At 40.7% G+C, this 144,179-nt stretch overlaps 1 pseudogene; it reads left to right on the top strand.

Moving 5' to 3' along the window:
* Positions 1 to 43,856: 43,856 nt before the first annotated feature.
* Positions 43,857 to 128,719, top strand: LOC116484706 (dehydrogenase/reductase SDR family member 2, mitochondrial-like; annotated as a pseudogene).
* Positions 128,720 to 144,179: the final 15,460 nt, after the last annotated feature.

Here is a 144,179-nt window from a genome sequence, read left to right as displayed (position 1 = left end):
TGTGTTTCTGTTTTAAGGCTCTGTTAGAAATTACTGATGCATACACTACATTGTAAATCCTTATCCCTGTATACTGCACTTCTGCATACAGATGTTATGTTAAAGAATTACTTCATCTCCATGTGACCATCTCACCTTATAATCAAATGACCCTAAATCCCTCACTAACCTACCCCCGCCCTCACTAAACTTAATAATAAATGCTGGTATATCCAATGTGTTGTTGGCACCATGGGACCAAAAGGCGGTGACCCCCCTGGACCCAGCTTTCACTATCTTGTGTGTGTCTATTATTTCTCAACCTGCTGATCCACCTGGGAACTAAGAGAGAGCCCTGTTGCATTGCGGTCTGCTGGCCAGATCCCCCAATAGTAGGGTTTCTGCTGAAAGATCCCCTGTTAGTCTGATGGGCTTCCCTTTGTCGATAACCCAACCTTTCTCTCTGGCTTCCCTTAACCTTGGTGAATTTGACAATTATGTGTCTTGGGGTTGCTCTTTTCCAGGAGTATGTTTGTGGTGTTCTCTGTGTTTCCTGAATGAATGTTTCTTTTTACTCTTTTTGTCTCTAATCTTATCTTCTCACTTAACTTCATTAATTTGATCTTCAATCACTGATATCCTTTCTTCTGCTTGATCAAATTGGCTATTGAAGCTTGTGTATCCTTCATGAAGTTCTCGTACTGTGGTTTTCAGCTCCATCAGGTCATTTAAGCTCTTCTCTACACTGGTTATTCCAGTTAGGCATTTGTCTAACCTTTTTTCAAGGTTTTTAGCTTCCTTATGATGGGTTAGAACATGCTCCTTTAGCTCGGAGAAGTTTGTTATTACTGACCTTCTGAAGCCTACTTCTGTAAACTCTCTGTTTAATTTTGTTCCCTTGCTGGCCAGGACTTGTATTCCTTTGGAGGAGAAGAGTTGTTCTGGTTTTTGGATGTTTTGGCTCTTCTGCTCTGGTTTCTCCTATCTTTGTGGTTTTATCTACCTTTGGTCTTTAGTGTTGGTGACATACAGATGGGGTTTTGGTGTGGATGTCCTTTTTGTTGATGTTGATGCTATTCCTTTCTGTTTGTTAGTTTTCCTTCTAATGGACAGGCCTCTCAGCTGCAGGTCTTTTGGAGTTTGCTGGAGGTCCACTCCAGACTCTGTTTGCCTGGGTATCACTAGCGGCGGCTGCAGAACAACAAATATTGCTGCCTGATCCTTCTTCTGGAAGCTTTGTCCCAGAGGGGCACCCACCTGTAGGAGGTGTCTGTTGGCTCCTAGTGGGAGGTGTCTCCCAGTCAGGCTACACAGGGGTCAGGGACCCACGTGAGGAGGCAGTCTGTCCATTATCAGAGCTCAAATGCCATGCTGGGAGAACCACTGGTCTCTTCCGAGCTGTCAGGCAGGGATGTTGAAGTCTGCAGGGATGTTGAAGTCTCCTTTTGTTCAGGTACGCCCTGCCCCCTGAGGTGGAATCTAGAGAGGCAGTAGGCCTTGCTGAGCTGTGGTGGGCTCTGCCCAGTTTGAGCTTTTTTGCCACTTTGTTTACACCGTGATCATAGAACCACCTACTCAAGCCTTAGCAATGGCGGATGCCCCTCCCCACACCAAGTTCCACCATCCCAGGTCAATCTCAAACTGCTGCACAGTGAGTAAGCCTCCGTGGGCATGGGACCTGTTGAGCCAGGCACGGGAGGGAATCTCCTGGTCTGCCAATTGCGAAGACCATGGGAAAAGTGCAGTATTTGTGCAGGAGTGTACTATTCCTCCAGGTACAGTCACTCACGGCTTCCGTTGGCTAGGAAGGGGAAATCCCCCGAATCCTTGCTCTTCCCAGGTGAGGTGATGCCCTGCCCTGCTTCAGCTCACCCTTTTTGGGCTGCACCCACTGTTCAAACAATCTCAGTGACATGAACCAGGCACCTCAGTTGGAAATGAAGAAATCACCTGTCTTCTGCGTCAATCATGCTGGGAGCTGTAGACCAGAGCTGTTTCTATTCAGCCATCTTGGAAGCGACTCCTAGAGTTTTGTAACTCTGTTGTGTAGCTTACTCAAATTTTTGGTTTTTCAGTTTTTTCTCTGAGTGCCCAGTATTTAAGCAGTTGTTTGTGAATACTGGTTGGAAATATCCCAGTATTTGCATGGTCCTAGCAGGCAGAATATTCTTATAAAACAAGTATGGGCTTCTCTTTCCCCTCATGCCTAGGATTGCTTTCTTCTGCTGTATTTGGGAAGGGGTGGTATGGGAAGGGGGTTTGTCTGTGCAGTTCCACAGTCTATTTTCAAATAGCGGGTGGCTCCATTTTGGGCCTCAGCACTCTCTGGGGCTGGCCACTTCTGGGAACTCCAAGATTATGGCCTTTGCATTATTTCTACATGGATGCTGAGATGCAGGCTTTGGGGCAGGGATGAGGTGGGGAATACTATATTTCCTGAAACAGTTTGGATGTTTTTCCCCTCCAAATCTCATGCTGAAATGTGATTCCCAATATTGGAGGTGAGCTTGGTGGGAGGTGTTTGGTTCATGGGGGTGGATCCCTCATGAATGGCTTGGTGCCCTCCCCTTGGTGATAAGTGAGTTCTCTCTCTATTAGTGCATGCGGGAGCTGGTTGTTAAAAGGAGCCTGGGACCTCCTCCATGCTGGTACTGTGCTTGTACAGCCTGCAGAACTGTGAGCCGAATAAACCCTGTTTCATTATAAATTACCCAGTCTCAGGTATTCCTTTATAGCAATGTAAAATGGACTCACACACTTCTCCAGCTGCCTATTCTTTATTCCTCACAATGCCATGGCACTAAGAAATTCACTGAAGATTTGGGGGCGGAATGAGTCACAATACAGAGGGACAAATCCACCAGGCATAGGATGCCTAATATAAGCTCCCATTGGGTCTTTTATTGGCACCAGCAAATTCCTAGCCCTGCTTTCAAAACTGAGGTTTCCTCTGTCCTCCAGAAATAGTCCCTGTGGCAGATGTGGAGACGCAGGTCACAGCTCAGGTTTTCCTTCTAGACAGGACTCGGCCCAGCTGCTGAGAGCCTGATTAGCTATGAGTGTCCAGCTGTTAACACCTTCTGGTCTACTTCAGCTTCTGGAAGGAGGTCACATTCTTCTCAGGGTGGCTCTGGCCATTACTGAGCAGGACAGTGTGGTCAAGGACCTCACTATTTCTGCCCAACATGTGGCTTCTCTAAAGATCCTCTTTGCTTTGGAGCTCTCAGTTAGGCATTTGTCAGACCTGCATCTCACGGTCTAACACTTTCTTCTTCTCGATCCTGCTTACTTCCTTTTCCTTTGACAGGTGCCACTTCGGATAAACCTTTTGGACTCCTAACTCCAATCAGGTGTCTGCTTTGTTGAGGACTCACAGACACAGTCTCCTTTCTTCAAAACCTTTACAAGGCAAGACCTCACTAACACACAGGGGATGGTCTCCCAGAGGGTCTGTGCTGTTCCTTCACTCAGAACATCAAGATGCACTGAAGTAAGAATTCTCTACTCTACAGTTCCTGCTAGCTGAGCTATTCCACGGGGGCTTCAGCAGGAAATTGCAAGGTTGGCTTTGACAAGCTAAGGCCGGCTGGTGGAGCGCATCGAGTTCTGGAGGTTCATGTGTGTTTTCATGAAGATCTTTCTGCCAGTAGCAGATAAAGAGGTGTTGCCCCACTCTTCCTGGGGTCTTCTATTTTCCTGGGAGGAATTTCTGGATTAACTGAACACACACACACACACACACACACACACACACCCCTTTGAAGCATCAACAGTAATTCTGAGTTCTTACGGACAATGCAGATTAAATCCACAATAAGAAAGACAACTATGGCCAGGTGCAGTGGCTCACGCCTGTAATCCCAGAACTTTGGGAGGCTGAGGCGGACGGATCACCTGAGGTCAGGAGTTCGAGACCAGCCTGACCAACATGGAGAAACCCTGTCTCTACTAAAAATACAAAATTAGCTGGGCATGGTGGCAGGCGCCTGTAATCCCAACTACTCGGGAGGCTGAGGCAGGAGAATCGCTTAAACCCGAGAGGCAGAGGTTGCAGTGAGCCAAGATCACGCCATTGCACTCCAGCCTGGGCAACGAGCAAAACTCCATCTCAAAAAAAAAAGAGAACTATTGATCCAGAGGTGGCCAGACTAGCCTCACTGGAGATAATAGGTGACATTATTATGCAAAGTGGTTTCGGTTCCCTTGTCTTGTTTTTGGAATAGTATTAGAGGCCTACAATACGAATAAATAAGGCCCATCACAAGCCTCACCAAAGGACAAAACAAATCCACTTCTGAAGAAGGCTCTTTGTTGGACCAGATCAAATCCTTGGACAGAACTGTACTCTTAATCTCTGTAGTGAAAGTGGGGGGGAGTAGTTTAAGAATTTATTAACCTTCTACCTTGAGCAATCCCTCAGAAGTAAAAGGTGTCAGGCCTCTGAGCCGAAGCTCAGCCATTGTAACCCCTGTGACCTGCACATATATGTCCAGATGGCCTGCAGGAGCCAAGAAGTCTGGGGCAGCTGAAAAACCACTGCCTTAACTGATTAACCAATATTACAACATTCCACCATTGTGACTTGTCCCTGCCCTACCTTAACTGATCAATCGACCTTGTGACCTTCTTCTGGACAATGGGTCTTATGATCTCCCCACCATGTACCTTGTGACCCCCTCCTCTGCTAACAATAGATAATCACCTTTTACTGTAATTTTCCATTACCTACCCAACTCCTATAAAGCAACCCCTTCCCCATCTGCCTTTGCTGACTCTCTTTTCGGACTCAGCCCACTTGCACTCAAGTGAATAAACAGCCTTGTTGCTCACACAAAGCCTGTTGGTGGTCTCTTCACACAGATGTGCTTGACAAAAGGGAATGGTGGATTTGTCCTTCTGGTTACATATGTTCTGCTCACTCATTTTGAATTTAATTAAACAAGGATTGAAGAAACCATAAATACTTATGCACCATGATTTTTTAAAGAAACACTTTTTATTTTGAAGTAATTATAGTCTCATAGGAAGTTGCAAAAGTAGTACATAGAGTCCCTGAGTACTCTTCCCCCAATGGTGACAACTGTAGTATAATATCAATTCTGGGAAATTGACATTGGTACAATACTAACTAGACTATAGACCTTATTCAGTTTTCATTATTTTTTACATGCACTCATTTGTGTGTGTCAATGTGTATCTGTGCTTCTCTGCTTGTTGATGTATTTAGGAGAACTTTGACTAGCAAGCCATACAGATCTACTCCATTCTTATTCCTTTGTTCATTATCTGGATGAACTATCACTTACCAGTCCCCTATTGGAAACCACTTCAGTTGTTTATGGTTTTTCTCTAAGGCATGATGTTGCAATAGCATCCTTGTAAATGCAGCTAGGAGAACTTGTACTAAGCCCAGATAAATAGTTGAAGTACAAGGGCAGAGGAGTGTGTCTTCGATATTTTAATAGAAATTACCTGTTGCCCTCTAGAAAAGCTGTGCCCTTTTCCAGTGGCAGAGAACCTTCCTGAAAGGCAGTCCTGTGTGATGGTGTCCATTTCATCACACCCTTGTAACACTCAGCTTTAACAAACATACAGAGTTTTGCTGATGTGGGAGAAAATATTAATTGTTAATGATATTAAGGTGATTATCTTTTCATATATTTATGGATATTTGTATTTCTTTTTAAATGAACTGCTCATGACCTTTGTCTACTTTTATTTGGTTGTTTACTTCTTTCTTATTTATTCCTATAAACTCTTTATAAAAGGAAATTAACCATTTGATTGTCATATGTTGTTAATATTTTTACCATTTTGACTTTTGAATTTATGTCTTTTTAATGAATTGTAGAAGTTTAAAATCTTTATGGAATAAATTTATTTAGTTTTTTGTTTATGGCTTCTGAGTTTTGTGTCATGATTAGAAAGGCCTTTCTTATTCCAAAAGTATAAGATTCAATTATAAGATTTCCTGTAGTTATTCAATGTGTGTGTATGTATGTTTAAATCTTTGGGCCATCTGATATTTGTGCTTGTGTGGGAAGTGAGATAGAAATCCGGGTTAGTTTTTTTCCCAAATGGTTAACCAGTTGTCTCAGCACTGTTTGAGTAACTCTTCCATGCCTTGGTTTCTTTATCATTACCATATGTATTTGAGCCTATTTCTGGACTCTAGTTCATTTCATTGATTTGTCTGTCTGTTCCCAAGTCAGGATTTTAATAGATATTGCAAAGAGGAAAAAGAAAGTGCTAAAATTGCCATAAAATAACTTCAGATAGAAGAGTATGGCAATTCAGAGGTGGGAGAGAGTATTTTTAGTTGGGGTCTGAAAAAGCTTCATGAAAGAGGGACATTTAAAATGAAGCTTGAATGTTGAGCACTATGTTGGGCAAAGGGAATAAAGAACAAAGTCATGGAGGTGGTGAATATTTGTGCATATGTGCATCGTGTCTCTGCGAAGGAACTCATGCTCCACCACTGGTGTTTTTATGCATGTGTGTCTTGAGAATAGTTAAGAGGATAAAGAAATTTTTGTGTTACTCTTTTGAGGCATTTTGAGGACACATTTATTAATCATAATAGCTACACGTTGAATACCTACTGTTATCCCATAGACATAGGGATATCTATGTCATTTTTGATTTTCACTACAATGAGCAAAGTTGATATTCCCATTTTAGAAATGAGGAAAATGCCCCAGGCAGTTTAAATAACACCTAGAAGTGGCTGGATTGAGATTAAAACGCATGACCAGCAATTTAAAAAATCAGAATAAAAAATACCACAATTCATCACCTATGGTTAGGGTGTTTGTAGCAGAAGCTGTTCCTGCTCCACCTATGTCACCTGGGATCTCTCTGCTGTCTCTGTGTAAACCAGTTGAATCCCAGTGTGCATTCTTTCCCAAAAGCCAGCATGCTGTTGGAAGGTACAAGACAGCCAGAAGTGCCTGGGAATTTATGTCCCCTCCCCTCATGCCTTTAACCAATGACTGATGGGGGTGGGGATAGACATACTCTAGCTCTTTTGCCCTCTCACTGGATAACTGAGGTGTGACCTATGATGTTCCCCAAGCCCTCTGCGGGAGTGTATCAAAATTGCCTCAAATCAAGCCACGGGACTTGGCTTGATGTTGTACCCTTACTTGGCTCCTTTCTACTCCTACTTTCTCACATATCTCTTTTCTCTGGGAATAGATCCTAATAAATCACTTTCATGTTCATCTTCCTCTAGGGCAGCACTGCTTTAAGAAGCTTCTGTTGTAGTGATGTAGGAGTGTGTATGTGTGTGTGTGTGTTTGTGCATGTGCACGCATTGCGTTATCATTTAACATGTATTTCTTAGTGTGGAGCCAGTTTGAAAGGTCTATACTGGCTGTTCTATACTACATTAAACTGCCTGTTTGGGTATAGTTCACTGAGCTGGAAATTCTTCTTGATGCCCCCAAATAAGAACTGCAGATCAGATTCCAAATCTTATTGCTTATTTGAGTACAGTGACTTAAAATATATTAATAAAAATGTAGACTGGACACGGTGGCTCACATCTGTAATCCCAGGACTTTGGGAGGCCAAGGTGGGTGGATCACTTGAGGTCAGGAGTTTGAGACTAGGTTGACCAACGTGGCAAAACCCCACCTCTACCAAAAAAAAATACAAAAAATTAGCTGGGTCTGGTGGCGTGTGCCTGTAGTCCCAGCTACTCAGGAGGCTGAGGCAGGAGAATAGCTTGGACTTGGGAGGCAGTGGTTGCAGTGAGCTGAGATCGGGCCACTACAGTCCAGCCTGGGTGACAGAGGAAGGCTCCATCTCAACAACAACAACAACAACAACAACAACAACAACAACAACAACAACAACAACAACAACTGTTAGTTATGGCTGTAAAGAACACAGTTGACTTTGATACTATTGGCTAGGCTGGTCTTTGACTTCTTGGGCAACCAACCCTACTAAACAGTTTCCAAAGTTCAGACTTCCCTTTGCCAAAGTTGATAAATGTGGTGTAAAGGTTGTGTTAGTTGACTGTTAATTTTTTGCAGACTAGCAGAAACAAGAAGACCAGGTTTGCCTTGTAGCACAGCCAGAAGGTGTGCCTGACCACAGGGCAGGATAGTCACCTCAGGACTCTGACCCTCAGCTTGGCTTAGATGGAGAGAGGCAAGGTGTACAGAATTGCTTTGCGTTTACCCCCAAAGACAAGGTGGTTAAAAGAAGGGAAGATTACACACCATACACTCGCTACCAACCAATGAGACCTAGCAAAGAGGTCACATAAATCCTTGTCAGATTTGTGGGGATCCTGGGGCAGTCCTGACTGCCAGAGTCCACTGGAGGCCATGAGTGGAGGGCTGAGGACATCATTTCTGAGTACAGTGGAGATGAAATCTGGAAGGTAGTGCAAAGGAAAGGGCAGGAGACTCATCTTCTCACAGAAGTCGTGAGATCCCTGCCATCACATATGTCTACTGATGAACCTTATTTGTCAGTGCATGACGTAACATTGTCTACATGTTTAGAAAAGAGCAAAAATATGTTCAAAAATCTGATGGAATGATTAAGACCCAAGGAAGGAGATCTAAGATCATCAAATTTAGGATGAAGATGGCTGTGAGTTAAGAATTTATAGGGAGTTGGGCACAGTGGTTCATGCCTGGAATCCCAGCACTTTGGGAAGCAGAGATGGGAGGATCACTTGAGGCTAGGAGTTTGAGACCAGCCTGGGCCATATAGTGAGACTCTTATCTCTACAAGAAATAAAAAATTAGCTGATTATGGTTGCGTGCACCTATAGTACCAGCTACTCAGCGGGCTGAGGAGGCAGGATGACTTGAGTTCAGGAGTTGGAGGCTGTAGTGAGCTATGATTTTGCCACTGCATTCCAGCTTGGGTGACAGGGTGAGATCCTGTCTCTAAAAAAAGTGGAATTTTTAGAGTCTAATATTGTCCCAAAGAAGATCCATATGTTCTGGTAGGCATGAATATTCTGGACACCCCGAAGGTGTGCTGCAGCGTGGAGAGTGGGTGCACATCAGCACCACCAGTGCCTCTGTTAAGCAGAATACTGTGCATGGGTATTAATCCCTGGTGGGGAATTTTGTGCAACTATTAAGAATCCCAGAGGAGAACTCCAAATACCTCGCCAGCTTCTACTATGGTTCCTAGATCTGGCAGGTTTCTAGATCTGGCAGGAGGTTTTTGCCCAAACCCAGCTGCCAGTGTATGAGTTTGGTGAGACAGAGCACTTGTGCAACATGTCAGGCAAAGCAACTTTAGTACTCCCAGGCAGGAAGCAAGGGCCAACAGAAGTCTAGGATCCATGATGTGCTGGTCCCCCAAGGCTTAGGGAGGCTGCCCAGGGTGGATGCAGTCTTATCTGTATGTGCTCTACTATACATCTGATATAGTTTGGATATTTGTCTCCTCCAAATCTCATGTTGAAATGAGATCCCCAGTGTGGAGGTGGGGCCTGGAGGGAGGTGTTTGGGTCACAGGGGTTGATCACCCATGAATGGCTTGGTGTTCTCCCCGTGGTAATGAGTGAGCTCTCAGTGATTAGTTCATGTGAGATCTGGTTGTTTTAAAGAAGCTAGCACCTTCTCCTTTCTCTTTTGCCCCCTCTCATGCCATGTGACATGCTGCCTCCCTCTTTGCCTTCCACCATGAGTGGGAGCTTCCTGAGGACCTCACCAGAAGCTGAGGAGATGCTGGTGCTAGGCTTCTTGTAGAGACTGCAAAGCCGTAAGACAAATAAACTTCTTTTCTGTATAAATTGCCCAGATATTCCTTTATAGCAAAACAAAATGGACTGATATAGCACCACTACTGAGGGACCCTGAAAGCATTCTGCTCTGGTTTTATACCTCAGAGGCCACTTGGATTGATGAGCCAAGCATTGCAGGCTGTTCTAGGAATGACAGAGACAAAGCCTGGCCTATTCTGGGCATTTCCTCCTATCTCAGAATGTTGCATTCTCTGTACATTCTGCCCAAGAATTGCAAGCAACAGAGGGTCAGCCAAGGCTATTTGCGGGCTTGTCCTCCTGTCTGGTTGAAGGATCCTTCAGCACCAGCCAACTCTCTCTCCTGGTTCTATGTTCACTCTGCTACTTTCTAATTATTACTCCAGGTTGGAGGGATGGATGATGGACAACACCTTTTCTCATCACTGGAAGGGCATGTTCCCCACTGAAACTGAATCCACTGTTTTTTGTTTGTTTGTTTATTTGTTTATTTTTGTTTTTGAGACAGCGTCTGGCTTTGTTGCCCAGACTGGAGTGTACTGGTGCAATCTCGGCTCACTGCAACCTCTGCCTCCGGGGTTCAAGAGATTCTCCTGCCTCAGCCTCCCAAGCAGCTTGGACTACAGGCGCACACCACCGTGCCTGGCTAATTTTTGTATTTTTAGTGGAGACAGGGTTTCACCATGTTGGCCAGACTGGTCTTGAGCTCCTGACTTCAAGTGATCCACCTGCCTTGGCCTCCCAAAGTGCTGGGATTACAGGCATCAGGCCACTCCTCTGGGTTTTGAGACTCAGTCAATTTTATGTGTGTTTAGGTTACTTAGCTGCATTCCTAAAGTCTCTGAACCAGTCAGCCAGGAGCTTGGATATCAAGACCTTGAAGGGAGTTTGGTGCCAGTTTTCAGCATCAAACTCCCTCCAAGGTCTTGATATCCAAGCTCCTGGCTGACTGATCTGGGAGCCACAGCAGGGGTCAGGGCCCTGTGAGCCCCAGCCTGAAACTGGCAGTCAGATCTCATAGGCTTCAGGCCACAGAGGAGCACTAGGACCCCACCAGAGGTGGTCCTGAGGCTGAGCTGAAGGTCCTGGGGATGGGCTATGCAAGCTGATTGCTCACTGCGAGTAGCAAGAGGTGAGTGTTGCTGGGACTCTAGAGTTCAGCAGCAAAGCGTTGCTTTCCCATGGGGGTAGCATGAGACAAACCTCTGACTGGAGGGGGCAGCAGTGGTGGAAGGGAGATGTGCGGTCAGTTTCTGGTTTTCCTGCTGTTCCTGAAGAGTTAGATGAGAAAGAGACTTTTGGGCTGTTTCCAGGAGGAGCTCTGCTAAATTCCAGCAGTGAGGAGGCCCCCTCCCCACTCAGGATTCTGTTTCTGTCCAATTTTCAAGGTGGGTGGTTCCCATGAAGCATAGCAGGGCAGGGTGTGGGGGAGAGCTTTGGCTCATAGTGCACAAGTATTAACTATTTTAAGCTACATGATATTCATACAGTACTTCAACATAAACCTTAACTGTAAGTGTTGCAAGCATACACCATTTTCCTCCCAAGCAGATTCTAATTAATCAACAATATGCTGATTAAGCATCTGCAGGAGAAGCACTGTGCTAAACACTGTAGAAAATTAAAGATTTACAGCATAAACTTCATCTTTGCACTGAAGGAATTTACAAGCTAGCTGAGGAAATAGGACACATCAATGAAACACCTAGAAAACAACTGCCAAAAAAAGCGCTAAACTAAGTGGGATTCATCAGCACCTCTTTTCCACCCTTCCACTGCATCTCTCCCACAGAGTGGCTCAACCTTGCCCCAGTCGGCAGAACTCTGGGACCACGAGGCAGATCATATGAATCTTCCCTCCAGTGTCCCACTCTTTCTTTATCCCATGCAACACAGTCACGGTTGGTAACTAGTTCCTCTGCACCCCTTCACAACTTCCCACAGGGCTCAGTGGACTGAGGGTGGGAGAGTGTGAGGGTGACGAGGGGAGAAGGTGGTTTTGTGTGGATATATCCAGAAAATGGACCCTGCAAAGGCGATCATGCTAGATAAAAATAGGTTTTAATTTCTTTGGTTGCCTTCTGATAAAATGGAATGGATCTGGTTAGTTGGAGGGGTCAGATATCTCTTGTTAAATTGATAAGCATCTGCTGAATCTCATTTGTGCAGAAGGAAGATAAAAGGCCAGCGGGAGACCTGGGTGTGGCCTTCTTGGGGCTCTTCTGGTTGCCTAGTAGCTTTTCCATGTTCTCTCCCTATGTCTTTATATCCATGTCCTTTCGATATACATTTCTCCCTAGTTGTGCTGATGCTTGTGTGACTGTCATCATTTGTATATGATCCTGTGAATTAGACAGGTTCAAGAGAGTGACAAAAGTATTACTGGAACCTACTTTTGCTATTAGGCCAGCCTTTCTCTCAACAGGATTTCCAGGAAAGAATTAAGGTCTACAGAACATTATTTGAGTGACTGTCTTCTCAGTTTCTCTAGGATGTGACATAATTAGTTCCATTCTAGAAGAACGAGAAATATAAGTTAATTCATCACATAAAATAGATGCCTTTGGGCATTAGGGCTTAGTTTTCTCATGGAGCCCAGATTGAGAAGGGCTGCTCTGGGCCCTCGTCCAAGGGTCTCAAGCAACATCAGAGCTCCCTCCTTTTCTTGGCCTGCCTCAGTTGCTACAACTGACCCATAATGACTTCTTGAGTCATGAGTTTGACAGTGTACACTAAATGTCATTGGAGTTCAAAGGACAGACCAAGGCCCTGTGGGGGGTAGTATGTGGAGTTATAATGGTTTAGGCATTCTAAGGTCATCTAATATTAACTTAGAATAGGCAGTGAACTTGGAGAGAGAGGACTTGAAACTTTGCTCTCTCCTTCATTCCTTATCGGGGACTCTGTAAGGCAGGATGGCGAGTAATGGCTTCCCTCTGTGGTATGGGAGTAGAAGTTCTCTGTTCAAAAAACTTTAGATCTTGTAAACCGGGATCTAATCAGCAGTCCCCAATCTTTTGGCACCAGGGACTGGCTTCGTAGAAGACAGTTTTTCCATAGGCTGTGGGGTTTGTGGGTGGATGGTTTTGGGATGATTCAAGCTCATTACATTTATCGTGTACTTTATTTCTATTATTATTACATTATATATTATATATATATAATATATAATTATACAACTCACCATGATGTAGAATCAGTGGGACCCCTGAGCTTGTTTTCCTGCAACTAGATGGCCCCATCTGGGGGTGATGGGAGACAGTGACAGATCATCAGGCATTAGATTCTCATAAGGAGCGTGCAACCTAGATCATTTGCATATGAAGTTCACAATAGGGTTCATGCACCTATGAGAATCTAATGCCTCTGCTGATCTGATAGGAGGTGGAGCTCAGGTGGTAATGTGAGTGATGGGGAGTGGCTGTAAATACAGATGAAGCTTCCCTTGCTTGCCCACCACTCACCTCCTGCTGTGCAGCCTGGTTCCTAACAGGTCATGGACTTGTCTGGTCTGTAGCCCAGGGATTGGGGACCCCCGATCTAAATGGCAAAGCTGAATAAAGTATGCCTATCCCATCTGATATAAATTTAGAGTTGTTAGGATTTGGCATGGTGCGTCAAGGTGTTGAGTAATCTGGTATTCATCGTATTGACAGGTAGAGAAGATAAGGATGTTCTGAGCTCATCAAGACAGGAGCAGACACCTGTTGGGTCAAGAGAGCACAGCAGCAGGCTGGTTCTCCCAACCTCGTTCCCTATCATATGAAGCTGGTCAGGAGGAGACTGGGGAAATACTGTGATATTATAGGTTAAATCTTTGGGAAAGCATTTTTTTGAGTCAGGCGTGGTCTGGACATTGCCTGACACCTGTGGCTTGGAGGTTGCCAGGGGGATGACACATTCCTTCAAGATTGTGGTTTCTTTCTTGGCCAGATCTAGCAGAGCCAAGTTTTCTTGGGTGCCTGCAGGCTGTCAGAAGAACTCTATCCTTGCTTCTCTGTCACTACTGTGCACCGAATCCTGCCTGAAGTCCTTCACTTCCGCCTTTGGCTAGGAACCCTTCCTTTCTTCCCTGCTGGATCCAGGGAGGAGGAGAGGCAACATCAGAACTTTCTGTGCTTCCACCATAGCTGTGGGACTGTCTCTGTGTAAAGTCCTGCTGGCCTGGAGTTTCTAGCTTCTAGTGTCACCTGTGGAACTACAAAATTTATCCGTATTCCAGGTTAAGTTCCTCTGCTATGCATTCTCATGTACTTCCTTTTTGAAATAATTATTAACTGAATGAGTTCTTATTTAATATTTATTTTCCTGGGCTAGGCTATGAGCTCCATAAGATCTGGAACGAAGTCTGTCTTGGTCACTGCCATATTCCTATTGCCAAGCACAACAAAATCATTGTAGGCATTTCAAACAGGGAAATTAAAACAGGAAATTGGTTACACGATGGACTGGGCTGAGAAGCCAAACAGGCTGGTGAAACAACCACATATTAGTGGCAGCGGAAGCTGCTACCACTCTGAGGGCTGGAAGGACACAAGAAAGGAGAGGGGAACAACTTCATTCTGATTAACTTCATTCTGAATTGTATGGAATTAAAAAATTTTTCTTCTGGTAGGAGTGCCCACAATACTAGTAAAAATGTAGTAAAAATTTAACATTACCCTATTTGAAATCCACCACAGACTTCTTGAGTTTCAAATATGAAATCTGCAGGGATAATATTTCTCAAAATGACAAAAGCACCATTTCTGAGGCAAAGATCCAGCCTGTCGTGGGCAGATTGGCCCTTGGTTAGGATTCCAGGTCACGCTTGCAGATCAGAACCATGGGAGGCTTCCATCTCAACTGGGCTGTGACCTTTTGGATGCAGAGAAGGCTGTAATGCCACTTTTGTCCACCAGAGGGCTTCAGGGCCACCCCTCACAGTCCTAACGGCTGAGGTTTGGTGACTCACCCATGCCTTGGCAGGATGCTGCCTTGAGGGGTCTCGTCTTAAGTACCTCATGTGTTGGAGCAGATCTGGGGGTGCAGAGGCTGCCCTGATTCCAGAAGGGAGGAATTTTGTATTCGGTTCCCTCATTTTCTCTCTCCAGGCTTCATTTTATGTTTAATAACAATTGATTTGAACAATTTAAAAATCGGGAAATCAAAGTGGGTGTGTGTGTGTGTGTGTGCATTTTGTGGGCAGGGTAGCAAGAAGTGGGAATAATTCTGGCTACATTAATTCATGCCTGAACTCGCAGCTTAAACATTATTTAATGTAGAAATTCAGAGATGGAAAAGTGACCTTGGAAATAATTTAGCATCCCTTCATTTATAGCCAAAGAAATGAATGCGGCCCTTGCTGCTTGCGAGATGCCTGGAAGGTTCAGAGCCTTTAGGAATGCAGCTAATATGTAAGGTTATTAAAGCGTTTTTGGTAAGATTTTATTTCAGTATTCCAATCTTTCTTCCCATTTCTTAGACTCAGCCTGAGCCTTACAACAGCAACAAAGCACAAAAAGGCATTTTTCAGTTTTCCATTGAAAGTACTTGGCTTTCTTGTTCTAATCCCATCATTAGACTTTGGATTCTTTCCAGACTCCATTGAATCAGAAGATGGAAAAGCCTGACATGGTAGAAAAAATTATCCGGGAAAATATTGGAGTGAGTAGAAAACCAGTCAAACTCCTAATTGCAAATTCTCTTAAAATTAATTGAAAAATGTTACTAAAGAATTTTCAGCAGTACAGCAAAGACCAGTCACTGAAGTAACTTAAGGGAGAATGCACTAAACTGAAAAAAAATCAATGTGGGTTTCCTAAAAAAGTTTCAAAAAACACCCAATGAGGCCACACAAAAAACCTTATTTTAATTAATCCCAAAGAAAGAAACAACCACGGGGAACCATACACAGAATTCAGAAAATAGCTGGAGCCTCTTTTCAAAGAAATGAAGTGGACATTACATCCTCCCTAGTGAAAGTCAGAATAAAAAAGAATGAAAGTAATGAATGTTGCAAAAGACACACTGAAAATCATGTTTAAACTGCACAAAGCAGAAATGGCACTTAAATCAGTAAAGAAACCTGAGCAATAGATCCAGAATTTAAAGAAACTAAATTAAGAAATGAAACACTTCAGGAGGGCAGATCTGGGGAATAGATCTGAGTATTGCAATTTCTGAATAGTTAGACTTCCTGAGTAAGCCAAAGAAAGAAAAGGTCCTAAATCAATAATTAAAGATGCAGGAATACTTTATTCCAGAATCAATAAGAGATTAGACTTGAAATAGAGAAGAGTCACATGGTCTAACAGAATAGTTATGAACATTTAGGAAACAGTTCTCACACTTATACATCTTTTCATTTGATTTTTACAACAATGTGAGGTAAACAGATATTATTAATCTCCCGTCTTACAGATAGAAATTAACCTCCAATAAGCTGAGTGATTTGCCCAAGGGATATAACTAGTAAGTGAAGAGCCCAAGTTCAAGTCCAGGTCCTGCTCTCCAAAGTGGGAGGGGTCTTATACATATTTTAAATAATAAGGGAAATACATCTTTGATGACACGCAAAAAGAGAAGATCACTCTTAAAAGAACATATATTGGAAACATGATTGGATTTTCTAGTAACATAAAAAGAGCTCAGTGGATATGAAACGATGTTACCAAGGATGAGAGAGAGAGAGAGAGAGAGAGAGAGAATGCATCCCCACCATACTTGACCTTGCCAAACTGCCTTTCATGTGGGGCGCAACAAAGAACTAAAAGCTCTTTGAGGTCCTAGAAATCCAACCAGTCACTCACTCACCTTATTCCAACAGGCTCTGAGGACTGCTTCTAACAGAAGTCTGCATTAAACACAGAAACCTAAAGAGAAGACATTGACCTGAGTTATTTATTTATTACAGAAATACATAAACAGAACATTATGAGGAAGCATTTTTTGTTGATAAGTATAATTATTGTATTTGATGGAACAAAAGTAAGATGTGTCCTTATACCTGTATGAAGAATTACAAACTGCTCTCACCTTTCTAAGAGAGTTATTTGGCTAAATGTGACATGAAACATTCCTTAGATTCAATACTACCACTCTGGGAACTTGTCCTAAAGCAATAATTCAAAGAAGAAAAAATTATAGATTGTTATACTGATATTTACAATTGTGAAAACTTGGAATAAAAACTGAAGAACTGAGTTTTACCCCAAATGAATATTATGTAGCTGTTAAAAATAACGAAGATGAAATATGTTTATGAAATTAGCAATGGAAGTAGAACTAAACTTTTAACCATACTATGATTAAAACAATGAAAAATGTGTGTATGTAGATAAAAATTGGGATGCAATGTAGAGAAATGACATGAGTTAATTTAGGGTGGTGGAATCGAAGCTGAATTAAAAAAATCTTTATATACTATTACATTTACAAATGGCTAGAAAGTTGCCAATGCTGCTGCTGAAACATGGGCAATCCCGCCCAAGTCAGAGGTTCATGGACTATGTCTGGAAGCATAAGAAGCTGCTTACAGTGGCTGCCCCTGAGTAGGGGAAGCGGGGGCTTGCGGGCCTGGGGAAGAGGGCTAGGAAGCGACTTAATTTCACTATATGTGCTATATTCGTTGGTGCCTTTTGGATTTTGTATTCTTTGCGTGTGGTGCCAATGAAAACATGATGTCTAGGCACAATAAATCTACATATTTCTGACCTGTAAAATTTCCCCAATGGTCTGATGATGGGACAGAAGAGTTGAAGTCAGTGTGGTGTTGGAAAATGCAAAACATTTAGTTACTGTGCCATATAAATGGAAACGCAGAGAGTGGAGACAATGCCAAGGCTAATAAGAGAACAATAGGTGGGAGTGAGCCTGCCTAGGAGTCCAGATGAAGCAGTGGAGACCAGGTAGAATCTTGAAGCTGTGGCCAAGGGAGCAGAAAACTGCAATGCAGAGGAGCAGAGATGGTGGCACAGACGGCAGAGGAAGAGTGTGCGTGGATGGCAAGGAGAGGGGCCACAGGGTGGTGCCAAGGGAGGCCAGGACTGCTCACTGTGGTGTAGTGTGGACAGACACTGAGGTATGGTGCATGCAGTGGGTGGCTGCTGTGGCCAGACATGCTGGGTGCATAAAGTTGGGGCACCAGGGAAGCATGGAGCCGGGGCGCCTCCTGGGATGGCTGCTGAGACCAGTGTGAGCTGGGGAGGAAGCAGACGCACAGGCTGGGCTCAAGGTTGTGGAGCCAGTAGGGTTGGGTTAGCTGCAGATCTTGAAGGCTTCTTCTCTTAAACAATGAGTAGGATGGAAAGAACAGGATTGGCAGTCAGAAGGCCGAGGTTCAAGTCCCGCTTTGAGGACCAGCTCTGTGACCTTCCTCACTATTTTGTCATCCTCAAAATGGGTAATATTAGCCGCCTCGTGGAGGCAGGAGTGAAAACATCTGCAAGAAATAGCAGAGATAAGCGCTCTCTGAGCTATAAACTGTAAAACCAGCATAACTCATCAGAGCAGAGAGGGGCCCAGTCACATTAAGGAGGTGGAGTGACTCTCAGGCCTGAATGAAGGTATTTTGTTAATTAGAACAAGGGCTAAAGACCCACAGACTCCAGGAGGAGGAGAGGCAGGCGTACATGCTAGTCTATGCCCTGCTCAGGTGAGGTGCCCAGCCCAAGGCCATGGTGTCTCTGGGTCCAGAAACAGGCATTGTGTTTTTGTGGAAAAGGATGTTTTAGGCTACCCTGACCCCATCAAACACTTGAGTTACGGTAACGCTTTTTCGATTGCATGCTTACCACGTAACCTCTCATGGCATTATTTGGCTTCCCATGTAGCCTGCCCCTCGGGGATAGAACTTTCTGTCCTCCAGAAATTCTCATTGTTTACCAAAGTAGTTAAAAGCACTGATTTTGGAACCAGGTTGAGATTCTGGCTCTGCCACTTCCTATCGGTGACCTTGGGCAAATTATATGATGTTCTTTGTATCAGTTTCTTCATCTGTAAAATGGGATACTAAGAGTAGCTTCCTGTTCCTTGTGAGGAATAATGATAAATCATGTAAGGGCCCTCAGTGCCTGGCCTGGTAGGTGCTGTACACACGTTTGTGGGGTTTATGGAAAATCGCTGACTTGGCATTCTGATTCATCCACGGTAGACTCTGTGAGCCTGCTCAGGGTGCTGCTGCCTAGAAGTTTGCTACAGGGAGGGTGTTCCAGGTAGAGGGCGTGGTTTGCTTGAGTCTTGGAAGGTTGAACAGGCTATAGGTAGCTGGGGTGGCTGCAACCTGGGCACATGGGGCAGAATGGTGGAAGATGAGACAGAGCAGATTGGGGCCAGATCCCATCAGTATGTGCTGTGCTAATAATACATTCTGATTTCATCCTATAGGCCATGGTGGTCCCCTGGAGAATTTTAGGCAGGTGAGTGACAAAATGGAATTTGTGTTTTAGATTTCGAGGTCCTTGACAGCGGGGCGGGGGCGGGGGTCTTGTTCATCCTTGTGTCTTCAGTAAGTCACCCATCTTTTGACTCATAGTAAGAAATCAACAAGCATTTGCGAAATGAGTGAAAGACAACGCCGGAGACTGTGGAGGCCAGATGGGCATCAGGGAGACAACCCAGGGCCTGTTGCACTAGCCCAGGTGGGAGCAATGAGAGTGTGGACAGAGGCAGCAGGAGGTGCTGGGGGAAGGTCACACTCCCCTCCAACTTGTGAAGGAGGGTCACAGTATTTGGTGACTGATGGGGGAGATGGATGAAGATAAAGCAAAGATGACTTTATATTTTTAGCTAGGATGATGGCAAAACTACTAAAAATGAAAGGAAAACAGGAGGAAGACCAGTGTGCTTAAGTTTAGGACAACAACACAATGTGAAGTATCCAGTGGATGTCAATGAGTTTTTTCTCTTAATAATTTGCCTGTAAGCAAGGCTGTCATTGCTAACACTTCTGATGAGCTCTCTTGAATCTTTGAGGGGACCAATAATTGCAGTTTCAAGGTGGGATCTGTAAAAAAAATCATGTGAACAGTTTTCACCCATATATTTTAGGTTACATATGTTATGAGACATGTTTGAAAAGGCATGTATAAGCAAATTTGTCTAAATTCAAACGTTACAAACACACAGCTATATACTTGTATATGTTGTGTGTGTATACCCAACTCTATACTGCTGGAAGCTGTGGAGACAAGCAGCACTATCTGACCCTGGCCCTGGGGCCTCTAAGTTGCCTGACAATGAGCCAGCTCTCAGACTCAATGTCCCGTGAGATGGAGGGCTCCCAAGGTCTCCAAGTTCTGGATGCGGTGACATCTGAGGGACTTTTCCTACACAGTAGACACGTAAGGTTGAAACTGCTTGGTGTGTTATCTAACATGTTTATTCCCCCACGCAAGACTATCTTTATACATACCTCATTAAATGGAAGAATATCAAGGGGTGGAGTTTCCCTGCTGGCATCCCCATGGCACATTTATCCATTTGGCCCGAGCACACCTTTCAACAGGAGGCTGGGAGGGCAGGGACCTAGCTGGGCTGATCCTGCTCTCATGAGTTCCAGCTGCACCAAATGATGCTGGTTGGTGTCTACTCTGAGCCCTTTACACAAATACCAGGGCAGTCTTGTTTTAGATCCTGGGGAAATAACAACTGATTTCTGTGGATGAGAAGTTCATATCAGTTAGCAGAGGAAAATTTATTGTTTCATCTCAATGCATGTGTTTTAATTATTTCTGCCATCAGATTTAACAAAGCTCTAAAATGAAGTTTAAAGTAGCATGAGGATTTTATGAAGATCTTGTATAATAAATTTCAGCTATATTGTCTTATTCACAGAATCTAAAAGACTGCTATTTGCTTTTCCTATTATTTTCAAGGGGAAAAAATTTTAAACCTTTCTCCCCAGGTCTCTTGAATAATAGTGGTGTATTTTTCTCTGTCATGGCATGGAGAAAGGCTCTCTTCTGCTGAGTTTATGGATTTTTTTTAAGTTAATGATAATGGTTTGTTTGAAGTAGATTTTTGTATGTGTGTGTTTGAGGTGAAATTCATGCAAAGAGAGGTGAAGTAGTTGTCCTGGTTCTTGCTGTGACCAAGAAGGTTTTATCTCTTAATGGGAATGAAAATAACACTGGAAAATCTTAGCTGGCTCTGTCATGTAGTCAAGGATTAAAAAATAACAAAAACTTCATCAATGATATTACCAGATTTTTTTGTTGTTGTTTTATTATTATTATTTTTTGAGCACCCAGGCTGGGGTGCTGTGGCATGATCTTGGCTCACTGCAACCTCTGCTTTCCAGGACTCAAGCCATCCCCCTACCTCAGACTCTTGAGCAGCTGAGACTACAGGTGTGTGCCACCACACCCAGCTAATTTTTATATTTTTTGTGGAGATGGTAGGGGAGGGGTCTCACTATGTTGCCCAGGCTGGTCTTGAGCCCCTGAGCTCAAAGCCATCTGCCCACCTCGGCCTCCCAAAATGCTGGGATTACAGGTGTGGACTACTGTGCCCAGCCTAAAGCACTTTGACTTTCTAATTAGTCAGGATACACTCAATACTGGTAACCGCCACCTGCATCAGAGATACCTGAAAGTATCTCTGAATGTAGTCTCTAAGGGAAAATGTTTTGAAAAAAGTGAAATGCTATGTGAGGAAGTACAGAATCACAAGTCGCATAGAAATAAAACAGAGCCAAAATATAAATACAGAGTGTGTGTGCATACACACACACACACACATACACACACACATACATTTTTTATATGCCTCATTCTTTCTTTCTTCTACTCTGAAATAGAGAATATTATAATTCTCTTCTTTATATTCAGGAACGCAATAGGTAATTACATATTTTTAGTGATCCCCTAGAAATCTTGATAAAGTTGACCCAAAGTAAGAAACTGTAGTTAAGCTTTGTGTTAGTTTTGATGGCATAAAAAAAGGGAGGACTAGCCCAGCAAACTGTGGGCAGAGTCCACTAGCTACTTCTCTGCCCTGTGGTTCTATGTGGTCCTTGTAAAACCAGTAGATAACAGCAGTAACTAAGGGTGTAGACCCTGGAGATGAATCAGAAGGAAGCCTGGAGACTGTGAAGTGAGTTAATTAAGAGCTCTACACCCAATAGGACAAGAAAGACAATACTCATTCCTTTCTATCTCCAACTTCTAAACATTAAAAACCATTTTTTCAGTATGTGTTTTTCTGGAAGGAATGATTGGAATATCCAAGGACATGAGGGGAGAAGAAAGTGGTAAAATGGCATTTGCCATAAAGGGGTGGGAAAAAAATTGAATTGCTCCAAGGTTGGTTGTGTTCTTCCAGCTCCATCTATGATAAAGAGAATGAACAACTAGATGTTTTCCTTCTGGACAATGATTATGATACAGGTTACTGCTGGGACCAGAAGTATTGCCACTTTGGACAACATGGAAGAGAAGGATTATTGAGAATCACTTATAATGAGATGCTACTTCAAATTAGGAAAAATTTGATAAACAAATTTATAATACAAATGATTATAAAGACCTAAAGACCACTCATGACAGAATTTTTAAAATGATGTGTTAATTATAAATACCAGTATCTTGCTAATTAATGTGCCTTGCTTGGGCATATCAAGTGTATAGCCTATTAATATAATCTGTCTTGACTGAAATGCCTTATTAAGACCCCATTCTGTAAGAGGTATTTTATTCCCTGGTTTTGGTACTTCCTGCCCACTACTAATTTGAATTTTTACTACAGTCATTCCTAGGAAATGTTCACTAAAAATTTTTAGATGAATTGCTCTCAAGCCCAATTCAATGCTTGTTAATTTGTTAAGAAGATAACTAATGAGTCTGCTCATCCAGAAAGGGTATGAAAATGAGGAATTCTGGAGTTGACAAATGACGCTTATGTAGGCAGCTAGTTTTTTAAAAGTATGAAAGTTTAGAGTTCCATTTCAGAGGTTACCAAAACGTGGAGTCCACATCAGCTGTTGGGAGGGGAGCCCACGGCAGGACGGTCTGAGGTGGCAGGGGTGCACACTCAGGCCATGGGAAAACATTTCTCAAAAACAAATGACAAGAGGCCGAAGTGTGGGAATAACAAGATTTTACCCCCCAAGTTATGTTAGGGCTAGTAACAAGAAAGCATCAATGGTATTGAGCTCACTGGGGGCTCACTTCTGGGTGTTAGGCAACAAGGTCTGCGTTTTGAGCTGTCCAAAGCCAGTGTTTTTTCTCAAATTTAGACAAATCTTCCCATTTCTTAGTTTTGGGACAAGGATTTTGTTTGTTTGTTTGTTTCTTCCTTAAACAAAGGATTCTTGGATTTGAAATTAAGAATGACTAAAATAAAATTTAGCATGCATTCTGTTTCAACCCCAGCTGGTCTGACACCACCTGGCATACTACAGTTCAATTCTGGTGGTAACCCCCTGGAGCTAGTGCAGACCCCATCAGTTACAGGCTCAGTCCTCCATAAGACTTCCTTCACTTTAGTTGCCAGCTGCAATTCAGAGACCCCTAAGCCAACTGCACTTTTGACCAAGTGGCTACAAATTTGGGAGTTCTCACAACCCCCTCAGGTTAAAAAATTCACTAGTATGTCTCACAGAGCTTGAGAAAACACTTTTTAAAAAATAATTACAATTTTATTATAAAGGATACAGATCAGGAGCAGCCAAAGGAAGGGATACACAGGTGAGTTCTGGGAGAGTCCAGAGTGTGGAGCTTCTGTGCCCTCTCCTGTGGAATCAGGGTGCTGTCACCCTTCTGACACATCAATGTGTTCACCAGCCAGGAAGCTACACTAAGATTTGGTGTCCAGAGCTTTTATTGGAGTTTCATTATGTAGGCATAGTTCATTAAATCAGTGGCCAACTAATTGAAGTCAATCTCCACCCTTGTTTCCTCCCCAGAGGTCAGGCTGAGCTGACATCACATTGCTCAGAGTCCCAACCCTCTAATCATGTGTTTGGTCTTTCTGCTGAGTCTTTCTGGTGAACAGCCCCATCCTGAAGCTATCTAGAGGGCTACCATGGGTTTCCTCATTAGCATGAACTCAGCTGGCTCATGAATAATGAAGACACTTCTGTCACTTGGGAAATTCCAAGGGTTCTAGAAGCTCCGTGTCAGGAACCCTGGACTAAGACCAGACAAATTCTTTATTAAACACCACAGGAATACAGGTAATGTGGTCATGCTTTCAGAGAATGAACTTTAAATGATGTACAGTGGGTTCTGATTTGTTTTCCAAATGGGCCAGGGTGATCTTACCAAAACATATGTGTGCTTGAAACTCTTCAGTGGCCTCCCCCTATTCTTAGGGTGAAGAGTAAAATCCCTAACTAGGCCTCCTGGGTCCTGCATGGCCCAGCTCCTGTCCTGTCTGGCCTCATCTGACACAGCCCTTGCTCCTTGCTCTCATGGGCTGGCCCTTCAGTTTCTTGAATGCACTTGCTGTCTTGTCTGGGCCTCTCCCTTTGCTGTTCTGTGCTTGGATCTGTCATCTCCCCAGCCTCTTGGTCTATGTGTTCCTACAGCACTTTGGCTGCTTTCCTTCATGGTCCTTGATCTGTCTTCCCTATTAGCTGTAAGCTCCAAGGTGAGCTGTTTGTGCTCATGGTTGTATCCCTGCCCCCAAACTGGTAAGTTCCTAGTACAGAGAGGATGCTCCACATACTTTTGTTGAATGAATTAATGAAGTGGATTCACCCCCAGGGAATTGGCAAAAACCCTTACCCAGGGCTGACAGAATACTGTTTGCTCTGCCGGGACTTCCCTTGTTCTTGTGTTTTCATGTTCTGCTTATTTTTATTCTTGGTGTCTCTCATTATTTTTGCCCCATGTCATCCTGTACCGGGCTCTATCTGATGTCAGGGCCTTTGCTTATGCACTGGCTCAAAGTTTGCCTTTCCAAGTTGTAATCGGTTGTAATCCCGAGGAGACTCTAATGTGTTTTACAAAAATCCCTGCTACTAAGTTACTCATCTGGGGAAGGCTTCTGGCTCTCTGTGGTGTGGGGATTCTGCCTGTGCTGCTGCTCTGCTTCAAGCCTTTTAAAAAAGCCTGCTTTCTTTGTGCCACATCCTAGCCTGGTCTTTTAACTGCTGTGCTGTTCTAGGTCGTTCCTTACCTTCGTTTTTCCTGTTTAACACCATTAAGCCTCTCCTGGGCAGTACCTGCCCGTAAGGTTGTTTCTGTTGAATGGCTTGATGCCCACTTTCAGGTATATTAGTCTTGGTAAGTATAATAATTCTGCTGGAAGGATATAGGAAACAGACACAGAGGAATTAAGTTAATGTTACTCAAGAACATACAGCTAGTTAGCAGAATAACTGGAATTAGAATGCCAAACTCCTGACCTCATGTCTAGCTGTTCTTTCCACTCTTCCCTGAATTGGCTCACATTTGTGAATTGGCTCACATTTGTGAATAGGAAATTTTGTTGACTATCTTTCCACTTAACAAAATGTTTGGAACCATAGTAAGCTACTTGCCCTATCCGTATCGTATCACCTCATTGGATTCTTGGACTGCAGAAACTGGGAGAAGCAATTAATAGCAGTAAGCTCGACTTTTCTCAACTTTCCCCTTCAGATGTTCTGAACAAAGAGAACAAGGAACTCAGATCACAAAAAGCTCCGATTAAAGGAACTTGACTGCATATCCATTTGTTAGAATTACAACCAACCCTCCAGGTTTCCCTTCAGTGTCCATGTTGTAAAAAATGGATGGAAAATGTATTAATATTAGCCACTGATATGTTCATAGAATAGATAGAAGAAAACACCTCGGTATTCCCACCTGAGATAAGAAGGTGTTCTAACAATATCTTGTTGGCTGGGCATGGTGGCTCATGCCTATAATCCCAGCACTTTGGGAGGTCAAGGCAGTAGGATTACTTGAGCCCAGGAGTTTGAGACCCGCCTAGACAACACAGGGAGACCCTGTCTCTATAGAAGTATTAAATTTTTAAAAAAATTTGGCCGGGCACAGTGGCTCACACCTGCAGTCCCAGCACTTTGGGAGGCCGAGGCAGGTGGATCACGAAGTTGGGAGATCGAGACCATCCTGGCTAACATGGTGAAACCCTGTCTCTACTAAAAATACAAAAAATTAGCCAGGCATGGTGGCGGGTGCCTGTAGTCCCAGCTATTTGGGAGGCTGAGGCAGGAGAATGGCGTGAACCCCAGAGGCAGAGCTTGCAGTGAGCCGAGATCACGCCACGGCACTCCAGCCTGGGCGACAGAGCGAGACTCCATCTCAAAATATAAATAAATAAAATAAAAAATTTATAAAACAATATAATTTAAAAAATCTGATTATGAATGGCTTGTTTATGGTCATCACAAAGATTCATAAAAGATGAAATGTAGATATAATTTAAAGGAGATAAATTTTAGAGTTTTATGAGATTAAAAAATAAAAAAGGGACGGGTGCAGTGTCTCACGCCTGTAATCCCAACACTTTGGGAGGTCGAGGTGGGCAGATCCCTTGAGCCTAGAAGTTAGAGACCAGCCTGGGCAACATGGAAAAACCCCATCTCTACAAAGAATACAAAAATTACCTGGGAGTGTTGGCGTTCACCTGTAGGCCCAGTTACTCAGGAGGCTGAGGTGGGAGGATCACTTGAGCTTGGGAGGTGGAGGGTGCAGTGAGCTGAGATTGCACCACTGCACCCCAGCCTGGGTGACAGAGCCAGACCCTGCCTCGTAAATGAATAAATAAATAAAATAAAACATAAAAGATTAAAAGGTTGCAGAGAAAGAAAGTTTTCACCTCTTCCAGTGGATCTGACGGATGCTTGAATTCTGCTTTTGATCATCTTGTTGTTTTTTGCCTGCAGTCCTTGTGTTAAAAGGGATAAAATGGAGATGATTAACCCCCAGACAGGCAGGTCATCTGATAAATTGGAAGAATAAACACCCAACGAGATGACCCGTCCTTCTAAAATGTGTGCATCTATCTCCTCCGAGGTTTAAGGACATTTTTTGTCTTCCCCATAAAGCATCTCCAGTGTCATGCGTCTTGGGCCTTCCTGCTGTAGACCCTACTTCCATAGTCCACACTTCACACAAAGCCACGACACCGTGTTTCATGATTTAGAAGAGGGTTTCCCTTTCTAAGGAGGATACGATCAGACTTGTTTGTTTGTAAAGCCCAAGTTAATAACCTTTCAAAACGGATCTCAAAATGGAATGGCCCATGCTGACAACTGTGGTCAGAATTCTGGTGCACAGAGTAAGCAGCCCTGTGCATCACAAGGCACTGCACCCCCAGGCATGTTTCTCAATACTTACATGTTGTTTTGTCAACCTTTTCCTGTCACAAATGGAGGAAGATGGTAAAGCAGTTCAGCTCCTTGTCCCTTTCCTCTGTTGGCTCCTGTACTAGGTGTCTTCTCTTTGCCTTTCTAGATCCACATTTTACCTGTCCACTCTAGGCCAGGGAGGGAGGCTGGCCCAAATGAACATCATCAACAGACTCATGCTTTCTGGCTTCTAGCTGGGTTTGGCTAAAGGAAGTCATCAGCAGGCACTGGGAGGTGGGGTGCAGAGTGAGTTGGGGAGTTTATTACTGCAGCTCACTCCCTTCCAGTTCAAGAGAGTTAGCTCATCCCACTTCTGGTGGGTGGTCCTTTCCGGTAGCTGCTCTCTCAGGGTGCCCAGAATCTCCCTTCCCTGACAGCCTTCACGCTTAGAGATGGTAACCAAAGAACTACATGACCCATTGTTGGCTTTGTAAGTTCTTCCTACATATTGGTCATAGTCCCTTTATTAAAAATTCCTCAACTAGTCTGTTTGCACAAGCCATCAGTTTCTTGTGGGGACTCTAATTGATAGTACTTTGTTGTGTTTCTCTCTCACTTTTTCTCCCTCTTTTTTTTTTGTTCTCTTATTCTCCTTTGTCTCACTCCTCTCCTCCAATTTCCTCTCCGTGTCTACCATTTTTCTTTCTATCCCTGTCTCCTCCATCTGATACTCAATTTTTTCTCTGTTGTTTTAAAGTATTGCTATTAAAGTAATACAGCTGGGTGCGGTGGCTCACACCTGTAATCCCAGCACTTTGGGAGGCCAAGGCAGGCAGATCATGAGGTCAGGAGATTGAGACCATCCTGGCTAACACGGTGAAACCCCATCTCTACTAAAAATACAAAAACAATTAGTCAGGCATGGTGGTGGGTGCCTGTAGTCCCAGCTACTGGGGAGGCTGAGGCAGGAGAATGGTGTGAACCCAGGAGGCAGAGCTTGCAGTGAGCAGAGATCATGCCACTGCACTCCAGCCTGGGCGACAGAGCAAGACTTCATCTCAAAACAAACAAACAAACAAAAACAAAAACCAAAAACCAAAACCAAAAACAAACAAACAAAAAGTAATACTGCACTTATTTACCTTATTTAGGGATGGAGATGAGCTTCAATTAACGAAAAACTTAAATAATTTGAATAACATAAAAAGATGTGGTGGCTACTGGGAGTATAAAATGGTGCAACCACTTTGGAAAACAGTTTAACAGTTTCTTAAAAAGTAAAATATACATCGACCATGCAATCCAACCATTCCATTCATAGGTATTTATCCAAGAAAATCGAAAGCATGTGAGGACTTTTACATGAATGTTCGTAGCAGCTTTATTTTAAGGAGCCAAAAAATGGAAATAATCCAGAAGTCTACTAACAGGTGAGTGCTTAAAGTATATCTAAGCAATGGAATACTACTTAGCAACAAAATGGAATGAAATATTGATATATGCAACAGCACAGCTGGGTCTCGATAACTAGGCTGCACAAAAGAAGCCAGACAAAAAAGAGTACATACTATATGACTCTATTTATATATAAAAGCAACTAATTTATAGTGACAGAAAACAGATCAGTTGTCACCTGGAAGGCAAGGGCTCAGGGAGGACCAAGAGTTACAGATTATGAGGTGTGTAAGTTAACTTTTGAAGATAATGAATATGTTCACTATCTTGACTATGATGATTGTTTCATGCTTGTATACATATGTCAAAACTTATCAAATTGTGCACTTTAAATATGTGCAGCTCATTTAAATATGTCAGTTACACCTCAATAAGGCTGTTAAAAATACACAAAATGATGGGCTTAAAGATGGTATATTACTTTCCTGTTGCTGCTGTAACAAATTACCACACACTTAGTGGCTTAAAACAATGTAAGTATATTCTCTCACAGTTCTGCAGGTCAAAGGTCCAACCAAGATCAGTCTTACTGGACTCAAGTCAAGGTGTGGTAAAGGACGATCTCTTTTGCAGCATCTTAGGGGAGAATCTATTGTATTGTTCAGCATCTGCTTGCCACCTGTTTTCCTTCTCTGTGGCCTCTTCCTCATCTTCAAAGTGAGTTACTTCAATCTCTGCATCACATCACCTTCTTTCCTCTGTGGTAAGATCACCTCCTCTTCTCTTCTCCCTCTTGCAAGTACATTTATTATAACTACATTGTGATTACATTTAGTGCCCACTCAGATGGCCCAGGATAGTCTCCCCATCTCAAGATCCTTAACTTATTCACACCTGCAAAGTCCTTTCCACCACATAAGAAAACATTTGCAAGCTCTGGGGATTAATGTGGATATATTTGGGGCCATTATTCAGTCTACTGTAGACGGTATATTGTTCGCTCTGTGAAAATGCATATTGCTTAGTATCTAGGAAAGGCTTATCTCCTTCTGCTTTGCACTGAGGTATTTATAAGTAGTGTTGGCTCTTGAAGAGAGGGGAACAACTTCCAGGTTGGGTACTATATGAAAAAGCTCACTGGGCAGAAATCATCCACTTCCTGTGTGGAATTATAAGGCATCCCCAGTATAGCAGCCTAACCATGTTAAGCCCATTCTCACATGGGCCATGCTTTTTCTTTTTCTTTTTTTTTTTTTTTTGAGACGGAGTCTCGCTTTGTCGCCCAGGCTAGAGTGCAGTGGCGCCATCTCGGCTCACTGCAAGCTCCGCCTCCCGGGTTCACGCCATTCTCCTGCCTCAGCCTCTCCGAGTAGCTGGGACTACAGGCGCCCGCCACCGCACCCGGCTAATTTTTTGTATTTTTAGTAGAGACGGGGTTTCACCGTGGTCTCGATCTCCTGACCTCGTGATCCGCCCGCCTCGGCCTCCCAAAGTGCTGGGATTACAAGCGTGAGCCACCGCGCCCGGCCGCTTTTTCTTGAACAAAGGGCTTAGGCAGCTGGGGGAAGGATGACTCTTTAGATGATTGTTATGATTTTGTGCAAAGCTACTCCTTAGCTCGAAGGCTTCAGTCTGCCCTTTGTTAACTCATCTTTAATCATATCTGTGGTCTGGCCAGGGAGATGCTGGGAAAATCCTCACCACCTGATTGCCAAAAGCAAACATCAGGGCCTATGTGTGGAGCTACTTCTAGGGAAGCTGCTGAGGTGATACTCTCATTCCTAAAGTAGGGTAGACCCTTGAGCTTTGTTGACCCCAGACCTTGACCCTGGTGAACCTTCTCAGAAAAGCAGGGAGTCTAGAGATAGGGTGTATTATGATAGGGAACGGGGTCAGAGGGAGATTTTGCCTCTTAAGTCCTGCAGGGGTAGCAGATGGAACTGGAGTGATGCTGTGACTGCCCACACTCTCTAGAGTGGCTGCCTCTTGTCTGCAGTCTGGCCCACACCGACAGTAGGCCCAATTTGTGGAAGCAGCCTTGCCCAATCCAGAAATGTCTCCAAGACCGGGAGTTCTTCAGTGTGATCTCCTTCAAAAGGGAGAGAGTCATAAACAAATGACAAATGCAAGACAAATAGAGACTGGAGATAGCTAGTGGTTGAGATTTGAGTATCTCTAGCAATGCCTTTGGGGCTCACAGGATTGTTCTTGATCTGCAAATTGACAGGGGTAGCCCACATTTACAAAGTACTTTCCTATAGGCAGGGGAGAAGGTCTTATTTGTTCCCACTTGTTGCTGGTTTCCTCCGTATAGTTTAGCATCTGGGGACTCTGTCTTTCTTATGCAAAGGATCAGATGAAGGACGTGTGGGAGGCTGGGGAGATGGGAATGAGTTTTGTGATTGTGGACACAGCTGAAGTTCCTTCCCTTGCCTGAAGGGGCCAGCAAAGGCCCAGATAGGGTGGAGATATCTTGACTCCCAGGAGGGGAAAAAAACCCAGGAGACAGACAGCTCCTATCCAGCAACTGTGTGATTTCTCTGTCTGGACATTGACAGATCCTCCCACAGGGTTCCCTACCTGCCTGGAGATACTTGGGCTGGCCCTAGATGATGGAGAATGGCAGTCTATGTGGGATTCAGAGAGGGAGTGCACCCAAGGGCCTGGATGGAAGGGGCCACGAGGGTGTAGAATCTCCCACCGAGTAGCTCTGCCCTCTTGGATATTCCTGGAATGTCTGTGCCCCAGCCAGAGCCTGTAATCAAGCCATCAAAGCTAATAAGATAATTTCTGCATTAAATGAAATTGTGGATGAAGGATAGGGATGCAGGAACAGACTAATGGCTCTAATGTTTTTCCCCAACCTTTCACATCTCAATATAGTGCAGTCATCAGACTCCTTGTTCACCTGCTAGGAAAATGATGACTCCTCGGAGAAGCTGCTGGCAATGATCATTTAGTTTCTCATTCTTTTGTGTTTAGTTGGGTGGGGTCAGGCAGGATAAACCATGGTAGGGGAGAACAGTAAATCACAATCTGCACCATAGATAAGCATCTCTTTTCCCAGCCAGTTTCACTGGTTGCCATGTTTTCAACAATCAAGAATATTCTTATTTTTTATTTACAAAAGTAAATTCTTCTTATAAAAAACAGAGAAAAAACAAAGGCCTCCTTTTACTTCACTCCTCCCATCTACGCCCTTCCTCAGAAGTATCTATCATTGTTGATTTGGAGAATATCTTTCTCTCTATAGGTAGTGTTTTAAAAATATGTCCACAACTATTTGATATGACTTCTTTCAAAAGGTGGAACCCACTCCCCTCACCTTAAGTGCAGGATGGACTTAGTGACTCACATTTAAAGCATAGAATGTGGCGGGAGTGATGATTTATTATGTCTGAGACTAGGATTAAGTGGTGTTGAGGCCTCCTCTCTTGTTCTCTCCAACCCCTTGTTCTGGGGGAAGCCAGCTACCATGTGGTGAGGACACTGAAGCCAACCAAAGGAGAGTGCTGTGTGTTGAGGAACTGAGGCCTCCTGCCAACAGCCATGTGAGTGATCCATAAAGAGATTATTGTAATGGGTTCTGCCACCTGTAAGGGCATAGGCTCCCAGATGTCAGGGGTACTCTGAAATTCGGGATTCCCAGGTACAGGAAAATGAGCAGAGGACAGAGCACACAATCCCCAGGCACATTTTTATATGAACACAGTACCTAAGGGTGTATGTAACAGGTATGTCTATTTTCAGTAACTTGGGTTTTGTGGTCGTTGCTGATATTTGCTACCCGATCGCCCTTCAGGGTTAGAGGATTTATTATCCCAGCTGCTGGGAGCGCTGCTGGCAGAGAGCCCTTACCCATCAACCTCCTCTGCGATTTCCTAAACTGAAGAGAGCCATCATGCCCAGGGTCATGCCCTTTCCCAGCAGCCCACATCCAGGATTGACTGAGTGGTATAGAGCCCGGCTCTTACACCCCAACTCAGGACAGCTCTGATGGCCACCCCATCTTCGGAACTCTCTGCGGGATTGGCTGAGGCATTCATTGAGTCTGCATTGCAGCTGAACTTCATCATCTGCATTCCCACATCCCTCCCTTCCCTTTCACAGGTGATGATACTCAAAGCACTCCCTAGTGAGCCTCCTGCATGTTAACCTCCGTCTCAGAGTCTGCTTCCTGGAAACCCAAACAGGGACAGTGGGTTGTTCCAGGGATGTTCTTGGAAAGCAGATGAGGAAACAGTGTCTTAGAGTGGGATTACCAGCCACCCAGCTGGCATCACTGGTGGTAGATAGGACATCAATAGCTAGTAGCAGAAGGTGGTGGTGCAGTCGCTCACTGGTGATGAGCTGCGATGGTATACTTGTGGAAGGGAATGCATTAACTGGAACAAGGTATTAGGCATTTGAGAAATATGGGGGTTGTGGTAACTATACTGACGCTCAGGAAAAGGATAATACAAAGCTGAAAGTAACTAATCAGGTATTACAAGCTAAGTGTTGGCTGGGCATGGTGGCTCACACCTGTAATCCTAGCACTTTGGGAAGCTGAGGCGTGGGGCCAGAGCGGGGGTGTGGATCACTTGCGGTTAGGAGTTTGAGAACAGCCTGGGCAACATGAAGAAACCCTGTCTCTACTAAAAATACAAAAATTAGCCCGGCATGGTGGCAGGCACCTGTAATCCGAGCTACTCAGGAGGCTGAGGCAGAAGAATCGCTTGAACCCAGGAGGTGGAGGTTGTGGTGAGCTGAGATTGCACCACTGCACTCAAGCCTGGGTGACAGAGCGAGACATCGCTAAAGAAAAAAAAAGCTGTCAAAGCTGGAGGACCTTTTAAAAAAGAGTAGAGGAGCTCCAAAGGAGGTTAAACTCCCACATAAGGCAGGTCTGCTATGCCAAGGACAGGGGATGTGGGTGGGAAGAAGTGGGACCCTGACACATATCAGAGTTGATACCCCCAGATCTTCACTTTCCAGTTTCCCGGAACCAAGGGGTAGAAGCAGGAGTGGCTCTGTTTACCATCATGCCCGGTGGCCAACTTGGGGACATCCCGCATCCTGTACCCTGCTGCATTCCTACATCTGTGGACTCTGTTAATTTAGAGGTCTTAGATCTCAAAGGGGAATGCTTTTATTTGGGAATAAGCAAAAGCCTTATTCAGCTATAATCTATGGCTGCCATTTGGTTACTTTGAGCTTCTTGTGACAAAGAACAGCAGGGAAATAGAGGATTCTCATCCTCACAGGACTGAATGACCCTTATCATTATGTGGGGTCAGGAAGGAACACATTGAGAAGGCAATATGGGGAATCTCTTCAGGTATAAATTGATATAAGTCCTTGACACAAAATCTACTTTATGGATGTACAGTTAGTCATCTGTATCCATGGGTTCTGCACCCCATGGATTTGACCAATGGCAAGTTGAAAATGTTTTGTTAAAACTTGTGTCTGTACTTAATATATACAGACTTTTTTTCTTGTCATGATTCCCTAAACAATACAGTACAACAACCATTTACATAGCACTTACATTGTATTAGGTATTGTAAGTAATACATAGATGATTTAAAGTATATGGGAGGATGTGCTTAGGTTATATGAGATTTTGGCGTTTGCAGGAGGTTAATGACATTTGGAGGTGGAGCCTTTGGGAGGTAATTAAGATTAGAAAAGATCATCAGGGTGGGGCCCCCATGATAAGACTGGTGGTTTCATAAGAAGCAGAAGAGAGACCTGAGCTGGCATACACACTTTCCTCTCACCATGTGATGTCCTCTGCCATGTTATGACATAGTGAGAAGGCCCTCACCAGCAGCAGCCTCTCAACCTTGGAACTCCCCGAGAAATGTAAGAAATAAATTTCTCTTCTTTATAGATTACCTAATTTTTGATGTTCTGTTACAGCAAAGAAAATGGACTAAGATAGTGAGTCTGGAGCACTTGGTTCTCTGTTAGGAGGAAATGCTTCTACCAGAGAACACAATGAAGATTACCCTGAATCTGAAGGTATGATTACCCTCTGATTATTTTGGAATCCTCATACTAGTAGAACAGCAGAGATATAATTGCCTCTGATCACTATAAAGAAATTAGATACCTGATACTAAATGATGACACAGAACAATATATCTGAAATTCAAGGGATCCATTTGGGCATCTGTTGGTTGTCCCATGCCTCGTATTAACCATGAACAGGCAATGGCAGGGATGGTGGCCTGACAAAGGAAAGCAGGGGCTCTGATTCACCCAGGTTAAAGGTCTGGTCACCACTTAGGGCAAGCAAGCCTTGTTACATTAAATTTGAGGTGCTAAGCAGACCATACAAGTGGAGATGTGGAGTAAGCAATTGGATACACAATTCTGGAGTTGGGAGAGGTCCAGGTTAGAAGTATATATTTAGGAGTCATCACCATATAGTACTCTATATGAGTCTATATGATGAGTCTACCTAGTAGGTGAGTATAAGTTACAAAAAGAAGAATTGAGGTCTGGGTCACACCAATGTTTAGAGAACACGACCTTTCAGTATTTGTTTGCAGAGGTGAGAGGTGGGAGAAAATCAGGCATTTGGCATTCTCAAAGCCAAGTGAAGATAGTTTCCAAGGAGGAGAGTTATCAGTTGTGTCAGATGCTGCTGATAGTTGAAGTAAAATAAGGATTGAGTATTGACTCTTGGTTTTTGTGGTGTGAAATTTATTGGCAACCTTGACAAGATAGGCTTCAGTGGAGTGGTGGGGGCACAAAACTTGAGTGAACTTGAAAATGGGGAGGGAACAAATAAGAGACCGTAGATGTAAACAACCCTTTCAAAGAGTTGTGTTGTTTTAAAACATGTGGGAGTTGGGGGAGAATAGGCCAATGAGGAGGATCCCAGTGATCCAGGATAGAGGGTGAGCTGGTCAATGCAGGGGTGCAAGGGTAGACCAGTGAAGAGCATCCTGGGATAGGCAGAAGGAGATAGGACCAGAATACAGGGTGGGGGTGCTTTTTGCCAGGAGCACCTAGAATCTACCTAGAGTCAGTGGAGAGAAGAGAGAGTGAATGGGAAGAGATGTGTTTGGGTGGAGAGGCATGTGGTGGGAGCTCAGAAGTTCTCTTCTAATTGCCCAATTTTCTCAGAGAAATAGGAGGAGAGGTCATCAGTGGAGAGTGAGGAGCTAGAGGCTTGAGGAGACGTGGGAGGATGCACATAGGCTATATGCAAATAGCATACCATTTTATACAGAGGACTCCAGCATCCATGGATGAATCACACAGTTGTCAAGGGAGTGGGAGTATGAATGCAGATGAAGTGTGAAGCTGGGCAGCATCAAGGGGCCACCCAAAATTAGGGATCATGGAGTTGGATTATGGATTTCATGATGTGACTGGGTAAAATATACTTTCACTACCTTGCTGATTGATCTATATTGGCTCTGAAGAAGTCAGGTAAAATTTTTATTCTTGGCCTTTATCCAACATACCTTGAAAACTTTGAAAGTGTCACTAAGCCATTGAGCTTCATCTGTCCAAAGGTGATTTTTCCCCCGGCTAATAACATAACCTATCAGTGAGCGTTGAGAAGAGCTGAAAAGGATTGCACACATTTAAATACCTGGAAAAGCTAGTTACAGCACTAAATGTTGTGTATCCATGCTATCATTGCTCATCTCTTGTAGAACTTTCCCCATCTGTGTTCCTTGATAAGAGTTGAGGTGTGGAAAGGTGAGGTCCTTAAAGGATAATTGTCAACACATCCACTGCCGCATTCCACCATATATCCAAATTCAGAACATCTCAACACAGATTAAAACACTTAATTTCTAATACCAAGTTACACTCTTAACCAAATTAAGTATAAGACAGGGAAAGATAAGAAGCCCTAAGGCATTAATCATTAAAAAAGGCATCCCAGCAACCAATATTTATAATGGTCTTTCTGTTGGCAACTTGGAGGTTTTTTCACTGGAGTTCACACACCATAGTAAAATAAGGATAGGAGCAGAATAAGACTCTCCTCCTTTTTGAGCTTGGCCAACTAAAAGGGGAGGTAGTAAAGTGAATTTTACATCACCTTGAACACAGGTGCTTTCTCAGGCAGATCATTTCTCAGGCAGGTTATTAGGAAAGACCACACATGGAAGTTGAAGATCTGAAAACTGGTTTCTTGTTTTATGAAACAACTTTATTGAAGCATATCGTAAAATTTAAGTCTACAATTCAATGATTTTTGTAACTTTACCAAGAGGTGCAACCATCACATTTGGTGAGTTGTAGAGCATTTTCATTGCTCAAATGAGACCCCTCATGCCCTTTACAGTTGATCCCTGTTCCAAGCCCCAGAACCAGGCAACCTTTATCTATTTTGTCTCTATAAATTTTATAAATTTGCTTTTCTGAATCTTTCATACCAATGAAGAAATTGATTTTTAAAACATATATATGCCTACTTACCTCTTGGAAAGTCTTTGCATATATACTGTTCTATAGCATTCTCTTGTGCAAGGGATGGGACGCCTGTCTCAGGCCTACGGTATTTTTGAAAGAATATCTATTCATATCTCTGTATCTCTATAGATCTATTTATATAAAATATTCAACATACCATCTTCTCACCTTTATGGTGAGTCCCAGTTGCTTTGTCTAGGGCACAGAGGGAATCCCAGCGACAGGAGTAGCTCAAGATTGGGCAGGTCCTGGGGTGTCTGGGCAGCTGCTGTTCTCTCTGCCCTCTAAGTCAGGCATCCTTTCCTTTCTCCTCCCCCTAGGACACACCAGGAGGTCTCCCTGCCCTCTTTCCAGACTTCGCTTTGTTGAGTCCTCAAAGCCCCAAACCAGGCTGGAGGCTCATAGTGAAAGACACCAAATCACATTCTGTCCATCATGCAGGGCCTCTTTCATAGCTTTGCTTACCGCCACAGTGCACAGGGACCTCTCTGAATCTCTAGGGACTGTGCGCATCAGCTCCCAGGAATTCTGGTTCTTTCCTTATATTTTCTATGTTAACGTATGGGCCCACTGCCCATTCAGTTGTCTAAGCCAGAAACTGCAGTCAGCCAAGATCCTTCTTACTTCTTCCATACCCAATTGTCACCAAGCCTTGCTAATATGATATCTGCTTTTAGTTGATCTTCTCCTGATTCCTCGGTCGCTGCATTTTGTTGGAGTGGTCATCTGTCTTGCCTGAAGTGTAGCTGTAGCTTCTGTTCTGCTCTTACTTCCAAACTAAGCTGGAGGAGTCTTTCCAAGGTGAAAAGCTGATCAAGTTCATCTCTTTGTGGAGATTCAATGGCTTTGATGATAAAATGTACATTTCTTGGCTTCCTACACTGGGATTTTGTTGATTTGTCCCTGACTCCTCTCCCTTGCCTTCACAAGCTCCTTCTACTATAAACATAACAATGTTCTTGCATTTCATGCTTGCATCTTCTCATTCCCTGGATTGTTCTACTCTTCCCTCAGACTCAGCAAAGGCATCCCTACTGCAGGGAAGCCTTATAAATACATCTACTTGGTTTTACATGGCTGTCTCTCCAACCCAACTTTCAGTGTTTCCCCTGCCCCTCCTCCCACTGCCACCAGGCTGACAATATCTTAAGGGCCGAGTTCGTATTTTATACTTCTCCAGAGTCATTGCACATGATAGACAGTCATTCATTATTTGGAGTTTCTTAGTCTCTTAAAAAAGCACGCCTTTTTTTGGAGAAAGGGAAACATGTACACTGCTGCTTGGAATATAAATTAGTTTGGCCAATGTGGAAAGTGGTTTGGTGATTTCTGAAAGAACTTAAAGAACAGAACCACCATTCAACTCAGCAACCTTTTTACTAGGTGTATACCCAAAGGAATATAAATCATTCTACTATAAAGACACATGCACATGTATGTTTATCACAGGACTATTTATGATAGCAAGGACATGGAATCAACCTAAATGCTTATCAATGGTAGGCTGGAGAGAGCAGTCTGGCCAGCATGGTGAAACCCTGTCTCTACTAAAAATACAAAAAAAATTACTGGGTGTAGTGGTGGGCGCCTGCAATCCCACCTACTTGGGAGGCTGAGGCAGGAGAATCGTTTGAACCCTGGAGGCGGAGGTTGCAGTGAGCCAAGATCGCACCATTGCACTCCAGCCTGGGCAACAGGGTGAGATTCTGTCTCAAAAAAAAAAAAAAAAAAAAAAAAAAAAAAGGCGGCCTGGATAAAGAAAATGTGGTATGTATACACCATGGAATACTATGTCACAGTAAAAAGAACAAAATCGTGTCCTTTGCAGCAACGTGCATGGAGCTAGAGACAATTATCCTAAGAAAACTAATGCAGGAGTAGAAAACCAAATACTTAATGTTTTCCCTTATAAGTGGGAGCTAAACATTGAGTACATATGGATACAAAGAAGGGAACAACAGACATCAGAGTCTACTTGAGGGCGGAGGATGGGAAGAGGGTGAGGCTGGAAAAACTACTCCTGTGACATGCAATGTACCTATATAACAAACCTGCACATGTACTCCTGAACCTAGAAAAAGGTCACATCTCTGTCTTAACGTCTGTCCTCTGTAGATGCCTTGAGCCTCTTATGGGATCATGAGGATTGTGTGCTGGGATCCAGGCAGACAAAGCTGAGATTCAGCTGCATAAAGCAGGTGTGTAGCACAGCTGATGTCTGTTCTCTGTGGAACTCAGGCTCTTTTCTCCTAAGGTGAGTTCTAGAGCAGTTATTTCTATTATTAGTCCATTTTTTTTTTTGGAGTATATTCTATGTACCTAACTGAGGTTCATTTGGTGTCTTCATCTTCATGCAAGCCCACTGAAGTGGGTGGTACTATCCCTGCTTGACACATAGGAAACTGAGTCATATACAAGTTAAATAACCTGCCCAACAAATATAATCATTATTCATTAACACATAGATTTGTCTTTAAACCCCATGCTCTTAACTTTTTTTTTTTTGAGACAGGATCTCACTCTGTTGCTCAGGCTAGAGTGCAGTGGTGCCATCTTGGCTCATTGCAGCCTCCGCCTCCCGGGTTCAAGCGATTCTCCCACCTCAGCCTCCTGAGTAGCTGGGACTACAGGCATGCACCACCACGCCAGGCTAATTTTTATAGTTTTTTTTTTTAGAGACAGGGTTTCACCATGATGGCCAGGCTCCCATGCTGTTAACTTCTAAGCCATAATGTTTTACGAATTCAATTATGAACTGGATACGTGTTGTGAACTAAAATTCAAGCAATTTTGTATTCTAAGCCAGCATGAACATTGAAGTTAGTGGGGTGTCTAAATGCAGGCTGAGGGTGGGAAACCAAGTTAACTACAGAGCCTCTTGCCTGGTCCTGCCTTCAAGTGCACCTCCCCAATCTCAGCCTGGGCTGCTCTGAACAGGTTTCTTGGACTTGTCAGCAAGATACAGGCTTCCATTGACAGTTTTGGAGTCAGGCTTAAATGTGTGGAAACTGCCTCTATGCCAGGCAATTTCTTTCCAAAGTATGCTTACCTTTTTCTGGCTTTCATAGTTGTGAATCTATAAATTCTTTTGAGTAGAAAAGTGGTTTGCATCCTTGACAAAGTAGTTGGCATTAGAACCTAGTCTCATCAGTGTTTGTTTGACTTTTTGATTTTTTAAATTCAGAACAAATAGTAATGTGACTCAGGTCTTGAAGGTATAACTCAGTGTTCCTGCACCAGGAGGGAAGGAGTGTGCTCCATCTTTAGGTAGAGAAGTTCTAGGAATATCACATAAAATTATATATATACACATATACATGAATGTACACATATATGTATATATACATGAATATATATGTGTGAAAATGTTTTGACAACTGTAAATTGCTATACAGATGCTGGGTATGTAACTTTGTTAATTTTGTCATTTTGTATATAGCAGCTCTCATCCTATTTGCTATATTTAGCAGTTTTATTTTTCTTAAAATTCCTTTCCTTTTCATAGCTCTTTAATGAGGTATTTTTTCCCTTTCTGTTCTTTCCCTGACATGCCCCATCCCCACAATTTGCCCTAAAGAGGAAAAAAAAATTTTCTTTATGACAATCAACACTTCTGTGACCAAATGAGTGACTTCCCCCAACACTCTCCCACACCAACCAATTCTCCCATTCTTTGGATGCCAGCTGGGCATCCTATAGTTCAATTGTGACACCAGCTACCTGGAGTTAGTGTTAGTACAGGTTAAGGGCTCAGTCCCACAAGACTGTCCCTGCTCCAGAAGCCAGTTGCAAGTACTGAATCCCCAAGTTACCCGCACTTCTGTCAGCCTTGGCTACAAATGGAGGGTTCCCAGGACCTCCTCTTCAAGTTTGACAATTTGTTGTGTTGGCTCTCAGGACTCAGGGAAACACTTTTGCTGGTTTATTATTAAGGATATGATAGAGGATACATATGAACAGCCAAATGAAAACATATATAGAGCAAGGTCAGCAAGGGTCCTGAATGCAGGGGCTCAGTCCCTGTGGAGTTGGGGTGCACTGCCCTCTGGGCACATGGATGTGTTCACCAACCCAGGAGGTCTCTGAACTCTGTCTTTTAGGGATTTTTATGGAGGCTTCATGTAGGCATGATCAATTATTAACTCAAACTCTATCTCTTCCCCCCTCCCTAATGATGGGAGTGGAGCTGAAAGTTCCAAGCTTCTAACCATGGCTTGGTCTTCCTGGAGACCAGCCCTCATTAAGGAGCTCAGCAAGAGTCACCTCATTAGAAGAAAAGATGCTCCTATCACACAGGAAATTCCAAGGCATTTAGGATCTTTGGGTCTGAAACTGGGGTCAAAAATCAAATATTAGAACAAAAGACACTCCTAGCACCTTTTATGGCTTAGACAATTACAAAGGTTTTAGGAGCTATGTCCAATAGCTGGGAAAGAAGATCAAAATATAAATTTCTTATGTCACAATATCACAACCTTTAGTTTCCTCTCTGTGTCTCTGAACATACAATCAGACAGGAACTCATATAATTACATAACTTGGTACATTTACATAAATGTATTTACATGCTACACATCATTTGTTAACTTGTCTTTTTCATGTTAATGTGTCTCAGATATATTTTTGAATCAGCACATGGTATATTTACCTCATTTAAGAGCAATTCTGCACTTTTTGATGGAAGGCACTCAGAAGAATACAGGGAGACTAGCAGCCATGTTTCAATCCTGCAGTGAAGCTGACGCCCAACTGGGCACTAGTGCTCTACTTGTGCAAAACGATGTCATAACGGATCCTGCCTTTTGAGTGGCCAGTGGTCAGTAGTCAGTAGACCTTTGCTCTTCACAGTCCTCGGGGATCAGAACATGAGCAAACGAGAAGGCACAGAAACCCAAGTCACACTGACACAGTGGCAGTAGGTTCTAGTCCATTCTCAATCTTTCTTCTTTGAAGAAATGCTTGAGTTAATTTTCAGGTCTCCAGGAATCCCTGCATAAACACGATTACATCTAAAGCTATGGGTCATTGTTATGAGAGTAAGCTGTGGATGTAATAACCTACTATTATTTGTCAGTGTTATTTTTTATAGGGACTGATGTTTTTCAGTGGATCTATTTACTGTAGCCAATCTATCAGCCTACTCTTTTTGTGTGTTCCCCCTCCCCTCTGCCCCACAAAGGATATCCCTTCTACTGCAAGTCAGTAATGTAGGTGAGGAGACTTCAGTTTCTTCTTTTAATAAATTCCTACCTGAGTTTTGAAAAATTTTATCCAAGTAGGCTTCAAAGTTTTATCACACATTCATAGTATAAGACGCACTAATGAGGTATGGGACATGGTATATGATATATGCAAGAGTAATTATTTCTCCTATTTAAAGCTAACTTTTTTTTTAACAAATCTGTGTTGGATAGAATCAGGCAGCTAATGACTGGATAACTTTTAAAAATCCATCTCTTTCTTTTTCATAAATTTTAAAAACCCTTAAGATAAACATAATATATTTCTTCTAAATAACTGGCTTAAACCAAAAAGCAAATGAATTTTGAAACATCAGCTTGGTAGACTTATTTAAATAAGGATTATAAATTTAAATTTTTGCAAGTATTGAATAGTAAAGCAATTAATCACAAGCCAAAGCAAAATGAGTAAGAACATAGTTTAAGACATTATTTTATTAAAGATTTGAAATTTTTTTTCACTGAGTGATATGATAAAGGTCAAATAAAGGTCTAGCAGTTGCAAAATTATTATGCACATATATTAGTTTCTTGACTTCCTTTATTGGCTTATATGTGCATACAAAGTGTTTTTTGAGGTTAAAAATATAGAATGAAATTCACATCTTTTATCTAAAACATATCCTTTCTTTTTACTGCACAAATACATACTGAATTCTGGGCCAAACTCGTGATAAACACACATGGATATCATTTTCACCTGAAACGAGGCAATATCTGTCCCAGTTCTTGATGGTTGTTAAACAAAAGAAAGCTTGCTTACACGTGTAAGAAATTAAAAACTTCAGCAGATTGTTCATTGCTTTCTTATGAGTGGTAGGATCCTCTTACAGAAATTCAAAACTTTTCTAGGGCACATCAGGAAATCTCATGTGATTTACTTCACAAAGTTCTTCCTCTTTTCTTAAAGTCAAATTCTCGGGATGAGCAGAATATATAGATTCAGAGACAGGATCCTTATCCTGCAATATGCCTGTGTGGAAAGGAAGGAAAATACTGTTAAATTTTGTTCTGCAGTTTTCCTGATGGTTTTCAATAAGGCTTGAGACTTGCTGTATAATAAATAATTTAACTTTATCCAAAAAGATGTCTGACCACCTTTTTCTTTTTCCCCCTTTGCTCTCAGCTTCTGGGAGGTGGTCTCTAAGCCCTTAGAATGTCCTGTCTGGTAGGAGTGGCTTTTTGAATGATCTTACAAATGCTTTTTCTGTCTCAATCCTAAAAGGAATAAATTGGAGTTTGCCTTTTTGTGAGAATGATTCCAATTTACATTTACTGAATTGCTATAGGGTTATTTGAATTCACCAGCTACTGTCATAAACTGGTGAGAGGAGGTTTGGATTGATGCAGGTTCTGAGTGTAATAGTACACTATATTGATGTTATCATGATAATGTCTGAAACTGAAGACCAGGGTGGACTGACCTAAATGGGGGATGACACACTTGACCAGCACAGGATTGTTGATAAATCCTGCAAAAGTCAAAGAGCCTGCTCAATTGGTGAAATTCTTAGGAATAACCTGGGTAGGAGCCACCCATGACATTACACAGGTGACTGCAAACTGCCGTCAATATCTATTCCTAGATCTAACTAAGAACGTTAGTTATAATCTAGTCCAACATTTGTGTGGTAGATTTGAGTTTTGAAGGATGCATATTCTACATTGGGTATATTGCTAGCTTTTGTCCATACAACTACCTCCAAAGAGGGCCATACTTGAATGCGGACCCAAACAAAATCAGACCATGTCAGAAGTGTGAAAAGTATTTTCTCTCCGGATGCTTTTGGGCCCTTATGTTCCACACTCATACATGATTTTGGAAGTCTCTGTAACATACTTACGCAGAATGGAGGTTACTGCAAAAGCTTATGAGTGCCACCCAGAGGGGGCCAATGGAATTTTGTACCAGAACATTCTTGGATGGCATGGTAAGATATATGCCAGTAGAGAAACAACTTCTAGTTTGCTATTGTTAATGGAGACTGCCTCTATGACTGAAGGATGTAAAATACTCCTGAAACCTGAAATATCCGTAATGTCTTGGGTGATGTCAGAGAAACACTCTAATAAAGAAGGCAGTGTCTGGAAGTGTTCCATGATGAAATGGAAATGGGTTCTATAGGAACATGTTACTGGGGGAATGCAGAGGGACTCATTGTATCTACAAGCCGGTAGGCTCTTTCCCTGTACCACTGACTTTGGAACTGTTGTCAGTGGGCTGGTTCAGGTTCTTGACTTTGCCGCACAAAAGAATTTCAGAATGAGTCCAAAGTAAGTAGGCAAAGAAGTTTATTGCAAAGCGAAAGTACACCATGAGTATTCATAAAGTACTGGTGAGGTCAAATATGCAAAGGCGGACCTGCGGTTGGCATGTGTGCTCAGTATCTACATGCTCTAACATGGATCACATGTATCATTAGCATATAAAATCTCCACCTAGGGGTGTGTTTTTTACTATCGAAACGAGGAAAAGGTCATTGTAAGCTAAACCTGAGCCTAGCTGCACGTGCAGGACCCTCGAGATGTGCCTATTTCCCCTAAGGCAGAAATTTGATTGGCTGGAGATTGGGGAAGCTACATCAGGAATAAGAGGCTTCTGTTCTCTTTCCCAGGCTGTACTGGATATCAGGAACTTGTAACTACCTGGCAGCTGCTGGTATCCTGGAGGACTGCTTATCTTGCACAGTATGTTAGGTGCTGATGCATGAGTTTGCAAGGGATGCAGAGTCTACTGTGAAAAAAGCCCACAGGGCTTCACACAGGAGGACAAGTCAGTATGGCCTTCTAACCTTACTTATCCTGCCTCAGAACCACCTGAGAGGCTGCTGGATCCTATCATCACCTGGACAGTGCCCTTTTAACAGATCTGCGTTAACCAACAAATACATATCTGTATTAACCAAAGAGCCGCTTGGTTTGCAGATGACAGTTCCAAGATGGATGAGTGGCATCCTGTTTGGAAGGCCATCACACTAAGACTGGCAGATTGAAAGGCTCTGTTTGAAGAAGGTAACAAATTAACTCAACAGACTGAATTACATACTGTTTTCCTGGCAGTGATGGGAGAATTGAACAACAGTAAAAAAGCCTTTAGGTTTGGGTTTTTACTGACTCATGGGCAGTGGCCAGTGGCCTGGCTATATGGTCAAGTAGATGGGCAATGGAACACTGGTGTATTAAATGGATGCTCACATAGGGCATGACCTTATGGAAGGCAAGTCTCCTCTAAGAAAGACTTGGTGAGAGACCAGGGGGTGGCCAGTATATTAAAATATACCCCTGAATATTTAAGGAGTGCATTAAAATAGGACATGTTGATGCCCACAAGAAGAGCTCCTTTCTAGGGTCAGAAGGTAATTAGAATGGGCAAGAATATATCCTGGTTTGCTGCTTGATGTGGCTACTTAGGTCCCTGAAATGAAAGGATGTGGAAGTATTACAGCAATGCAGAGATGGACTGAATCCAGCCATTTTCCTCTTGCAGAAATTGCCAACAAGATCTGTTCTGTGTGCCAATAAAAGAGACAAAGACTGCAGATGGCTATGGGACAGATTTCCTGGGAGAGGGTCCTCCCACAGCTGACAAGTTGATTACAATTCTTCTCCAGATCACCTCATTTTTTTTTTTTTTTTTTTTTTTTGCTGTATCATTTCAATTTTCTTTTTTCCTACTTGATGTAGTGATCCCAGCACCAGAGCTGTGACTGCAGATTCAGGAGTCAGGGATGATCCCTAAGAAGGAAACTGTAACTGTACTTTGAAACTTTTAGATCAGAATTCCTAAGATCTTGATGAAATGAATTGTGCCTTCACCCCGTCCTGCAAAATTGGGGTTGACAGTGACTGCAACAATATCGCCTAGTGGCAATGATGCCCCACTAGTTCTGTGCCTCTCTAACCCTACCCTATGTCAGCAAGAGTGAGCCGAGGGTGTGACACCTGCTGGACTAATGTTGTTGCTGGACATCTGGATCAGGACAGTGGCTGAACCTCATGTCTCTCAGAGGTGGCCAAGGATGGGTCAAAAGATAAAGGGAGAGAGGAGGAATAACAGTTGAGGATAAATGAATGAATAAATGAGCTATGTAATGAGGAATATCCACTATTACATTTGTACCTCAAGAGAGGCTCAAAGCAAAAGACGATATTATCTCTCTTAGCTCAATCATACCAGATGTCTGAAAAGGTGAGGCCATTTGTTGCCAAGACCACTTCTGCTTTTGGAACCTGACAAACTGCAATGGAAGCCTGCAAACCTGAGTGGCATTGCTCTGGGAGACATTTTGGGCATATGAAATAATGATAAACTGAACGAACTCTTAATGACTGAGTGAGACTCTGGTAATCTACCATTCTGCAAAAATGGTATGACACTGGTATTGCTGGTAAGGGTGTAATACTGACGCTGATGGTCAATGTATTGGGAAATGGGGTTAAAGGCTCCTTAGGATGTAATGTTGATGGAAAATGACTGCCTTGTGGAAGAACTGGAGTTAGCTAATCATAAGCTAATTTTTATGCTAAATAGTTCTGCACAAATTTATCACAAGATACAGATAGTGGTAGATGAAGGGGGGAAATGTAACCAAATCAGTATTAATATATCAATTGTATTCAATGGCTTTATAGGATGGATTAACTGTTTCTTGTAATATATTTCTATCCCTCACTGGCTCCTCCAAATATTAAGGTTGTATTTGTTTTGCTCTAAGAGAGACTTGGTCAGAGACCAGGGAGTGGCTGGTATATTAAGTGATGTAATCTTGCCCCTTTTACATCCCATTTACAGGGATGTAAAATGCCTGTCCTTTGCCTTCAGCTTCTATAATAAACTGTAGTTTGTGAGGGTCCTCTTCCTGGTTTGTAGAAGGGCACCTTCTTGCTTGTATCCTTGTATGATGGGGAAGAAGAGCAATCATCTCTCCTGTGCCTGCCTGCCTTTCTTCCTTTCTTTCTTTCTTTCTTTCTTTCTTTCTTTCTTTCTTTCTTTCTTTCTTTCTTTCTTTCTTTCTTTCTTTCTTTTTCTTTCTTTCTTTCTTTTCTTTCTTTCTTTCTTTCTTTCTTTCTTTCTTTCTTCTTTCTTTCTCTCTCTCTCTCTTTCTTTCTTTTTTCTTTCTTTCTCTTTCTTTCTTCTTTCTTTCTTCCTTCCTTTCTTTTCTTTTTCTTTCTTTCTCTTTCTTTCTTTTTCTTTCTCTCTTCTTTCTTCTTTTTTTTTCTCTTTTTTTTTCTCTTTTTTATCCCTTCTCCTCCTCCTTTTCCTCCTCCTCTCTCTTTTTTTCTTCCTTTTTTTTCCTTTTCCTTCCTTCCTTCCTTCCTTCCTTCCTTCCCTCCTCTCTCTTTCTTTCTTTCCTTTTCTTATCTTTCTTTTCTTTCTTTCATAAAAAATTAAATAGAAATAGGGTCTCACTATGTTGCCCAGGCTGGTCTTGAGCCCCTGAGCTCAAGTGATCCTCCTGCCTCGGCCTCCCAAAGTGCTAGGATTACAGGCGTGAGCCACTGCACCCAGCCAGCTTGTGTCTTTTCTTATAAAGGCAGTAATCCCATTCATGAGAGCTCCACCTTCATGACTTAATTATCTCCCAAAAGTCCCACCTCTAAATACCATCACGCTGAGGATTAGAGCTTTCACATATGAATTGTGGGGACACACAAAATTTAGTTCCTAGCACAACTTTTTGTATTAGTGCACCGAAGTGACCTAGATGGCTGCAATTCTTTCCCACAAATCTTGTCAGCGAGAGAATTACAAGAAATTGAAAGAGGTTCACAGTACATTCACTTCTAGCTTACATAATTCAAGTTTTTTTAACATTTAGAAGAGTAAAGCTCTTGTGGGGCAGCTACTGGGCATGAAAATTTGCTCCTGATTTTCTATTGCCCCTGTCGAGCACGTTCACTACTGTCAGGGAGTCAGTTGTTTATCAGGGAAGGTTAGGGAGAAAAATCCAGGGGGAATACTGACATCAGCAGCCTACCCTCCCTCCTTTTGTGCAATGCAGTGCTCACCAATTAGCAATGCCCTCTTTTATCTTACATTAAATATTTAGAATGGATGCAACCAAGTGACCACAGTTCTGCATCTCACTGCCACACAGGACAGAAAGCTTTCAAAAAAAATTGCCAACATGGCTGCTCTGTCACTGCCCTTCACTGGAATACCTCAGTATCACCCAAACTGCAAAGTTCAACAGCTGATTTTTTTCAATCATTTTTTCTTCTCTTATTTTCAAATATTTAATTGACGATTTAGATTGTGTGTCTCACATTCAAAGTGTACAATGTGATGATTTTATATATAAATGCATTGTGTAATAATTATCAAAATCAAATTAACACATCTGTCACCACCCATGCTGTATTTTAACTCTCCAGAACTTGTTTATCTTATGACTGAAGGTTTGTGCTCTTCGATCAACACCTCCCTATGTCTCCTTAACCCCCATTGCTGGCAACCATTATTCTACTCTCTGTTTCTATAAGTTCAACTCTTTTAGACTCCACATATAAGTGAGATCATACAGTATATGTCTTTCTGTATCACTTATTTCATTAAACATGTTGTCCTTCAGATTCATTCATGTTGTCACAAATGGCAGTGTTTCCTTTTTTAATGGCTGAATATTTGTCATACACACACCCTCACATATATACAGACACACACCACAGTTTCTTCATGCATTTATCCATCAATTGACACTTAGTAGTTTCCAAGTCTTGGCTATTGTGAATAATGCTGAAATGAACATGGGAGTGCAGGTATTTCATGGAGCTACTGATTTCATTTCCATTGCATATGTACTCAGAAGTGAGATTGCTAGACTATATGGTTATTCTAGATTTAATTTTTGAGGAAACTCCATACTGTTTTCCATAATGGCCATATCAATTTACATTTCCACCAATAGTGTACCTATTTCTCTCCATCCTTACTAACACATATCTTTTGTCTATTTTGATAACAGTCATTCTGACGTGAGAGGTGACATCTCATTGTGGTTCTTATTTACATTTCCTTGGTGATTAGGGATGTTGAGCTCCTGTTCATGTAGCTGTTAGCCACTTGTATGCATTATTTGGAGAAATGTCTACTCAGGTTCTTTGCCCATTTTAAAATCAGATTATAAGTTTTTGTTATTAGGTTGTATGAGTTCTTTGTGTATTTTAGATATTAATCCCTTATCAGATATACGGCTTGCAAACATTTTCACCCATTCGGTAAGTTGCCTTTTTGTTTATTGTTTTTTTCTGTGCAGAAACTTTTTAGCTTTATGTAGTTACTTATTTATTTTGCTTTGGTTACTTTTGCTTTTGGTGTCATATCCAAAAAGTAATTGCAATGACTAATGTCAAGCAACTTTTTTTCTATTTTTTTCTAGAATTGTTATGTTTTCAGGTCTTACATTTAAAAGTCTTTAATTCAATTCAAGTTAATTTTTGTGAGTGGTGTAAGATAAAGGCCCAATTTTATTGTTTTGCATGTGGATATTCAGTTTTCCCAGCACCATTTATTGAAGAGATGATCCTTTCCCCATTATGTGTTCTTGGTATCTTTGTCAAATATTAACTGATTGTATATGTGTGGGTTTATTTCTGGGGTCTTGATTCTGTTCTATTGATCTATTTATCTGTTTTTATGTCAGTACCATACTGTTTTGATTATGATGCTTTTGTAATATACTTTGAAATCAGGAAATGTTATGCCTATAACTTTGCTCTTTTTTCTCAAGATTGCTTTAGCTAGTTGGGGTCTTTTTTAGTTCCATACAAATTTTAAAATTGTCTTGTCTATTTCTGTGAAGAATGCAATTGGAATTTTGACAGGAATTTGATTGAATTTGTAGATTGCTTTGGGTAGTGTGAATATTTTCACAATACTAATTTTTCCATTCCATGAACATGGAATGTCTTTCCATTTATTTGTATATTCTTCAATTTCTTTCATCAGTATCTTATAGTTTCCAGTGTACAAGTCTTTCACCTCCTTGGTTAAATTTATTCCTAGGTATTTTATTGTTTTTGATGCTATTATAAATGGAATTATTTTCTTTATTTCTTTTCAAGATATTTCATTGTTAGTGTATAGAAATGCAACTAATTTTTTTGGTGTTGATTCTGTAGCTGCAGTTTTACTGAATTTGTTGATTAGTCCTAATAGTTTATTGGTGGAGTCTTTAGAGTTTTCTTATATAAGATCATGTCGTCTGTAAACAGAGACAATTTTACTTCTTCCTTTCCTATTTTGATTCCTTCCTTCCTTCTTTCCTTCCTTCATTCCTTCCTTCCTTCCTCCTCCTCCTTTTCTTTCTTTCTTTCTTTCTTTCTTTCTTTCTTTCTTTCTTTCTTTCTTTCTTTCTTTCTTTCATTGCTTGGCTAGGACTTACAGTACTACATTGAATGGAAATGATGACAATGGGCATCTTTGTCTTATTCCTGATCTTAGCAGAAAAGCTTTTGACTTTTCACTGTTGAGTATGATACTAGCTGTGGGCTTGTCATATATGGCCTTTAGTATGTTGAGGCACATTCCCTCTATACCTAATTTGTTAATAGTTTTTACCATGAAAGGATGTGGTGTTTCATCAATGCATGTTTTTGGATTTATTGACATGATCATATGATTTTTAGTTTTCATTCTATTAACATAGTGTATCACATTTGTTGATTGTGTGTGTTGAACCATTCTCACATCCCAAGGATAAATCCTTCTTGATCGTGGTAAATGATCCTTTTAGTAGGCTATTCAATCTGGTTTGCTAGTATTTTGTTGAGTATTTTTACATCTATGTTCATCAGGGATATTGGTCTGTAATTTCATTTTCTTACAGTGTTTTTATCTGTCTTTGGTGTCAGAGTATTGCTGGTCTTATAAAATGAGTTTGGAAGAGTTTTTTCCTCTTCATTTTTTTGGACAATTTTGAGTAGGATTGGCATTAATTCTTCTTTTGATGTTTGGTAGAATTCACCTGTGACATTAGTTGGTCCTGGAATTCTCTTTGTTGGGAGATTTTTTTTTCAAGAAGTAAGCTTAAATCTCATGTTGGGAGGTTTTATTAAAAGTTATTAATTCAGGCTGGGCACAGTGGCTCACGTTTGCAATCCTAGTACTTTGGGAGGCCGAGGTGGGCAGATTACCTGAGGTCAGGAGTTCAAGACCAGCCTGGTCAACATGGTGAAACCCTGTCTTTACTAAAAATACAAAAATTAGCTGGGCGTGGTGGTGCATGCCTGTAATCCCAGCTATGCAGGAGGCTGAGACAGGAGAATTGCTTTAACCTGGGAGGCAGAGGTTGCAGTGAGCCCAGATTGTGCCACTGCACTCCAGCCTAAGCAACAGAGTGAGACTCCATCTCAAACAAAACAAAAAATTATTAATTGTCTCCTTTATTTATTTATTACTTACTTGTTCCTGCTCTATTCAGATTTTTAAATTCTTCATGATTCATTCTTGATAGATTACATAATTCTAGGAATCTATCCATTTCTTTCAGATTATCCAACAGAAGGAAAATTGGAAAATTTAGAAATATGTGGAAATTAAACAATACAACTCCTGACCAATCGGTCAAAGAGGAAATAAAATGGAAAACCAAAAAAATCTTGAGAGAAATGAAAATGGAAACAAAACATGCCAAAACTTTTGGGATGTAGCAAAAGCAGTTCTAAAAGGGAAATTCATAGCTATAAATGCTTACATTAAGAAAAAAGAAATATCTCATCTAAGCAACCCAACTTTACATCCCAAAGAACTAAAAAAAGAAGACTAAATGAAGCCCAAAGTTAGCAGAAGGAAGGAAATAATAAATATTAAAGCAGAAATAAGTGAAATAGAAAACAGAAAAAAAAGAAAGAGGACTTAAGTAAATATAATTTTAAAAAATCTTAATCTCTCTCACAACCATGGTAGAGAAAACCAGACTGTGAGGTTAATATTACAAGTGTAACCAGTTTTGCCAACTTAACAAAGAAAGCTATTATTTCTCCAGTATTCTCCAAAACCCAAATAATTATGAAGTCTACTTCCCCTGAGGAGTTCCCTTCCCTGATATCCAGAAAGCACTTGATAGTTGCCTCAAGGCCCAGGACCAGCCTGGGCTGCTCACCAGTATCGCTAAGAACTTCCTTGATGTGGAAGGATCCAATAGGCCCTACCAGAATGTCACTGCCCTGGAAGTTGCCTCAGCTGGGCTGCTATGGCTGTTGCCACCAGCCCTTCTGCCAGCTCTTCATTTAAAGTCATCGTTCTGCCTTTAAGTTGCAACTGTCTCAATTACTCTCCTCCTCCCTCATCACCTCAGACAGTCTAATCAATCCTCGCAGAAAAGCACTTAAGCTTCCAAGCCACAAAATAAAATTTAAAATATCTATTCTCCAGAAGCCATAAAGGAGCAGATTGATAAATTTAACTGTGTTAAAATTTAAAACTTCTGCTTGGCAAAAGACAAGACAGACTGAAAATGTAATTGCAGAACATATGATAAAATGGCTAATTGCCTTAATTTGCAAAATAACTCTCATGCAAATGAATGAGAAAGTAAAACAACTCAGAAGAAAATAGACATGTTATAAGAACAGACAGTTCACAGGAAAAATATAAATGGCCTGTAAAATTATGGAAATATACTTAGTCTCGCACGTATTTAAAATATGGAGATAAAAACATCAGTAAGATAGAATCTTTCAACTTTTAGATTGGTAAAAAATTTAAAAAACCTTTATAATACCTAGAGCTGGAAAAAGTATGGAGCAATAGGTACTTTCAGATTTTTTGATGAGATTTTGTATTGTTGCAACCTGTGAGAAGGCAATTTGGTAACGTCTATCAAATATTTAAGTGTATGTGTATTTTGACTGTTTTGACTGAGAAATTTCATTGCTTGGGATTTACATTGTGAATATGCTTGATAAAATTTCCTGTTAGTGTATGTGCAAGAATATTTGCAGGGCATTGTTTTAAAGGAAACAAAAATGTTATTCCCAAATATACTTTTTAGACATATTTTGAGATGGTTATTCAGAGGGCCTGCAGGCAAGAATAGCCCAGAAAAGCTGCCTTTTCTGGAGGAGATTTCATCTGTAGAGAAAAATCTACATTAGTGAAATACAGCTAGGCTTTCTCTGAGGCACCGTTTTTTAGTCCAGATCCAGGAAAGATTAACTCAAGTGCAGGCTACCGTCTACTCTTTCTGAGAGCTGCTACCTGCGAGGTTTCATCTACCTAATAAGACTGCCTTTGGTAGCCATGCGTTTCCTCTTCTCTCCCTCCCATAACCTGTATTGCGATGCTCCAGGCTCTTTTCTTTCTGTAACCTCAAGATGGTATAAAAGCATCAACCATCTGGCTCTTTCTTTGAGTTTTATATTTTGTATGACTCCTGTGAATACATGCGCATGTTAATAAATTTTGTATGCCCTTCCTCCCGTAAGTCTGCTTTTGTCAGTTGATTTTCAGTGAACCTTCAGAGGGCAAAGGGGAAGTTTTCTCTTGGTCCCTACAATTTAATAGTGTGATCTGAGAGTCCAAAATAAATGCCCCTTTATCAACTAAGATAGACTCTAAGGTTAAGGAAACAAAGTTACCTACAAGTGGAGCGTTCAGGGCCCAGCTGGCACGGCAAATTTCTAAATTCCCAGGACTCTAAACTTCCTAACAATAGCAGCCATTGGACCTCTCCTAAATCTGATTTATAACCCAGACTACTATAATTCTGATTGGACAGAGGACTGGCCTTACAAACACTCTTTTCTGATAAGCTACTGTAAACATTAAGCCAGTTTCAGTCAGCTTATAGAGGCTGTGGACAAACGGTCTTTGTGCCCTACAGTTAACCTTTTGATGTAAAGAGCCAAATTCCACCTCATTTTAATGCTAAAACCCTGCTTCAAAGCAAACACGAGATGTATTTAACATGTGTGTTTACTCGTTGCTCATTTGCTCAGCTCCCCTCATAAATATGTATAGCTTCTCCCCAAACCTGCTGAACATGTATGGCTCTATTGTGTAACACAGACCCATGAGGAATAAAACCCAAGCTGTTCCCTCCCCCTTCAAAGAGAGACCACCGTCAGTCCGTGCTGGTTTGCTAGTTTCTCTTCCCAGCTTACAAACCAGTATCACCAATAAAGCTCTCCTTTCTACTATTTAACCATCCCGGTGGTCTTCTGAATGACAACAGCGAACAATTTAAAAAGCAAACTCGTTTAATAGCAAACAACTTAAAAAGCAAGCTTAAGTATCTATTGATAGGAAAATTAAATTGGAGTATATAAAAATAATACAGCTGTTTAAAAGTGAGATAGATTTGTAAGTGCTGAGAGGGAAAGATGTCCAAAGTATATTATGAAACAAAAAGAACAAGGTACAGAGTAATATTATGTAAATAAGAAATACATGGCCATAAAAATGTGCTAGTAGATGCATTCAGCATTTTTCTAGGAAATGTACAACACACACACACTCACGCACACGCGCGCGCACACACACACACATTAACAGCAGTTGCCATGGAGAAAAAAGCCATGGAGGAAGATTTTATTTGAGCTTTTTCTTCTTTTGGACATACAGGGTTGGGTTAAACACAGTCTTCAGTTCATGGCACTCCCCGTCATTGCTTTAGACAGTCCCCTTAGCCTCATTCTACACTTTCATTTGCCTCCTTCTCCTTTAAAGAAAACCCTTCTGTTTAATGTATGTGGTGTTAGTTGTATGTATTCTTATAAAATGTGTATTGTCTGTTTGGTTTGTTGTATTAATTTTTATAACTGATATGTGCGATGGATCCTATTTTTTCACTCAGCGTAATGCATGACACTCTGGGTGTGTGTACTCATTGCTTCTAACTGCTGATGGTACTCCACATTTTTCTACTTTATTTTAGATAGGCATCTGGGTCACTTTCAGTTCCTCACCATCACAGTCTGAATAAACATCCTCAGACAGGTACTCAAGTAAACTACAGTATGAGGTTTTTTTTTTGCTTTGTTTTTTCCAGTACACATCCAAAAGTCGATCTTGATGGTGATGAAGCACAATGATATAGAACTGAGAACTGTTAGATTGCTCTTTAGGGTGGCTGCACCGGTCTACATGCCCACCAGTAACATAGGAGGACACCTCTATCCTCACATTTCTGCTAATACTTGGCATTGTTCAGCTTTATAATTTTTGCCAGCATAATAAAGTAATGTCTTGTTATTTTGAAAAGTTGAATTATTCTCATAGCCAGTTTGGGCCTCTCCTTATACACTTGCCAGCCTATTAGATTTCCTCTTTTTGCAAATTGCCTGTTTATTTCCTTTGTTCATTTTTCTTTTGGATTTTCTGCTTTTTAATCTTAATTTTGATGGCTTCTTGTATATGTTAGATACTGTGTTAGTTTTTAAAAAACATTAGGGATAGCAAATAACAGTCAATTTGTCACCTGTTTGTTAACTTTGATCATGATGTTCTTCCTTGAATAAATTTTCTTAATTTGATGCAATTGACTTAATCAGCTTTGGCCTTATGATTTGTTCTTCTGCTGTTCTTTAGAAGTCCTTCCCTGCCTGGTATTGTTGGGAAGATATTAACACACAATATTTACCATTGACTTATAATCTTTTGCCTTGAGGTCTTTAATCCTTCTAGAGATTTCCTTGTATATATACTCTGGTAAGTAGGGATCCAATTTGATTTTTTACCTCTAATGAGACAGTTTTTCCAACATCATCTTGTAAACAATTTGTCCTTTTGTCAATCAACTGTGATGCAATATTTATTGTATATCAAATTCTTATTATGGGTATGAACTTTTTCTCAGTTCTTTATTATATTCCATTTGTCCATGTTTTGTCCTTGTGCCAATATCATACATTATTTAATTTTTTATCATGAGATATAAGACCAAGAAAAATGCACAAAACATACATCTACCACTTAGTGATTCAAAATGAGTGCCTAGGTCATTACCACTCAGGTTAAGAAGGCACACTGCCAAGAACCCAGAAGCCCCTGTGTGTTGCTCAATTTCTGATGCCTTTCCACTATCTTAAGGCAATCATCCTCCCAAAGTAACTAGCATCCTGACATTTATGATGATTAATTTCCCACTTAAAAATACTTTATTAAGCATGTATTTATAAACCCTATACTTTAATTCTGCCTGTTTTGAACTTTATATAAAAAGAATTATACAGTATGCATTCTTTTTAGCCTGGCTTATTTCACTCAACATTATTGATGAGATTCATCCATGTTGTTATGTGTAGTAGCAGGTTATTGTTTTTCACTTCAATCAGTTTTCTGTGGTAGATTAAAGAAACACTCACAGTCCTTCACTCTTTCCAATACCCATGCCTTTTGCAACGTGACTTTAGAGCTCCTCCCATGAAGAAATGGGATCTAGTTCTCTTCCCTGGAATCTGGGCTGGCATTGTGGCTTCCTTTGGCCAAGAGAATACGGTGAGGGTGACCACATGCCTATTCTGAGCATAGGCCTCCAGCAGCCTTGTGTGCTTCTGCTCTGTATTTTGAGACTCCTGCCTCAGCCACATGAAAAAGGCTGGGCTAGACTGCTGGAGAATGAGGTATGTGGAACACAGCTGAGTAAGCTTGGTTGTCTGGGCTAAGCCCTCAGAAATTAAAAGAATCTCACAGATGCATGAGGCAGCTCAGTTGAGACCAGAACTCCCCAGCTGAATTCAGTCTAAATTGCTGATCCATAAAATTGTGCAATGAAAAGTCACTAAGTTTTGGGGTAGTATGATAGACAACCAATACATATTTCATTGATGTCTGTACCACAATTGATCCATTCTACTGTGGATAGAAATGTAACTTGTTCCAGTTATATAAATTGTGCTTCTATAAATTGTGCTGCTATAAAACATTCTTATCATGCCTTCTAGGGCATATGTGCATGCAGCTCTATTGGGCATATATCCACAATTGAAATTTCTTAATTTTTTTTTTTTTTTTGAGACAGAGTCTCACTCTGTCACCCAGGCTGGAGTGCAGTGGCACGATCTCGGCTCACTGCAAGCTCCACCTCCTGGGTTCACGCCATTCTCCTGTCTCAGCCTCCCAAGTAGCTGGGACTACAGGCGCCTGCCACCACGCCCAGGTTATTTTTTGTATTTTTAGTAGAGACGAGGTTTCACCGTGTTAGCCAGGATGGTTTCAATCTCCTGACCTCGTGATCCACCCACCTCGGCCTCCCAAAGTGCTGGGATTACAGGCGTGAGCCACTGCGCCTGGCCAAAAAATTTTTTTATAGCTACATAATAGTTTTACATATTTATGGGGTTTGATATTTTGATACAAACATACATTGTATAATGATCAAATCAGCGTAATTGGGATGTCCGTCACCTCAAGCATTTATCATTTATTTGTGTTAGGAACATTCCAATTTCACTCCTCTAGTTATTTCAAAATATACAATAAATTACTGTTAACTATAGTTGCCCTATTGTGTTACCACTGGATCTTACTCCTTCTATCTAACTGTATTTTTGTACCTGTTAGCCAACCCCTCTTCATCCTCCAACCACCTCCACAGTTCCCAGCTCCTGGTAACCATCAACCTACTCTCTATTTCCATTAGATCGACTCTTTAGCTCCCATATATGAGTGAGAAAATGTGATATTTCTCTTTCTGTGTCTGGCTTATTTCACTTAATATAATGTCCTCCAGTTCCATCCATGTTGTTGCAAATGACAGGATTTCATTACTTTTTATGGCTGAATAATATTCCATTGTTGTATATGTACCACCATTCATCCAATGATGGTAACTTAGGTTGATTCCATATCTTTGCTATTTGTGAATAAACATGGAAGTGCAGATATCTCTTTGATACACTGATTTCCCTTTTTTGTTTTTGGATATATAGCCAGCAGTGGGATTTGCTGGATCATATTGTAGCTTAATTTTTAGTTTTTTGAGGAACCCCCATATTGTTTTCCGAAATGGCTGTACTAATTTATATTCCTATCAATAGCGTATGAGCATTCCCCTTTCTTCACATCTTCACTGGTACCTCTTGTTTTATTGTCTTTTTGATAAAAGTCATTTTAACTGGGTTTAGATGATGCATCACTGTAGTTTTGGTTTGCATTTCTCTGATGATTAATGATGTTGAGCATTTTCTTCATACACCTGTTGGCCATTTGTATATCTTCTTTCGAGAAAGGTCTGTTCACATCTTTTGCCCATTAAAAAAGTTGGATTACTTGTTTTCTTGCTGTTGAGTGGTTTGAGTTCATTATATATTCTGGTTATTAATCCCTTGCCAGTTGAATAGTTTGCAATTTCTTTCCCATTCTATAAGTTGTTTCTTCACTTTGCTATTCGTTTCCTTTGCTGTGAAGAAGCTTTTTAGTTTGATGTGATCCCGTTTGCCCATTCTTACTTTGGTTGCCTGTGGTTTTTAGGTCTTACTCAAGAAGCCTTTGCCCAGACCAATGTCTTAGAGCATTTCCCCAATGTTTTCTTCTAGTAGTTTTAAAGTTTCAGGCCAAATTGGAATTTTTAGCTCATAGAGTATTATATCTTTACCTTTAATAGTTAATGACTTTATTTTCAAAATAGTTGTATGAATTTATACTTCTGTCATCAGCATATAAGAGTTCTCATTGCTTCACATTCTGTGCCAACACATGGAATTGAAGAAACATTGAAGAGTTTGCCTTTGAGTTCAGGAACAAGACAAAAATGCCCACAAATACTACACCTTTTCAGTGTTATACTGGAAATCCTACCCAGTGTAGTAATTCAAGAGAATGAGTAAAAGGCATAAATATTGGAAAGGAAGAAATAAAGTGTTATCATTCATGGATCATCTGATGATTGGATATTTAGAAAATCCAAAGGACTCTATAGATAAATTATCAAAATTAATACATTTAACAAGTTGACAGAACAAACTTCGTATTTGAAAATAATTTACATTATTCTATATTAGCAGCAAAGAGGTAGAAAACAAAATAAAAAGAAAGATGCTATTAATAATAGCACAAAATATTAAATAATTAAGAATAAATAAAGCACAACATGTGCAAGCCTTTTGTGCAGAAGTCTATTTAAATTACAAAGAGACATTAAAGAAGATCTTACTTAATGGAGGGAGATATTATGTCTGTGGTTGGATAACTCAGTATTATATACATTTCCCTTAAGTTTGTCTACAGATTCAATGCAATACTAACAGGTTTGTTATTGTTTCTAATGTGAATATACTATACTTCTCTTTAAAAACCTTTGTATGTAATATTTCTTTTAGCTCTGACTGCCTCCATGATTTCCTTATTATCTTTGATACACAGAAGTTTGAATGTCATATATCTAGGGGTAAGTGTGTGTGTGTGTGTGTTGTTTTATTTGTTTTTATTTTGCTTGAGGTTCTCTTAAGTTTCTTGTACCTCTGGTTTGATATCTTTATTGATTTCAAAAACTTCTTGGCTGTTACGCATTTAAATATTTCTCTTCTGCTCTATTCTCTCTCTTCTCATTCTGGACAATTACACATATGTTAGACAGATTATATTGTCCCACTACTTGTGGATGTTCTGTTCTTTTTTTTTGAGACAGAGTCTCACTCTGTCTCCCAGGCTGGGGTGCAGTGGTGTGATCTGGGCTCACTGCAACCTCCGCCTCCTGGGTTCAAGCGATTCTGCCTCAGCCTTCCAAGTAGCTGGGATTACAGGCACATGCCACCATGCCTGGCTAACTTTTGTATTTTTAGTAGAGATGGGGTTTCACCATGTTGCCCAGGCTGGTCTCAAACTCCTGACCTCAGATGTCCCACCCACCTTGGCCTACCAAAGTGCTAGGATTACAGGTGTGAGCCACTGCGCCTAGCATGAATTCTTCATCTTTGATGGCATGTTTTCATTTCTAACATTCCTATTGGACTCTTTAGGATAGTTTCCATCTCTCTGCTGAAATTCTCCATCTACTCATGCATGCTAGCTACTTTTTCCAATAGGCCTTAAAAAAGTATTAGTCACAGTTATTTTGAAGCACTTGTCTCATAGTTTCAACATCTAGGTCATCTCTGAGTTTAGTTCTGTTGATTGCTTTATCTCCTTGCAATGAATTATTTAAATTGATATATGTGTGTCTCATAGTTTTTGATTGCATGGTGAACATAATGTGTAGAACAGTAGACACTGAGTTAAACAGTATTTATGTATGGAAAAGACATGCCTTTTCTTCTGTTAGACAGTGTGGGAGGTTGAGTCAATCTCGTCAGAAATGGAGGTAGGCTTGGGTTTTTGTTTTGTTTTGAGACAGAATCTCACTCTGTCTCACAGGCTGGAGTGCAGTGGCGTGATCTTGGCTCACTGCAACCTCCACCTCTGGGTTCAAGTGATTTTTGTGCCTTAGCCTCCCGAGCAGCTGGGATTACAGATGAACACCACAACGCCCAGCTAGTTAAGCTTGGGTTTTACTGTTGCTCTCTTTACTTTTTTTATACCACTGAGTTAAATCCCTCTAGTGCTGTGCTATTGTTGCCTTCTGCTTAAGGTTGAAGCTGAGGTCAGAGGATTTTTCTCAGTTTCCGTACTTCACCTTCAGCATTTAGCCATCCCTATATGCTCATGCAAAAGAGGATTTTCTTTTCATTCTCTTTCCCCTTTCCTAGCAGCAGACTACTACAGTTTGTTATTTTGTGCTACACTTGTGGTGAGGGCAGGGGAAATTGTCTGTTGTCCTGGTTCCGTTTCAGTGTTGGGTAGGCCCTCTCTGTGTGCTTGGGCCTCAGGGATGGGGCTTTCTCAGCATTGCTGTTCTTCCTTGTGGCAACCAAACTCAGATTTAGATCTGAGGTTGGTCTTGGGCAGGAGTTTCCCACCCCTCCCATAGTAATAGCAAATATGTTTTTTTGTTTGTTTGTTTTTTAGATCGGGTTTCACTGTGTTGCCCAGGCTGAGTGCAGTGACATGATCATAGCTCATGGTAATCTCAAACTTCTGGGCTTAAGCAATCCTCCTGAGTAGCTAGAACTCAGACTCCTGAGTGGCTAGGACTACAGGCACGGGCTACTGAAATTTTTTTTCAGGGGTGGGGTCTTGCTATGTTGCCCAGGCTGGTATTGAACTCCTGACCTCAGGCAATTCTCTCCTACCTTAGCCTTCCAAAGTGCTGGGATTACATTCATGAACCACCACGCCTGGCCATAGCAGATCTGCTATGTTGGGAGCATGGGCTTCACTCTCAGTAGCTCTGTGGAGTGCCCAGGGCTTGGAGACCAAGGCACATTCTTATCCTGACTAAGAGCCCTTATAGGTTTACACAACTGTCATGTCAAGTTTCATGAGCTCATGCTCTAAACAATGTAACCAACACACTAAGCTGTCAACACAAATTCTGTCTTTAAAACAGACAGAGCAACTGGATAGTAAAACCTCAAGCCCATGGAAAACATTTATAAACCTCCATGACAAGCCATCTTCACAAACCCCGAAATAGAACTGGTGACAAATCCCCAATAGCTACAAGACCTGCATGGTAGTAACATCTATGTGGAAAGAAGACAGAAGTAATGGGGCAGTGTCAATGAAGGATCTGAGAAGAGAGAATTCCAAAGAGCTGACAATAATTCACTGGAAGCACAGTGGACATCTTTGGAAACAGCTGATGAAACTGGGAGCGGCTTTGTTCAGCCCAGTGTTGGATGACTGCAAGGAGTGCCTGGTAGACTATGAAGGGGCTGGCATGGTCCAGACCCTGTGAACTTTGAAAAGGACCTGCACAGGTTTGTTTCTAGGGCAGAGTCCCACATTGAGGAGAGATTGCTAGGAGTGGAGGCAAAATTGAGCCAGGCAGGGGCAACAGGGTTGAAGAAAGAGAGGGCCAAATAAAAGTAGGGCAATGAGAATAGAGCTAGGACATTTTAAGGGACTATTTTATTTTTAAACAATGCATAAAACCATGGAATATGGGGCAGTTTGAACTTATACAGTTTATCATGAATGATGTTTCCTTCTAAAAATTCAGGAAAACAAAATTCACATAAAATTAGTATAGGAAAAGATCACAGTCAAATGTCATTTAAAGTTATTATCCAAAAACATAACGAAAATGTGATACACATACACCGTGGAATACAATGTAACCATAAAAAGGAATTAAATCATGTTGTTTGCAGCAATGTGGATGTAGCTGGAGGCCATTTTCCTAAGTGAATTAATGCAGAAACAGAAAATCAAGTATTGCGTGTTCTTACTTATAAGCGGAAACTAAACATTGGGTACATATGGACATAAAGATGGAAAAAATAGACACTGGTGACTCTAAAAGACATGACGACAGGACGGGGGAGAAGTGCTGACAAACTTCCTATTGGGTACCGTGTTCACTCTGAGCAACAAGATCAATAGAAGCCCAAACATCACAGCATCACACAACATACCCTTGTAACGAACCTGCACGTGTACCCCCTGAATCTAAAAGTAAAAAAAATTATTCAAAAAGATATGTGGGGGAGAATAACATCCCCACATATAGTAATGCTTCATATACACAAAGAAAGAAAATGTGAACAAAGGGTTTCATGTCCAGTGATACTGACTTTCAAGTAGTCATGCTTCACTTTATTGTGTTTGACAGATATTGTGTTTTTTACAAAGTTTGTGGCAACCCTGCATCTAGCAAGTCTGTCAGTGCCATTTTCCCAACAGCGTGTGCTCATTTCATATCTCTGTTGTATTTTGGTAATTGTCGCAATATTTCAAACTTTTTCATTATTTATTATATCTATTATGGTGATCTCTGATCAGTGATCTTTGGTGTTCCTATTGAAATTGTCCTGGGGAGTCACAAACTGCACTCATGTAATACAGCAAACTTAAAAAAATTTTAAATGGTAAGTTCAGGGGTACAAGTGCAGGTTTGTTACATAGGTAAACTTGTGTCATGAGGGTTTGTTATACAGATTATTTCACCACCCAGATACTAAGCCTAGTACCCATTAGTTATTTTTCATGATCCTCTTTCTCCTCCCACCCTCCACTCTTGGAAAGACCCCAGCACGTGTTGTTTCCCTCTATGTGTCCATGTGTTCTCATCATTTAGCTCCCACTTAGAAGTGAGAACATGCGGTAATACAGCCAACTTAATTGATAAAGTGTGCATTCTGACTGCTCCATTCACTGGCTGTTCTCTTGTCTCTCTCCCTTTCCTCAGGCCACCCCAGTCTCTGAGACAAAACAATATTGAAATTAAGCCAATTAATAACCTTACAGTGGCCTCTAAGTGTTCAAGTGAAAGCAAGAATTGCATGTTCTTACTTTAAATCAAAAGCTAGAAATAATTAAGCTTAGTGAGGAAAACATGTTGAAAGCCAAGATAGACTGAAATCTAGGCCTCTTGCACCAAACAGCCAAGTTGTGAATGCAAGGGAAAAATTCTTGAAGGAAATTAAAAGTGCTACTTCAGTGAACACACAAATGGTAAGAAAGCAAAACAGCCTTATTGCTGATATGCAAAAAGTTCTAGTGGTCTGGATAGGAGATCAAACCAGCCACAACATTCCCTTAAGCCAAAGCCTAATCCAGAGAAAGGTCCTCTCTTCAATTCTGTGAAGGCTGATAGTGGTGATGAAGCTCCAGAAGAAAAGTTTGAAGCTAGCAGAGGTTGGTTCATGAGGTTCAAGGAAAGAAGCCATCTCTATAACAAAAGTGCAAGGTGAGGTCGCAGTGGCTCACACCTGTAATCTCAGCACTTTGGGAGGCTGAAGCGGGTGGATCACCTGAGGTTCGGAGTTTGAGACCAGCCTGACCAACATGGAGAAACCCTGTCTCTACTGAAAATACAAAATTAGCCAGGCGTGGTGGCACATGCCTGTAATCCCAGCTACTCGGGAGGCTGAGGCAGGAGAATTGCTTGAACCTGGGAGGGGGAGCTTGTGGTGAGCCAAGATTGTGCCATTGCACTCCAGCCTGGGCAATGAGAGCAAAACTTTATCTCAAAAAAAAAAAAAAAAGTGCGAGGTGAAGCAGCAAGTGTTGATGTAGAAGCAGCAGCAAGTTATGTAGATCTAGCTAAGAGAATTGGTGATGGTAACTACACTAAACAACAGATTTTCAAGATAGACAAGACAGCCTTCTATTGGAAGAAGATGCCATCTAGGACTTTCATAGCTAGAGAGAAGTCAAGGCCTGGCTACAAAGCTTAAAAGGACAGGCTGACTCTCTTGTTAGGGCCCAATGCAGCTGGTTACTTTAAGTTGAAGCCAGTGCTCACTGACCATTCCCCAAATCCTAGGACCCTGAAGAACTACCCTAAATCTACTCTACCTGTGCTCTATAAATGGAATAACAAAGCCTGGTTCACAGCACATCTGTTTACAGCATGGCCTACTGAATATTTTAAGCCCACTGTTGAGATCTACTGCTTAGTAAAAAAAAGTTCTTTTCAAAATATTACTGCTCATTGACAATGTACCTGGTCACCCAAGAGCTCTGATGGAGAGGTACAAGGAGGTTAATGTTGTTTTCATGCTTGCTAGCGCAATATCTATACTGCAGCTCATGGATCAACAAGTAATTTCAATTTTCAAGTCTCATTATTTAAGAAATTACATTTCATAAGGCTTCAGCTGCCAAGATAGTGATTTCTCTGGTGGATCTGGGCAAAGTAAATTGAAAACCTGGAAAGGACTTACTATTCTAGATGCCATTAAGAACATTTGTGATTCACAGGAGGAGGTCAAAATGTCAACATTAACAGAAGTTTGGAAGAAGTTGATTTCAACCCTCATGGATGACTTGGAGGGGTTCAAGAGTTCAATGAAAGAAGGAACTGCAGATGTGGCAGAAATTGCAAGAGAACTAGAATTATATGTGGAGCCCAAAGATATGATTAAATTGCCACAATCTCATGATCAGACTTGAATGTATGAGGAGTTCCTTCTTATGGATGAGCCAAGAAAATGGTTTCTGGAGATGAAACATATTCCTTGGGTGAATATGCTTTGAAATGACAAGAAATAATTTTTTTTTGAGTCTTGCTGAGTTGCCCAGGCTGGAGTGCAGTGGCATGATCCTGGCTCACTGCAACCTCTGCCTCCTGGGTTCAAGCAATTCTCCTGCCTCAGGCTCCCATGTAGCTGGAATTACAGGTGTGCACCACCAAACCCTGCTAATTTTTGTATTTTTGGTAGAGATGGGGTTTCACCATGTTGGCCAGGCTGGTCTCGATCTCCTGACCTCAGGTGATCCATCCACATTGGCTTCCAAAGTGCTGGGATTACAGGTGTGAGCTACTGTGCCCAGCTGACAAGAAAGGATTTTGAATATTATGTAAACTTAGTTGATAAAGCAGCAGCAAGATTTGAGAGCATTGACTCCAATTTTGAAAGAAGTTCCTGCAGGTAAAATGCTATCAAACAGCATTGTATGCTACAGAGAAATATTTAGTTAAAGGAAGAGTCAACTGATGGTGGCAAACTTCACTGCTGACTTACTTGAAGAAATTGCCACAGGCACACCAACGTTCAGCAACCACCACCCTGATCAGTCAGCAGCCATCAACATCAAGGCAAGAACCTCCCTTCCTCAGCAAAGAGTATGACTTATGGGAGGCTCAGATGTTTGTTAACATTTTTTAGAACTAAAGTATTTTTACATTCAGGTATGTGCTTTTTAAAATACATAATGCTATTGCACATAGACTACAGTATACTATTAACATAACTTTTATATGCACTAGGAAACTAATACATTTGTGTGACTTCCTTGACTGAGATATTAGCTTTATTACGTTGTTCTGGAACCAAACCTGCATATCTCTGAGGTATGCCTATATCACACAGAATATTACTTCCTGTCCTAAAAATCCTCTGCTCTCTGCCTATTCGCTCATCTCTCCCCTAAAACCTCTGGCAACCACTTATCTTTTCACTATCTATGTTGTTTTGCCTTTTCCAGGATGTCATATAGTTGGAATCATACAGTAGGTAGCTTTTCATATTGGCTTCCTTCACTTAGTAATATGCATTTAAGTTTCCTCCATGTTTTTTTTTGTGGCTTTGTAGCTCATTTCTTTCCAATACTAAATAATATTCCATTGCCTGGAAACTGTATATCGCAGTTTATTTATCAATTCACCTCCTAAAGAACATCTTGGCTACTTTAAAATTTTGGCAGTTATGAATAAATGCCCAATTGTAGGTTTTTGAGTGGACATAAGTTTCCAGCACCTTTGGATAAATATCAAGAACAGTTATTGCTGAATTGTGTAATAAGAGTATGTTTAGTTTTTGTGAAAAACTACCCAACTGTTTTCCAAACAGGCTGTACCATTTTGCATTCTCACCAGTAATGAATGAGAGTTCCTGTTGCTCTACAGCCTCACCAGCATTTGATATTTTCTGTGTTCTGGATTTTGGTCATTCTAATAGGTGTGTAGTGGTAATACCTTTTTGTTTTAATTTGAATATTCCTGATGACATATGACATGGAGCATATTTTTATAGGCTTATTTGCCATCAGTATATCATCTTTGGTGAGGTGTCCATTAAGGTCTTTCGCTCATATTTTAATCAGGTTATTTATTTTCTTATTGTTGAGCTTTAAGAGTTCTTTTTATATTTTAGATACAAATCCTTTATTAGATATATATAGTAAATATTTTCTCCCAGTCTCTGGATTATCTTCTCATTATCTTGACACATTTAAATTTTTTTTTATACTTTAAGTTCTAGAGTACATGGGCAGAACGTGCAAGTTTGTTACATAAGTATACATATATCATGGTGGTTTGCTGCACCCATCAGCTCGTCATCTATGCGAGGCATTTCTCCTAATGCTATCCCTCCCCTAGCCCCCCACCCCCAACAGGCCCTGGTATGTGATGTTCCCTTCCCTGTGTTCTCATTGTTCAATTCCCACTTATGAGTGAGAACATGCAGTGTTTGGTTTTCTGTTTTTGTGTTAGTTTGCTGAGAATGATGGTTTCCAGCATCATCCATGTCCCTGCAAAGGACATGAGCTCGTCCTTTTTTATGGCTGGATAGTATTCCATGGTGTATATGTGCCACATTTTCTTAATCCAGTCTATCATTGATGGACATTTGGGTTGGTTCCAAGTCTTTGCTATTGTGAACAGTGCCTCAATAAACATACGTGTGCATGTGTCTTTATAGTAGGATGATTTATAATCCTTTGGGTATATACCCAGTAATGGAATGGAATGGAATGGAAAATATCACAGTGCATTGAAACTATAGTGAGAGTGAAAATTTCTTTATGAAATTTTTGTTTCATTCGTGTGTGTGTGTGTGTGTGTGTGTGTGTGTGTGTAGCAGATTGCAATAGAAAACGTACTTCTTTCTATTGGTTGAAGTAAAGCAAGAGGTAGGAGAAGGAGGAAAGAAAAAGTTGGAAAACACTCCTTAAGTGAAAACATTGCATAGAACTTGATGCAATTTACCTTCTTTCTTTCTGATACTTACACAAGTCTTGTTTAATGACTAACTGCAGATTCTTAATCATGTAGGAGTACAAATATTAGGAAACAATTTTTTACAAACAATGACATTCAATCACTCATTAAACCAATATTTATTTAGCATCTATTGTGGATTAGACTTCAGTGAAAGAATTTGGAAATTTCAGGGAAAAAACCTCAACTAATCTCTTTTGAATGGATTAATAAAATTAAACAAGATATTTGAACAGGGATTTAAGCTGGCTTATAATCATAATTAACAGAAAGATGCCAGCACGAGAAAACAGGGAACAATCAAGCATAGTTATCAAGGCACTGTCTCTGCCTGGGGCAGAGTGGGTGGCTGGGTTGGATTGCGAGATCAGAACAGGCTGCCATGATAGTACCACAATTCCATCTCTGCAGTTCCTACCCCCTGCCCCTTGGTGGGGAGGTGAACCTTCTGGGGCCAAAAAATATTCTCTTCACCTGGATAGGCTTGGTTTTCCTTATATAACGGACTCAAAATGTGTTAAGGGGTGGGAAACAATGACGATTTTCATTTGGAAAGTTAATTTTTGCAAAGGAACAAATGGTGAACGAAGTGAGAGAGGGAGGGAAAGGAGGGAATCCACATGGAAGGTGACATTGGCAGGGATGTGGAAGAGTCATCACTGAAGGGCAGTCTGTGCCATGCCACTGTCATCCATTGGTAGTGATTCAAAGTGAACCACTGGAAACTTGGAAAAATATGCCAGTTTATAGCTGAGTTGAAAGTCCTAGGAAAGGGACAATCTTGGAATGAGAATAAGTTGTAGATATTGTGGTATCTGACCAAGATGGCCTTAACATTCCCCTCAGCTTCACTAAACTTTGGACAGGCTTCTTCCTGACTCTGGAGCCCCCTGACATCCCTTTTCTCAGAGCACTTACTTTTGAAAACCCGTAATTGTAAATACCTTCTCTGCCCCTTTGAGAGGTAAGTATTTTTTTTTTAAGCCTCTTGCTAATTTTATAACTCAGGAATGTCCTTCTCAGGGACCTTGGAGCCGTCTCTTTGAAATGTAAGCATCAAGGGAGATAGTGCCCTATCTTCCAGTTTCTGTGGGGGGTGGGAGGGAGTGGGAGCCTCACTTCAGTGGGTGCCTTGCTCCAAGTTGTAAAACTAACCTCCCGTCATGAAGACATGAGAAAGTTTGCTTTTTGTTTGGGTAAAGCTGGTTAGCAAACATAGATGGCCTATAATACTCCTCCCTACCCCATCTCTTAAAAGCTCCTTTTGTTTCAGCAAAATTGTGTTCAGACTGAGTTCTGGCCTCTATCTCCTATTGCGACAAACTTGAATAAAGCCTCCTTTGCCTATTTAACTTTGGTACAATTTTTGTTTTGACATAGCCATTATCTAGTCAGGAAAAAATCCACTTGAACTTAGAGTAGAAAGCTGAATCAAGATTCTTCCTCTGATCCTAAATTACAGGGACTATGGACAAAATTCATCTCACTGAGCCTAGAGATTGAACCTGCAAAATTTACAGGTTGAACAATATGGTCTCCAAGACCTCTTCCAGCATCAAGGTGTTTTTTTGTTGGCCAGATGCACTTGATTGACTAGGGATACATATTTATGTATTTTATATATAGTATTATATATTATAATGCTTACATATTATATATAATACATTAATATATTAAAACATATAAAATAATATCTAATGTATAATACATATATATTCAGAGAAACATATAAATGATTTAAATCCAGATGGGTTGTCTTGAGTGCTGAATAACAATTAAAAAACCATTAAGGACTAATTGGACCATACACTGTAACACTGCTCTTCTCTTGTCCTTAGAAGACTGAGGAGCTCTGTAGTAAGCATGAATGTGGCCACCAGATGGAAAATCCTTGTGTCTGGAGGAATGGCAGACCCCCAAGTTGCTGCTCTCTTCTGACTTCCCAGAGATTTGTTTCTAGGAAGGTACTTTTGAGGCCATTTAAAATAGCCATTCTCTACAGACTCTTTTCAGTTGTCATAAAAACTCATCTATCCTATCCCTAGGTCAGTCACCGAGACAGCTGGTGGGGATTTGGTGGAGTCTGAGGAGGGACAGGGAGCCAGACAGCCAACTGGGGAATTGTGATGACCACCCCGTACTACTTAACTCACTTTGTATTTTTATCGTATGAACCCATCACCTTCCACCCATTCTCCCAAAATAGAAGTATCATTCGTTCATTTACCCAGAAGAAACATCAAGAACCAATGATGTGCTAGACACTGAGCTGGTTACTGGGAACAAAGCTACTATAATCAAGGTAGCCATGGTCCCTGCTCACATAGATCTTGCAGTCCAGTGGGGAGCCAAACATTAAGCAAATAATCATAAAAATAAACATTTAAATTTCAACTATGATAAGCTCAATGAAGATGTGGTAAGGAGCGGGGCGGGAGTAAGCTTAGTAAAAAGGGTCAGAAGAAGCTTCCTTAAAGAAACTACAAATAAGCCGAGGTGCTGAGAATATGGAGATAATGGAATTCTTGTGGGAATGTAAAATGGTGCAGCCACCATGGGAAACAGTATGGCATTTCCACAAAAAGCTAAAAACAGAATTACCATATGATCCAACAATTTCATTTCTGGGTGTATATCCCAAAGACTTGAAAGCAGGGACTCAGAGACTTGTACACCCACGTTGATAGCAGCATTTTTTGTAGTAGCTAAAATGTGGGAGCACCCCAGTCTGTGAACGGATGAATGGATAGGCCAAATGTGATACGTACATACAATGGAATATTCATCAGCCTTAAAAAGGAAGGAAGGGAATTCTGCAATATACTATAACATGGATGAACATTGAGGACATTATGCTAAGTGAACTAAGCCAGTCACAAAATGAGAAATACTGTATGAGTCCATTTTATGAAGTAGTTAAAGTGGTCAAATTCATAGAGACAAAGTAGAATGGTGGTTGCAATAGGCTTGGAGGAGGAGAGAATGGAGAGTTACTGTTTAACGGGTTTAGAGTTTCAGTTTGACGAGATGAAAATATTCTGGAGATGGATAGTGGTGACAGTTGCACAACCATGTGAATGTACTTAATGACTCTTAACTGAACACTTACAAATGGTTACAATGGTGAGTAAATTTTATGCCATGTATATGGTACCACAATAAAAAAAATAAGCCAAGTCTTGAAAGATGAGTGTGAGAAAGACAAGGAAGAGGGCCAGAAACAGACTTCTAGGCACAAGGAAAAGCCTACTCCTGTCTTGGGTGTAGACATGAATACTTATGAGAACCAGAAAGAAGGCCAGTGCTGCTGGAATGTGGGCCAGTGTATATGGCAAGAGATAAAACTGAGGGGGTGCTCTCACGACTCTCACAACCAACCAGCCACCAGAACCCACAGGTGCAACCAGAGCAACCTCCCCTGGATCCCTGCTGCCACTGCTTTAGTCTAGACCCTAACCATCTTTTGGTGGCACAACTAAAACCTAGTCTTTCCCCACATGGCTCCCAGTGTATTTGCGTGGATGAGACCACAGGCTCTGGAGGCAGACGGTCTGGGTTTGAATCCTGGCTTTGCCACTTACTAGCTATGACTTTGGGCAAATCACTTGGCATCCTGAAATGGCCATGGTTAAATGTGGAATAATAGTCCCTAGCCCATAGCATCTTTGTGAAGGTTTAAGACATGGACTGCACGTACGAAGCTCAGGCAACAAACTCCGCTGTTCAAGAAATGTAACTTTATTCTCTTGTAACCAAGCTTAAGTTTTATTTTGAGCCACTGTTTTGATAGCTTCCAGAAAGTTATCCATAATCAATTCAAGGCATCCTCAGGGCTTTCATTTCTGAGGACCTCCCAGTGCCACAGCAATGGTTGAGAGGAGCTGCTTGATCAGACTCTTAAGAGTGAGATGGAGGGCAAGCAGTCTATTTCAGAGGTGACCCCAGGAAGCTCCAGCAAGGAGCTGGGGGACGTGGGACACAGAAGGGCAGGAAGCCAATACAGGGAGCTCTAATGAGCAAGTAACTGCTTTGGACTCCTGGTAGGTTTGGCAGATAAAATACAGGACTCCTGGTTAAATTTGTATTTCAAACAAACATCAAATAATTTTTTAATATGTGTGTGTCCTGAGTATTACGATGGACATAGTTATACTAAACATTATTCATCATTCATCTGAACTTCACATTTGAGTGGGTATCCTGTATTTTTGTTTGCTAAATCTAGCAACCCTAGCTACTGGGGCTCAGTCTCCCCGGAGAAACTTTCATGGAGTTTGACTCAGAGACAAAGCATGCCCCAGATTTGTCCTAGTGGTGGGCAAAGAAGATGGGGTTATTTATCCACCTGCTCCGATCATTAATTGAGAACTCCCCTGGCATTTCTGGCCTCCCCTGCACCCAAGCTGAATGTCCTTTGGCCAGCCAAAGCCCTTGAGCATAGCCACAGGTACTTACCTTCAGCTGCTGTCTGTGGGAATGTTGAGTGCAGAAAGGGAAAATAGACGGGGCACCAGCAGTGTCTGCTGCAGTGGTCCTTATCATATAACAAGGCTAGCATACACTGAGACATCCACATCCCCACGTTGTCCTTAGTTTCCTCTATCCCTGACAATCAACTTCCCTAAGGGCATATTTGTGTTAAAAACAAAGGAAATATGAGATCTGTGATAATGGACAAATTCCTTGTGTGACACATACACTCATATCTGTTTGCTTGAGGAAGCACTCCCCATATGGCTTAGAGTCTAAGAGTGAATATCTATCCCTTTAATTCTGCATAATTCACTGCAAATATCTTAGACTATAGCCAGATCATGCATTAGCCAGCTAAGTTGTCTTAAGTGAAGTACCTTAGTCATGCTGAACTCTAGCCAATGGAAGGCCACAAGAGGAGAAATAAAATCTAATCCTATTTGTTCTACACCACCAGGGGTGACTGTTATTGTATAGAAAGGGTCTCTGGCACAGAGATGGAGGAATTATCTAGAAGCTGCCTGCTCTGCTATACTGAAACATTTGCTAGGAGTTCTTACTCCTAAAGGTCGCCCCCAGCCACCACTATGATCATCATGAAGCGACGGGAGACGGGAGGCTGCAGCACTGTTCTATCAGTCAGGGTTCTCTCAGTGAAAGAGAAGCACATTTGCATTGCAAGGAGAAAGGGTTTTAAAACAGGAAATCAGAAGCTTACACAACGATTAGAAGGGTTGGAGAAGCAATATAGAAACTGTTGCTACCTTCATGAAATTAAGAACGGCTAGATTCCAGTAAAGCTGCTAACAATAACCCCAGCTGTCTACAATACCAAAGCAGGTGATTCTCAGGAGGTTGCCTGGAAGTTGGAGCAAATCGTATGCCTGTCATATGTCCAAGCATCTGTTCACAGCTGCCAACAGGGATACTGACTTCTCTTCTGCTTTCCAAATGCCTCGTGAGTGCCTTTAATTGGCAGACTCTAACCCAAGGCCATACAGGAAAGTGACACTGGGAAATGACGTTCCAGACCTCCCTGCAATGCAGAGGAGAATGCAGAAAGCATAGAGATGATGCCTAATTGACAAAGACAATCTGGTATAAGCAAATTAAACCAAATACTTATGTCAAGGGTGGAAGGCACACAGGATACCATCAAAGTCCTGTGACCCCTTGTGTATTAGAAAAGTGTCTTATGGATGCTATTAGCAGAATCCTTAGGGTAAATTAAGCCTGGGCAGATGTCATGGCTCAATAATTCAGCCAGCATCTATTTCCTTCTCAAATGTCAAACTGCCTAGACGTCTCAAATGTGACTCTGACAAACACATAATTCTCATGTGGCATAGGCTACCTTTCCCTTGCAGCTTGGTAGTGCCCTCAAGCATAAATAGACTCTTTGAAGCCCAGATCCAACAGAGTGAGGTCCAGAAAGGGCAGCAGCTTCCTCTTTTCCATGTCTAAGTCCTTCCTGGGGCAGCCCTTTGCAGGGCCCAGAGCCTCCGTGATGACTCATACAAAAAATCCGTGGCCATCTGCTTTTGGTGACCAAATGGCTATGGCCTGAACCTACGGCCCCATGTCACTACAAAAAACCTACAACCCTAATTCACCATACAAGACATATGGTTTAGATGTTTATGCTTTCCAGATCTCATGTTGAAATGTAATCCCCAATGTTAGTTGTGGGGCCTGAATGAAAGGTGTTCGGATCATGGAGACGGATCCCTCATCAATGGCTTTGTGCCCTCCTTACAATAATGAGAGAATTCTTGCTCTGAGTTCTGGTTGTTTAAAAGTGTGTGACACCCCACCCCCTAATTGGTCAGAGAGTAGGAGATCTGGGAAAAACACAGGTGGGTGGATCTGTGGCAGTGGGGACAAATTGTGCAGATCTTTGTGTCTACATCAGTGCCCATGAGAGAGCAACCATCATAGAGAAGGCATGCAGAAACAAAATAAACACAACAACTCCCTTTGATTACTCAAGTGCTCATGCAATGGCCAGTGATAGCCAGGGATGGAGGCTGTGCATGAACCCAACAGCATGTATTCCCTTTCATTAACACTGATCTAGCTATCTGCACTACTGAATTCCCAACTTTCCAGAAGCAGAGACTGGCCCTGTACACCCTCAGTATAAAACCATTTTTCAAGGAGAGCAGCCAGCCTCTTGGGCACAGGCTGATTACACTGGACTCCTACGCTGGAGGAGGCAGTGATTTCTCCTTCCTGATATGTTCTGCCTTCTTAATTGCATGGTTCTTCCAGCATTACTATCTTAGGGTTTACAGAATGACTGAATTGTCAGCACTAGATTCTGCACAACATTGCTTCAAATCAAGGGACTCATTTAATGGCAAAAGAGGTATGGTCATGGAGGTATTACCATAGGATCCACTGGTTCTACCATACACTGGAAGCCTTCCATCTACTAGAAAAATGGAAAGGCCTTCAAAGGCTAATCTAAGTCACTAGCTGTAGACAAGACACTGTAGGATTGGAACTGTCCTCAGTCAGTAAGTACACTCATTATATATGGTATATATATGATATACACCAATATCTAGAATACATGGATCTGCAAACTGATGAGTAGAAGTAGTAGCAGCCTCTCTTATGATCAATCCCATTGACCCACTGTGGACTGCACACTTTCTGATCCCATAACCTCAGGCACTGCTGAATCAGAAGTGCTAGCTCCTGGACAGTGGGGACCAGGGGGACACTTTCACAGGAGGAGTCAGTAAGGGTCCTCTGTACTCAAAGCTGTGAGTACTACCTCATCATTCTGGGCTCCTCATGGCAATGGGTCAATAGGAAAAGAAAGGAATCACGACATAAGAGAGGAAATTGACCTAAAATTACCATGAGGAGCTAGGCAGCTGCCACACAATTAAGAAATGAGAGAGCATCATAATATGTTAGCCAGGGTCTTCTACGAAGCAGATACCAAAATAAGATTAAGGGTGCAAGGACCTTATTAGGACAAATACTTGTAAGAGAAAATGAGGAAGGATCCAGAGCGCTGGGAGAGCATCAGACTGCCATGTATGTTTGACTCTGAATAAAAAAAGAGAGAAAAGAAAAGCTAGGTGGAATTGTTCTATACTGCTGTACAGTTTAGGAAAGTTCAGCAAGGCTGCTGGGAGTCCTCAGGCCCAAGTCTGCTGTCAGAGGAGCTCTGCATCTCCCAGGAACAAGCCTGTCTTAGTGTCCCTGCTGTGATCAATCATTGGCTAGGAGTAGCCAGGGAGTAGGTGGGGTGGCAGAGGGAGGGCATAGATCCCCAGGAAATGCCCAGGTGGATTTCAGAGTGCAGCACTTGGAGCCTCTGCTTAATTACATTCCCTGTAATTGTAGACCTTCAAGGCACATTCTATTAGTACCATGGTAGATAGATGAATGGGTGGATTATAAGGTAGATAATAGATACATAGGTAAAATGTGTATATATATATAATCTCTGTATTTATTGTAATTTGTTCAGCCCTTGAGGAGCAACTGCCTCAACTTCCCTTTTCTCCCTTAGCTTCGGGCATTTTAATCAATACTCTTAAGACTGACAATCTAATCTTCCAAGCCACGAAAGAATGATCAATTTTATTATGAAAAAATTTAAAACTTTTAGTTGGTAAATGGCAAAACAAATTGAGAAATATTTTTTGCAACATATATGATAAAAAGACTAAATCCTTTAATGTGTGGAAGTTGAGGCAAATGAAAAGTGTTAACAATCTAGTAGAAAAATGTGTGATGTGGAATAAACTGAATTACCTTCCTGAAGATTAAGGGGTCATTCTACATATCACCACGACTTGGTAAATCTCAGTGCAATCCGAAGTTTTGTACACAAACTTGAAAGTCATCACAAGTTACAAAGTGTTGTTACAGGACACGGTTCACAGTAAAAAATGCAAAAGATTTGTAAGGAGAAACAATGCAAATACTTGGTCCCTGATATAGTCTAGATATTTGTCCCCTCCAAATACCATGTTGAAATGTGATCCCTAATCTTGGAGGTGGGGCCTGGTAGGAGGTGTTTGGGTCATGGTGGGTGGATCCCTCACTATTGGCTTGGTGCCATCCCCTTGGAGATAAGTGAATTCTCACTCTATTAGTTCACGCAAGAGCTGGTTGTTTAAGGGAGGCTGGGACCTCCTTCTTTCTCTCTTGTTCCCTCTTTCACCATGTCACATCCCTGCTTCCTCCTTACCTTTCACCATGAATAAAAGCTTCCTGGGACCTCACCAGCAGCTGAGCAGATGCTGGTGCCATGCTTGTACAGCATGCAGAACTGTGAGCCAAATAAATCTTTTTTTTTATAAATTACCCAGTCTCAAGTATTCCTTTATAACAGTGCAAAATGGACTAACACGGTCCCCTTAGATAATCTTAGTTGAAATGAATGACAAATTGGTTATCGACTTGAACAGTGTCTCCTAAAATAGTCCAGTTCTATTTACTGAACCCATATTTTCCAAGCAAATTTTTGATAAGAATTGTGTTCTCCAGTCAGATTACTCTCCTGGGGAAAGAGGCTCTGACTGGCTGACATGACATCATTAACCCTTCAGTTGATAAATTTATGGGAATAGAATGTCCTGATACAAATCTATTTCAATGAGGTTATAAGCTGGAGGCATTTTCCAGTGGTCTGATTACTCACGAATAAGATGGCAGTGAAGACATGAACATGCCAAGCTAAAGGAAAACTTCAGACTGGTGGTTACCCTACTAAGGTGAGACACTCCAGGAATCCCAGCCCCAACGAGAATCTGGGCCCCAAGTATTTTTGGCTTCTCCCTTGGAGATACTTTATTTCATTATGTTACACTTATGAAGAGGAAAAAAGCCTGGAGAATGCGCTGTGAATCTCAGGGCTCCCCTTTCCACATCACCACTGCTGACACTGTGGAAACCTCAGGCCCAATCCTCATGAGTTCTGTCCTGAGGTTGGAACTGAAGATTAGGACAGCAGGGTTCACAAGGTTGTGAGTTTTCATCCAGGGGCCTGAACCACTAATTCGGGCATGGGGTGGAAGCAGGAAACACAAGAGGTCTCTGCTCTAGTAAAGGCTAGGACAGGATGAATTTCCTGGAGAGGCTGGAAGATGACTGAGTGGAATTATATTCCATCAAAAGAAGCTCAAGGCCCTACAGGAACTCAAACTCACAGTCAACGCTGATGCTCATCCATCTTCTCTGGGCACAGCCAAGATACCTTCTACTCTAAGAAGCTGAAATCTGCCTTGTTAGTATTTGACAGGGAGAAGGGTAGAGGGGAAAGGAGAGTTCAGGTTATGGGTGGTGAAGGCAACAGAAGGGAAGGCCAGCAGTTCACAGCTACTACACACCCTCTCTTTTTCCCACTCACATGGCTCTCCTATCAGACAGAGGTACAACTGCTTCTTATCAGAGAATAGTCATCTCGCTGGCTCTGCAGGGATAAGAATGGTGGTAGTTGTACAGACTGAATGCAGCAAGAAGGGTTGGGAAAGAGAAAACCACTCTAAACCTCTTGTTTTTGTTTTAGGGACCACATTCATATAAACTGAAATATGTTTTCAGGTGACTGTGGGAAGATGTGATGGTAATCCCAAGGGCTTGCCTGTGCCAATTACCTTGTGTGTCTCATAACATTTGAGTGATTAATTTAAATGGGGCCAAAGTAATTAAAAACCTGGAAAGGACTCTTGTCCTTTCCATATGCACGGACTATGAGAAGAGAGTAACTCTGTATATGGGATCTTTATAGAGATAAGGATTAGGGCCAGTGGTGGCTTACAGGTTCCTGTAGAGGGATGGCTTACTGCAAATATGAATGGCTGAGACCTCAAGGATTTGAGAAGGTAGAGAGCAGAGTCATCAGGACTGTCGGAAATGGAGAGGGAGCCCAGAAAATAGAGAGGGAGCCTGGCATCTTGCTCAGACTCAAATCTTCTCAGCTGTCCACCCAGCGGAGATGCTTTTCTTAATTTGAACAACAGTGCCACCCAGTCAACAAGCTGTGCATCTCTAGTACTTTGCCCAGACAGGACTCTTTTCTAATTCACACTAGGGTAAATACTAATTGCCCAATCTCAAAAGCAGCTCAGAATGTGGACAATGAGTTGGGGAGGCCCACTTAAGATAAGACCAGCTAGGATTTATGAAGTCTTATGTGGCCTCTGCCTGCACATAGATATCCTCCTGCTTCTATAGGTGTTTGAGGGCTCAGGATTCAACATGGCTTAAATTTGAATTCACCAAATTTCATCTACTCATAATTGAACTCCTAGGAGTGACATAGATGTTACGAACATGGGCTTTAAAGATAATCAATCAATCTAGTGGATTAGTGCCACCAACCTTACTAATCCAGTGAAGTTAGTATGAAAATGAAATGAAAAAATGAGTTAATGGATCTGAGGCTCATCCAAGGCATCTCTTCATATGGCTTTCTTCTCTCTAGGCCCTACACACAATTCATTATGATATAAGACTGGGTTCTCCTAAAAATGACCTCTCTTAAGCAAGAGATTTGTGCTTTGGAGAAGGATTCGAGGAACTCACAAACATATAATGGCTAACCAAAACTGCAAATATGGACTCTTTAGGAAAGCAACACATTTTAACATCTTATCCTTAATGCATTTGCAGTCAAATTCAGAAAAAAAATTGGGGGAAATGAACAAGACAAAGCAGTAGATGAGGTTCAAATGAGTGGTATTCATTTGTTAGTTCAGCAGACATTTATTGAGCATCTGTTTTTAGACTATGTACTGGGCTAGATGCTGAAGATACAGAGTGTGATTGAAGGGACAGACAAGCAAGGAAGGCTTCCTCTCAGAAGTAATCACTTCCAGAGGAGGTGATGTGGGGTCTTGATAATTCAACCAAGTGAATTCTGGAAAGAGGGCGGGGAGACCTCATGGGTGTGTCCTAGGAGGAGGAGAAAGGGAAGGATAACCTGCCTTTAAGAGCAGAGAGAACAACAGCTGCCCAGACACCCAAGGACCTATCCAACCTTAAGAATAACTCCTGTCACTGGGATCACCTTTAGGCCGTAGTCAAAGCCTATGAACCCATCACCAATTTAAGAAGAGATTAGCTACTGCTCAACAACTTTCCTGCCAAATTCAGGTGTCATGCCCCTTGGCAGGCCTATGCTATTACTAGTTAATTGCATGTGTGAGTATGTGTTCCACTCTCATATCCTTTCTTGCCAAAGAAAAGAAAATGGTGCCATGGAGTGTTCTAATGTGGGATGTTGACCAATGCATTGGACGCTGAACCAGTTAACTCCAAAAGACACCAAGTCCTTGCACTGAGATGAGCTTTAGGACATTTGGCAACTAAATATAATTATTATCTAATATAAATCCAAATATTTGAAAATGTAGGATGTTAAGAACATGATTCCTTCTGTCAACCTAAATAATAAACACAGCGAGAGAGGCTTTAAAAAATTATACATTTTTTAGAATAGGGCATTGCAATGGAAATATGCATGCCATAGTAAACTACATGCATATTCAGGGAAACAAAGGAAGACAAAGATTTTTAAAGAAAAATGAAGATGATTTCATAATTGTTTTAAGATAATTATCCTTTGTTACAAGGATCAATAACAGGAGTGATGCCAGTCCAAGGTTGTATAGGCAGTTGCTGGGCAGATTTTCTTGCAGATGTATTTTTTTTTGTAAGATTGCAATGGCCTTTGTGCAAGATTGCAGTTTCTACAGAATCTTTTGTAATAGTTTTTGTTATTAGGCATTGATGCATAAGAACCCCCTTTTTTTTTTCTTTTTTTCTTTTGGAGACAGGTTCTGGCTTTGTTGCCGAGGCTGGAGTGCAGTGGTATGATCTCAGCTCACTGCAACCTCTGCCTCCTGGGCTCAAGCGATCCTCCCACCTCAGCCTCCTGAGTAGCTGGGACTACAGATGTGTGCCACCATGCCCAGCTAACTTTTTGTAGAGACGGAGTTCCACTATGTTGCCCAGGCTGGTCTCAAACTCCTGAGCTCAAGCAGTCTGCTCACCTTGGCCTCCCAAAGTGCTGGGATTACAGGTGTGAGCTGCCATGCCCAGCAAAACTTTCTCTTCATTGCTTTCTCTAGCTCTATTTGTCAAATTTTGTTTTTGTTTTTTTGTGTTTAAACATAAGTGATTCCATTTTGATTCTGACAAATTTCACATTTTCTCCATTTGATCAAGATCTTTCTCCAAAAGTATCACTAATAAGTCATCCTGTAATGAGGTTTTGATACTCCTTGGTGCTGAGATAAACCTGTCCTTGGTTGCTGGTCTAGACGGTCCCATGTTGGCGAAAGTAAATGGCAGTGAGAAGTGAGTGTTAAAACCCTTTTAGCCACAATTTGAGCAACAAGAGAGGTTTGAAGGGAGTGGCTCTCAGGCTGAGTATACCTGGAGTCCATTGTTAAGTTTATTTTTGTGTTTCATAGGCATTTGTTATCATTTCAAAGTGCTGAGCCAGTATTATTCTGTCAGGAATCGCACTTCTGCAAAATTTAGCAATAACAGATGCAAAGTTTAAAAAGAAAAATACAAAGTAAAATTAATGGTAGTATGACAATACCAGTTTGCATAATGGCTTTGAGCCATGAACCTAAGTAACCAATTGAATAAATCAAATGACCATTATCCTGTCAAATGAAAAAGGTAGGCTTTAAGAGGGTAAGAGTCTCATTACAATATAGAGTCTTATTCTGATATCTTGGGAAAAGCTGTTAACAACATGAAAAAGTCAACTTTTTGGCCAGGTGTGGTAGCTTACGCCTGTGATCCCAGCACTTTGGGAGGCCGAGGCAGGCAGATCACTTGAGGTCAGGAGATCGAGACCATCCTGGCCAAAATGGTGAAACCCCATCTCTACTAAAAATACAAAAATTAGCCAGGTGTGGTGGCACACCCCTGTAATCCCAGCTACTCAGGAGGCTGAGACAGGAGAATCACTTGAATCTGGGAGGCAGAGGTTGTAGTAAGCCAAGATCATGCCACTGCACTCCAGCCTGGGGAGCAGAGAAAGACTCTGTCTCAAAAGAAAAAAAAAAAAAAAAAGAAAAGAAAAAGTTAACTTTTCTCATCCTGATTTGTAGTTTGAATGTCTCTGGATATAGCATTGTGTAGTTTGGTGAACTTTCTGTGTGGCCTATACATTAGGCACAGGACTCGTTTTTAAAAATTTGTCAAGTTTCAGCTTATAGGGCTTTAGAAACAAAGAAGTTACTGTTTTTAGTAATTTCATGGAAGAAAGTTGGATTGGAGGAATCTAGATGAATTCAGGGTCTAGTGTAGTCTATAGTCAGATCAGATAGCAAGAACTTGAAAAAGTGCAGAGCTACAACCCAATAACAGATGTTTTAGCTTTTTGTTGGAAACATAATCTTTTCTCTCCACATAGATCACATGAGAATCTCAGATTTAAAAACCTCTTGACATTAGAAAGCCAAACCAAAGCAGACTTTAGATTTTACTAAAATCTAAATTAAAATCTAAATCTAAAATTCAAACTATTAGGGTTCTTGAGTTTTCCAGGAAGTGATCATTTTTATCTACACGTGGTAAGGCTGGAAACCAGAATGCCTGGGAAGCCAGGCATTCTATGCACATTCTCAAAATGACATTTCCATCAAAGCTTTGACAATATAGCCAATGTTTCTAATTGTATCCTGCTGTAAAGAGAGAGCAGATTTTCACTGGACTTATGCAAATAACCACATTGCCATAGGAATACTTATGAATAGTTTCCAAATTTTGGAGGAATCAAGTGGAGAGAAAAGGCAAATGCATCCATCTTTGTTCACAAAAGTATACTTTGCCAAGTTGCTGCAAGCTACAGATAGCTTGAGAGAGAAAATTTCTTTAAATCTGAAAAACAAAACATTCAAATAAAGAATCAAAAATGTTTTATTGTTTTGTTGTTTTTGTTTTTTGGCTTTTTTTTTTTGAAATGGAGTCTCGCTCTGTTGTCAGGCTGGAGTGCAGTGGTGCAATCTTGGCTCACTGCAACCTCCACCTCCCAAGTTCAAGCAATTCTCCTGCCTCAGCCTCCTGAGTAGCTGGGACTACAGGTGCGTGCCACCACGCCCAGCTAATTTTTGTATTTTTAGTAGAGATGGGGTTTCACCATGTTGGCCAGGATGGTCTCGATCTCTTGACCTCGTGATCTGCCCACCTCGGCCTCCCAAAATGCTGGGATTACAGGCATGAGCCACTGTGCTGGCCAAAAATGTTTTAAATAAAGACCACAAAAGCATTATCTTCATCAGTTATTCAGTCTCACATAATTAATTTTTGTCTTGCTTGATCTTGATCAGCAATTTCATGAACTCATCAGTTTCTTTACTAGAGTTCTGGGAAATTTTTATCTAGTCCATTGATCTTAAAGTTATTAAAAACCTATATTTAAGAGTACTTCTACAGTCTTTTCTATGAAAAGTAATTCAGCTGCTTTAAGAGAAAAATCAAAACAATAACTGTGGATGACCAAAACTTAGACTAGTAATGATTAAAAATCTGATGAAAGTTCGTTGTAATCAGCAATTGACAAGGAAATTCAGTTATTTTTGTTGCATGTAACATAATATCCAGAATTATGACTGATGACAGATTTCTAAGAGTCTTATTAAGTTTCGGAACAGTCATATCGAAAACACACTCATGAATGCAACTGAAAGAAGATCTAGCATCACTCCTCATTTGACAGTGTTCCCCATAAAATTTACCAAATAAGCCTAATCATTTAATATCTCTACAAGATGAGAAGTATATCCTTTGAGACTCTCCAGGGGCTCAACTGGAAAATTCCAAAGTGAAATCTAAGTCAAATGATTTAATTTAGAATTTTGATCCTGGGGAAGCATGCCAAAGATGGAAAAAAGTTTTGAAACAGTTGATCGAAACAGGATCAGAGGTCACTGTAAATCAATAGCCATGCATTTAACCAGAGTGATAAACTTCAAAAGCAGTACAGAAAGTTATATGAATTTTTAAAAACCTTAACACTTTCAAAGCTCAGTTTTCCTAAGTAATCAGAAACCTAGTAAAGACAACACAGAAAGTTATCTTGATAAAACATAAGTTCTCTTTTTTTTTTTTTTAGGTCAGTGCCCAAAAAGTTAAAGAAAACCTCCTGCAGTGTGCTTGCTTCTCCTCACGGGCAGCCCATTTGGATTGAACCTAATTTAAAAGATATCTGAATCTAATCAGTCACAGGAAGAACGTGTGCATACCATATTATAGAGGAAGGTAAATAAGAAAACTAGTATCTTGAGTAGGGGAATATAGTACTCTTAACAATAGCATGGGAAGTTTCCTGGTTACGTGGAACAATTCAGATACATCAAGAGAAGCCAAGAGTACAGGATAAAGTTATACTGGAGGAAAATATCACTTTTTTAGGTCTTCAAGATAAACATTTCAGCATCAGGTCACAAAAGCAGAGTTAGAACTGGAGAGAATAAGTTACAGTAGCTGATGAAAAAGTTGAAAGAGAGATTGTTAGCATCCCAGGCTTTTTCAGAGGGAGAAAGAGTTGCAGGCAATGATGCATGACCTGCAAATCATGTGCTGTGAAATACATCAGAAGTTGAAGTTCGGAGACATGAATATGAGAAGCTTCAAGAGGAAAACTCTACCTCAAGAAATAAAATTACCATTCTGAATGAAAAAGACATATTTCTAAACTGAAACTAGGGAAATTAAATTGCTTCTATTAAAAAAAGCAGCAGATAATTAAAAATAAAAACATCTTATAAATTTTACTAAGAGCAGATCAATACACAACAAACAAACAAACACCGTGTTGTTTTTTTTTTTGTCTGTATAAATCACATACTATGTTAAACAAGAAGTCATTAATGTCTCCAACTGTTGAGCTACCTTTATTGAAAGGTGATGTTACAAAACTGTGATCCAGATCTTCATGTTCAAACACTGGTTTACACTTAAATCTATCAACTTTCAAAAAGCTACCAATGACATTCTTAAAATACAGACATTTGATCCTTTTTGTAATGCACTAAAGCTGGAAGTCAGACATTACAAAGATGATACAGGGTCACAAAAACTGACCACAGTAAAATTGTCTTTTAATTGTTTGCCCTCCTTAGACTCAGAAAAGAAAAACTACTCACCTATGTCTCTCTGGCAAACATTTCCTTCATTTCCTACATATTTAAGAAGGAACACAATAAAGATGTTGAAAGTGGGAGGAAATGGTGAATTTCTGGATACGTATATTAATTTAGTTCTACTTCGTTTTCATTTTATTCATAAGTCATTCAACAGATAAACACTGAATGACCACAGAGTTCTTAAAATAAGAAAACAGTTGGAATTCCTTCCAGTTATTTTACATTTCAAGCACATGTAACCATATGCGTTCTTTTTTTTTTTTAATTATACTTTAGGTTTTAGGGTACATGTGCACAATGTGCAGGTTCGTTACATATGTATCCATGTGCCATGTTGTTTTGCTGCACCCATTAACTCATCATTTAGCTTTAGGTGTATCTCCTAATGCTGTCCTTCCCCCCTCCCCCCACCCCACAACAGTCCCCGGAGTGTGATGTTCCCCTTCCTGTGTCCATGAGTTCTCATTGTTCAATTCCCACTTATGAGTGAGAACATGCAGTGTTTGGTTTTTTCCTTGTGATAGTTTACTGAGAATGGTGTTTTCCAGTTTCATCCATGTCCCTACAAAGGACATGAACTCATCCTTTTTTATGGCTGCATAGTATTCCATGGTGTATATGTGCCACATTTTCTTAATCTACTCTATCATTGTTGGACATTTGGGTTGGTTCCAAGTCTTTGCTATTGTGAATAGTGCTGCAATAAACATATGTGTGCATGTGTCTTTATAGCAGCATGATTTATAGTCCTTTGGGTATATACCCAGTAATGGGATGTCTGGGTCAAATGGTATTTCTAGTTCTAGATCCCTGAGGAATCGCCACACTGACGTCCACAATGGTTGAACTAGTTTACAGTCCCACCAACAGTGTAAAAGTGTTCCTATTTCTCCACATCCTCTCCAGCACCTGTTGTTTCCTGACTTTTTAATGATGGCCATTCTAACTGGTGTGAGATGGTATCTCACTGTGGTTTTGATTTGCATTTCTCTGATGGCCAGTGATGATGAGCATTTTTTCATGTGTTATTTGGCTGCATAAATGTCTTCTTTTGAGAAGTGTCTGTTCATGTCCTTTGCCCACTTTTTGATGGGGTTGTTTGATTTTTTTCTTGTAAATTTGTTTGAGTTCATTGTAGATTCTGGATGTTAGCCCTTTGTCAGATGAGTAGGTTGCAAAAATTTTCTCCCATTCTGTAGGTTGCCTGTTCACTCTGATAGTAGTTTCTTTTGCTGTGCAGAAGCTCTTTAGTTTAATGAGATCCCATTTGTCAATTTTGGCTTTTGTTGCCATTGCTTTTGGTGTTTTAGACATGAAGTCCTTGCCCACGCCTATGTCCTGAATGGTATTGCCCAGGTTTTCTTGTAGGATTTTAATGGTTTTAGGTCTAACATTTAAGTCTTTAATCCATCTTGAATTAATTTTTGTATAAGGTGTAAGGAAGGGATCCAGTTTCAGCTTTCTACATATGGCTAGCCAGTTTTCCCAGCACCATTTATTAAATAGGGAATCCTTTCCCCATTTCTTGTTTTTGTCAGGTTTGTCAAAGATCAGATAGTTGTAGAAATGTGGCATCATTTCTGAGGGCTCCGTTCTGTTCCATTGATCTATGTCTCTGCTGTGGTACCAGTACCATGCTGTTTTGGTTACTGTAGCCTTGTAGTATAGTTTGAAGTCAGGGAGAGTGATGCCTCCAGTTTTGTTCTTTTGGCTTAGGATTGACTTGGTGAAATATAGAGTACCAAATCTTTAGTTTTCTATTAGTGTATTTTTTTTTTGAGACAGGGCATTCCTCTGTCATCCTGGCTGGAATGCAGTGGCATAAGAGCTCATTGTAACCTCGAACTCCTGGGCTCAACTGATCCTCTTGCCTTTGCCTCCCAAGAATCTGGGACTACAGGTGTGCACCACCACAACTGACTAATTAAAAAAAAATTTTTTTTGTGCAGTTAGGGTCTCACTATGTTGCCCAGGCTGGTCTTGAACTCCTCCTGGCCTGAAGTGATCCTCCCACCTTGGCCTCCCGAAGTGCTAGGATTGTAGGTGTGACCCACGATGCCCAGGCTTATATTAGTGTATATTTAAATATCAAAGCTCAATCCTTAGAAAGACTTATAGATAATTCCTTTCTAATTATAGCCAACTTGCTTACACAAAATTTCTTCCATAAATTTATCTTTCACAAACCTTATCACAACTTACTCAGGTCTTTGACAGCATACTTAAATTTTCTGCTTTGTTTTAAACTTCCTCTTGCTTAAATACCCAGTCAATTTACTTTAGGACAAAAATTTACCATGCAAGATTCTTACTCATACAAAATTATTCTCTTTTCTTTTAAACCTTCTTTACTGAAATTTATTCTCACATGCGTAACTGTTTTTATGTCTTTTTCTCCTATTTACTGTTCTTTTTTATTTTTTTTTTAAATTTACTTTTTGGAACAACCTTTAAATCACCTCTGAATTAAAAATTATTTTTAAATACAATTTTTATGCCTTTCTTATAATTTTTAAAAATAAAAAACACATCTTGTTTTTGAAATACACTTTACATACAGAACTATATATAAATTAGAATTTTAACTCCTAGTAACTTTAATTTTTAGAAAGCAATTTTGAACTGTGTCACATTAGTATTTTATAGATGAGAATGATTTTATAATTTTTAGAATCATATTTTCCCATAACATAATTTTTTATGTGTATTAATAGACCCAAAAATATTCAGTCTCTATAAACTTTAAGAAGCCAAGGAGAAATTTATATTTATGTTCAGTGATTTGTTTCAGTTTTTATTTTCTTATTTGGAAATGACTCAGACATTTAATGAGTACGAGAGCCAATCATAATCCCAAAAGACACAATCCAGAATGTCATGATCCTGAATGTTGAAATCCCAAAAGATCAAATCTGCAAACAATAATTCTGGAAAAAAAATTAAAAATTAAAAGATATATATTTATATTTCCAAAAGGAGATTTATTTGAGAAACATACAAAAACATGACAGAACACTTTATAGGCCACTTTACACAATAAAATAGGCAATAATAACATACATATTTTTGCAAGCATAAACACTCAGGTATACTAACGACAGTCACATGGGTATAACATTTATCAGCAGAAAAACCATATTCAAAAAGAAATAGGCCAAAAAGTGAAAGGTATAAATGCATATCACTACGGTTGGTAATTGTGTACACCCAGCTTTATAACTGCAGTCATCTGAAATACTGTGAAGCGAAGTCTAAGTCCTTTGATGAGAGTGATAAAAAACCTGAGATGTGTCACCGACGTATAATCACTGCACCAGTTGCCCAAAGAGCCAAGATCTCCGGAAATTTTATCTTTCACAAATGCAAATGTACAAAAAAGAACATCTCTTCGTTACTGAGGACATTTCAATGTTTTTGTGTACAAGCACAATACTTACACACAAAGTCACTGTTGTGTTAATGCACTTTCATGGAGTCACATTTGCGAAAAATGCATAAAATGAATTAGAACTCTCTAAAACTCCTTAATTTATTTATACCTCCAGTATTGGAAGTGATGTGAAGAAAAAATACATCTCATAGTGAATTATAAAAAATAATGCTAGGCTGGGCGCAGTGGCTCACGCTTGTAATCCCAGCACTTTGGGAGGCCGAGGCGGGCGGATCACGAGGTCAGGAGATTGAGACCATGGTGAAACCCCGTCTCTACTAAAAATACAAAAAATTAGCCGGGCGTGGTGGCGGGTGCCTGTAGTCCCAGCTACTCGGAGAAGCTGAGGCAGGAGAATGGTGTGAACCCAGGAGGCGGAGCTTGCAGTGAGCCGAGATTGCGCCACTGCACTCCAGCCTGGGCGACAGAGCGAGACTCTGTCTCAAAAAAAAAAAAATGCTGATAATTTAAAATAGTAAAATAAAAAACCTTAAAAAGAATAAAACAAAAAAATTCAATATATGAAAAAGTGCACAGGCATAGATTATGGGCAGTTACTTGGAGATAGTCCATCAGAGCTGGCCAACTTTCATGATTATTAACTATATTTAAAAGTTTTACATCATGAGGAATAACTATTTTTCTTTTCTTTTAGGACATGGCTCTCCTCAGAGACTACGTTCATGTTCATTTCTACATGGCACTGCTCTTTTTGAAATTCTGATTTGATGTACACTGACATGAGCATCCCCTATTAAATGTTCCCATCTTCTGTGCCATAGTTCTATGTTGTTTCGGGTGTGCAGAAATCCATTCTTCATGAGCTAATATACAGACCACAAATTTGGCAGAAACAATAATGGTGACCAAACAGCAGCACCGTTGTGCAAGTGTCTTCTCATTCTACCAGGCACATAATCATTTTTGAACCAGTCAGTAACTTTGCTGGCTTCTTCAGGCAAATGTGGCTTTAATTTATTAAAATCTCCTCGAATATCATCAGCTGGATAGAATACTAATGTGAGCAAATCAGGCAATTTTAAACTAAAGATTTTGTTGTTGCCATATTGTGTGGCCAACTCAATCATCTGAATTTTATGCCAAATGCATTGGGCTGAGTGGAAAAAACAAAACTTTGTTGGTAACACCCTCAAATTTGCTTTTAGAAGCCTTAATTGTACCTAATTCCAAATATATTATTGTGGTTTGGGGATTCAAATGAAATCCATTTGCTTCTGCATAAAGACAACAACAAGGTAATACTTCCACCTAACATGATGCGATTTTCCTGTAATTGTGATTTTCAGGATTTTAGACATTAGGGATTTAGACTTTAGGGATTTTGATCTTTTGGGATTTTGACATTTGGAATTATGGCATTCCAGATTGTGTGTTTTGGGATTATAATCCAAACTCAATGAGTCTCTATTACTTAATTTAACATAACTTGAAGATTTCAAATCACATAAAAATGTCATTTATGAAATGTATCCCATTTACATTTACCAAATGTATTTATTTTTAACAATTGTGTCTAGATTAATTATGAAAACTAAGTTAGATAAAGCTAGTCATCATCTTGTTATTTTTCTGCTAGCCATTTTTATAACCTGTGAATATCATGTGTTCACCTAAGTAATAACCTTAAATATATGAGTATTTTGCCAATAACTCAGAAGTTACAGCTGTTTTTATTAAACCAATAGTATTAGTCTTACATATCAAAGAATTGCACAAGGATCATTTTGTTTTAAGCTCGGTTTACAGTTTTATAATCTTTATGTCAAACTCTAACACCTTAAAACTTTTGGTAGAGATGACTATAAAGCTGTCTGACCAGTAAACATAGGTAAAAATGTATGCTGACAAATTTTAAGGAATTTCTATTGTTTATTTTAACCAATATTTTAAAAACCAGCTTACTTATCGAAGATTTGCTTAAGTCATATAAACTAAAAGGTATTTGGGTTAATTGCTACATATTTTATATGGGTGCTCATTTATTTAAGTCAATCTGGATATAATTCCTTAAGGGATTTCTGGATGAGTATGCCAGATTATAACATGTAAATATAGCATATAACATAATATATGCACATATGGGTAGATACACCTAGACATATATACATACACACAGAGTTCTTATAGCTTTCACTTGAGAATTTTAGGCATGAGACACAAAACTTACAGATTCACCAGTTTTGACAGTTGGGTCAAAATTATATTTTTGGCAAGATGGGACCTGTTCATATGGCTAAACTTTATTTGCCCTCATAGGTAATCTAATAAGGCTGCAGACCAAAATTGTGGGTGAAGCAATGTGGTTAAAAAAAAAAAAACAACCTCTTTCTTTTTTTCTATTTTAAAGTTTCAAATGAGTTTAGGGTTAAATTTTCAATGTTTACATTTTAGCTAGGACTGGCTGAATTTTATAAGAAAAAAACCCCCAAATCTCCAAATAGTCTTTTTAGCAACAAACCTATCTTTTGTTTGCCAGTTTGGTTTGCTTGACAGTTGATGCAGGTGGAGAAACATTTTAGCAGGTTTTTTTACTTCTTTTCTTTTTGGCCTCTGCATAGCAGACAATGCAAAATTTATGCCTGACAAAGACACCTTATATTATTGCACTGAGCTCAAGATTTTGACCTGTTTGATCTGAGAGTATAACTTTCAAAAACATTTGTCTAGTTCTTCCCTTTCAGACTATCAATCCTTGGATTAACTGTTCCATCACCATAAACAACTGCTAGTCATAGCATTCCATCACCATAAACAACTGCAAACCTAAATATGCATTTCCAAAAGGTGTCTAGGTTGTTGGTTACCATGGAGCTATTTTAATTAGTAAAGCCATTCAACGGAAAGTCCTGTGAGACTCTTTTAAAACCTTGGCTGAAATGCCACAAGCAGTGAGTTTTATCTCAACATCAGTAGAAAAGTTGACTGATTAAAAGTCGGCAGAAAAGAAATAGAGATAGGGAAGTTAGAAGGCTCTACATGTTAACTCTATAGTTGCAAGGTGTTTTTAAAAAGAGCTTGAGTAATGATCATTTGGGCTCTGAATTTTTCTTGATGTAATTTGCCCATCAATTTTTAAATTGCACATGAGAATAGGCCATAATATATGGACAGTGGGAGTCCCAGAAAACTTGACATGCTTTAATGTTTGAAAATTCTGTTTCTTATTAATTTCTCAAGAACAAAGAAAATGCTATAAATTCTTTCATAAAATATCAAGAATTTGGACCAGTGTTTTAGATGATGGTGACCACACTAGTGGCTTTCAATTAGCTGTCTTGCATACACCATCTAGAATGTTTATTTTTGCTCTTGGACGATTTTTAGAAACAAGTAAGGGAAAAGGGCCAAATCATTTACAGATGGGCATAACCAAGCCAAAATGGAACCAAGATAAGAGTGTTCACAAAACTTTTAACCCAGGCATGCAGATCAAACAAAATATTGAATTAGACTTGCAAAAAGGACCAAAAGTAAATTTACCAGAAAAGATATGCCTTGTAATAACCAATGATATGCTGTTTTCAAGAGACCCATCTCACACGTAATGATACCCTTAGGCTCAAAATAAAGGGTTGGAGGAAAATCTACCAAGCAAATGGAAATCGAAAAAAGCAGGGGTTGGAATCCTAATTTCAGACAAAACAGACTTTAAACCAGCAAAGATCAAAAAAGACCCTTTACGTAGTGGTAAAGGGTTCAATTCAACAAGAAGACTTAACTATCATTAATATATATTCACTCAACACAGGAGCACCCAGATTCCTAAAGCAAGTTATTAGAAACCCACAAAGAGACTTAGATTCCCACACAATAATAGTAGGAGACTTTAACACTTCACTGACTGTAGTAGACGGATTATCAAGGCAGAAAATTAACAAAGGTACTCAGGACCTGTACTCAACATTGGACCAAATGGATTTGATAGACCTTTACAGAACTCTCCACATCAAACCAACAGAGTATGCATTCTTCTCATTGCCACATGGCACATACTCTAAAATTGGCCACACAACTGTACATAAAACAATGCTTAGCAAATGCAAAAGAACTGAGATCATACCAAATACACTCTTGGACCACAGCACAATAAAAATACAAATGAAGACTAAACAAATTGCTCAAAACCATGCAATTACATGGAAATCAAACAATCCAATCCTGAGTAACCTTTTTGTGTAAATAATGAAATTAAGGCAGAAATCAAGAAGTTCTTTGAAATTAATGAGAACAAAGATACAACATACCAGAATCTCTGGGACACAGCTAAGGCAGTGTTAAGAGGGAAATTTATAGCAGTAAACGCCCACATCAAAGGTTAGAAAGATCTCAAATTAGAAACCTAACATCACAATTAAAAGAAATAGAGAAGCAAGAGCAAACCAATCCCAAAGCTAGTAGAAGCCAAGAAATAACCCAAATCAGAGCTAAACTGAAGATTAAGGCATGATAAACCATTCAAAAGATCAATAAATCCAGGAGTTTTTTTTTTAAAAAAGTAAGTTTTTAAAATTAGTCTAGCTGCTAGCTGGATTAATAAAGAAGAAAAGAGAGAAGACACAAATAAACACAATTAGAAATGACAAAGGGGATGTTACCACTGACCCCTCAGAAATACAACCACCAAAGATTACTATGAACACCTCTATGCAAACAAACTAGAAAATCTAGAAGAGATGGATAAATTCCTAGACACATACACCATCCCAAAACTAAACCAGGAAGAAATTGAATCCCTGAACAGGCCAATAATGAGCTCCAAAATTGGATCAGTAATAAATAGCCTACCAACCAAAAAAAGTCCAGGACCAGACATATTCACAGCTGAATTCTACCAGATGTACAAAGAAGAGCTGGGACCATTCCTATTGAAACTATTCCAAAAATTGAGAAGGAGTGACTTCTCCCCAACTCATTCTATGAGGCCAGTATCATCCTGATGTCAAAACCTGGCAGAGACAGACACAAAAAAAGAAAACTTCTGGCCAGTATCCTTGATGAACATTGAGGCAAAAATCCTCAACAAAATACTGGCAAACTGAATCCAGCAGCACATCTAAAAACTAATCCAACACAATCAAGTAGGCTTTATCCCTGGGATGTGAGGTTGGTTCAACATATGCAAATCAATAAATGGGATTCATTACATAAACAGAACTAAAGACAAAAACCACATGATTATCTCAATGGATGCAGAAAAGGCTTTTGATAAAATTCAATGTCCCTTCATGTTAAAAACTCTCAATAAACTAGGTACTGAAAGAACATACCTCAAAATGATAACAGCCATCTGTGACAAACCCACAGCCAACATCATATCGAATAGGCAAGAGCTGGAAGTATTGCCCTTGAAGACTGGCACAAGGATGCCCTCTCTCACCACCCCCATTCAACATAGTACTAGAAGTTCTGGCCAGACTAATCAGGCAAGAGAATGATATAAAAGCCATCCAAATAGGAAGAGAAAAGTCAAATGATCCCCGTTTGCAAATGCCATAATTCTATATTGAGAAAACCCTACAGTCTTGGCACAAAAGTTTATTTAGCTGATTAACAACTTCAGCAAAGTTTCAGGATAAAAATTAATGTACAAAAATCACTGGCATTCCTATATATCAGCAACAGTCAAGCCAAGAGCCAAATGAAGAATGCAATTCCATTCACAATGACCACACACATAAAATATACCTAGGAATACAGCTAACCAGGGGGGGCGAAAGATATCTACATAGAGAATTACAAAACACTGCTCAAAGAAATCATAGATGACATAAATGGGAAAACATTCCATGCTCATGGAAAAGAAGGATCCATCTTGTTAAAATGGCCATATTTCAATGTTATTTCTACTAAACTACAAATGACATTCTTCACAGAACTAGGAAAAAAACTATTTTAAAATTCATGTAGAATCAGAAAGGAGCCCAAAGAGCCAAGGCAATCCTAAGCAAAAAGAACAAAGCTGGAGGCATCATGCTGCCTAACTTCAAACTGTACTATGCGGCTACAATAACCAAAACAGTGTGGTACTGGTGCAAAAACAGACACATGGAACAATGGAACAAAATAGAGAGGCCAGAAATGAGGCCACACACCTGCAACCATTTGATCTTCGACAAAGTTGACAAAAATAAGCAATGGGGAAAGGACTCCCTATTCAAATAAATGGTGCCAGGATAACTGGCTAGCCATCTGCAGAAGATTGAAACTGGACACCTTCCTTACACCATATACAAAAATCAACTCAGGACGGATTAAAGACTTAAACGTAACACCCAAAACTATAAAAATCTTGGAAGATAACCAAGGCAATACCATTCTGGACATAGGAAGGAGCAAAGATTTCACAAAAAAAGACACCAAGAGCAATTACAACAAATGCAAAAATTGACAAATGGGATCTAATTAAACTTAAGAGCCTCTGCACAGCAAAAGAAACTATCAACAGAGTAAACATAACCTATAGAATGGGAAAAATTTTTTTGCAAACTATGCATTTGATGAAGGTCTAATATCCAGCATCTATAAGGAACTTAAACAAATCTGCAAGAAAAAACAAAAACAAAAACAAAACAAACAACCCCATTAAAAAGTGGGCAAGGACACAAAACCAAACACCGCATGTTCTCACTCATAGGTGGGAATTGAACAATGAGAACTGATGGACACAGGAAGGGGAACATCACACTCTGGGGACTGTTGTGGGGTGGGGGGAGGGGGGAGGGACAGCAGTAGGAGATATACCTAATGCTAAATGGCGAGTTAATGGGTGCAGCAAAACAACATGGCACATGGATACATATGTAAGAAACCTGCACATTGTGCACATGTACCCTAAAACCTAAAGTATAATAATAATAAAAAAAAAGAAAGGAGGAAATAAAACTGTCATGATCTGCAGATTGTATGATTGTCTTCACAGAAAAACCAGAAGAATTTATGAATACATTATTAGAATTGATGAGATTTTAGCAAAGTTAATAAAAAATTAATACACAAAGTTCAACTGTATTTCCACAATCAATTTGAAAATATAACTGAAATAAAATAAGAAAAAAAGTACAAAATACTTAGGTGTCGACCTAACCAAATATGTGCAAAACTCTTCATGGATAAAGTTGCAACACTTTACTGAAAGGCATTAAAGAAAACGCAGATAAATTAAAGCTAAATCATATCCTTGGTTAGGAAGATTCACTATTGTAAAGATGTCAATTCTCCACAAACAGTTTAATACAGTTTCAATAAAATCCTAAGAAGATCATTTGTGAAACTTGAAAAAAAAAAATAAATAAAAAGTGGGCAAGGGACACGAACAGACGCTTTTCAAAAGAAGACACACATGTGGCCAACAAGCATATGAGAGAAAGCTCAATATCACTGATCATTAGAGAAATGCAAATCAAAACCACAATGAGATACCATCTCACAACAGTTATAATGGCTATCATTAAAAAGTCAAAAAATAATAGATGCTGGCAATGTTGTGAAGAAAAGGGAACACTCATATTCTATTGGTGGGAGTGTAAATTAGTTCAAGCATTGTGGAAAGCAGTGTGGTGATTTCTCAAAGACCTAAAAACAGAACTACCATTTGATCCAGCAATCTCATTACTGAGTATATACCCAAAGGAACATAAATTGTTCTACCATAAGGACACATGTATGTGTATGTTTATTGCAGCACTATTCACAATAGCAAAGACATGGAATCAACTTAAATGCCCATTAATGGCAGGCTGGATAAAAAAAATATGGTACATATACACCATGGAATACTATGCAGACATAAAAAGAATGATATCACGTCCTTTGCAGGAACATGGATGGAACTGAAGGCCATTATCCTTAGCAAATGAATTCAGGAACAGAAGACCAAAAAGTGTATATCCTATCTTGTAAGTGAGAGCTAGATGACGAGAACATATGGACACATTGAGGGGAATAACACACGCTGGGGCCTACTTGAGGGTGGAGAGTAGGAGAAGAAAGAGGATCTAAAAAATAACTACTGGGTACTGGGGTTAGTACCTGGGTGAGAAAGTAATCTGTACAACAATTCCCTGTGACATGAGTTTACCCATATAACAAACCTTCTCATGTACTTGTGAACCTAAAATAAAAGTAAAAAAAAAAAAATGAGAAAATTAAAAAGGAAAAAGAAAGAAAATTAAAAAGAAAAAAGAAAGAAAAGAAAAAAGAAAATGAAAAAAGATATGTCCTGCAGACAAAATGAAAATTCTAGAGAAGCCAGAATACTCAAACTAGAAGGATATTTGTACTTATACCAGAAAAGAATTGCTAGAAAATACAGTCTTTTATCCCTCCAGAGGGATGTAAGGTCCTTTATTTAAGGTGGCCTTATAACAAAATCAAATCCCAAATAAAGTCAAATCTACTATCAAAAGGAGGGAGGCTCAGCCTGAGAGAAGTCTCACTAGAGCAGAAAAGGTGAGCCATAGAAGTGGAGAGCTCAAAGGGTTAACACATCAGTTCTGCACACTGGCGTATGGCACACCGGTTCCAAGAATCACTGATTCCTTCCAATAGTGATTTTTCTTCAGATCCCAGTTGTGACACCATTTATGCCAACCTAAATAATGAACACAGAGAGAGCAGTCTAAAGAAAACATTTCCTATGATAATGATATCCCATTGAAATCTATACCTCTGTATGATATTTATACCTCTGTAACCCTACCCTATGTCAACAAAAGTGAACTGAGGGTGAGACACCTACTACACTAGTCTTGCTTCTGGACATCTGGACCAGGACAGTGGCTGAAACCCACATCTCTTCAAAGGTCAGAAAGGGTTATTGATTATTGGAGAGAGGAGGAATACCGGCTGGTGCATTCACTGTCAATTCCAATTTTACCAGATGGGGTGAAGGCACAATCTACCTTATCAAGATCTTAGGAATTCTGATCTAAACGTTTCAAAATACAGTTACATTTTCTTACTTAGGGATCATCCCTGCCTCCATTATCTATAGTTGCAGCTCTGGTCCTGGGATCACTGCATCAGGTAGGAAAAATAAAGTCGAGGTGATACAGGGGAGAATTGTTTGCTCACACCAACATCCTTCCCCATGGTAAGGTTTCTATAGTCATGTCATTATGCTCCCTCTCCTCTTATTCAGATCCCCTAGGACAATAAAGGAATCTGTCTAGTGGAGACCCTCAGTAGACCCTCCCATGTATAATTTGAGCACACATTTGTGAAGATGTGTAAGCCAGCCTTTTATGCCTTTATTTTCCTCCATTTTAGATAACAAATTTTCAACTGACCATTTGAATTCTCTATCAAACCCTAACTCTAAGGATGAGACTATGTTGTTTGGTCTGAAGAAATGTGTCCTGGTTCATATTGGTACAATATCCTTTTCTCAGTCTTTTTATAGTATTTTTAACATTTCATCTACCACCGGTTATGCAAAACCCAATCCAGAGTAAGTGTCTTTTCCTGTCAGGACCCATTAATTGCTCCCAAGTCTACCCACACTGATCCAATGAAACTGACTTGCCAGCTGGGTTAAGGGCTTTTCCCCTCAGGAAATCTGTCCCAGAGCCATCTGCAGTCTGTCTCTCTCACTGGCACACAGAACAGATCTTGTTGGCATTTTCTGCAAGGGGAATATGTCTAGATTCAGCCCATCTCTGCATTGCTGAAGTACCACATCTACTCATTTCATGGACCCAGGTGGCCATCTCAAGCAAACACAACAGGATATACTCTTGCCAATTCTAATTGCCTTCTGACCCTAGAAAGGATCTCTTCTGATGAACATTATCATATTCTACTTTAATGTGTTCCTTAAATTCCTATAGTAATTTCCATGAGGTTGTGCCCCATACAGGCGTCTACTTAATAGGCCAGTGTTCCATTGACTATATAGCCAGGTCATGGGCTACTGTCATGAGTCAGTAAAAACCCAAACATAAAGGCTTTTATTATTACTCAATTCCCCCTTCACTGCCAGGAGAACAGCATGTGACTCAGTCCGTTGAGCTAATTTGTTATCTTTTTCAATCAGAGTCTTTCAATCTGCCAGTCTTAGTGTGGTGGCCTTCCAAACAGGAGGCTATTCATCCACCTTGGAACTGCCATTCAGGAACAAAGCAGCTCTTTGATGGTTAATACAGATCTATTAACAGGGCACCCTCCAGGTGGCGACAGGACCCAGTAGCTCCTCAGGTGTCAATCCTAGAGGGAAAGAGTCTACCTGCTTGTAGATACAATGAGTACCTCTGTGTCCCCCCAGTAACATGTTTCTCTCATTTCCACTTTATTATGGAACTCTTCTGGATGCTGTCTTCCTTATTAGATTGTTTCTCTGACATAACACAAGACAATATCAGTATTTCAGGTTTCAGGAGCATTTTATGTCCTTCACTCATAGGGGCTGTTACCATTAATGTCCAATAGTAAGGTAGTAGTATCTTACTATACCATTTAGGAATATTCTGATACAGAATCCCAGTGGTCTCCTATAAGTGGTACTCACAGGCTTTTGCAGTAATCTCCAGTCTACATATAATAGGCATGTGTTACAGATACTTCCAAGATCATATATGGTATGGAAGGACAAAATAAGCATTGAGAGAGGAACTACTTTTTGCAATTCAGCCGTGGCCTGCTTTTTTGTCCCTCATTCAAATACAGCATTCTTTGGGTAGTTTTATGGATAGCAGTGAGCAACATTTCTAGATGTGGAATACGCGTCCTCCAAAATCTAAATAGACCAATGAAACATTGGATTTCTTTGTTTATTTCAAGGGGTAGTAATGAGATCAGTTTATTTGTGCTTACCTATGGAATGTCATGGGTGGCACCTGCCCAGGTTATTCCTAAGAATTCCACCATTTTGAGAGGCCTTGACCCTTGCTAGACTTATCAGCCAGCCTCTGCTGGTCATGTGTGTCACTGCTGCATTTAGGTCATTCCTCACCTGGCTTTCAGTTTCAGATATTATCAGGATATAATCAATATAGTGTATTATTACACTCAGAACCTGCTTTAATCCAAATCCCTTTTAACCAAATTATTGTAGTAGCTGGTGAATTTAAATAATCCTATAACAACGTAATCTTTCCATGTCAGGGCAAACTGCAACTGTTTTTTTTCTAAGATTGACATAGAACAAAAAAAGCATTTGCAAAATCAGTCACTGAGTACCAGACTCTTCAGCCTGCTGTACTTTTTGTGTCATTGAAGCAATATCAAGCCTACTAGTGCTATGGGTGGCACCAGTTTATTCAAGCCTCAATATTCCACTATTAGTCCAGATGAGCCATCTGCTTTTTTCACAAGCCATACAGAGCTTTGTATAAAAAATTCATGCATACCAACACTTCAGCTTCTAACATGTCATTGATTTCTTTTTGTGCACCAGATGTCCTATAATATTTCAAACTAAAACCTATGAGGTCTTGAGCAGCTCTAGTTGTTCCCAATTAGCATGTCCCATCAAGACTGGCAGACTTGACTCAGGGCAGACTTAGATGCTTTCTGTTTTACAACAGTAGGTAGGGAAAGTGTTCCATAGTCAGACTAATACCCATACCAATAACACATTTAGATACAGGAGACATGAAGTCCCTCCAAACATTCCAATTCTTTTTTTTTTTCTACTGGACAATTTCAACAACAGAAATGTAAAACATTCTAACTTATATTCGATCTTTCACCTTAATCCCATGAGCCACTGCATGTCTGTGCCCTCCCAATCTAATTGTAGCTCCCATTAAGACTTCATTAACAGATTTTGAAATCACTATGTATTGGTGTCCTTAGTCAAGGAGTCCTAGAAAAGTCTTCTCTACTCCTGGTCATTTCACCCTACATGTGTATAAGGCCTTGAGTCTCCAGGTGGGATACAAAACAGAAGACCTAGTTCTCTAGTCTATCTTCATTGTGATTAATCTGGCAGACCGTTGTGACAGGTAATTCAGATTTCTCATTGTCATCTTTGTCCTTTATTGTTGTTTTTTAATTCCTCAAAACAGGGGTAAATAGAGCAGAGTTACTTAAGGTCCTTTAATATTGAGGGGTCAGGAGGGTTTCCCACTGGCCCACCTAACTTCCACAGTGTTGCATTAAGACCTTTATTTTAACCCCATCAATGTCAGCTTTATTCATTCCATTTCTTCATTATTTAAATATTTCCACTCTGCTGGGACATGTCCCTTGACTCTTCCATTGGTCTTTCCTCACTTTCTTGTGAATCACCCTAATTTTCTCAGCATTTGTAAAGCCCATAAGGGTAAGCTAAGATAACACATCTGATGAGGTTTCTCTTACCACTGTTTGATTTTATAGCAGTAAGATTATATGCAGTCCCAGGCAAAAGGGTCCCCCTTAAATCTTGGTATTTACCAAGACGTGGGTAAGGGCTATATTTTGTGGGTAAATAACCTGATCATTATAATGTTAATCCAACTTGGCTTGCATATGAAGTGTATCAGTTCCTTTATTTGGAAAATTCCATTTGGCTTTTTTTTAAGTAAAACAATCCCCCTTCTTAATGTAAACACATTTTACAGTAGCCTTTATCCAGTCCTCCAGGCTACCTGTACCTGCTATGTGTCTGGATGATACACATCTACAATGTTCAAAAGAGAGCTGTGGATTTTACAGCAACCCAAACATGTTCTTCTAATCTGCAGTGTTCAAAGCCAAGGATGCTGCCGCTATGTTAGTCATTTTCACAATCATTTCAGTAAAGGCTTTACAAAAAAAAATGATGGTAATGATCCACAAAATGAGACAAGTCTTTCACACTATCCCCTAGTTTCTGTAGTTTCTTGGTTTTACCCTCCCTCCACCTGGACAACCTTCCCGGTGACCAGAGGTTGTAGGCATGATGTCTGTTGTCCCAGCATAATTTGTCCCTTATTTCTTATTATTTTGCATTTTCTTGCATATCAAGTAAGCCAACTCCATGGGAGCTGGGTCTACCACTTCTAAATTTTATTGATTACTTTTGCCGCTCATAACTGATCACAGTGCAGCTATAGTTCCATACCATGGATGACCAGATAGCCACCCAGAATTAAAGGTTCACTGATCCCTGCCCTTATTTCCTTTCTCTATCCAAATCACATAGTTCAGTGAGTCAGGGTTGATCTAATGAATCCTGGTCCAGAGGCCAACTGCAAAAGTTACTTAACTATGAAGTTGGGAGAATAGATCATAAGACCCCCTCACTTCTGACACCAGTTGCAAGTGTGAAGATCCCTAGAGCACCCTCAGTTGTAGTCATTCACTAGAAAGACTAACAGAACTCACTTGAATCTATTATACCCACAGTTACAATTTATTACAGGCAAATAATATGCATAAAAATCAGCCATGGGAAGAGACACATAGGGCAGAATCCAGGAAAGTTACCAAATATGAGAAGCTTCTTCTCCCCATGAAGTAAGGATAGCATTGCTTTCCTGGCACAGGTGCATAACAATACACACAGAATACCGGCAATGAGAGATGCTCATCCAATCCTTGGTGTCCACAGTCTTTACTGGGACTCATGTAGGCATGCTTGACTTCCCAGTGACTGGCTGATGTCAGTTTGCAGTCCCCAAGGAGGTCAACCACTGTGTGAGGTAAAGCCCCCACCCTAAATCACATTGTTGGTGGGGCTCAAAGCCCCCACCATAAATCACGTTGTTACTGTCTGGCTCACCTAAGACCCCAAGGCAAGCAAAGCCACTCCCAGGTGGGACATTCTAAGGGCTTAGAGACCACCTCCCAGAAGCAAAGCGGGGGGGAAAAAAGAGGTCAGATATCTTTTGGGCAAGGTTAAATTTTTTACTACATAGCAATCCTCAGGTGTTATTTAAAAACAAGTAGGAAAACTACAGAACACAATTTAATAGTATTTTCCTCCTTTTTCACATAAGCTTATGGCCAAGTAAAGGATCCTAACTCTAGCTCTGGATACAGTATTTGGCTCATTCTGCGAACCTGACTTTGATAAGAAGACGAAGAACTTTGTGAATTGAAGTAAATCACATGAGAATCACTGACCTGACCTAGAAAAGTTTGGATTTCTGTGAAAGAGTATTCTACCACTCCTAAATGAATATGCATTTGGCTGCAGTTTTCCACTTTTCACATAGGAGAGTGAGCTTTCTCTTGTTTGAACAACCATCAAGAACTGGGATATTATCTCATTTCAGGTGAAAATGGTATTCATGTGTGCTTATCACAAATTCAATATTCAGGATTCAGTATTTGCACAGAGGAAAAGCAAGCATAAGTTTTAGATGAAAGACATAAATTTTATTATTTATTTTTAACTTCAAAAATATTATTTTCTATGCACATATGGACCTATAAAAGAGATCAAGAAATTAATACATGTGTATAATACATTTATAACTGCCAGACCTTTATTTGAGTCTGGTCATGTTACTCAGTGAGAAACTTTTTTCTAAGTCTTAATAAGATGTCTTACACTATATTTTTATTTATATGGCTTTGGCTTGTGATTAATTGCTTTGCTATTCAATACTGGCAAAATTTTTATATAGTAAATAACATTAATTAAAATAAATTTGTAAAGCTTATTTAAATAAATCTATCAAGACGATCTTTCAAAAAAATTCCTTTTAGTTTAAGCCAGTTATTTAAGGGAAATGTATTATGTTTGTCTTAAGAATTTTTTAAATTTATGAAAAGGAAAGAAAGATTAATTTCAAGAAAGGTTTCCAATCTTGGAGCTACCTGATTATATTCAAGACAGATTGGCTTAAAAAATTTGTTAGCTTTAAATAGCAGAAATAACTACTCTTGCATGTATCATATGCCATGTCCCATACCTCATCAGCATGTCTTATACTATAAATAAAACTTTGAAGTCTACTTGGATAAGATTTTTTGAAAATCAGGTAGGAATTTATTAAAAGGAAAAACTGAGATCTTCTTACCTACCTTACTGACTTGCAGTAGAAGGGTTATTCTTTGTGGGGTGGAGGGTAGGGGGACCACACAAAAAGAGCAGGCTGACAAATTGGCTACCGTAAATAGATCCATAGGAAAATATCACTCCTTATAAAAAATTGCACGACAAATAATAGTAGGTTATTATATCCATAGCTTACTGTCATAGTAATGACCCATAGCTTTAGATGTAATTATGTTTATGCAGGGATTCCTGGAGACCTGAAAATTAACTCAAGCACTCCTTCAAAGTAGAAAGATTGAGAATGGACTAGGACCTACTGCCACTATGTCAGTGTGACTTGGGTTTCTGTGACTTCTCGTTTGCTCACGTTCTGATCCCCGAGGACTGTGAAGAGCAAAGGTCTACTGACCACTGACCCCAGGCCACTCAAAAGGCAGTATCCGTTATGACATCGTTTTGCACAAGCAGAGCCCTAGTGCCCAGCTGGGCATCAGCTCCACTGCAGGATTGAAACATGGCTGCTAGTCTCCCTGTATTCTTATGAGTGCCTTCAGTCAAAAAGTGCAGAATTGCTCTTACATGAGGTAAATATACCATGTGCTGATTAAAAAAAATCTCTGAGACATATTAGCATGAAAAACAACTTATCAAATGGAATATAGTGTGTAAATACATTTATGCAAACACATTAAGCTATATAGTTACTATTATGCATCACTTAACCACCAGGAAAATTTTGAGAAACCTGTTAGGGAATTTATTTGTGCAAACATCAGAGTGTATTTACACAAACCTAGATACATAGCCTACTACACACCTAGACTATATGGTATAGCCTATTGGTCCTAGGCTACAAACCTGTATAGCATGTTACTGTACTGAATACTGTAGGCAACTGTAACACAAATCACTAGGTGATGGGAATTTTTCAGCTCTATTGTATATGTGGTCTGTCATTGACAGAAATGTTGTTACATGTGGGATGACTGTAAATGAGTTTCTGTGATTATGTATTCCAAGACATAGAGGTGAAGTTAAAGGTTATGATATTGTAATATTAATTATAATAAGAAACATTTATTTTGGTCATCTTCCCTGGTCAGAACTGGACAGAGCTCGAGAAACCGTTGTAATTTCCCAAGTAATAAAGGTGCTAGGAGCATATTTTGTTCTAATGAGGTGACTCTTGCTGGGTTCCTTAATGAAGCCTGGTCACCAGGAAGATCAAGGCATGGTTAGAAGCTTGGAACCCTCCCTCATCCCCCATCAACAGGCAGGGGAGAGGAACTAGAGACTGAGTTTATAATTGATCATGCTTATGTGACAAAGCCTCCAAAAAAATCTCTAAAAGACAGGATTCAGAGAGTATCCATGTTGGTGAACACATCCTATGTGCTAGGAGGGGGTTGCATTCCAACTCCATGCGGACAGAAATTCTGTATTCAGGACCCCTCCAGAGCTCTTTCTATATATCTCTTCATCTGGCTGTTTATCTGTGTCCTTTATAATATCCTTAATAATAAACTGGTAAACGTCTTCCCCTGAGTTCTGTGAGCCATCATAGCAAATCATCAAAATTGAGGAGGGAGTTGTGAGAACCCTCCATTTGTAGCCAAGGCTGATAGAAGTGTGGGTAACCTGGGGATTCACTACTTGAAACTGGCATCTGAAGTGGGAGCAGTCTTGTGGGACTGAGCCCTTAACCTGTGATGTCTGCAGCAACTCCAGGTAGTTGGTGTCACAGTTGAATTATAGGATGCCCAGTTGGTGTCCAGAGAGTAGCAGAATTGGTTGGTATCAGGAAAACTCCCACACATTTGGTCACAGAAGTGCTGAAAGTGTTGCATGTCATAGAGAAATGCTTTCCTTTCCTCTTTACGGTAAACTGGGGAGAGAACAGAAGGAAAAAAAATTCCCTCTTTAAAAGCCATGGAAAGGAAAGGAATTTTAAGAAAAATAAAACTCTTAAATATAGCAAATGGGATGACAGCTGCTGTATGCAAAACGACAAAATTAACAAAGTAATATACCCATTATGTGTACAGCAATTTGCAGTTATCAAAAAATTTTCATATATAATGCATGTGTGTGTATATATATGTATAGATTATGCAGATTATATAAATGTGTATGTGTATATAAATTCTCTTCCTGAAGATAGAATCAACTGGTTCTTCCTGGGGCAAGAACACTGAGTTATAGCTTCAAGACCTGAGTCATATTACTATTTGCTCTGAATTTAAAAGTTAAAAAGTCAAACAAATTTGCAAGACTAGGTTCTAATGAGTTACTTTGTCAAGGATGCAAACCACTTTTCATTTCAAAAGCGTATGTGGACTTAAAGCTGTGAAAACCAGATAAAGGTAGGCATCCTTTGGAAAGAAACTGCCTGGTATAGAAGGATTAATTGTTTCCACACATCTAAGCCTGACTCCAAAACTGGCAATGGAAGACTGTATCTTGCTAACAAATCTTAGACATGTAGTACTTGAGAAAGAACAGGTAAGGCCAGGCGCGGTGGCTCACGCCTGTAATCCCAGCACTTTGGGAGGCCGAGGCAGGTGGATCACGAGGTCAAGAGATCCAGACCATTCTGGCCAACATAGTGAAACCCTGTCTCTACTAAAAGTACAAAACTTAGCTGGGCTTGGTGGCACTCACCTGTAGTCCCAGTTACTCGGGAGGCTGAGGCAGGAGAATTGCTTGAACCCAGGAGGCGGAGGTTGCATTGAGCCAAGATTGCGCCACTGTGCTCCTGCCTGGTGACAGAGCGAATCTCCATCTCAAAAAAAAAAAAAAAAAAAAAAAGAACAGGTATATCCCATACCAAAGTGTTTGGAATGGAGACCAGGAAAATGATAGGAACGAAAATGTGTTCAGAGCAACCCAGGCTGAGACTGGGGAGGCACACCTGAAGACAGGACGGGGCAAGAGGTTTCATAGTTAACTTGGTTTCCCACCCATAGCTGCATTTAGACACTCTACTAACTTCAATAGTCATGTTGGGCCAGGATGCAAAATTATTTGCCTTTTAGTTCACAATATTTTATCCATTTCATAACACATATGGCTTAGAAGTTGAGTATGGGGCTTGAAGACAAATCTCAGTGCTAATGAATAATAATTATTAATAGGCTGGGCAGGTTATTTAACTTCTCTCTGATTGCTTCCTTATGTTTCAAGGGAGGATAGCACCACCCACCTCAGTGGGTTTGCATAAAGATAAAAACACCAAATGTGCCTCAGTTTGGTACATAGAACATACTACAAAACACGGACCCATTAGTAATAAAAACAGCTGCTCTAGAACTCTCCTTAGGAGGAAAGAGCCTGATTTTAACAGAGAACAAACATAAGCTGTGTTGCACAACCCCTTTCTCCAGCTGAATCTTCTGTTTGTCTCCCTGGGTCCCAACACACAATCCTCATGACCCCATAGGAGTCTCAAGGCATCTACAGAAGACAGATGTTAAGACAGAGGTGTGATTATTTTTTAAGAGACTAAGAAACTCCAAATAATGAATGGCTGTCTATCATGTGCAATGACTCTGGAGAAATACAGAATACAAACTCTGCCCTTAAGATATTGTCAGCCTGGTGGCAGTGGGAAGAGGGGCAGGGGAAACACTGAAACTTGGTTTGGAGAGACAGCCATGTAAAACCAAGTAGATGTATTCATAAGGCTTCCCTGAAGAAGGGATGCCTTTGCTGAGTCTGAGGGAAGAGTAGAACAATCCAGGGAATGAGAAGATGCAAGTATGAAATGCAAGAACATTGTTATGTTTATAGTAGAAGGAGCTTGTTAAGGCAAAGGGAAAAGCATCAGGAACAAATCAACAAAATCCCAGTGTGGGAAGGCAAGAAGTGTATATTTTATCATCAAAGCCAATGGAAAGCCATGGTTGAATCTCCACAATGAGACGAACTTGATCAGCTTTTCACTTTGGAAAGGTTCCTCCAGCTTGGTTTCGAAGTAAGAGCAAAACAGAAGCTACAGCTACACTCCAGGCAAGACAGATGACCACTCCAACAAAATGCAGTGACTGAGGAATCAGGAGAAGATCAACTAAAAGGTAGTAGATATCATATTAGCAGGGCTTGGTGACAATTGGGTATGGAAGAAGTGAGAAGGATCTTGGCTGACAGCGGTTTCTGGCTTAGACAACTGAATGGATAGTGGGCCCATATGTTAACATAGAAAATGCAAGGAAAGGGCCGGGCGCGGTGGCTCACGCCTGTAATCCCAGCACTTTGGGAGGCCGAGGTGGGTGGATCACCTGAGGTCAGGAGCCTGGCCAACATGGTGAAACTCTGTCTCTTCTAAAAATACAAAAATTAGCTGATCGTGGTGGCATGAGCCTGAAATCCCAGCTACTCGGGAAGTTGAGGCGGGAGAATTGCTTGAACCCAGGAGGCAGAGGTTGCAGCGAGCTGAGATCATGCCACTGCACTCCAGCCTGGGCGACAGACTCCATGTCAGAAAAAAAAAAACAAAAAACAAAAAAACAAAAAAACACCAAAAGAAATTCCATGGTCAGATACTCAGTCTCTACCAGGGATCAGGTGTACTTGCTACTTTTCAAATGTTTTATTGTTTCGTGCTGCATTTAGCATTGCCTTGCACTAGAACCCTAGGGTTCTGTGCTAAGACTCCCTATTGGAGCTTACCAAGGATTACTCATTAGAGCTTTATTGGCACAAATATCTGGGACTCTATGAGATCCATTAGGTCCTGTGGCCCAAGTGGCAGGGCTGGTTATACAACATCTTAACCTGCCACAGAGCCTTCTCTTACCCTGGGCCCCACTCAAAACTGATAGCCTTCATAATCACCCAATAAATAGGTTGCAGCAGAATTTCCAAGAATAGTTTGCAATGTCCCCCAAACCTGAAGAGCACTACCAAATTTTCATTGTCTTTCAACTCTGAATGAAAGTCTCAGTATGCCTCAAACCACTGGAATCCTAAAAACCACTCATGTGATGGGTTTCTGGATCTCTGCAGGATTTACCTGTCACCCTCTGAGGCACATATGTATTACTTAGACATTCAGAGTTCCTTTGACTTCTGCTCATCATGTCCAATTAACAGTATGTCATCAATATAATGCACTAACATGAAATTCACATTTTAAGTACTCAGGTGCCCACGCTGGAAAACTGGGCCTCGTTTTTATCTCCTTTTGCTCCGAGGGTGACCAATTTCTCACAAACGGCTGATAATTTTGACTAATAAATATTTCCCAAATCTAACTTATTTTCTGCATCTATACTACTTCTGACTAATTCAGGGCCTGGCTGGATACCTTCCACTGGCCCCTCCAGGCGCATGCTCCACTCTGTTCCATGCTCTTGGAGGCTGAGCTGTGTGGATGACATCTCACTTCCAGAAGCGTTTTCCTAATAGAGAACCTGATAGATCAGAGGAAAGGAGGGAAATGCGGTTGTGGTATTTATTCACATGGTTTCCTTCTGCAGGGGTGTCTCTGGCTTACTATGACACTTAACCAAAGGTCACAGCCCCTGACAGGCAGCCCTCTGTCTTTGTCCTTGTTGGGGTAACTCACTTCCTCCTCTTGCCCCTTCAGGCCTGGATGGTATTAAAACCTCCCTGTGCCTGGCTCCAGTGCTGCACTATCTCTTGTGGTTACGCCATATTTTGCCTCTTAAATAGCCCCTTCATGAAACTCTCTTCAATTTACCCAATTTAAATATGCCATCTATTTCCTGACAGTATCTGATGGGCACAAGACCTTAGTATCTCTTGCTGCAAGAATCTCCTGGCTGCCACATCAAATAAGTGCACGTGCATATACACACATGCTAAAGTTGTCTCTATACAGCAAAAATCTGACCATATCAATATCTGACTCCTTTGCATTTCTTATTAAATTTCAGTAACTCCCATTTGCACTCTACATAAAGTCTAAGCTTTTTGTTTTGGCATGCAATAACCACCACTATCCAGCCCTTGACCAATTCTATAGCTTCATCTCCAGCCAGTCCCCACCTCATATTTGCTGTTCCAAGGATAACAAACTCTTGGTAGTTTCTCTCACTCTGTGCTGGTTTTCTCCCCCTTGCCCTTACATGTGCTAACTTCCTTGCTTGGTATGCCTTTCTATATTTCCAAACTCCTTACTCCATTCTCCTTCAAGAATAAGCTCTGAAAAATTAAAAAAAAAAAAAAGTCATGTATACTGTGGTCCCATTCATGCAAAATTGAACACATAGCTATTATATGACAATGGGTATTTGGAGAGGTGACTTAAAGAATGGCAAAATAGTAATAATAGTTAACAGTGAAATATCAAATTTTTACTTATGTTGGATAATTTTTGAGAAGGTAAGATAATGACTCCCATACAAATATAAAATGAACAAGTGCCAACATTTAAAAAATAATTAATTAATTAGGGGAACCACAAAGCCATTACAACTGATTCAAAGGTAAATTCAAAGAACCACACATATATAGGACATAGGGAAGAGTAAAATAAGTTTGTTTAATAGATGCAAAGCTGATTTCTTCCAGTGTAGAAGGAAAATTGAATCTCCTCCAGATGAAATTTATATGCATCTATGGATAGATGCAAATATTTATTAGTTATCAAAAACTGTGAGTTGTAAATAGCTCAAAGACAATGTAACATACAGAGACCCCACAGAATCAGGTCACCTAGAAGAGTAGCTAGATAACGCCTAGTTTTTCACTGAAGATACCCAGAGTCCATTTCAAAGTCAGGTCTGTTTTAGAGTCTTTTGCAACTTTTCTCTCAACTTTCTTATACATTTTTACAAATATTTTACAAATATTTTAAAGACAATTTATAATGAACATATATCCTTTTTTAATTAAAAAAGCATATGCCTCCTAAAAAACAAACAAATGCGGGGGCGGAGCCAAGATGGCCGAATAGGAACAGCTCCGGTCTCCAGCTCCCAGCCCCAGTGACACAGAAGATGGGTGATTTCTGCATTTCTGCTTGAGCCACCACTGCTGACACCCAGCCAAACAGGGTCTGGAGTGGACCTCTAGTAAACTCCAACAGACCTGCAGCTGAGGGTCCTGTCTGGTAGAAGGAAAACTAACAAACAGAAAGGACATCCACACCAAAAACCCATCTGTACATCACCATCGTCAAAGACAAAAAGTAGATAAAACCACAAAGATGGGGAAAAAACAGAGCAGAAAAACTGGAAACTCTAAAAAACAGAGCACCTCTCCTCCTCCAAAGGAACGCAGTTCCTCATCAGCAATGGAACAAAGCTGGATGGAGGATGACTTTGATGAGTTGAGAGAAGAAGGCTTCAGACGATCAAACTACTCTGAGCTACGAGAGGAAATTCAAAACAATAGCAAAGAAGTTAAAAACTTTGAAAAAATATTAGAAGAATGGATAACTAGAATAACCAATGGAGAGAAGGGCTTAAAGGAGCTGATGGAGCTGAAAGCCAAGTTTCGAGAACTACCCGAAGATTGCAGAAGCCTCAGTAGCAGATGCGATCAACTGGAAGAAAGGGTATCACTGATGGAAGATGAAATGAATGAAATGAAGAGAGAAGGGAAGTTTAGAGAAAAAAGAATAAAAAGAAATGAACAAAGCCTCCAAGAAATTTGGGACTATGTGAAAAGACCAAACCTACGTCTGATTGGTGTACCTGAAAATGATGGGGAGAATGGAACCAAGTTGGAAAACACTCTGCAAGATATTATCCAGGAGAACTTCCCCAATCTAGCAAGGCAGGCCAGCATTCAGATTCAGGAAATACAGAGAACGCCACAAAGATACTCCTTGAGAAGGGCAACTCTGAGACACATAATTGTCAGATTCACCAAAGTTGAAATGAAGGAAAAAATGTTAAGGGCAGCCAGAGAGAAAGGTCGGGTTACCCACAAAGGGAAGCCCATCAGACTAGCAACTGATCTCTCAGCAGAAACTCTACAGGCCAGAAGAGAGTGGGGGCTGATATTCAACATTCTTAAAGAAAAGAATTTTCAACCCAGAATTTCCTATCCCGCCAAGCTAAGCTTCATAAGTGAAGGAGAAATAAAATACTTTACAGACAAGCAAATGCTGAGTGATTTTGTCACCACCAGGCCTGCCCTAAAAGAGCTCCTGAAGGAAGCACTAAACGTGGAAAGGAACAACCGGTACCAGCCACTGCAAAAACATGCCAAATTGTAAAGACCATCGAGGCTAGGAAGAAACTATAGCAACTAACGAGCAAAATAACCAACTAACATCATAATGACAGGATCAGATCCACACATAACAATATTAATGTTAAATGTAAATGGGCTAAATGCTCCAATCAAAAGACACAGACTGGCAAACTGGATAAGGAGTCAGGACCCATCAGTGTGCTGTATTCAGGAAACCCATCTCACGTGCAGAGACACACATAGACTCAAAATAAAGGGATGGAGGAAGATCTATCAAGCAAATGGAAAACAAAAAATGGCAGGGGTTGCAATCCTAGTCTCTGATAAAATAGATTTTAAACCAACAAAGATCATAAGAGACAAAGAAGGCCATTACATAATGGTAAAGGGATCAATTCAACAAGAAGAGCTAACTATCCTAAATATATATGCACCCAACACAGGAGCACCCAGATTCATAAAGCAAGTCCTCAGTGACCTACAAAGGGACTTAAACTCCCACACAATAATAATGGGAGATTTTAACACCCCACTGTCAGCATTAGACAGATCAACGAGACAGAAAGTTAACAAGGATATCCAGGAATTGAACTCAGCTCTACATAAAGTGGACGTAATAGACATCTACAGAACTCTCCACCCCAAGTCAACAGAATATACATTTTTTTCAGCACCACACCACACCTATTCCAAAATTGACCACATAGTTGGAAGTAAAGCTCTCCTCAGCAAATGTAAAAGAACAGAAATTATAACAAACTGTCTCTCAGACCACAGTGCAATCAAACTAGAACTCAGGATTAAGAAACTCACTCAAAACCGCTCAACTACATGGAAACTGAACAACCTGCTCCTGAATGACTATTGGGTACATAATGAAATGAAGGCAGAAATAAAGATGTTCTTCGAAACCAACGAGAACAAAGACACAACATACCAGAATCTCTGGGACACATTCAAAGCAGTGTGTAGAGGGAAATTTATAGCACTAAATGCCCACAAGAGAAAGCAGGAAAGATCCAAAATTGACACCCTAACATCACAATTAAAAGAACTACAAAAGCAAGAGCAAACACATTCAAAAGCTAGCAGAAGGCTAGAAATAACTAAAATCAGAGCAGAACTGAAGGAAATCGAGACACAAAAAACCCTTCAAAAAATTAATGAATCCAGGAGCTGGTTTTTTGAAAAGATCAACAAAATTGGTGGACCACTAGCAAGACTAATAAAGAAGAAAAGAGAGAAGAATCAAATAGATACAATAAAAAACGAAAAAGGGGATATCACCACCGATCCCACAGAAATACAATCTACCATCAGAGAATACTACAAACACCTCTATGCAAATAAACTAGAAAATCTAGAAGAAATGGATAAATTCCTCGACAAATACACCCTCCCAAGACTAAATCAGGAAGAAGTTGAATCTCTGAATAGACCAATAACAGGTTCTGAAATTGTGGCAATAATCAATAGCTTACCAACCAAAAAGAGTCCAGGACCTGATGGATTCACAGCTGAATTCTACCAGAGGTACAAGGAGGAACTGGCACCATTCCTTCTGAAACTATTCCAATCGATAGAAAAAGAGGGAATCCTCCCTAACACATTTTATGAAGCCAGCATCGTCCTGATACCAAAACCTGGCAGAGACATAACCAAAAAAGAGAATTTCAGACCAATATCCTTGATGAACATTGATGCAAAAATCCTCAATAAAATATTGGCAAACCGAATCCAGCAGCACATGAAAAAGCTTATCCACCATGATCAAGTGGGCTTCATCCCTGGGATGCAAGGCTGGTTCAACATACGCAAATCAATAAATGTAATCCAGCATATAAACAGAACCAAAGACAAAAACCACATGATTATCTCAATAGATGCAGAAAAGGCCTTTGACAAAATTCAACATCTCTTCATGCTAAAAACTCTCAATAAATTAGGTATTGATGGGACGTATCTCAAAATAATAAGAGCTATCTACGACAAACCCACAGCCAATATCATACTGAATGGGCAAAAACTGGAAGCATTCCCTCTGAAAACTGGCACAAGACAGGGATGCCCTCTCTCACCGCTGCTATTCAACATAGTGCTGGAAGTTCTGGCCAGAGCAATCAGGCAGGAGAAGGAAATAAAGGATATTCAATTAGGAAAAGAGGAATTAAAATTGTCCCTGTTTGCAGATGACACGATTGTATATCTAGAAAACCCCATTGTCTCAGCCCAAAATCTCCTTAAGCTGATTAGCAACTTCAGCAAAGTCTCAGGATACAAAATTAATGTACAAAAATCACAAGCATTCTTGTACACCAATCACAGACAAACAGAGAGCCAAATCATGAGTGAACTCCCATTCACAATTGCTTCAAAGAGAACAAAATACCTAGGAATCCAACTTACAAGGGATGTGAAGGACCTCTTCAAGGAGAACTACAAACCACTGCTCAATGAAATAAAAGAGGATACAAACAAATGGAAGAACATTCCATGCTCATGGGTTGGAAGAATCAATATCGTGAAAATGGCCATACTGCCCAAGGTCATTTATAGATTCAATGCCATCCCCATCAAGCTACCAATGACTTTCTTCACAGAATTGGAAAAAACTACTTTAAAGTTCATATGGAACCAAAAAAGAGCCCGCATCGCCAAGTCAATCCTAAGCCAAAAGAACAAAGCTGGAGGCATCACGCTACCTGACTTTAAACTATACTACAAGGCTACAGTAACCAAAACAGCATGGTACTGGTACCACAACAGAGACATAGATCAATGGAACAGAACAGAGCCCTCAGAAATGATGCCGCATAGCTACAACTATCTGATCTTTGACAAACCTGACAAAAACAAGAAATGGGGAAAGGATTCCCTATTTAATAAATGGTGCTGGGAAAACTGGCTAGCCATATGTAGAAAGCTGCAACTGGATCCCTTCCTTACACCTTTTACAAAAATTAATTCAAGATGGATTAAAGACTTATATGTTAGACCTAAAACCATTAAAATCCTACAAGAAAACCTAGGCAATACCATTCAGGACATAGGCGTGGGCAAGGACTTCATGTCTAAAACACCAAAAGCAATGGCAACAAAAGCCAAAATCGACAAATGGGATCTCATTAAACTAAAGAGCTTCTGCACAGCAAAAGAAACTATTATCAGAGTGAACAGGCAACCTACAGAATGGGAGAAAATTTTTGCAACCTACTCATCTGACAAAGGGCTAATATCCAGAATCTACAATGAACTCAAACAAATTTACAAGAAAAAAATCAAACAACCCCATCAAAAAGTGGGCAAAGGACATGAACAGACACTTCTCAAAAGAAGACATTTATGCAGCCAAAAAACACATGAAGAAATGCTCATCATCACTGGCCATCAGAGAAATGCAAATCAAAACCACAGTGAGATACCATCTCACACCAGTTAGAATGGCCATCATTAAAAAATCAGGAAACAACAGGTGCTGGAGAGGATGTGGAGAAATAGGAACACTTTTACACTGTTGGTGGGACTGTAAACTAGTTCAACCATTGTGGAAGTCAGTGTGGCGATTCCTCAGGGATCTAGAACTAGAAATACCATTTGACCCAGCCATCCCATTACTGGGTATATACCCAAAGGACTATAAATCATGCTGCTATAAAGACACATGCACACCTATGTTTATTGCGGCACTATTCACAATAGCAAAGAGTTGGAACCAACCCAAATGTCCAACAACGATAGACTGGATTAAGAAAATGTGGCACATATACACCATGGAATACTATGCAGCCATAAAAAATGATGAGTTCGTGTCCTTTGTAGGGACATGGATGAAACTGGAAAACATCATTCTCAGTAAACTATCGCAAGGACAAAAAACCAAACACCGCATGTTCTCACTCATAGGTGGGAATTGAACAATGAGAACTCATGGACACAGGGGAACATCACACTCCGGGGACTGTTGTGGAGTGGGGGGAGGGGGGAGGGACAGCATTAGGAGATACATCTAATGCTAAATGACGAGTTAATGGGTGCAGGAAATCAACATGGCACATGGATACATATGTAACAAACCTGCACATTGTGCACATGTACCCTAAAACCCTGAAGTATAATAAAAAAACAAACAAACAAACAAATGCAATATTAGAAGCTCCTTTTTCTCAATTGACTTAGGTGTCACCTTTTCCAGATTATTTATCTAACCACTGCCACCCCAAGGTTAAGTTAGGCGCCATTCCTTCTCCTGTGCTCCCATAAAATTGTGTGACTCATATGTTCCTCCTACCACAGTGTATTATAATCATATTTTTTTCTGCAGGCCCAGCTCAGGCTGTGAGTGCTTTGAGTACCAAAATCATGAGGCATCTTTGTATTCTGGCCGCCCAGCCCATAGCAGGTTCCCAATAGATGCTCACTGAATGAATGAAGAGACTAGTGCATGCATAGATTCTGTATCTTTTGCCAAAATTATATATATATGACTGGGGCAGAGAAGGAGAGAGAGAGAGAGAGAGAAGAAGAGAGAGAGAGGGAGAGAGAGAGAGAGAGAGATGCTTAGCTTTTAAAAGTAAACTGTTTGGAGTGACATTAACAAAATGTTGAATAGGAAGAGAAGAAACCCAACACTGTTTTGAATCCTTGGCTACAAGGGAGGTAGGAAAACATAATGAATGAGTAGGGATTGTAGGAGCCAAATTTCAGAGAAAAAAAGAATTGTGAATTTGTCTTTAAAGTTTGCTTCAAAAGCACTTATCTGCTATGATATTTACCTAAGATTTACTAAGGTTGAAGTACTTAAATAAGGGAATTGGGTTTATGTAAATAAGTTCATAGCTACAGATCTGTGAAGATTTGAACAGAGACTCAGTATTCTAAATATCAGGAAAACACAAGTTCACAGTGTACACAATGCCTGATACCACCCAAAGCCTGAATACTTAAAAATCAAGAATGGGTACTTTACAATAAATGCTTTAAGACCAGAGCTGAACTGACATCACTGACTGCACAGGGGAAGGGTCTGACATGCAGTAACTAAGGAATTTGACCTGTAGGTCCAGTGAGGCCCTTAAGAAACCATTATATCACTGCAGCCAAATCTGCATTCATTCATTCATTCATTCATTCATTCAACAAATACCTATGAAGCAGTTGCTAAGTGCTGGGCACCCTGCTAGAAGTGACAAATGTAACATGGTCACTTAGAGTTAGAAAGATGAATGTGAGGAGTAAGCACAGGAGGGCATCAGGTCACATGGAGGAGACAATGAATAAGCTTTGGGGTGTCAGGAAGACTCCCCTCATGTGCTGAAAATGAAGATAAGTCTAGAAGAAGAGGCTGAGGGATGAAAAGCAGACAGAGCAGAGAGCACTGGGAGCAGGGAGTCAACTGTGTCTCGAAGCTTGAGGCTAGAGACTCACGGAGGACCAAATGATAAAACACATCACTCTTAAGCAGCTGTGGAACTTTGGGCACTTGATAATTTACAAAGCCCTCTCACATCTTAATTTATTTGGGTGTCTCGCAAGAAACCTGTGAAGTAGATGTTCATTATCCTAGGGGTTCTCAATGAATAAATATTTATTGGCTATGTTGACCTAAGATAATGAAGCTGAGGCAAAATTAATACAAGTAGAGAGTTTATTTGGGCCAAGCCTGAGGATTGCAACCCAGGAGCACAGATTCAAGTTGCCCTGAATATACGCTCCAATTAGCAGAAGTTACAAGTGGATTTTTAAAGGCAAAAAATGGGGAAGGAAATGGACTGTTACAAAACTGTCAGAAATTCTCATTGGCTTACACAAAGAACATTGATTAGTGATTGGCTACACATTTATAAACTACAGAGTGTGTGTTATAGTGTCTGGTGTGGCATTATTAGGTTAATTTCCAGCTACTTGTGGCAATAGCAAGCAGTGTCAAGAGATGAATACTTAGCTCAAAGAGGGGAGTAGGGTGTGGGATTGTGGCCTCATTTTAATGTCTCTCTGGGCCTAATAATTAAAAGGATTTGTATTCCTCAGATAAAAATTATTTCTTTTCTCAAACCTATGTGTGCATATGCCAGAATTTGATACCAGATGACAGAAGCCACTCAAGCTAATTTAAAGAGATTTCATATATGAAATTCTGTGTTCATAAAATCACTGGAAAGGCTAAATGAGCAGGCTCGAGGTTGATCTTCCAGGAGCTATTCCCAGATCCACCCAGTTCTAGCCCAAAACTGCTTCCTGCTTACAAGAACTGCTTACTGGAACTGTGACTGCCTTTCTAGAGGCTTCCCTCCTTGGACTGAGTTCAACAAGAGGGAGATCAAACAGAAACCACCATGTTTACTTAGGCCCCTGACCCTGGGTTGGGGGGCCTCATGTTCCCTGTGGCTCCACTCAGCACGAGAAGCACCAGCAGTGGAGCCAACTATAGGCTCAAACTAGCCATCAGAGCTGCCATGATCACAGGATCTACAAACAGGTGAGAGCAACTCTTTGGGAATTTGGGAACTGTGGGTGTCTCTAGGTTTTGTTGACCTCATTTTCTTAGGCTCATCCCCTCAAAGCAAAGCCTACTAGGTTTAACTGCTAGCAGTTTTTTGGGAAGGTGATCTTAACGAGAAATATTGAGGAAAAGGAAAGGAAACTAGAAAAGGAGACAAAGCCAGTGCAGGATGTGTAATCGAGTCGGCCCACTATAGGCCACTCGGTGATAGGTTTCAAAGGTCTTCTAGGAAGCAGGAAATGCATCTCAGAGGCATCTATCAGTGGAAGAGGAGAGAATTCCTCCATCAGTCAAGAGTTGCCCTATGTGGGTTAATGCCTCACACTTTCAAGCTGCATGCCTGTGAGCACTCAGTGGTTTCACATGCCTGAGGCAGGGAGCTCTCTGGTTGCAGCTACAAAGCAAACCAAAGCCTTGAGGAACTGAGAACGAGTTTTCATAGTAGGAATTCTAGTGGGAGGGGAGGCCAAGAAGATCTGATGTGGATATAGGAGGTTCAATGCATCTGTGGACTGACCTATTTCCTCTTTATCTCTTCTGGTCCTCTGACCATCCATAGTACGGCATGAGGTTAGCTGCTCTGAGTTAGTGGAGAGAATTCATTTGGTGCCTCAGGGCTAGAAATGCAGCAAGAAAAGTCTCAGTCCTAGTCTAAATTGTCACCTTCTCCTCATCTCTGCCCCCAGGTTCGGCTTCGCCATTGCCCAGCGTCTGGCCCACAATGGGGCCCACGTGGTCGTCAGCAGCCAGAAGCAGCAGAATATGGACTGGGCTGTGGCCACGCTCTAGGGGGAGGGGCTGAGCATGTGCCAGACACCCTGTGCCACACGGGGAAGGCTGAGGACTGGGAATGGCTGGTGGTCATGGTGAGGGGCATAGAAGGAGATGCGGACAGGCTCGGGGATTCTGATACTATGACCCACACTAGGGCAGAGGGATAAAGGCACCATCACAGGAATCAGGTCAACTATGTGTCACTTGAGCCTTGTCCACGAGGCCCAGTCTCCAGTTAACAGACTTGGGCACAGAAAGGACCAGCTCAGGGAGGGCGTCTTTTCTCCACCCAGGTTTGTACTCTCCCTCAGGGAGAGAGGGAGTGCATGTGGCCTGGAACTCAGGGAGATGTTGGGGTGGGGACCATGCTGGTGGGAAAGAAGAAGCTGGCTTCTCCACCAGCTCCGTGGAGCCAGCCAGGCCCTCCTGGAAGATTCCTGAGGAGGAGTCTGAGGGGACAGAGATGTACAGAAGGAAGCCCTCATCTTATAGTCAGAGGTAGAGTGTTCAGGGAAATGGAGAGGGGACAGTGAAATTTCAAGACACAGTGCAGGTGAGAGATGTGTTTGGGGACAGGTAGCAAACAGTGCCTGGGACTAGAAGGAGGACGTGAAAGGGTACTTGGGTGATGCTCCACTGCTTTTTATCCAGAAGCTCAGTACCTGGATCCTAAAGGAAAAGAGATAATCTCCATCTTCACACCATATTGTTCTCCTGTACTTTGAACTTGACCTAGGTACAGCCTCTGGGACATTAAACAGGAGTCACCTTCCACTGCTGCAGACACCTTCCTCTTCCGTAACCTTATTCCTTTATGTCCCTTTCTCACTCTCAGGCCCTGGAACACTGTGGGGGTGTGGACTTCCTGGTGTGCGTGGCAGGGATCAGTCCCTTGGTGGGATGTGCCTTGGGGATCAGTGAGCAGGTCTGGGACAAGGTGAGGTCTGGGGAAGCCAGGAGGGGGCAGGCCGGACTTCATCCTCACCTTCCTGCCATGTAACCCTCTCTCCATCTAGGCTCACACATCCAGAGCTGATCCTCAGCTCTCACACATCCACCTTCCCATGACAGGTTCATTGGTGCAGAGTGAGGCCTGGGGCTTGGACTTTCTGAGCCTCAATTTCCCCATCTGTGAGATGGATGTAGGAGTGTCTAAGTGGCAGTTTTGGTCCCCGCTGTTCAGGAGCTACCAGTCTGCAGGGAATGTCCAACCAAAAACCAAATGGTCATGAAAAATATGGGGCACAGAGAAGGGAATGACAGCCTAATCCCTAACACGGGTACCTCCTGGCTATCACCCCAAAATCTAGCCTTCCCTAGACTCAGCTGTTGATGCCGCCTCTGCTCCAGATAAAACTAGTGTGCTTGGAAACATGGGGAGACAACCCATAGACTCTGGGGTCTTCTGCTGGAAGAGTCTTCACCCTAATCCATTTACTCCTGTATCTTCAGGATGCCCCCATTTCCACGAATGCACAGGAAAGCCAACACTCCACCCACATTATGGGTGTCAGAGGCCATCATGCCCACATCCTAACCTGGTACATTTCCTAATATGGTGAGACCGCTGGACTGACTGCATCTCCACTCCCCCATCTCCTGTTTGCCCTGATTTCAGATTCTAAACATCACTGTGAAGGCCCCAGCCTGCTGCTGAGCCAGCTGCTGCCCCACATGGAGAAGATGGGGCGAGGGTGGGGAAGGGGAATAAGGAGGTAGCTGCTTGATATCAAACAGGGAGCAGGGAAACTAGAGTGAGAGGGGGCCGATTTGAGAGTTAGACATTCCTACTGGGAAACAGGCTTAGCTGAGCCAGTCACACAAGAATGGTGAGTGTGTGGCTTTCATACTTCTGGGTCAGCTAAAGAAACAAAAGTTCTATCCATTAGTGTCATTCTCTCACATCTGGAGTGCCCAGGGGGTCTGGCAAGGACTTGACTGGAATAAGGAGGAAGGATCCACAGACAGAAGGTCCCAGAGTCCTGACAACGGTCTTGGAATCAGAGACCCTTGGGCTACAGGAGCTCTGGCCACAAGAGTTCAGGCTGATGACCCTGAGGCACCCCATAGCCAGCCTGTAACTAAAGCAGTTGTTTCCCAGTCCCACTCAACTCTTATCCCTCCTGCTTCTTCTTACACCTGTCCTACCCGACATTTTCCCGGCTCCCGCCAGTCAGTTCCCAAATTAGGAAGCCTGCTTCCTTGCTGTCCTCACAGCCTGTGATAGAAGCATCACCTGTGGGATGGGCCTAGGGCTGTCTCTTGCTGTCAATTCCCCACTGGTCTCAGCGACTCGGGATGTTCCCAGATATTCTCCCCATGCCATTTGTCCTAGGGTTGGAACAATCTGCCTGTGCTCCTGGGAGCTCCTTTTTTGTTCTTGGATTTCAGCCCAATCATTAGAAGGTTTCATTTTCTGACCATCTTAGGAACACACCTTAAGCCTGTCTCATTCCTGTTCTAAAATAGATCTCTCTGGCCATGCCCCAGCCTCTTAAACATCTCCCCCACTTAGCCATGCCTTCTCTGAAGGTCAGGGCCACCCAGTTATCTCTACCAGCATTGCCCTCACTCTCTTCTTTAAAATGGTCAGTGGAGGTAAAGTGAATTTTCCTCAGTCTCAGGTAAAGTGCTTTGCAGATAGATGTAGTTTCAAGACTCTTTTTCCAACTGTTTTGCTTCCCTTCAGTTGCCATATTGACATTCTGGAGCAGCCACTGAATTCAGCAAGCATTTACTGAGCAGCTAGTATAGACTGGGCTGCTTCCCTGGACTTGTGTGATCATCTGTGAAACACAACCAGGACTTCCAACTAATGAGGACTTCTGAGGCCCCTTCCAGCTCTAACACAGGCATGGTGTGATATTAGATTGAATCTCAGTGGTCCCGAGTCACTGAGAACAGTGGGGAATTGACAAGAAGAGACAGTCCTAGGCCCATCCCACAGGTGATGCATCCACCATAGGCTGTGGGGAGAGCAAGGAAGCAGACTTCCTAATTTGGGAAATGACTGGCAGGGGCTGGGAAAAGGTCAAAGAGGACAGAGCCAGTGTAAGAGGTAGTGGGAGGGACAAAAAATATCATTTTTGTTGATAGAAAATGGCCAAATACAGTAATTTATGTGGTTGAACACAATACAATGGTTTTCAAATTATTTTTAATGGCAGAAACCTTTTGTCAAAGAATAACCTCCATAGTATTCCAATATATAAAACAGACAAAAGCAGAAATGCCCAGCTTAAAATTGGATTAGGGGCCTGGTGCTCAACCATCTGGTCCCTGTTCCTCGTACTAGGCACCTCTTGCGGAATCTGGCTTCACAAAACTTGTTGCAAACTACAAATGTAATGAAGACAGCATGGGCTTTGGAGTCAGAGAGACCTACCTTTAGATCCCTGCCCTGTCACTAGCTACGTATGCTTGGTAACTAAACTCTCTGGGCCTTTGTTTCCTTACCTATTAAGTGGGATAATGATGCTTGGCAGACCTCTTGTGGACATTAATTGGCATGATAAAATATGTTGATTATGCACATAGTAAAGACTGTGTCTATGTATATTTACTAGAGTAAATAATAAACACTGGCCGGGTGCAGTGGCTCACACCTGTAATCCCAACACTTTGGGAGGCTGAGACAGAAAAGTCGCTTGAGCCCAGGAGTTCAAGGGTGCAGTGAGCTATGATCACACCACTGTACTTCCAACTGGGTGATCAAGTGAGACGCTGTCTCAAAAAAATTATTTGAAAATGAATATTATCATTTTCACAGCTACAAGAACATCACAAACTAAAGTTCTTTACAAGTGAAAGAACTTTACATCACAATTAAAAGAACTAGAGAACCAAGAGAAAACCAACCCCAAAGCTAGCAGAAGACAAGAAATAACCAAAATCAGAGGTGAACTGAAGGAGACTGAGACACAAAAAAAACCATTCAAAAGATCAATTAATCCAGGAGCTGGTTTTTTGAAAAACTTAATAAAATAGATGCTAGCTAGACTAATGAAGAAAAAATCCAAATAAACACAATTAGAAATGACAAAAGGGGTCATTGATCCCACGGAATACAAATAGCTATCAGAGAATATTATGAACACCTCTGTGCACGTAAACTAGAAAATCTAGAAGAAGAGGATAAATTCCTGGACACATACACCCTCTCAAGACTGAGCCAGGAAGAAATTGAATCCCTGAACAGACCAATAATGAGCTCCGAAATAAAATCAGTAATAAATAGCCTACCAAGAAAAGCCTAGGAATGACAGATTCACAGCTGAATTCTCCCAGCTGTACAAAGAAGAGCTGGTACCATTCCTACTGAAAGTATTCCAAAAAATTTGGGAGAGGAACTCTTCCCCAACTCATTCTATGAGGCCAGCATCATCCTAATACCAAACCCTGTCAGAAACACAGAAAAAAAAATGTTAGGCCAATATCCTTGATGAACATTGATGCAAAAATCCTCAACAAAATACTTGCAAACTGAATCCAGCAGCACATCAAAAAGCTTATGCACCACAATCAAGTAGGCTTTATCCCTGGGATGCAAGGTTGGCACAACATACACAAATTGAGAAATGTGATTTATCACATGAACAGAATTAAGGACAAAAAACCACATGATTATCTTAATAGATTCAGAAAAGGCTTTTGATAAAATTCAACACCCTTCCTGTTAAATACTCTCAATAAACTAGGTATTGAAGGAACATACCTCAAAATAATAAGAGCCATCTATGACAAACCCACAGCCAACATCATGCTGAATGGGCAAAATGTGGACACATTACCCTTGAAAACTAACACAGGACAAGGATGTCCTGTCTCATCATTCCTATTCAACATAGTATTGGAAGTCCTAGCCAGAGTAATCAGGCAAGAGAAAGATATAAAGGACATCCAAATAGGAAGAGAAGAAGTCAAATGATCCCTGTTTGCAGGTGATATGATCCTATATTGAGAAAACCCCACAGACTTGGCACAATAGCTCCTTAAGCTGATAAACAACTTCAACAAAGTTTCAGGATACAAAATTAATGTATGAAATTCACTGGCATTCTTATACACCAACAACATGGTGTATACACCAACAATATCTTGTTGGCTGTGGACATCTAATGAGGAATGCAATTCCGTTCACAACTGGCACAAAAAATACCTAGGAGTACAGCAAACAGGGAGGTGAAAGATCACTACAATGAGAGCTAGAAAGCATTGCTAAAAAAAAAATCAGAGATGACACAAACAAATGGAAAAACATTCCACACTCATGGATAAGAAGAATCCATATTGTTAAAATGGCTATATTGCCTAAAGCAATGTATAGATTCAAAGCTATTCCTACTAAACTACAAATGACATTCTTCACAGAACTAGAAAAAGAACTATTTTAAAATTCATATGGAGCCAAAAAAGAGCTTAAATAGCCAAAGCAATCCTAAGCAAAAATAGCAAAGCTGGAGGCATCAAGCTACCTGACTTCAAACTATACTACAGGGCTGCAGTAACCAAAACAACATGATACTGGTACAAAAACAGACACATAGAATAATGGAACAAAATAGAGAGCCCAGAAATAAGGCTACACACCTACAACCATCTGATCTTTGACCAAGCCAACAAAAACAAAAAATGGGGAAAGGACTCCCTATTTCACAAACAGTGCTGGGATAACTGGCCAGATATATGCAGAAGATTGAAACTGGATGCCTTCCTTACACCATATACAAAAATTAAATCAAGATAGATTAAAGACTTAAATGTAAAACGCAAAACTATAAAAACACTGGAAGACAATCTAGGCAATATCATTCTGGACGTAGGCATGGGCAAAGATTTCATGGCAAAGAAGCCAAAGTAATTGCAACAAAAGCAAAATTGACAAATGGGATATAATTAAACATAAGAGATTTTGTATAGCATAAGAAACTATCAACAGAGTAAACAGACAACCTACAGAATGGAAGAAAATTTTTGCAAGATATGCATCTGACGAAGATCTAATATCCAGCATCTACAAGGAACTAACACAAATTTACAAGAACAAAACAAACAACCTCATTAAAAACTGGGCAAAGGACATGGACAGATGCTTTTCAAAAGAAGACATAGATGCGACCAACAAGCATATGAGAAAAAGCTCAATATCACTGATCATTAGAGAAATGCAAATCAAAACCACAGTGAGATACCATCTCACACCAGTCATAATGGCTATCATTAAAAAGTCAAAACATAACAGATGCTGGTGAGGTTGTGGAGAAAAAGGAACACTTAAACACTGTTGGTGGGAGTGTAAATTAGTTCAACCATTGTGGAAACAGTGTGGTGATTCCTCAAAGGCCTAAAAACAGAACTACCATTCCATCCAGCAATCCCATTACTGGATATATAACCAAAGGAATATAAATCATTGTATTATAAAGGCACATGCACACGTATGTCCATTGCAGCACTATTCACAATAGTAAATACATTGAGTCAACCTAAATGTCCATTAATGGCAGATTGGTTAAAGAAAATGTGATAAATATACACCGTGGAATACTATGCAGCCATAACAAAGAATGAGATCATGTCCTCTGCAGGAACATGGGTGGAGCTAGAGGCCATTATCCCTAGCAAACTAATGCAGGAACAGAAAAGCAAATACTGCATGTTCTCACTTATTAAGTGGGAGCTAAATGAAGAGAACACATGAATACATAATGGGGAATAACAGAGACTGGGGCCTATTGGAGGGTGGAAGGTAGGAGGAGGGAGAGGATCAGGAAAAATAACTAGTGGGTACTAGGTTGAATACCTGGATGATAAAATAATCTGTACAACAAATCCCCATGAGGCAAGTTTACCTATGTAACAAATCTGTACACGTACCCCTGAACTTAAAATAAGAGTTAAAAAAAGTAAAGAAAATAAATATTAACTACAGTATAAATAATCACATAAGTAGTACAAATAACATTTAATAATAATTTAATTGGTTTCAATATTTACAATAAACATTATTAATATTATTACTACTACTACTATTATTAGTTGTGAGATCTGAGCAAGTAAAAGATTGCTTTCTCCAACCTTGTGGATAAGGCAGGACTTTATGAAGGAAGCTCCACTTAAGTTGTTTCTATTTATTCTTATCTACTTGCCAAAATCCTAACTATTATTCCTAACCCAATTTAAATGGCGATTCCCATATGCTAAAAGAATATAACTATCAACCTAGAATTCAATATCTATCAAGTATGTCTTTCAAAAATTAGGGCAAATTTATAAGATTTTCAGAGAAATGAAAACAAAGTTTACTACCAGAAGATCTTCACTAAAGGAAATTTTATTTTTTTATTTATTTTTATATTATACTTTAAGTTCTAGGGTACATGTGCACAACGTGCAGGTTTGTTACATATGTATACATGTGCCATGTTGGTGTGCTGCACCCATTAACTTGTCATTTACATTAGGTATATCTCCTAATGCTATCCCTTCCCCCTCCCCCCATCCCACAACAGGCCCTGGTGTGTGATGTTCCCCTTCCTGTGTCCACGTGTTCTCATTATTCAATTCCCACCTACGAGTGAGAACATGCAGTGTTTGGTTTTTTGCACTTGCAATAGTTTGTCATGTCCCTACAAAGGACATGAACTCATCATTTTTTATGGCTGCATAGTATTCCATGGGGTATATGTGCCACATTTTCTTAATCCAGTCTATCATTGTTGGACATTTGGGTTGGTTCCAAGTCTTTGCTATTGTGAATAGTGCCGCAATAAACATATGTGTGCATGTGTCTTTATAGCAGCAAGATTTATAATCCTTTGGGTATATACCCAGTAATGGGATGGCTGGGTCAAATGGTATTTCTAGTTCTAGATCCCTGAGGAATCACCACACTGTCTTCCACAATGGTTGAACTAGTTTACAGTCCCACCAACAGTGTAAAAGTGTTCCACTAAAGGAAATCTTAAATGGTACTTTAGGCAGAAGGAAAGAAATGATTTCATATGGAAAATCTAAGATGAAAGTAAGAATGATAAACACAGAACATCGTAACATGAACAAATTAAACCACTTCTTGTAAAAAGAAATCTTTTCATGGAGTTAAAAAAATTAACTCCACAAATAGTTAAATATGCAAAAATAATATTTAAATCAGGAGATAGAAATGGAGTTAAGGTGTTAGAAGATTTTTATGTTGTTAGAGAGATGGTAAGGATATTAATCTTAAACTTTGATGAGCAAAACAGGCCTGTTTAACTTTATAGGGCAAAGCTACAAGAATGGCAATGGAGTATGAAGTATATTTTCAAATTAATAGAGAGAGACGTGGAAATGGAAAAAATAATCTTAAAAAAAGCAAGAAGGGACAGAAAACAAAACAAAGAACTGGGGGAATTTTTAAAAAGCACAAAATTGGATGCTAGACATTAATCCTAGTATATCAGTGATGACAGTTAAAATATAAAGATTGTCAAGCTAGATTTTTAAATCAAATTAAAAATTTTAAATCTGATTAGACAAATGACATATTTTATTAAATTTTTCATTTCTGTTGAATGAGTTTATAGAAATTTATTTATAGAAACAGTTCTAGGAAATGTATAATTCTAGGAAAGGCTAGCAATTAAGAAATTGAAGTAGGACAGATAAACCTCAGCACATTTACAATGTGTACTCAGCTCAACCGCTGTAGTTAAAATGCACATTTTAATCCTTCTTTACAGAATTAAAGTATATCTTTCTTGATGGTAACCAAAGCATTATATTGTCAATGCTAAGTAAAAGTCAAAGCTGAAATGTGCAGGAGAAAAAGCACTCAGAAAGAAAAAAGAAAAAATATAGAGCAGAAATCAATGGAAAATAAAACAAATTACAATACAGGGATCCAAAAAACAAAAAAAACTATTTTTTAAGAAAATGAATGTTTTTGGCAAATTTCCAATGGGATTGATCAAGGAAAAAGAGGAAAGACATAAATAGCCAATATCAGGAATAGAAACAAAAGATATAGATCCTGAGGACAATAAAAGGCGTGAAAAGAATGATAATGCCAAAGAGAAATTTTTATGTCAAACTTATGTTTATGCTGAAGTTATAATGAAATAGAAAAAAATTTTCAACTTATATATCTTACCAAAACTGACTCAAGAAGAGATAGAAAACCCGACCAGTCCTATAACCATTAAATAAATGTAATATATAGTCAAAGTTTTTCCTACAAATCAAAATCCAGGGACCGGGCACAGTGGCTCACACCTGTAATCCTAGCACTTTGGGAGGCCAAGGCAGGTGGATCGCTTGAATTCAGGAGCTGGAGACCAGCCTGGGCAATGTAGTGAAACCCTGTCTCTACCAAAAATATGAAAAATTAGCCAGATGTGGTGGCATGTTCCTGGGGTCCTAGCTACTCAGGAGGCTGAGGCAGGAGGATCACTTGAACTGGGAGGTGGGGGTTGCAGTGAGCCAAGATTGCCACTGCGCTCCACCTCCACCAGACCCAAGCTATTCTTTTTCACTCACATAGTCCTCCACTCCTCTTCCATACAGCCTCCGTTCTCAGTCACACACAAGATAATAACTGTCTTCCACTCACATACCACCCTATCTTAATCTTTCCAGGCAAGATTCAGTGGTCCTGGTCTCCTCAGTTTCAGCCTATATTATTGCCGTAAGTATGACCATCTCATGTCTCCAGGTTAGATAAGCAGAAACTCTCATTTCATCTGGAAAATTGGATATATGGAAATATCCAGGGTTTGACAATTGCTCCCTCAGGACTACTCCAATGCAAAAGTGATTATGGTGTATCACAGGCCTTGCCTTTTACATAATGCCCATAGTAGGAGCCCTTTGCCATCTCTTTTGGGCATTGTCTCCCATACTTGATGATCTGGAAGTGTTATTGGGATGAATTCCTTGGGCAGAACCCAGGAAATCCAAGTGACTCTCCCTTATTCCCAGTTCTAATCTATTAATCTATTTCCCTTTCTTTCCACAGAGGCTGGGTGCCTATAATGTCAGTAAAACAGCCCTGCTGGGCCTCAGCAAGACCCTGGCAGGGAGCTGGCACCAAAGAACATTCGGGCAAACTGTCTGATACCAGGAATCATTGACACATGCTTCAACACAGTGGTGAGGACCACGGGCAGCTCCTGTTCCTATCCCCTGAGCAGTAGTGTGCCTTCCCCTTCCAGGCCATGCGCCACAGAGAGCTGGACTCTCTGGCCTGGACCTGTGGACTTTTGCTCTGATATCCACAGCCTTTGGGATCAGTAGCAGAATCAGAATCAGTTCTTTGTGAGAGGCCACCCCAACAGTTTTTTCACAAGGACACAGGCCTGCAAGATGCACAGCCCATGTGACGTGACTCCATCTATAGGAGCAGCACTAACTTTTTTACCTTTCCTGTAGCTCCTTGAGGACCTGGTCTTGGGAGATTACATGAAGAGTCTCTTCAGAGTACAGAGGTGAGTTGTGGAGAGACAGTATCCCTTGTGGAGCTGGATTAACATGACCTCAGAACCTTCATGATGAGCGAAAGATCACACACTATCCCTCACAGGCTTACCCATTCCCCTTTCTGGGGTCTGACCATCCTCTCAGGCCTGGGAGGACCTCTGCAGTTCCCTGCAAAGCCCACATCTCTTCACTTACAGCCCTTTGCTCACCCCCACAGGGGTCTTGACTTCACAGCATCCCATGGGAACCCAGGGCTCATGAGGAGTAATTAGTCTCAGCCCCACCTCCTTTTTCCATGCAGAGTGGGGTGGCCTGGGGACTGTGTGGGGCTTGTGTCCTTTCTGTGCTCTCCAGACACCAGCCACATCACCAGAGACAACATCGTGGTGGCCAGCATTTGTCCTCACCTCTGAGGGTCAGGAGCTCTGAGCTTGGGCTTGTGTCTGGTGCAGGAGCTTCAGGGGGTCCTCGGGCCACCCCACTGCAACACCTTGTTAACAGTGGGTCCATGCTCCAAATACACACTTTGATTCGAAACAGTCACAGGTAGAAACAATAAAGAACATCAGAAAGATGTCATATCACAAGAGGGCTTGTGGTATGAAACCATCATTAAAATCAGATAAAGTGATGTCAGCTTCACCAGAAACTAAATGGTGTTCTTGGGAGTCTTAAGGAAAGGAGCGAAAGTCAGGCAGAGAGAGAGAGCTGGAAGGAAGAAAAGGAAAAAGGCATTTTGAGCATGCTGCTAGATGCTGTCACGTGGATTGTCTCCTAAACATCTCTGTAAGCCTGACGACTTGGAGCAATTTAAGGAAAATGCTTTGAGGGCACACGGCTAGGCCGTGATCAGAAACAGAACCCAGTGTGTTGGCGCAACAGGAAGGGATCAGCATGGAACCTGTATTTGAGAGGGAAGATCAGCCCCTGCAGTTCTCATTCTTCTCTCAGATCCTTATCCTAAAAGTCTGGCTCTGGTCTACCTGCATTCACACAATTCAGCCTTCCACAGATAAGTGCCATGGCAGTAACCATCACCTCTCATACAATTTAAATCCTTGGTGCTTGAAAGTCAGGAACAGTGCCACACCTTGAGTGCCCCACCCACATCCCTTTGGCCCACACTGGGATCAAAGACATCTTTGGTGAATAATTGCCAGATACACCGAAGGCTCCCCACCTCAAGCCCTCGTGTTTCTCTCCTGGAGAACAGGTAGGCCTATATAAAGGGGCACAAACCAACATAACATGTAAGTAAACTAGAGACTTGCTCTCATCAACCCTTCCTGAGAAATCCCCTGAAAGTCAAGCTTTCAACAACCAAAATAACTAGAGGGACATTGACGTAAGGACTGACAGTGAATACTATAGTTCCTTGAAGAACTAAAACAAATGAGTTTAAAAGGAAGGCAGTGTGACGTATAATGGCTTTCTGCTCTGATGGTATAGATACGGCAGAACTATAAAAAAACTAAATATTGGCCAGGTGAGGTGGCTCACACCTATAATCCTAGCCCTTTCAGAGGCTGAGGGAAGAGGATTGCTTGAGGTCAGGAGTTCGAGACCAGCCTGGCCAACATGGTGAAACCCTGTCTCTACTAAAAATACAAAAAATTTAGCCAGGCATGGTGGTGTGTGCCTGTACTCCCACCCAGCTACTGGGGAGGCAGAGGCATGAGAATCACTTGAGCTCGGGAGGCAGAGGTTGCAGCAAGCTGAGATCGTGCCACTGCATTCCAGCCTGGGCAACAGAGTGAGACTCTGCCTCCAAAACAAAACAAAACTATAAAACTTAACGTAGTTACTGTATTAATCTGTTCTCAGGCTGCTAATAAAGACATACCCGAGACTGGGTAATTTATAAAGAAAAAGAGATTTAATTGACTCACAGTTCCACATGGCTGGCGAGGCCTTACAGTCATGGTGGAAGGCAGAGGAGGAGCAAAGTCACACCTTCCACGGTGGCAGGCAAGAGAGCTTGTGCATGGGAACTCCCATTTATAAAACCATTGGATCTCACGAGACTTATTTACTGCCACGAGAACAGTAGGGGGAAAACCACGCCCATGATTCAATTATCTCCACCTGGCCTGCCCTTGACATGTGGGGATATTACAAATCAAGGTGAGATTCAGGTGGGGACACAGCCAAACCATATCAGTTACTTATAGAACTAAAACTAAATGAGAGTTATAAGAGAGGGAGTATGGTATGTAATGGCTATATGATTTGATAATAGATGTATAGTACAACTGTAAAAATGAAGGAGAGGTTGGAGATGGCACTTGCAAAGGAAAATTTTAGCTATTTTCAAAAATAGTGGTAATAGAATGGTTTTGTATTCCTCAGGCCTTTGTGTGGTTTCTAATTTGACTCGGTAGTGTCATTAAACTCATGATAATTTTTTTCTTAGCTCTGTCCAAAGAAAAAGCCTAGAAACATCAACCAAACCAAAGCGCTTGCATCCCTGGCATTCAGATTATGGTCTTAGAATATCGTTTCCCACCAAAAGACCCCAGGGCTTCTTAGAGAAGCGCCTGATTCCAGGTCAGGGGCAGGAAATGAGCAAGATGAGTAAAGAACTGTGATCTTTCATTGTCGCAGCTGACGTCACTCTTCTGCTCAGCTGCTCTGTTTCTCTGAACACCATAGTCTATTAGCCATTGTCATAAATCCCTGTGGCTCAGAGTCCCATGGCTACCATTCTAGCTTTGCTGCTTAATAGAGCAATTAGAACTGATTGGCCTTTCCTGTTTTAGATTTCTTTCATCATACTGATAAAAGGGACATGAGCTCCACAGATGCCTTCCTCCTTGTCATTCTTTGCTTACAAAAAAGGCCCTTGAGCTTCTCAGCAGTCAGTCTCCCTTTTCTAGTTGATTTCTCATTCTTTTAGTAAAGGGAGTATCCTCTGTATCATAGTCAACTTACACATTCTCTGGTCTTTTAAATAAATCCATTCCCTCATGTCTACTCTGTGTTTCAGCATTTGGGGATAGGTGTTCCCTGAGATTTTGTCTATGTAATTCATGTTTCCTGTTTCAGGTCTGGTCTCCACACACTCTTGTCCTGAGCCTTAATTCTCCTTCTTTTTTCACCATACCACCCGTCTCATTTATCCATTTTCTTCTATATTCTCTCATGGCTTATGTTTCCCTATAGGGGTCAAATCCAGCTTCACTGGAATGGCAATAAGTTGTATCTTGCAGATCCTTCCAGATGATGATGCTTCCTGGCCCAGCTGAGGTTGTGAGACAGTGAGGGATTGTGTTAACCATCTGAGAGTGGGTGGAGTCTGGTGGACTCTGGAACTGGGTTTTGAGAGAAGAAGCATCAATTCTGTCATGCTGAATACTGGAAGTGTAAAAAATTTAGAAGGGGAGAAAAAAGCAGGAGTCATGCCTCAATTTGGTGTATAGCTTAATACTTAAGAACATGGGCTTTGGAACTGGTGGACTGGATTCAGATCTTCTCTCTATTGCTTACTATGTGAGTGACTTTGGTAAAGTTAAAGTCTCAATTTTTTCGTCATCTATAAAAGTGATGATTAAATGATGTGTCTGATGATTAAATGACATATTAAGCATTAGGTAAATTTACCTTTATTAGTAATAATTGTATGAAGAACCTAGTAAAGGTCTTGATGATCTATCCTCAGTGGCTCCAGAATTTGCAATCAGGACTAGTTTGGGAGCTGCACACTGCCTTGCTGTGGGTGAATGGTAGTGGAGGGGCCTAAAACTATATTTATAAGACACTTTACAGAAATTGAGAAAATAAATAAAATGACTCTGGGAGATGTTTCTTGTCTGATGACCAAAAGTGATTGAAAGGGAACTGGGAATGCTTAGCAGAGAGAAGGCCAGGCAAAACTGGGATAGGTGAAGATAACATAACCTGTTTCATGGTTTGAAGGGCTGTCATAGGGAAGAGAAAATTGACTTGCTCAATAATGCTCAATGTTGGCTGGGCACGGTGGGTCACGCCTGTAATCCCAGCACTTTGGGAGGCTGAGGCTGGCGGATCATGAGGTCAGGAGTTCGAGACCAGCCTGACCAACATGGTGAAACCCTGTCTCTACTAAAAATACAAAAATTAGCTGGGCGTGGTGGCACGCTACTCAGGAGGCTGCGGCAGGAGAATCACTTGAACCCGGAAGGAGAGATCATGCCACTGCACTCCAACCTGGGTGACAGAGACTCTGTCTCAAAAATAATAATAATAATAATAATAATGCTCAGTGATGTAAGTACAAGGGATGCATCTGATACCAATGGGAAGAAGCTGTATATAGAGAAAGGTTTCTGCCCCTATTAAAAAGATATTTTCCTTGCGATAGTTTGCTGAGAATGATGGTTTCCAGCTTCATCCATGTCCCTACAAAGGACATGAACTCATGGGGCCTGTTGTGGGGTAGGGGGAGGGGGAGGGATAGCATTAGGAGATATACTTAATGTTAAATGATGAGTTAATGGGTGCAGCACACCAACATGGCACATGTATACATATGTAACAAACCTGCACATTGTGCACATGTACCCTAGAACTGAAAGCATAATAAAACAAATAAAAAGATGTTTTCAAATCCCCAAAGAGGAAATATAGCCATGGGTAATAGGAGATTCCCATGTCACGAGAGATTTTCAAGAGAGGATGGAAGGTCTACTTTGCTGTAAGGTTGCAGAGGGAATGAACCTCCGACAGGTTTTAAGTAGGTAATCCAAAGACAGCTCCACACCAGAGAGTCTCTGATTCTTTATTGAGGTATCTTGTTTTTAGAGGAATATAAGGATGAACTTGTGGGAAAGGGTCAGAGCAATCTCAAGGATTAGAAGAGAGTAAGAGCCAGAACGCTGAAGTGATTTGAACTGAATGAAGTGAACCAATAATGCTTTTAAGCAGTGTTAGGCCCACAGAAAAGTATGAACCTATATATTTATAACCTGCCAAATTTGTGCATACTCTGTGTTCCTGAAATAAACTGCTCTTTTCTTAGTTGACTCCTAAATAATACCTCCCAAATGACTCTTCAGGAATAAAACTTCTTCAGAGCAAAATTGTCCAAAATGGAAAGGAAATCTTCAAAAGAGTAGAAACATTACTTTTGGCTGGACATGATGGCTCACACCTGTAATCCCAGCACTTTGGGAGGCCAAGGTGGGAGGATCACTTAAGGCCAGGAGTTTCAGACTAGCCCTAGCAGAACAGTGAGACCCTATCTCTACAAAAAATAAAAGTAAAAAATTAGCCAGGTGCCGGGCATGATGGCTCACATCTGTAATCCCAGCACTTTGGGAGGCCGAGGCAGGTGGATCACGAGGTCAGGAATTCAAGACCAGCCTGGCCAAGGTGGTGAAACCCCATCTCTACTAAAAATACCAAAAAAACCCCCCAAAAACCAAAAAAACCCTAGCCAGGAATGGTGGCAGTTCCTGTAGTCCCAGCTACTCAGGAGGCTGAGGCAGAAAATTGCTTGAACCCTGGAGGCACAGGTTGCAGTGAGCTAAGATGGCACCACTGCACTCCAGTGCAGGTGACAGAGTGAGACTCCATCTCAAAAAAAAAAAAATAGCCAGGCATGATGGTATATGCCTGTAGTCCCAGCTACTCAAGAGGCTGAGGTGGGAGGATGGCTTGAGCCTGGGAAGTTGAAGTAAGCTGCAATAAGCTGTGGTTTCACCACTGCACTCCAGCCTGGACAACACAGCAAGACCTATGCCTCAAAAAGAGAAAGAAAAGAAAAGAAAAGAAAAGAGAAACATTGCTCTGTCAAGCATGACAGAACCAAACAACAGTGAACCAAAGTCCCAGAGTGTGTACAGGCATACCTCAGAGATACTGTAGGTTCAGTTCCAGACCACCACAATAAAGCAAATATTACAATAAAGCAAGTCACGGGAATTTTTTTGGTTCCCCAGTGCATACAGAAGTTATGTTTACACTCTACTGTATTGTAAGTGTGCAGTACCACTATGTCTAAGAAACAATGTACATACCTGAATTTAAAAATACTTCACTGCTAAAAAATGCTAACAATCAGCTGAGCGTTCATCAAGTCACACTCTTTTTGCTGGTACAGGGTCTTGCCTTAATGTTGATGGCAGCTGACTGATCAGGGTGGTAGTTGCTAAATGTTAGGGTAGCTGTGGCAATTTCTTCCACTAAGACAACAGTGAAGTTTGTTGCATTGAATGACTCTTCCTTTCACAAAAGATTCCTCTGTAGCATGCGATGCTGTTTGATAGCATTTTACTCACAATAGAACTTCTTTTAAAATTGGAGTCAATATTCTCAAACCCTACTGTTGCTTAATCAGCTAAGCTTATGTAATATTCTAAATCCTTTGTTGTCATTTCAGCAATGTTCACAGCATCTTCACCAGTAGTAGATTCCATCTCAAGAAACTGCTTTCTTTGCTCATTCATAGAAAGCATCTCCTCATTTGTTGAAGTTTTATCAGGAGATTGCAACAATTCAGACACATCTTCAGACTTCACTTCTAATTCTAGTTCTCTTGCTTTTTCCACCACATCAGCTATTACTTGCTTTCCTTCACTGAAGTCATCCATGAGGGCTGGGAATCAATGTCTTCCAAACTCCTGTTAATGTTGATATTTTGACCTCCTCCTAAGATCACACATATTCTTAATGACATCCACAATGGTTAATCTTTTTTTATTATTATTATACTTTAAGTTTTAGGGTACACGTGCACAACATGCAGGTTTGTTACATATGTATACATGTACCATGTTGGTGTGCTGCACCCATTAACTCGTCATTTAACATTAGGTATATCTCCTAATGCTATCCCTCCCACCTCATGGATGAAGCTGGAATCCACAATGGTTAATCTTTTCCCGAAGGTTTTCAATTAACTTTGCCTAGATCTGTTAGAGACATCAGAGTCTATGGCAGCTATAGCCTTACAAAATATATTTCTTAAGTAATAAGACTTGAAAGTCAGGCCAGGCGTGGTGGTTCATGCCTGTAATCCCAGCACTTTGGAGGCCGAGGCGGGTGGATCACTTGAGGTTAAGAATTCGAGACCAGCCTGGTCAACATGGTGAAACTCCGTCTCTACTAAAAATACAAAAAATTAGCCAGGTGTGGTGGTGCATGCCTGTGATCCCAGCTACTCGGGAGGCTGAGGGGGGAGAATTGCTTGAACCTGGGAAGCAGAGGTTGCAGTGAGCGGAGATTGCGCCACTACACTTCAGCCTGGGAGACAGAGTGAGACTCAGCCTCAAAAAAAAAAAAAAAAGAAGTCTTGAAAATCAAAATTACTCCTAATCCGTGGACCACAGAATGGATGTTGTGTTCGCAGGCATGAAAACAACATTATTCTCCATGTACATGCCTATCAGAGATCTTGGGTGACCAGGTGCATTGTCAATGAGCAGTCATGTTTCTTTTTTTTTTTTTTTTTGGCATGTGAAGAAAAGAATGTAAAATTCCATTTTATTTCCTTTCAATAATATTAACATGAATGATAACAAAAGATATTGTCTTTCTAAAACAAAGAAGACATATGGCGATGGCCTACAGATAATTACCTTAGAGGAGGGGATGGGCAGTAGAGATCCTATATATTGGGTTATTTCTCTTTTTATATATATACTTTAAGTTCTAGGGTACATGTGCACAATGTGCAGGCTTGTTACATAGGTATACATGTGCCATGCTGGCGCACTGCACCCATCAACCCATCATTTACATTAGGTATTTCTCCCAGTGTTATCCTTCTGCTCGCCCCCCATTTCATGACAGACCATGGTATGTGATGTTCTCCACCCTGCGTCCAAGTGTTCTCATTGTTCAGTTCCCACCTATGAGTGAGAATATGCGGTTTGGTTTTCTGCCCTTGTGATAGTTAATGAGCAGTCATATTTCAAAAGGAATCTTTTTTTTCTGAGGAATAGATCTCAATAGTGGACATAAAATATTCAATAAACCATGCTGTAAACAGATGTGCTGTCATGCAGGCTTTGTTTTTCCTTTTATATAGGGCACAGGCATAATACTTATGGAACTTAGGATTTTTGGAATTATAAATGAGCATTGGCTTCAACTTAAAGTCATCAGCTGCATTGGCCCCTAATTAGAGAGCCAGCCTGTCCTTCAAATCTTTGAAGCCAGGCACTCACTTCTTCTGTCTAGCTATGAAAGTCCTAGATGACATTTTCTTCTAATAGAAGGCTGTTTGGTCTACATTGAAAATCTGATGTTTGATGTAGCCACCTTCATTAATGATCTTAGCTGGGTCTTCTGGATAACTTGCTGCAGCTTCTACATCAGACTTGCTGCTTCACCTTGTACTTTTGTGTTCTGGAGATGGCTTCTTTCCTTAAACCTCATGGACCAACTTCTGCTAGCTTCAAATTTTTCCTCTGAAGCTTCCTCACCTCTCTCATGTGTCATAACTCTCTTTAATTGAAGAGAATTTGGTCCTTGCTCAGGATTAGGCTTTGGCTTAAGAGAATGTTGTGGCTGGTTTGATCTTCTATTCAGACCACTAGAACTTTCTCCATAACAGCAATAAAGATGTTTTGCTATCTTATCATTCCTGTGTTCACTGAAATAGCACTTTTAATTTCCTTCAATAACTTCTCCTTTGCATTCACAACCTGGCTGTTTGATGGAAGGCCTAGCTTTTAGTCTATCTTGGCTTTCAACATACCTTCCTTACTAAGCTTAATCATGTCCAGCTTTTGATTTAAAGTGAGAGATGTGTGACTCTTCCTTTCACTTGAACACTTAGAGGTCATTGCAGGGCTATTAGTTGGCTTGATTTTAATATTATTGTATCTCAGAGAATAGGGAAGTCTGAAGAGAGGGAGAGACAAGGCTGTTCAGTGGAACATTCAAGACTTACACAAGATGTATAGATTAAGTTCACTATTTTATATGGGCTCAGTTTGTGGCACCTCAAAACAATTGTAATAGTAACATCACAGATCACCATAACAAATATAACAATGAAAAAGTTTGAAACATTGTGAAAATTACCAAAATGTGATGCAAAGACACGAAATGAGCACATGCTCTTGGGAAAATTCTGCCAATAGACTTGCTTGATGCAAGTTTGCTACAAACCTTCAATTTGTAAAAACATAGAATCAGCAAAGTGCTATCAAGTGAAGAATAACAAAATGAGGTTTGCAGGTACTTTAATGATGAATAAATGTCATTATACATTTGTAAAGACCCATAGAATACACAACACCTAGAATGAACTCTAATGTAAACTGTGGACTTTGGGTAATTAAGATTTGTCAATGTAGGATCATCAATTATAACAATTGTATTTCTTTGATGGGGAATGTTGATAATAGGGGAAGCTATGCAGGTACGGGGACGGTGGATATGTGGAAAATCTTTGTAGCTTCCTCCTAATTTTGCTGTAGACCTAAAACTGCTCTTAAAAAAGCTTTTTAAAATGCATGGAACACATTTTTTAAAAAGTTAATTGAAATCCTCAACATTAGTTTTATGACCCACTAATGATTGAGACCTGCAGTTTGAAAAACAGTCCTCCACAGCTACTTTAAAAAATGGTAGTGGAAACTGGGCATGGTGGCTAGTGCCTGTAATCCCAGAACTTTGGGAGGCCTGGGCAGGTGAATTGCTTGAGCCCAGAGGCAGGATGGTGAAAACGCTTCTCTACAGAAAATTCAAAAATTAGCCAGGCATGATGGCACATGACTGTAGTCCCAGCTACACAGGAGGCTGATGTGGGAGGATCACCTGAGCCTGGAGTGGTCAAGGATGCAGTGAGCCATGATCACACTACTGCACTCCAGCCTGAGCAACAGAGTGAGACCCTGTTTCAAAAAAAAATTGGTAATAGAGAAACTGCTTAATATACTTAACATATAAATTATACCTTGGAATATTTAAAAGTTTTAGAAATATTAAATTATCAAAAAGTGATATGATGTAGGGTGGGTGAAAGAAAGGGAGACCAGATTCATAACCTTTACGGTTAGAGGGCTCCAGATCTGAGGATTCAAATTTGGGAAGGAGAAGAAAAATGTGCATAGAAGACAAATGGTGTGGACAGGAAATAGATAGAAACACTAATAACTTCATTTGACAAATTCTGCTGAAAACAGAAGAGTACGCTCCTCAGTCAGGAGACCTAAAAATTTCTAATTCCCAGATGGCAGTATCACCAGCACGTGGTGAACAATATGTTCTTTTAAAAGTAATTTCATTTCATTTATTTTTAATGACAAAGTAAGACATAAATACATTCTCGTCGTAAAAATTAAAATTATACAGAAAAAGTCCTTTTTGACTCTGTTACTTCTCCCTAATTGCAGTGACCTTTCAAGAACAATTTTAACTTTGAGTATACTTCCAGACCTTTCCTAATACATTTTCATTGAGCTAGAAATCAAATGTGCATGAACGCATAGAAATATATTAAAAACTTAACTGGTATTATAATGGGTGTTTTGTTCTGTAACTTGCTTTTTACATAACAATATGTTATAGAGATTTTTCTATATTAGTGGATGTAGATTTATCTCATTCTTTATAATGTACTCATAGTACTGATATATTTGGATTTAGATGTGCCACATTGTAAATTTGTTTTTGTGTGTTCCTGCTGTGTTTTGCTTGTTTCTCCTTTCTTGTCTTCTTTTGGGTTATTTGAATATTTTTAAAATATTGCATTTATGAATCATGATTTTCATTATATTTCTTTGTATACTTTTCTTGGTGGTTGCTGTAGGGATTAAAAAATATATAGCTTTTCACTATCTATTTACAGTCATTTTATCGCCTTAATTGGAATATAGAAACCTTACCACCTTATAGGACCCCTTACCCTTTCTACTTTATGCTATAGTTGTCATAGATTACTTGGTGAAACCCTATCTTTACAAAAAATATTAAAAATTAACCAGGCATGGTGGTGCATGCCTATAGTCCCAGCTACTCAGGATGCTGATGTGGAAGGATCACCTGAGCCTGAGGAGGTTGAAACTGCAGTGGGCCATGATCATACCACTGCACTCCAGCCTGGGCAACAGAGTGAGACCTTGTTTCAAAAAAATTATAGTGGAGAAGCTGCTTAATATACTTAACATATAAGTTATACCTGGGAATATTTAAAAGTTTAAAAAATATTAAATTATAAAAAAGTGGTATAATGTAGGGTGGGTGAAAGAAAAGGAGATGAGATTCATAACCTTTAAGGTAGAAGGCTCCAGACCTGACTATTTAAATTTGGGAAGGGGAAGAAAAATGGGCATAGAAGATATACATTGAAAATCCTATCAGACAATGTTATGACTTATGCTTTCAACCATCAAACATATTTTTTAAATGCAAGAGAATAATAGTCTATTATATTTAACCAGTATTAGTCATTTCTGTAGCCGTTACTTCATTCCTGATGTTCAAAGTCTCTTTCTTGTATCATTTCTCTTCTGCCTGAAGGAATTCCTTTAGCAAGTCTGTTGGAACAGATATGCTGGCTCTGAATTCTCTTAGTTTTCCTTTATCTGAGAATGTTTATTTTACCTTCAATCCTGAGGGACACTTTCACTGAATATAGAATTCTGGGTTGACAAGTCTTTTCTTTTAGAATTTAAAAAAATGTCGTGTCACTTCCTTGTGGCTCCACAGTTTCTGATGAGAAATCTACAGTCATTTGAGTTGTCCCCTCTACGTAATATGCTGTTTTCTTCTGGTGGCTTTTGAGATTTTTTGTCTCCAGATTACAGCAATTGGCTTATGATGCCTGAATGTAGCTTGTTTTATTTGTTTGTTTTTCTACTGAGGATTCTCTTACTTTCTTGAATTTGTAGGTTTATGTCTTTGGTCAAATTTGGGAAGTTATTAGCCCTTCTTTCTTTTTTTCTTTTTTTTTTAAGTCTCATCTCATTCTGGGACTATCTTCAAATTCAATTACCATTCTGCTATTGAGTCTATCCAGTGAGGTGTTTTTTGTTTGTTTGTTTGTTTGTTTGTTTGTTTTGTTTTGTTTTTTCATGAGACAGGGTCTCACTCTGTCACCCAGGCTGGAGTGCAGTGGCACAATAATAGCTCACTGCAACTTCAACCTCCTGGTCTCAAGCGATCCTCCTACTTCCACGTCAGCCTCTTGAGTAGCTGGGACTAGAGACATGTACCACCATACCTGGCTAATTTTTTCTTTACATCAGTTATCATAGGTTTTAGTTCTAACAGTTCCATTTGATTAATTTGTTTGAACTGTTGGACCATATTCATTGCATAAATATACCACAATTTATTTACCTATTTGCCTATTGATAGACAAATGTTTTTAACTCTTCTTTATTACAAACAATATTATAATGAACATGTTTCTTCATACATATGAATGAAGATCTCTTTAGGGTGTATGCCTCTAAATGAAATTGACAGTTCATAGGACATACCACATCCAGTTATGCCACCCCTTCCTAGATTCTTTCAGTTGTACCATCTCTAAGCCTAGGCCTCTTGCTCAGTGAAGTGTTCCATCTGCAGCCTCCTTACCATACCAGACTGGGTGGATATACATCAGCTGCATGGAGGGTATTCACCAGTGCATGAGTAAATGAGCTGCAGCTGGTCAGTGGCTTCTCCAGCAGCAGTTGGGCAGCTGGACCATGCCTCCTCTGTGTACTCTGAAGAGCAGCTTCAACTCTTTCTACACCAGGTTCTACAGCTCAGCCTATGTTCTAGTCAAGGCCAGGAGATTCTCCACGTTGAACTTCAGCTCTGACTCCTTATTTCTGCCTTCTGATCCTCTGCCTGTATCTTGCAGAATCTGGCTAAACATGGTTCTGGCTTTGTTCTCTACTTTTGGACCTACATTAAGGGCTATACTGCTATGCCACTGCCCAGAAGAGCCAAGTAATACAATTCCTAAGTGTGGGTGTGGAAGAATTAATGAATGCCCAGTGGGGCAATCTTTGACCAATCAGAAAAATATAGAAATATAATGTGGGCCACACATATAATTTTAAATTTTCTAGTAGCTATGTTTCAAAAGTGGAAAAAAATAGATGAAATTAATTTAAAGAATATGTTTTATTTAGCCTAATTTATCTAAAATATTATTTCAACATACAGTCAACACAAAAATTGCTAAGGAGATATTTTATTTTATTTTTTTTTTGAGACTGGGTGTTTCTCTGTCACCCAGGCTGGAGTACAGTGGCATGATCACGGCTCATTGCAGCCTTTACTTCCTGGGCTCAGGCATCTGCTCACCTCAGTCTCCCAGGTAGCTGGGACTACTGGTGCATGCCATTGTGCCTGACTAATTTTTTTGTATTTTTGTTTGTTTGTAGAGACAGGGTTTTGCCATGTTTTCCAGGCTGGTCTCAAACTCCTGGCCTAAGTAAGCTACCCACCTTAACCTCTCAAAGTGCTGGGATTACAGGTGTGAGCCAGTGCACCTAGGCCTTTTTATTTTTTTCCCTGAAGGCTTTGAAATCCAATGTGTATTTTACACTGACAGCACATCTCAATTAAAATGCTAAATTTCATCAGAAATAGTTGGTATATATTTAGATTTCATAACATTTATAGTTGAAAAAAATAGATTCACAGGTCCAAGCTGTTTCAACACAGAAGTTTTCCCATAACTGAACTGGGCATCAATTTTAAATTAAAATTAAATTTCATTAAAATTTAAAATACAGTTTCTTCATCATATTGTCCACATTTCAAGTTTTCAGTAGTCACATATGGCAAGTGGCTACTGTATTGGACAGTACAGTTTTAGACAGAGTCCTAATTTCTGCCTGTTTGGAAGGGAGTTTGGAACTTCCATATGAGTGTGTTTTTTTGCATTAGGAGGCAAATATTCACTAATGGGAGAACATGATACGATAATAATTTGGAATACTGTATTAGTTGCTAAGGCTGCTATAACAAACACCACAGGCTGGGTGGCTTAATAAACATTTATTTCCTTACTGTTCTGGAGGCTAGACGTCCAAGATCAAAGTGCTGGCAGGTTTGGTTTCACTGTGAGGCCTCTCTCCTTGGTCTTTTCTTCTATGCATGTCTGTATCCTAATCTCTTTTTATAGACACAAGTCATTGAACTAGGGCCCTCTCCAATGACCTCCTTTAATCTCAATTACCTCTTAAAGACACTGTCTCCAAATACAGCCGCATTCTGAGGTACTGGGGGTTAGGACTTCAACATATCAATTTTGTGGGGACACAACTCAGCTCCTAACAAAGATTAATCTAGATGTCCTTTTCTTCTATCTTTGATTACCCCCATTCTGGCCATGAGACAAGATGTTGCCAATTCCCTCAGTTTGTCAGTTGTCTATTTCTGCGTAACAAATTACTCCAGAACATAGTAGCTTAAAACAACAAATATTTATTAGCTTACAGTTTTTGTGGGTGAGCTCATCTGGGTAGTGATGGCTCAGAAACTCTCATGTTGTTAGTCTCAGAGTGTCAGCTGGGGTGGACATAGGTTAGAGCATCTGCTTCTAGGATGGCTCACTCACATGGCTGTTGGCAGTAGGCCATTACTTGGGCCTTACCATAAGCTGCTTAAGTGACCTCACATTATGGCCTCTGGCCTGCCTGTGCATGAATGATCTAAAAGAGAGTGAGCAGGAAGTTACAGTACCTTTTATGACCTACTTTCCTGCTATGGTTTGAAAGTGTGTTCCAAAATTCACGTGTTAGAAACTTAATTCCCAAATTAACATTTATCTGAGGGGTAGAGCCAAGATGGCTGAATAGGAACAGCTCCGGTTTACAGCTCCCAGCCTGAGCAATGCAGAAGATGGGTGATTTCTGCATTTCCATCTGAGGTACCGGGTTCATCTCACTAGGGAGTGCCAAATAGTGGGTGCAGGACAGTAGGTCCAGCACACCATGCGTGAGCCGAAGCAGGGCGACGCATTACCTCACTCAGGAAGTGCAAGGGGTCAGGGAGTTCCCTTTCCTAGTCAAAGAAAGGGGTAACAGATGGCACCTGGAAAATCGGGTCACTCCCACCCTAATACTGCACTTTTCCAATGGGCTTGGAAAATGGCACACCAGGAGATTGTGTCCTGCACCTGGCTCGGAGGTTCCTATGCCCACGGAGTCTCACTGATTGCTAGCACAGCAGTCTGAGATCAAACTGCAAGGCGGCAGCGAGGCTGGGGGAGGGGTGCCTGCCATTGCCCAGCCTTGCTTAGGTAAACAAAGCAGCCAGAAAGCTTGAACTGGGTGGAGCCCACCACAGCTCAAGGAGGCCTGCCTGCCTCTGTAGGCTCCACCTCTGGGGGCAGGGCACAGACAAACAAAAAGACAGCAGGAACCTCTGCAGTCTTAAATGTCCCTGTCTGACAGCTTTGAAGAGAGTAGTGGTTCTCCCAGCACGCAGCTGGAGATCTGAGAATGGGCAGACTGCCTCCTAAAGTGGGTCCCTGGCCCCAGAGCAGCCTAACTGGGAGGCACCCCCCAGTAGGGACAGACTGACATCTCACTCGGCCAGGTACTCTTCTGAGACAAAACCTGCAGAGGAACAATCAGAGAGCTGAATTTGCGGTCCACGAAAATCCGCTGTTCTGCAGCCACCGCTGCTGACACACAGCAAAACAGGGTCTGGAGTGGACCTCTAGCAAACTCCAACAGACCTGCAGCTGAGGGTCCCGTCTGGTAGAAGGAAAACTAACAAACAGAAAGGACACACACACCAAAAACCCATCTGTACATCACCATCATCAAAGACCAAAAGTAGATAAAACCACAAAGATGGGGAAAAAACAGAGCAGAAAAACTGGAAATTCTAAAAAGCAGAGCACCTTTCCTCCTCCAAAGGAACGCGGTTCCTCACCAGCAACAGAACAAAGCTGGATGGAGAATGACTTTGACGAGTTGAGAGAAG

The sequence above is a fragment of the Hylobates moloch genome, unplaced genomic scaffold (genome assembly GCF_009828535.3).
Source record: "Hylobates moloch isolate HMO894 unplaced genomic scaffold, HMol_V3 SCAFFOLD_16, whole genome shotgun sequence".
NCBI lineage: Eukaryota > Metazoa > Chordata > Mammalia > Primates > Hylobatidae > Hylobates > Hylobates moloch.
The sequence above is the reverse complement of the archived record's forward strand: the minus strand, read 5'-3'. Positions and strand labels throughout refer to the sequence as shown.